Source organism: Trifolium pratense, linkage group LG4, assembly GCF_020283565.1.
Source record: "Trifolium pratense cultivar HEN17-A07 linkage group LG4, ARS_RC_1.1, whole genome shotgun sequence".
Lineage (NCBI taxonomy): Eukaryota > Viridiplantae > Streptophyta > Magnoliopsida > Fabales > Fabaceae > Trifolium > Trifolium pratense.
Window position 1 is genome coordinate 52,761,809 of NC_060062.1, and position 125,369 is coordinate 52,887,177.

At 33.5% G+C, this 125,369-nt stretch overlaps 13 protein-coding genes and 2 pseudogenes across 13 annotated transcripts; 8 read left to right on the forward strand and 7 right to left on the reverse strand.

The window, feature by feature from the left end:
* Positions 1–7,677: 7,677 nt before the first annotated feature.
* On the reverse strand, positions 7,678–10,711 carry LOC123924414. The gene is made up of 11 exons (XM_045977296.1): positions 10,597–10,711; positions 10,390–10,474; positions 10,148–10,283; positions 9,903–10,057; positions 9,673–9,793; positions 9,390–9,593; positions 9,269–9,302; positions 8,880–8,923; positions 8,603–8,773; positions 8,342–8,494; positions 7,678–8,255 (listed from the first exon to the last, which is right to left on the reverse strand). The coding sequence occupies exons 2-10, from the start codon at positions 10,449–10,451 to the stop codon at positions 8,489–8,491; spliced, it is 933 nt and encodes a 310-aa protein (XP_045833252.1). The 5' UTR covers positions 10,452–10,474; positions 10,597–10,711; the 3' UTR covers positions 7,678–8,255; positions 8,342–8,488.
* A 129-nt stretch (positions 10,712–10,840) lies between these two features.
* LOC123924417 lies at positions 10,841–11,539 on the reverse strand. Its single transcript, XM_045977300.1, has one exon. The coding sequence runs from the start codon at positions 11,461–11,463 to the stop codon at positions 10,930–10,932; it is 534 nt and encodes a 177-aa protein (XP_045833256.1). The 5' UTR covers positions 11,464–11,539; the 3' UTR covers positions 10,841–10,929.
* Positions 11,540–14,577: 3,038 nt separating this feature from the next.
* On the forward strand, positions 14,578–25,473 carry LOC123924412 (actin-related protein 2/3 complex subunit 2A). Its single transcript, XM_045977295.1, has 10 exons — positions 14,578–14,813; positions 14,964–15,030; positions 15,728–15,935; positions 19,701–19,870; positions 21,657–21,734; positions 21,902–22,034; positions 22,119–22,210; positions 23,191–23,247; positions 24,774–24,845; positions 24,960–25,473. The coding sequence occupies exons 1-10, from the start codon at positions 14,752–14,754 to the stop codon at positions 24,993–24,995; spliced, it is 975 nt and encodes a 324-aa protein (XP_045833251.1). The 5' UTR covers positions 14,578–14,751; the 3' UTR covers positions 24,996–25,473.
* A 917-nt stretch (positions 25,474–26,390) lies between these two features.
* On the reverse strand, positions 26,391–29,035 carry LOC123924416. The gene is made up of 4 exons (XM_045977298.1): positions 28,592–29,035; positions 27,633–27,960; positions 27,428–27,505; positions 26,391–26,872 (listed from the first exon to the last, which is right to left on the reverse strand). Exons 1-4 carry the CDS (start codon positions 28,876–28,878, stop codon positions 26,816–26,818), a joined length of 750 nt encoding a protein of 249 aa, XP_045833254.1. The 5' UTR covers positions 28,879–29,035; the 3' UTR covers positions 26,391–26,815.
* A 6,085-nt stretch (positions 29,036–35,120) lies between these two features.
* LOC123924411 (transcription factor GTE1-like) lies at positions 35,121–41,543 on the reverse strand. The gene is made up of 8 exons (XM_045977294.1): positions 41,332–41,543; positions 39,846–40,067; positions 38,753–38,830; positions 38,249–38,473; positions 36,793–36,891; positions 36,627–36,685; positions 35,708–35,858; positions 35,121–35,573 (listed from the first exon to the last, which is right to left on the reverse strand). Exons 1-8 carry the CDS (start codon positions 41,407–41,409, stop codon positions 35,385–35,387), a joined length of 1,101 nt encoding a protein of 366 aa, XP_045833250.1. The 5' UTR covers positions 41,410–41,543; the 3' UTR covers positions 35,121–35,384.
* Positions 41,544–42,524: 981 nt separating this feature from the next.
* On the forward strand, positions 42,525–48,201 carry LOC123924415 (ycf3-interacting protein 1, chloroplastic). The gene is made up of 6 exons (XM_045977297.1): positions 42,525–42,927; positions 43,007–43,051; positions 44,807–44,917; positions 45,730–45,810; positions 46,272–46,445; positions 47,930–48,201. Exons 1-6 carry the CDS (start codon positions 42,619–42,621, stop codon positions 48,017–48,019), a joined length of 810 nt encoding a protein of 269 aa, XP_045833253.1. The 5' UTR covers positions 42,525–42,618; the 3' UTR covers positions 48,020–48,201.
* A 1,399-nt stretch (positions 48,202–49,600) lies between these two features.
* LOC123924418 lies at positions 49,601–50,815 on the forward strand (annotated as a pseudogene).
* An 839-nt stretch (positions 50,816–51,654) lies between these two features.
* LOC123922885 lies at positions 51,655–52,569 on the forward strand. The gene has a single exon (XM_045975553.1). It carries the CDS (start codon positions 51,655–51,657, stop codon positions 52,567–52,569), a length of 915 nt encoding a protein of 304 aa, XP_045831509.1.
* A 2,948-nt stretch (positions 52,570–55,517) lies between these two features.
* On the reverse strand, positions 55,518–62,983 carry LOC123922887 (annotated as a pseudogene).
* A 713-nt stretch (positions 62,984–63,696) lies between these two features.
* On the reverse strand, positions 63,697–67,469 carry LOC123924419 (galactan beta-1,4-galactosyltransferase GALS3-like). The gene is made up of 2 exons (XM_045977301.1): positions 66,199–67,469; positions 63,697–64,335 (listed from the first exon to the last, which is right to left on the reverse strand). Exons 1-2 carry the CDS (start codon positions 67,368–67,370, stop codon positions 63,990–63,992), a joined length of 1,518 nt encoding a protein of 505 aa, XP_045833257.1. The 5' UTR covers positions 67,371–67,469; the 3' UTR covers positions 63,697–63,989.
* Positions 67,470–70,698: 3,229 nt separating this feature from the next.
* Positions 70,699–71,481, forward strand: LOC123922888. Its single transcript, XM_045975554.1, has one exon. It carries the CDS (start codon positions 70,699–70,701, stop codon positions 71,479–71,481), a length of 783 nt encoding a protein of 260 aa, XP_045831510.1.
* LOC123922889 (PKS-NRPS hybrid synthetase cheA-like) lies at positions 71,456–73,588 on the forward strand. Its single transcript, XM_045975555.1, has 2 exons — positions 71,456–72,454; positions 72,593–73,588. Exons 1-2 carry the CDS (start codon positions 71,648–71,650, stop codon positions 73,586–73,588), a joined length of 1,803 nt encoding a protein of 600 aa, XP_045831511.1. The 5' UTR covers positions 71,456–71,647.
* Positions 73,589–75,977: 2,389 nt separating this feature from the next.
* On the reverse strand, positions 75,978–78,748 carry LOC123924420 (protein MAIN-LIKE 1-like). Its single transcript, XM_045977302.1, has 4 exons — positions 78,645–78,748; positions 77,790–78,264; positions 76,968–77,684; positions 75,978–76,866 (listed from the first exon to the last, which is right to left on the reverse strand). Exons 2-4 carry the CDS (start codon positions 78,255–78,257, stop codon positions 76,114–76,116), a joined length of 1,938 nt encoding a protein of 645 aa, XP_045833258.1. The 5' UTR covers positions 78,258–78,264; positions 78,645–78,748; the 3' UTR covers positions 75,978–76,113.
* A 5,007-nt stretch (positions 78,749–83,755) lies between these two features.
* Positions 83,756–90,915, forward strand: LOC123924421 (plant UBX domain-containing protein 7). The gene is made up of 10 exons (XM_045977303.1): positions 83,756–84,177; positions 84,370–84,503; positions 84,590–84,691; positions 85,308–85,503; positions 88,508–88,585; positions 88,677–88,745; positions 89,066–89,209; positions 89,355–89,451; positions 89,759–90,042; positions 90,571–90,915. Exons 1-10 carry the CDS (start codon positions 84,076–84,078, stop codon positions 90,736–90,738), a joined length of 1,374 nt encoding a protein of 457 aa, XP_045833259.1. The 5' UTR covers positions 83,756–84,075; the 3' UTR covers positions 90,739–90,915.
* Positions 90,916–95,254: 4,339 nt separating this feature from the next.
* Positions 95,255–96,067, forward strand: LOC123924422 (defensin-like protein 1). The gene is made up of 2 exons (XM_045977304.1): positions 95,255–95,396; positions 95,658–96,067. The coding sequence occupies exons 1-2, from the start codon at positions 95,336–95,338 to the stop codon at positions 95,819–95,821; spliced, it is 225 nt and encodes a 74-aa protein (XP_045833260.1). The 5' UTR covers positions 95,255–95,335; the 3' UTR covers positions 95,822–96,067.
* The last annotated feature ends 29,302 nt before the right edge of the window (positions 96,068–125,369 follow it).

The following is a 125,369-nucleotide window of genomic DNA, read 5'->3' on the forward strand; positions in this document are numbered from 1 at the left end:
CTTGAAGTATGTAGTATCATAGCCTCAAGTCAATATTTATGCAAGTCATCCATCCATATGTAACACTCTTTTTATATATATAGATATTGTATGGTAGTGCAACATAAATTATATGATGTTGAACATAAAAATTACAAAACTAATATTAATTTTAAATATAATATCTGAATTAGTTAATGGATTAATTAAGATAAAAGTATTGATGGTCACATGATTACACACAAGCAACTTGCTAAACAAATGTGCAAATAATACATAGGACATTACATATTTTGAGACATTACATGATTAACACAACAATACATTATCAGTGGTCAAGTTCGTGCTTGATGACAGCTACATCGATGAAGTCAGGAGGAACTGACACCGTGAAACAAAGTGTGTCTCCTATATTGAGTTTTGCCTCCTCTACAAAATCGTAAAATCCCTGTTTGATATACGCCCGCCTCATATAATTACGATTATAGGACATAATTTGGCAAGGATAAAGCAGATCTTGGTCATCATTGACCAAAGTAATTTGTCGTTGACCTTCATGCAAACAGTTCTTCACAATATGTCTTGGGATATGCTATAAATATAGATAAATAATTTAGTTAGTTGTACCTATGGGTTTCAAAGTAATTAGTAGGTACTTAGAGAAAGGGATACTTTGCAATGTCTTTATTTATTTATCATGGAATGCCAACTAAAATATCACATTATAATTTAAATGGGTCAATTTCCTATAAGGCAAATTAGATTTTAAAAATCTCCATTAAAATCACTTTACAAAAATGTGGAATCAGAACCAGAGATATATGTACAGTATAATTATACATAGTAGTCTGTGAAGGGATTTAAGAGGTGTTTTTCAAAATAATTAATCCTCTTAGCGGAACAATCCCGATGAACGGATCTTGATTAAACCATTAATCACAAATCGAAGAACACAAAACCACAAGTTTATGTGTTTACCTCTTGAAGTGCAGAATCTTTGAGGTAGAAACTGTTTCTGATCACGAGCAAAGCAAAGTAGCGATGCATCTACTCAGTCCACACGAACAGAACTTCTCCGATAACCGGTGCTAGCCAATTCCACCAGAGATTCAGAGAGAATAGGGTTTAGAGAGCGGCGGCTAGGTTTCACTTTGTAAATTAGGTTAAAAGCTTACAAAACTTCATCACAAGGGTTCTATTTATAGAACCACTTGTGTGGTCATCAAACCAAGCACTGCACCGTACCTTACGGTGGACCGCATTTCTCTATTTTCATAAATTAAATAATAAGTCATACTTAATTATTTAATTACTAATAAGTCCTACTTATTATTTTATAAATAAGTTTTACCTATTTATTTCTCCCATCTATCTGTTCTTTGTGTGTGACCCTATAGGTTCTCGTAACGTTGGCAATAATATTAAATCACATATTTAATATTATAAACAGTGAGTGGTATCTAGCAACACATCACTGCTACCCAAGTGACGAGAATGTCATGTGATCTGACGAAAGCTTTATGTGATAACGATCGTGTGTATAATTACCTCTTTGCCCTTATGTCTATATTGAACACAAGGCATAGTATGTCACCCTTGCTAAGTTCAATATTGGGCCCATAGACATATCTCCTGTTATGTAGGAGGGGCAAATTCCATCTAGGTCACTCATGTCCCTCAGCATGATTCGTGGAATACCCATCAACCAACTTTATAGTCATCCTGTTACGGATAACGTTTGAATGGCAACAAGGTAATACAATCCTACATCTAGGGTACATAGTGATTTCAGGTCGAAGGGTGGAATACACCATTATCACTATGAGAATAACTTATGACACTTTTCATAACATACTATGTAGTATTCTCATGGCGGGTCAATCCAATATAAATATTACTCCTAACATTTATATCTATGTGAAGACTTGATATCTCATATCCATGACTCGTGAGATGAGGTCATCAGTCTACTCACATAATAGTCTCTATGTTTTATCGTTATCCCACATCACAGTAAAACTTGACTATGGATACTTTAAGAATAGTGTCCTTATGTTTAATGGAGTCTCACTATTAAGTCACACTTAAAGTTCCATTAATTAGACTAGCTATTCTAGGGACTTTATTAGTTTCAAATAAACATAATAAAGAAATGCCTTATTATATATATTAAATATATAAATCAAAGTCATCATACAAAAGATGATTCTATCAAAATAGATTGGCTTTTAGGGCTTACTCCAACAGTCTGAAGGACAACACAATGGTCAATCAAGTTTAAGATGAGGACGTTGGCAGCATATAGTCAACAACGTAGTTAATGAATACTCTAACTACATTATACATTATTCATTAGAGTGCTAACAGTGCCCATATTCATTATTAATGAATTAATGTAGCTACCCTGTTGATCCAAACTCCAAAGAGTGAAGTGATTTAAGGCAAGATTATAGTTTCTAACCTCAGGTTTGACAGATAAATTAGATAACCATATATTGAACCAATACAGGGTATTTAGGATTAAGAAGTGATTAGTGGTTTGAAGTTAAAGGGCCATTAATATGGACACTTTGGCTTATAGAAGTTAACAAATATCCTACTTGAGAAAGAAAGAGTTCTATGCAGAAGACCTTTAAAGACTCATACCAGTAACAACTAACAACTTCCCAACTATTGCTTATAAAAGATTTTTTTAAAAAAAAAACACTTCCCAACTATTGCTTGTCTAAACCATCATCGGAGGCCAATATAATATAGCATGCTTATTGCCTATAATATGCAACTGAAGACCATATATTCATAAAGGCAGACCAGAAGAGAACTTTCTAGCTAATAGAAGTGTTAGACTTATAAATAAGTACTTACATCGAAGACTTATAATATGGTATTGCACTATACTGTTTTATTCAAAACTGAGACTTATAATTATTGTGACCATTCATCCTTAAAAACAAAACCTTAATGAAAGATATAGTAATTACCAATACTTTGTTGCAACTGAAAATAGCTCTCGAAACTACTATCTTCCAGCTTTGTAACCCTTCATTACAGTCACTTTGGTCTTCTATATTGTCAACAGCAACATCCACATCATATTGGCTAATATAAATAAATAAAGTGACTTATAGGATGAAAAAGTTTCATATAATAACATCTACTATAATATAATAAGATTTACTACAATATAAGTGGTGGTACTCTACTAAGAAACAAAACAATACCATGCACTTGTAGCATAATCTAATAAGATTTAGAAGACAAAAGTAAATCAGAAATATGTGTAGTGGGGACACTGTCTAGCTGATGTTTATGAATTTTTCAACATGTAGGGTATGGTTTTGTTTATTAGTAGAGTACCACCACTTATAAAATAGGTTCCATTTACTTATAAAGTCACATATCCTAATGGATGTATTCAATTTGGTCTTATTAAATTGTCAAGAGCAACATCAACATCAGATTGGCTAATATAAATAAATAAATAAAGCCACTTTAGGATGAAAAATGTTTATATAATAAGATCTAGTATAGTATAATAATATTTACTACAATACAAATAAATTCACAAAACCATACCATGCACTTTCACTATAATCTAATAAGATTTAGAAAAAAAAACAACAAAATCAGATATTTGTGTTGTGGGGACACTGTGAAACAAAACTGTGAAACATGTAGGGTATGGTTTTGTTTGTTATTAGAGTACCACATGTATGTGTTGATTTTTTTTATTTGTTTTTCTATTGTATAAATTATTGGGCAAAAAATAAACTAACATATATAACATAACATGACACTTACCCATTGTTTGGTTCCAAAATTTCTGGAAATAGAATCCAAGGAGACAAGCTCATCTTTGAGAGAGATTGAGGGGCTGCTGCTGTGAAGAGGAAAGAGGTTGGGTAAAAGTTAACATCTTAACCCTAATTGTACCTTATATATGTATGAATATGTGGGCCACAATATAATTGTATTTGTCTCAACATATTAAAAAGATATGATTGTTACATTGTAGGTCCAATAATGGTTTTATGTGGCCAACTCACTTTTATTGTGAGATTATTGTTGGGCTAGCAGCCCAAATAGTTTAAAATGAAAAACTATATAAAGTACAAAGAAGATGAATTTGGGAATTACCTTTTTAATGTTCATTTTGTTGTCCACCCTTGATGTTTACTCTGGGTGAATTTATTTTCCTTCCCTATATAAAATAGAAAAAAATTAGTTTTATCAACCGGATATTATACTGTAATTATTGCTTCAGTCTTTAATATAAAACATCAATATAATTGCAGATTAAGACAAAATTTGTTTTGTGCTGAATAGTTTAACAATATTTTTATTATTGTTATATAAAGGGTTAGTTTGATATGAAAGGGACATTACCTGCTGATTTTTATAAACCCCATAAGCATGGTGCATGTCTGAACTTAGAAATATGTGGTTTATAACCACAACTCAAATATAAACAAATTTAATACATAATAACTGAACATATACTAAGGGCAACATGAAGATAATATGCATAAAACACAAATAAGTCACTGAATAAGTCTTAATATTACAGACGAAGCACAATGTGCACAATCAGAATAATCTGATTAAAATAGTACAGATCCATATTGCAGGATCTCAAATATAAAAAAAAAAGTATATGTTCAACATGAATACATATAAAACAACATGATTACTTGCTTGCTAGTAAGCTTCAAATTTCACTCCTTCCACACAGTAAGAACTGTATGAGGATGGTCAAGTACAAATGACAAAGTGTCTTTTTCCTTCACTTTCATCTTCTTGATAAAATCATACCATGCTCCTCCAATCTTAAATTGTGGATATTCAGTACTTGCCTTTGTGACGGTGCAAGTGACCGTGTAATTAGTGTGACCGTTAACAATTTTGAGCTGATGATCTTTTGAAAATGGACGTGTCTTGCACACTTTGCTTGGAAAATGCTGAAAGAACAATACATTCATAATTATTAATGTGGATATGATTTAGTGTTGAAAGCAATTGGTTACAAAATTTAAATGGAAAGCAACAAAATAGTAAGGACGACACTAATACACATAATATACAAATTAATGATGATAGTGACAATAATACACAATTTGTACACATGATATATACAACTTATTTTATGATTAACAATATAAGGATGACACTAATACATATAATAATAGTGCAAGACCTAATTTGCATAGTATTACAAAAATCCAAATAGTAACTTACCAAAACACTCTTGCCTTTTGCAAATGCATCGCTAATCTCTTTTGTCCAACGATAATCTTCCTCAGCAGCTTCTCCTTCCTCTTCCACACGTTGGTGTGATCTAGCAAAGACAACAATTTCTTCAAGTGCGTTATCAGCGCTTTCACATGATTCACCACTCTCAGAATCCGAAGAGATGTCGATTGGTATGACATTAGAAGAAGGATTTCCCATAATGGGTATTAGGCTATACAGTGTGAAGTTGTTCTTGTCATGTTCATACTGAAGGTCTACTTCAGTAGGTACCTTAAACCCATTGTTAATGGCCACCGACATACCACAACTTATAAAATAGGTTCCATTTTCCTTTTTAAATTTAATAAGGTTGAATCATTTTTTGTGTTTTTAATATATCCATATTTGTTCAAATTCAGCTTATGACCCCAATTTTTAAGAAACTTTGGACACATCCATATTTTTTCCTGTCATGTAATCAACATAGGATTATAATCAATCAAAAAGGTTAATAACATAATAACTATCAAAGATAAAATAAGTTAACCTAAAAAGTTTTAATACCTTATTAGGGTCTATAGTAGTTGTGAACCAATCTTTTGCTGTGTTGGATGGTCCAGCAACATCACTTATATAGCATGAGAAAGAAATTGTTAAACAATAGTCTCACAAACAAATATACTGTTTTAAGAGTTAAGATATTCAAATTAAATAAAGCCAAAGAAACTTCTAAAAAAGTCAATATGTCTGATGCTTGTTTTCATGTCAGTGTCTTTGAATAAATTTCATAGTAAAGTCTTTGAAAAACATTATTCCAAACATAACAAAGTGTTTGTGGTCCCCGAATTAGATGTTTGATTTTTAAAAGAACCAAACATGATAAATTGTCCTTTTCGAACTTTTATGATTGTGGTCCATAATACTTATATATAGGACAATTGTACACTATGAAAAAAAGATGAAAACGATGAAAACCCCAATCATGAAAATAACGATTAAAACACAAAAACCCCAACACATATGAAACAATTTTTTATGCGAAAAATCAAGCTAGTTATAGTGATTAGATCTATGTTGTAAAAGGTTTTAAAAAAATAACAAATCCCTAAACTGATACTCACAATTTCGAGCTTGAAACCATGGTAGATCGATCTGGTGGTGTGGATGGAACTCTCCTGACAGGAAGATGTCGACGTGAGGGAGAAAGGCTTCAATTTGCTGAGTTCAAACCAATCGATCTAAGGAGAAGCTCGATGGATCTTGCGAGAGAGATTGGTTGGAGGACGATTTCAATTACTGTTGGTGGAACGGATAAATGATTTTTTCACTGTGTGGATGAAATTGAAAAGCAGTGAAAATTAATTTGGGTGTAATTGTGTGGAGGGTAATATCCTAACTGAGGATGTGATTTTGTACGTGATAGAATCAAGTGGCTGAGCTTTATTTGGGCTTTATAACATATTAATTGTTCTATTATAAACCTTTATAAAATTGAAACTTTATTTTTCTACCCCAACTATAATTTTGAATTGACGAATTTGCCCTTAGATATAAACTAAAACACTGCTTCACAACTTTTGGTTACCGGAACACTTTGGAAAAAAGTGGTATGGTATGTATGTTTTTTTTGGTTACCAGAACACTTTTTAAAAAAGTATTAAGGTATAGTTTTTGGTTTAAATGGTTTAGGGTTTAGGGTTTAGTGTTTTGACTATACCTTAAACTTTTGGTTACCGGAGGACTTTGTAAAAAAGTGGTATGGTATGTATGCTTTTTTTGGTTACCAGAAAATCAATTTTAAGAAGGTATTAAGGTATAGTTAAGAGTAAAAAAATTAATATTGATTACCGAAACACTTTGAAAAAACCCTACGGAACAAATTATTTAATCCCCATGGAACATGCATGATGAAAAAGGGTATAGCAAAATAATACATAAACGCTCGTGACATGTTTAGGTTAGTTCTTGGATATTTAGATTATTAAGTTTGATTCAAACTTATATTATTTAGAATGGGCAATATACTTGTTTATCGATTTTTTTTATATAGAGGATCATGAAAGACTTGCTATTTTATATATTTTTTTACACAATTATTAGATGATTGGTATATAATTTAAAAATATATTGATATTATTATCCTAAAAGATGTATAAATTATTATTATAAAAAGAAGTATTTTATTAAAGTATTGATTTTGCAAACTTTTTTTTTTCTCAATAGTTTTACAAAGAAATATGACCATGTTAAGAATAATTTTTTTAGAACCAAGTTTATATTGATATTATTTTCATAAAAAGTAGTATTTTCTTATAATATTGATTGAGTTCAATTTTAATTTTCAATTTATCCCCCTTTTTATTAAAAAGTTGTTTTTGATATGTCATATAGCAAAAGATACAAAATACTGATGAAAATAATAACACACATATGATTAACTAAAATTGTTATAAAAGGTCCACTGCCACTGGACTTTAAGTTTTAAAATTAAGATACTTAAACCCCAATTGTACTTGAGGTATGATATAATAGAGTAGCTGATATAAGCTTAATCCTAAACATACAACTAATCATAAACTAAACATAAACCTACTTATAAGCCCACTGCCACTGGGCTTGAAGAGTACAAATTAACATAACTTATATTAAAACCCACATCCCATAGGGTATGATATTACTTAGTTTTTAATTAGTCAGGATAACACCATGGCCAAGTCAAAGACAAATAAATTCACCACAAAACAACAGCCCTCTTCAAGCTAAATTCCATCTTAAGTAATCTTTTCAATCTTGATAGCCCTCTTCAAAAGTTTGATAGGTGCATTGTCATCTTCATAGTCATCAACCTTTCCAGGACACACTCTCTTCACTGCCTTTTTGCTCTTAGATTCTTTAGCTTCAATGGATGAAATTTGATTGGGAGTAACAAACTCTTTCTTAGATTCAGCACAATCATCAGCAACATTGACAACACCAGACTTAGCTCCCTTATGCATACCTCCCATATGAGTACCCTCAATGCCTCTAGCATTTGCTTCAGTCATATCCTAAACATTACAAATGATGAATATCAGATTTCAATTGTCCTAATATAACATAATTTATTTTAATAAGGACAATAAGTGAAAACTACCTTATTGAACTTAGTCCCCTTTGCATCAGATGCTGCATAGTCATTTTCAGTTATGGTAGAATGAACCTCTTGAACAGAATCATCATCAACTATTACCACAGGAGTTGCAAGTTCTTCTCCTTTGCCACAAATTGCAGGCAGTGAATGTTAATCCTAAACACCATTATTCAATATTTCAGACTTTATATATCTCTATAACATGTAAATATTCTTAGCATCTTAGTCTATATAAGGCTTAACTAATTATATGCATAATATTACCTTGGCAGGAATCAGCTTCTTTTCAAAACTACCATCAGAATCAGATGCAAGGTTCACAACAGTATCAGTAAACTTGTTCATCAAATCTTGAGTAAAATCTCCAGGAGTGGAATCACAATCAACAACTTTTCCACATGATTTGCTACTACTTCCAGTCAAGGAGAGTAAATCCTAAGGAGATAAAAAAAACATCTATTTTAGCCAATTTCAGGTCAGGAACTAAATATTTTATAAACACTAAATGGACAATACAAAGGCATTGTAGTTTATGACCTACCTCGGATAAGACATTGGTAGAACCGCAGATTAAAATATCTTTTCCTGGCAAAATTACACTACAAGTCCTTTATCTTATTTTTTTGTAACACTTTGGTCCTTTATCTTTTTTTTGTAACAATTTGGTCCTTTATCTTTTTTTTCGTAACACTTTGATCCGTATCTTATTTATTTATAAAAAATAAAGCACCAAAGTGTTACAAATAAAACAAGATAAATGACCAAACTGTTACAAAAAAAGGGACTAAAATGTTACAAATAAAAAAAATAAAGGACTAAAGTGTTACAAATAAAAGATAAAGGACCAAAGTGTTACAAAAAAAAGATAAAAGACCAAAGTGTTACAAAAAAATAAGATAAAGGACCTGTAGTGTAATTTTGCCTCTTTTCCTTTACCCAACAGAGTACTTAGAGAACCAACCTCCTGTTATAATAAAAAAAAATAATCAATACAATTATTAAGTTTAAACAATGTCCAGAATATTAGAGATATAAAGTTTGAATTTCATACATTGTTCAGTTTGGAAATTGAATCTTCCTCCCTATCCCACCTGTCCCTGAATATTTGGATTATGGAACTGTCGGTGCATATTTTTCTGACCTTAAAGGTTTGCTCAAATCTAGGATTCCTAGCTGGTTTAGTCTCTACTTTAAACAACCATGTTTTTTCAACCAAGCCCACAATTTCAGGGGGCACCACTTTTGGCCCAACATTCTAAATTAACAACAATAAAACTGGTTAGTTATATCAACTCACTCATGCCTAAAACAATATTACCAAATATAAATATTACCCTTTGATTAGTCTCTAACATATCAGCACAACTCATGTTGAACAAAGAACTTGCCTCTCTGTCAAATATCACTAATGAGGCAGAATCTGTGTGATCCATAACTCTAACCTTCATACAATATCTTATACATTGAATAAGACATAAAAACATAAAAAACAAAGTGGATCAGTAGAAGCAATATTTTTTATTAAACCAAAACTGTATTAAATATATTTGTTCATATTATATACCTTGGGAAAACTTTCAAGACATGCTTATTGCATTTGTCGCAAAAGAACATGTTAAAGTCTGGAATCACAAATTTGTTACAGACACACGCAGTGTACCAGAAGCAATCTGGATTCAAAATCCTTTTGACAGTTGCACATACAACACCAAGTGTTTCCTATTCAATAAAAAAATGTCAATCAGTCAAACTCTATATATGAAATATGAACTTGGGATATATAGTATTTGAGTTAGTTGGTTATCTTACTGTTGTTGCATCTTTAAGTCCTTGCAAAGTCATTCTAGGGGTATTGAATATAAACTCATCAATTGGTCTAACTGGTGGTTCAACACTTATTTGAGTAAGAGTCATTGGAGAAGGACTCTCAAGTGTGTCAGGCAGACTTTATACAAAAAACATGTTGAAAATATAGTAAGTAAAGTATCTACAAAGGTTGATATTATTCAAGTATTAATAAATAAACAATTAAAAAAGCATTCAAGACACACCTTTCCCTCAAGACTATGCTTTCCGGACAACTTGGGTTAAAAAACAACCGTGTGCAATTCATATAGTTTTGTATGTGAATCTTGTCTACAAATTTCATATCAATTACTTCAGTTTCAATATGCAAAACATATATAGATTTAGACAACTATTAGCCTTCACATATATTGTAAAACTAAATATAAATATATATGTTATACTCAGCTAACCTTGATAAGTCTTGGCCTTGCTAGTTGCACAATAACTACTGCATTGTTGTAATCTCCAGAAGCAATAAAAGCATTTAGTTCATCAACATACAGACCAAATAGAGTGCATTGAATCTTATGCATGTGACATGGATATTAATATAACAAACTCAGTTAAACATATTATTTTACTTTGATTCAGTTTATAATGCAAGTAAAAAAACCCAGACTTAGTATAGAGCAACAAATAAAAATATCCATACCCTTGTGCCTCTAGAGCAATCACATTAAGCTTAGTGGTAGATCCATTATGGCTTGTTACCTCACGTTCTGTTCCAACACCAGTCAACACCCCTATAACATCTGAAAAATCATCAAAATATTTTTATCATATATACATACAAACTTTTGGAATAAATAACATAGAAAATACTCAAATGCAAAACACATACCCATTAAGTAGTCAGTATCATAACTTCCACTCACAACATCAGAAATAAGAACTAAATGAAACGGAGATCCCTTAACATCATGGTTCGTAATCCTCTGAACCACAGATCCAAACTGGAAATTCATCTTGTAGCGATGTTGAGTAGTACGGTATGCTCCACCATTAGTCGAAACCCCCAAATTTTCAAAACTATAAACTTTTCCTTCACTTAAATCATCCTTAAATTTATAGATAAGTGTTTTCTTAACAGTTGCATGGATTCTTCCACCCTCAGAATCCATCAAAACCATTTCTAAAGAAAAAGGACTGTTAGGTCGAGAGAAATCAGAAACTTCCCATAGCCTTAAAATTTTTGCCTTTAAATTCCAACTTGTTCTCTCAGAATCAATTTTTTCAATTTCAGAAAAATGCTCACCATTACCAATCATGAAAGCCATTTTCAAATAAAAACAGTTTTTTTTTTTATTTTTTTATTTAATTTCGCAAATAAAATCGTGTTTGAAAAAAGGAATTAAAACAGATGAGGTGTGAAGGGTATGAATTTGTTTGGTGCAGCGGAGACAATAAACTACATAACTGCTTAAATAGACAAACCCTCTAACCCTATTTCAATTATAAAATGAATAAATCGATTGAATTTCAAGGCGGGAGAATCTGAAATTGAAATTCAAAGTTACCTTTTACCTATTCATCTGATCTTATCCCTTTGGAGGGAAATCCAAACTGCACGCGCCTTGACCAAACCTGCAAAATCAACAGATAATGAATCAATAAAATGGGTATTATTCAACATTGGGTTTTTCATCGTGTAAAGACATGAGAAAATTTTCCCAAATTAGAGGAGGATTTGAAGAGAGAGAAGGGATTAAAATGGAATTTCTCTCGCTTTGACAGTGTGAGAAGTAGATGTTGCATGGATAAGGGATTGAAGCTTTTTGGATTTGAAAATTGTTTCAAATTTCATAGCCGAAAGGAGAAGATGAATTCTGAGAACACATGTATGATGAAAACGACACCTCTCTGCTCTTCGCCTGTGTTCGCTTTGCCCGCATGCGTTTTTTTTTTATTATTTTGCACAATCCGGACCGGGCTTGGTTGGACTGGACTCTTGCTTTTGGCCCAATAAGCGAACACATGAATGAGAGGGAAAGATAATTCAAAATCATGGCCAAAATAAGCAAAAAATTTCAAATTTTTCCAGCTAGGAATTTGGCAGATTGGATGTGTGATTACCATGTGTAAAAAATTGCCATTTAACTGAGTTCAATTTGTGTAGTTTTAATGATAACTAAGGATATTTAAATAATTTTCTTATTTATTAGCGGGTATGGATATCCGCGGGCATGGATACCATTAAATCTGTATCCATATCCATGAAGTGTCGGGTAATTAAAATATCAATTTATTTCATCCGTGGATATCCATTAAGTTATCCGCCTCGTATCCGTGGCGAATTTTGTCCGCGAATATTTGCGGGTATGTATATTTTTGTCATTCCTAAGTGAAACTCAATGTGGCATGAATGATCAAACCGAGCTTTTCATGAAGAAGGTAGAGCTCATCATGACATGAACAATCAAATTGAGTTAACATATAGAAGTCAAAGCTTAAAGTATTTTGAATGATCAAACTTATTTAGACATATTGGATGGTCTAAGTATATATTTTACAATAAAGAAACACAAAATATTTTTTTTATCAAATCTCAAAAATATAATTCTAAATTGGTGAATGTACATATAATTTTTATTTTTTATTTTTTCCGTTGTAATAAAATTGTCAATTACTCGTTGATTTTTTCACCGTTGAGTGATTTTCTTAAGGTTTTTCCATTTTTCATATTATAATACTCTTTCATGTAGGTTTTGTATAATTAGATAGTGTGGGAAGGTATATTTTATAATAACTAGAACTTTGACCCATGCGGTGCATGAGTCTAATTAAGTGTAATATGTAACAATAAAAAATAAATACAAAAATTCTAAGAGCATTTTCAGTAAGAGTAGTATAGGGAATTTCATGGACTAATTATTCTATATTTGTTTATGTGCTTATTGTATATTTTATATATTTTTTAAATAATTTTGGAACCCCATCGTTTTGTTTACTTATTAAAAAAAATTGCTGATAATTAAAGATTAAAAAATTGATGATAAGGAATGTTATATATTATAAAGGAATTAGGGATCATATGTATATATTTATATATATAAACATTCAAAAAATGACATGTTTACTACTTACTCCAAATCTTCCAAAGTAAGAAATGGGAAAAACAAAAATTGTAATACTTTGGTCGTAAAATATTTAAATTAACAAATGTGAAAAAAGAAATGGGAAAAACAAAAATTTTAATTACCAACTAACTTGTCTTCTTCTGTTGAATCCAAAATAAGTTTGAACGACTTGAAATCAAACTTATTAATTGGAATAGTTGGATCGTTGATTTTGGTAAACTTTGTATTCGAAGTCGCATTTAACTTATACTTATGTGCTGTGATCCGAAAATCACCTTCGTTAAAACCAAGCATGACCTTTTCCACAACATAAGTGCATCCTTCCTCAACCATTTCTCTAATGTGTGACACCAGGGCCTTCCGCACGACAAATTGTATTTTGTCACCCTTGACAACAAAAATTAGAAAGAACAAATATGTTATTTTTAATATATGTACATATATGAAAATAAGCTAAATAAAAAAAAAAAAACAAATATACATAAACGAATTACCTGATCATCAACCAAAAGAAGATTCATGAAAATTACTTCATTAGGACGGTACTTATTAGTATTAATTATAGGCGTATTAATTAACTTCTAAAATTAAACGACATTAAATGTATTAATTAATTGCTTGATATTTAACATCTTTACATTTTTTTTAACACAATTTATGTAACCATATTAGGGATATATACCGTAAAAAAATACTCAATAAATATATAGAATACAAAAGGACAACCAATATATATATAGAATACATTTAATCACTAAACAATATTTGAATCCTAAATTGCTTCAAAAAAAAATATTTGAATCCTAAATACTTTGCAAACACGTAAAAAAAAAACAATATTTAGATCTACAAAAGGACAACCAATATATATAGAATACATTTAATCACTAAACAATATTTGAATCCTAAATACTTTGCAAACACGTAAAAAAAAAAGGAATGTTAATAAATATAAAGGAAATTATTGATAGTGTTTATCAATTATTGCACATAATTTTAATCACACAATTTGTATACTTGGCATAGTGGTTGAGAATATTGCATTGAAGGGTTGCGGGTTCAAATCTTAGTCAAGACAAAATTGTATTATTTTTTATTAAAAATTGCAAGACAAAATGGAGGGAAACAGGAAAAGCAAATTAGGGTTTAGAAATTGCTTGTGTATACAAGCTTATAATATAAAAGATATATTTGTGGGGAGGGGATTATAGGTATTTTTGTATTCTTTCTTTTTTCTTTTTTTAATTCTTAATAAAATAAAATGATTATTTTTATTTATAAAAAAAAAGGGTGATCTTGTAAAAAAAACAGTGTTGTGTCATTTTCATTTTGTTTTGTTTTGATTGTAAAGAAACAAACCATCAAAATCTCTGACTCAAAGAAAAGAATCACGGTCTGGATCTGACCGTAATAATACATCATCTAGCGAAGCACGAGAGAGAGAGAGAGAGAGAGAGAGAGGTTTGGCGAGGAGAAGAACGATCATCGATGATACTCCTGCAGTCCCATTCAAGATTCTTGCTTCAAACTCTCTTGAATCGCCTTCAAAAGTTAGTAATACTCATTCATTCTCGCTCTTTCTTTCTTTCCAAAACGCCTGCGTTTTGATTGATTCTTTTCTCTTCCTAATTCCACCACTCACTTCACTACTATTACTCTACTGCATACTTTAATTAATTATCTTCATTTCTCTCTTTCAGTATTGAAAAAGGTGTTGAACTCGATCACCACTGGGTTGAGTTTGACGATGTTCGATATCATATTCAGGTAACAATCTTATGTTTTCATTAACACAATTATTATCATTATTAATTCCCTAGTAATACTGCTTAATTTTACACTATATATATAGTTATAGTTATTGTTAGCTATAAGTAAAGTTAATGTACCAACAATGAATTGGTCCGGGTCTTGGACCCCTTAAGCAGGTGGTCAGGGGTTCCATTCCTGCCTCCTGCCTATGGAAAGAATCCGGCTGGGAGGGGAGAACTCACCTTGTGTGCCCCCACACGTTCCATGACGGAGATTAATCATTGCTAAGGACGGTGGAAACTTCGTGGTAGCCAAAAAAAAAGTCAATGTTGTTGAATAGCGGCTACAAAGACACTATACGTGTAGCAAAAATTGAATAAAATGCTATTGTTATTTGTTATGGGCTTTATGCATAAGCTATTTCTGTAACAAAAGATAAAATAAAGTTTTAAGTGTTTTCATATAAGCTATTCTAGAGAGCTTATAGAAATAAGCTGAAAACAGCTTATGGACTTACCATAATTTGTTTCTATAAAATCTTCCAAACAGTCACACAAGTGGTTATACCGATCAATAAATTCAAACAGACCAATCCAAACATTCCTTAAATGTTGTCAAATAGAGAGATGCTATAGCAGAATTTGAGTAAAGTATGTATTTTGAGTTTGGCACTTTTCGGTTGCGTATTTAATCAAGCAAAAAATAATTGTAGGTGTCAATGAAGAATCCTCATATTTTCTTGCTATCGGTATCGTTGCCTACTCCATCTTCAGAAACTATTTTTGAAAGTGGACTTCCTTTTGGAGCCATTGAAGCAATAAAAACTGCATATGGCAATGTTGTGCAAATTCTTGATCCTCCGAGGGATGGCTTCAACCTCACATTGAAGATAAATCTCTCAAAGGTTCCTGCAAATCAAGGTACATCGGGGTTCTATTATATTGAATGTGACCGTAACTTTCCATTTCCCTCTCTGAGATTTTTTTCATCTTAACCTCAATTTATCAGCTTCTGTATTTTCTATGCATTGAACTATTGATTAGGATTGCATTTTCATTACTACAACAAATTCTTTCAACCTGTTTTGGTTTCACGAATTTACATTTGGTATAGATATTAGATCTTATTTCAATGTGGCCATGAGCCTGAATCTGTAGGATAATATAATTAATGGCATATTAGCACGGGTTATCTACATGAGCTTTTGGTTGTCTATATACGTGCTTTTTGTTTTTTGGTTCATATTAATTTTGTTTGTTGCGTTACCCAATGGAGGACAAAGATTCTCGATGGCAATAGCAGTAGAGATTAATAACTAGATTCGAGTATCTACAGTTTCATTTACATAAAAGGTAGCATCCTTATTACTCATTTTATAAATAGGTTTATTTATTTCGAGGGATATATTTAAACTTGTTGAGTGCTATTCTCTCAAGCAAATGAAAAATTTAAATCTCTAAAGTTCTCTTAACGTTTCTCAATAAATAAATAGACTGTTGCCCACTTAGTTTACCTCTTAGTCCCATGGTTCTGCATCTGGTCCAATAAAACTTATATCTGAACCACCATTAAAGGGAGCTGTCCCCTGCCTTGTATCTGTTCACCACGAAACCAGCATCATACTACATGATGGCTTGTCCTGATTTCATTCCAGCTGTCAGTTGTCTCCATCTCTCTTTCCTTTTACTTTACACTATATTCGATTGGGTAGATTTAGAAGAGACACAACAAAGAAATAGACGATTTCTATAGTTTGGACCCATCTAAAAAAGTTACAGGCAAGATATTGGCGTTGAAGACTACACTTTTTGTTTTTCCAATCCTGTCCATCATACATTAAACTTATTTCTGCTTTGATGTTTTTTTACCCACTTCATTATCAATTTTTTTTTAAATAGTTATCAACTTGTTTGTATATTAATTTTCTATAGTTAATTAATTACTAAAATCATAAAAAGTACAATAATTCTCGTTGAATATAAAAAGTGTCTCCAACTATTTTATTGATTTACTTATTTTATCGATGTCAAATTTATTTTCTCTAATCTTAATAATTTTTGGAACTTGTTTTTTGTTAAATTATAAAGAAAAACAGGCTTTGTCTAAGGTGCAATAGTGAAGTAGGTCTTGCACACACCACTTTTAATTTATGGTTGGATTGAGCATGTGTGCTGGATCTTCTGTTAGACCTTTCACATAGGATTTCTCACCCTTCCACTCATACTCACCGATCTCTGTTGGCACTTGGCTCCCACCCCCACCTTCTCTCCACCTCCCTCTCTACACTGTTTCGGTAACTGCAAAACCACACCCGTCAACCTCTTAAATTTTCAACCTCCCTGTCATCTTCCATCTGAGGCAATACGTCGATGAAGAGATTTGGGTTCTTCATTTCACCGAAAGACGATATCCTTGAGAGTTGCTCCTTTGCGCCACCTAGAGGAAGCAAATTGTGCATAAAATTATTGTTTTTGAGATTGTTTTGTGCTTGAATTTTTTGGTGAGCATCACAGTTTTGGTGAGAGGGTGCACTGTCAAATTTGGTAGAATTTTTTATCGAACAGTGAAAAATAGTTGTGCACAATATACCATCTGCATCTCTTGTGCACATTAGAATCTGCCAGAAAAACAATAATAATATTTATTCAAAGTAATATAAAAAAATACAGGGATAAACTTGTCATTTTCCCTTTTTATCCATTTTTAAAAAAAAATTATTTTGTATTTATTCAAAAAAGTGAAAATTAATTTTGACATTTCTTTTGTTTGTATTTTGATTTATCCAAACAACATACAAGTTCTACTCTATTTCTTTCTCTTCCATTTCTCTCCCCATCTTTCGACATCCAAACATAGTGTTAAGGTCTTTGTTCTTTCAGTGATTGCCCTGGTTTATGAAGATGGTGTCTGAAGCTACCTCCCAAAATTCTTTGAGAAGTCAGAAACCTACATACGATATTTCTTTCTCTATTTGTGGAACCCTAAGTAAGAATTACTGAAGGAAAGCTAAATGGAAATAACTATTTAGCTTGGTCTACTTCAATCTAAGTCTGGTTTCTTTGCCATGGTTTCTACGAGTATGACTACTTGGAGAAAACTCTTAATGAGATTTTGGTTGAGAATCATATATTTGATTTTGAACTCTGCTTTGTTGTGATGTTCCCTTGAACCAAATATTTTGGCATATGAGGAGTGCTAGCAACACACTCTTTAACAAACACACTCTAACACACTCTCTTCTATTGGTTAAAATTTATATGGGTCCCATAAAAGTTATATGGGTCCACATTTTTTTATGGGACCCATGTGAATTTCAACCAATAAAAGAGAGTGTGTTGGAGTGTGTTTGTTAAAGAGTGTGTTGTTAGCATTATTCTTTGGCATATTTCAAAACTTTTAAGACCTATCGTACTTTTTTGAAGAAGGCTCAACGTGTTTTGCTAATGACATTCAAATGCCCAAAATGTTTTCATCCGGGTTCGTCACTCGAACATTGGTTTGTAGTCCTTATGGAATTTTTTTTTTTCTTTGGTGATCATTCTTGTTGGCTATGTATCTTTCTCCCACGTGCATGTCTAGCAACACTTAGGCCTTTGTTTACGACGTTGTTTCTTGCGCTACAAATGCTTAGCTTCTCTTGACAGGGGCTTGCTCTAGCCCCTTTGGATGTTTTCACGATCCTTGTTGGCTGTGTTTAAAATATTATCGAGTGACTCATAGCCTCCAAGACCACTTGTAACCCTTTGAACTGACCCATAACCTTCAAGAACTCTTGTAACCCTTGAAGTTGAGGCTTCTGTTTTCACCAACTATGTCAGTGCTCCAGTCCACCCCACGACAAGCTATATGGTACCAACTGTCATACCTGGGTAGATGAAATCAAGTTTTGGCTTTGTGATCAAGCTATATGGTACCGTCATACCCGGCCCACAAGATGTGAATGAGCCTTGATACCAAATTGAAATTGGGATAATAATGATTTGAAGTTGCTTGAGAGATTAACTTAATCAACACATGAATTGAACCTTTGGGATGTTATTGAACCTTTGGGATGAAAACACATGAATCATTTTAGATTTAACATGTCCTTGGGTTTGAAGCATGGGGTAAAAAGGATAAAACTCTACAGTCTACACCATGCCCACTTGGTCATAGAGATTTTGATACTATACTCAATAGTTTTTGTGCTAAAAAGTCTACAACATTTTGATTATAAGATTTTCTAAACACAGCTCATATGAAAATACAGAAATTTCTGGTACAAAAGAAATATCTCTTGTATTGATATTGAGAAATCTTGTACCATGTTGACTTTTTAGCAATATTCAAAGTATTAGTATAGATATATTTTAATTACTTATTTCATAAAGTCTTCTGACCTTTTATGTTCTAAACCCTAGCCCGCCAATTTTTTTGTGTTGCACAGATAAAGAATATTACTCTTAAGTTTGTCAAATACTTGGTATTTTTCACATGTTTCATGGATTTAGGTATTAAATGTAGTATTTTTGGGTACAGTAATAGTATCCTTTTGTAAAATTTGTAAAATTTAATCTCTATGTTTATGTTCTAATCTGCCTTGTCTTTAAGTTATTAATCAGTGAAAAAGAAAGTGGAGTTTCTAGGTTAAATTATTTGGTTGTTGATGCTGTTATTTGACAGTTGGCTATGTTGATTTTGTGCAGACCAAAGACAAGCACTTTTGGTAAAAGTTGCATCAATAAGGGAGGTCGTCCTCGGTGCACCACTAAGAGTAATTTTAAAACACCTCGCTTCAAGAACTGTTGCTCCGGGTATGGATCCACTTGTTGCTCTTGTTCATCGGCCAAGGGAGTCTTTTTTTGTTTTACCTAAGGTATGATAATTGATGCAACTTTCTGTTACTGAAACTTCCATTGCTACTTGGGATATTTTATTCTCAATTTTCTATTTTCTACTCAAAGCCGTAGTTCAGTAATTCATAACACTAGATACAGGATTGACTTCCTTTTAGCTTTAATATTTTTCCTTGTCAGGTTTTATTTATACAATATAAGGGAGCTTTAATAGAATAGAGAAGAGGTACTAGAGAAAGAATAAAAACTGTAAAAGAGAGATACTGGGGAGAGGTGCTAAGAGAGTTAACAGAAAAACCCTCTGAATGGACCAATATGAACAGGAAAAACACTTTTTTGTCAAAAATTGTTCCCATGCCTATATCATAATATATTCTAACCCCTATGTTAGGATATCAACAAAAACATCATATACAACTCAAAACAAGTCTCAGCTCTATACAATAGCCAACAAGGCAATGTTTAAGATGGACCACTTGAAAAATAGTCCATGGATACATCATTGAGTTTCAGCCATTGATTATTAACAAATAATGAAGGGTTGAGATTAAATATTGGCAATCGATTAGCAGCGAATGATATTGAAGAATGCCTAAAAAGAAATAAAGCCCGTTGTAATCAGAGGGTCGGATAAGTTGTGGAGAATCAGGGAGTAACCAGAAGTAATTTGTTACTTTACCTGTGTACCGATGAACTACTTCTAAAGTAGTGCACAGTATAAGGCACTTAGCCAACAACTAAAAAACTTCTTTACTACTTATACTATAGAATTTTAATAAATTCAGCCTCTTCTATCCCATTACCCCCATCCAGAAAAGCAAAACTTCTAAAATTGATTAACCAAGAGATAATTCTGCTAATTCAAGAACCCAACACCATCATTAAGCGGATCTCATTCATTTCCAATTTTCATGATCTATTTATACTTTGTCAATTGTATCTTGGCTAGATATTCCCTATATGTTGCATTATGCTGTTCTCCAGAAAGACTTGAAGTTGCATTTAAGGATAACTTTAGCTATATCTCTTGAATCCCAAAGCACCTACCTCATGCCCAACATTGGACACTTGGAGTAAAGCTTGTAGGATTGGACATTTGCGAGTGACCAATAATAGATTTTGGATAGACACTTTTACTATCTAGGATTCAGGTAGGTCTAACTCAATTTTAAAAAAGAACTCACCTCTGGTATTCCACCCCCCCCCACCCCCCCCCCCCCCCCCCCCCCCCCAAATCCATAAGAACCAAGTTATCGCAAAATTATCCATCTCCTTACATGCTGCTCCTATTGTGCTTCCCAAATCCTGGCAAGTGACTTGGCAAATTTGCAGGAATGGATGAAAATATCAAAGGAGCAAATCTGCCCAATCATCAACATATCGTTTGGACACCCTTAAAAGAGCACATGCTTTACATCAAATAGAATAAAGTGCCTAATCATACCCCCCACATTGGCTGTTATGTCAAAGAAACCTCCTTAACCAACTAAGCATGTAGTATAAATATTTGGATTTTTGGAGACGGTTCTATTTGTAGCCTTCGAATATGCAACAATAGATGCTTTTAGTTTTTAGTTGGGAAATTAAGAAAAGTGGGAAGTAACAAAAGAAAGAAATCTTTGATTTAAAATTGGGAAAATCTTGTTCGCTGGTTTCGATTCTATTGTGTTTCAAATTTTAAGTTTTGTCACACTGCCTCAGTGCCTTGACAAGATTGACATTTGGGACGGTAATTGGTCCATTTAAGTTATTTGATTGGGAAGCATCCCTTAGGGTTAGATGATGACATAATTTTGTTTTTGACAGGCTGATAGGGTGACTGTGGTGTATCCTATGAGATTCGGTGATTCGATAGACATTGTCCTTGCAACTTCATTCTTGCAGGTATGGTTTCTTTTGTAATTTGTTTCTCATAAAGGTCAAAGGGATGAAAAAGAGAAGGGAGGGAGTGGAACATTTTTGTTGCATTTTGCATACCATTCTTTAGTGGTACTTTGCTCCTTGTTTGGGCGGTTTGATGGTTTCAACATCCAACCTTTATTATAATTTAGGAATTTGTTGAAGCCAGGCGTGCAGCTGGACTTAATAACACCCCTCCTTGTTTGTGGTCTCATACTCCTCCACCGGAACTGAAAGGAGTATCTACTGATTCATTACCTGCTAATGCAGGATTTGTATCATTTGGTTAGTGTCTGGATAGGTTGTCACAATGTTTGTTTTATTTCTTTTTGCTAGTATCACTGCAATGTAATATATTCAACTTTGCAGTTATCTTCCCTCGTCATGTTGAAGGCCAGAAACTGGATCGGACAGTATGGAGTCTATCAACTTTTCATGCCTATGTTAGTTATCATGTTAAGGTTAGGGTTTTCTTTGCACTGATGCTCTTACATAGGTTGATTTGGTGTCATATATTATTATTTTATTATAGCATTGACAAGGTAAAAAAGTTATATACATATGTTGAATCATATCTCACAATGATGGCACAATGTTATTTTCTAATACATCTTTACCAATATTTTCATAAAATAATATGATTGGATATCCGTATATAATTCTTTTACACTGTCAGTGCATAGTAACTAAATCCTATGTAAATAACTTCATAAGTAAATCCTAAAATATACTGAATTTAATGAAAAATCAATTTAAAGCATCAAACATCTTATCCATCAGTTATAGCACAACTAATACAAGTATAACTCTTCAAATCCATACTAGAAAATAAGAATTGAACAATATCATAATTTTAGTCATGGTACAGCTCAAATTGATAAAAAATTATAATCTTGCAAACTACGGATATCTTTGCACTTAAATATGCTTAAATATTTACTAAAATGTCTCTATATGATATACATTTCAGAAAAAAGTAGAATGTATATGATAGTTTTATGAATATATTGGGAAGATATACGTATAAAATAATCAGGGTATGATAAATTTGGAAACCAAAAGTTCGTTATTTTAATCTATAATAAAACATTTTGATATAAAGGATCTATTAAAAAAAGACCTGTAAAAGATTTTCTGGATAACTTGAATTATTTAAAGTATCATTTTTATTGATAAAACTGCGAAATGTGTTGGAAAGGGGGTATTTTAATATGGATATATATCGATGCGAAAAGTTGTCCGTAAAACAGATGGAAGGAAGTGTAATGCTAAAGGGAGGGATTATATAGTGGAAAGGAATTGGAAGTTTCTCTGTATACCTCTATTATAGGACTCTATATGTTTGGCTGTCCAATGAATCATGATGACTTTATTTTTACAATAAACCTGCCTAAGAGATGTTTGATTCCAATCTAACTACCATTATGCATAATTATAACAGTGCTCTGAAGGATTTATGCATACCAGGATGCGTCGTCGTGTGGAGTCCTTGATTCAGGTAATCTTGCATGTCATTTTACTTGTTGAAGCAAACTTTGGAGGTAGGTCATATTAGTATCTATTTCAGTATCGCACAAGCACGAGGTGACTATTTCAAGCTATATAAGGATTTATGCAGTTTACACACAAAACCTCACTCTCCCTAAGTAACAAACCCTATTGATTGCTCCATATCAACATCCTCCAAGTTACTGTGTAGAATGATAATCTTGATCTCTAGTTGGTACATGGGATAATGTTTCACGACATCCATAGACACCCTAACCCTAAAACATAATACTGATTTTAAGTTTGAGTATATCCTTTTACCACAGGCTGAGTTTTGAATGGATTCGCCTATCCATCAGGGGCACTTAAATTACACAATAAAAAATCATTAACCACAAATCATAGACTTACCCATAGGAGTAGGAACAAGAATCAATGTGTGGTTTTCCTTCAACGCAATCTCATTAATTATCGTCAATCACCACTCTATATGGGATGGTGCTTCTTGAATAGTTACAGGAATGTAATAGATTATATAGTAAGTACAAAGGTACATTGGCAAGGAAACAGCAAATGAAAAATAAAAAATTATAAATGAATTGATGATTAACAATATCCCGTTTACCTTTATGAAAAGCAAAAGGAAACTTTAGAGATGATTTGGGATGGGCCAAAGCAGGGGGATAACAGGAGAAAAAGCTATATCGTCTATATCAATTGTAGGAACTATTTGGTGGTTCACTTGATTGACATTCATAATAAGTAATACCAGACCAAAACAGTGGATGGACAATATTTTTTTGGTTCAAGAGAGTTATCTGAAGATTGTAGGGTAGTAAGGACAGTGAGTTGTGACAGGAATGTAATAGGAGATGAACATTGGTTCTGCTAAAGAGACAAAGTATGGTGAACCCTCAAAGAACATGACCTTCACAGACATGTAAAACCCATGTATAGAAGGGGAATAACAAAGGTACCCTTTATGAACTCTGGAATAACCTAGGAAAGCACATTCAATAGTGCGAGCAAACAGCTTATCACAATCAGGAGAGATCATGAACAAAGCAAGGAGAGCCAAAAAGACGTAATGGAACAATGTAGGGGTTCCTTTTGATTCAAAAGTGAGTAAGGAATCTTGTTGTCTAGAACCAAAGATAACATCCAGTTTATTAAGTATCCAGCACTAAGAAAAACATCTACCAAACTTTAAAGGTATAGTAAGTGGCGAAAATTCCTTTCATTTTGAATATATTGTTCTAAATAATGTTGGCTTTTGGTTGTTGCAAAGGAATGCACCTAATTTGATTTAACGGGCAACCAAGAACCCAACTACGATGCCACAGAAATTATATTTCATCCATTGAAGAATTGGTATAATAGAAGTGAATTTATCGTGTTGAATTGGCCAACGACAATCTCCGTTTTTCTGATCAATTACTTTTTGTCTGACATAAGTGCATAGTTGGTCATTTACTGTTAAAAGATTTGTTGACTTGCGTAGTATAAGTTGTAATGAAACTTACACTTGTTTTGTAGGCTTTGGATCGTGCTAAACCAGACCCTGAGATTGCAAAGAGAACTTCACATAGCAGATCCTTCCAACGGCTGGTTCGTTATGTACACGCTTAATGAATTTTGTGATGGTTTTTTAACTAGCAATTTCTTTTTATTTCTGTTTTATGATAATACTGAAGTCTAAAAAAAATTATACTTGGATTATAGAGTCTCAAGGATTCAAGAACCAACTCTTTTTCATAAAGATGAAGCTTGATGAGAAAGTAAAGATGTTCGGCTTTTTTGGACTACACAATTGCCAACCAAGGAATTGCTGGTGCATGTTTGCAGAATGTTCCATGTGCTTGTAACTTGAAGATAAGATTCCTCATTTGACCTCTACAAGCTCAGCATCTAATGAATTGCTGGCTTACTCTTGCAGACTGCTCCAACATGCCTGTAATTTATTCGTAGAAAAAAAGGATACCAATACAAGATAAACGTCCGATTAAATTAGTTATTAAAAAAATGTACAATTGTTTATCTTCTAAGGCATCCTCTTTTAGTGTAAATTTGTTAATTCAAGTTTGAACTTGTGAATGAGGTGGTATGGATAGGTTGCTTTAGCATTTTGTGGGGTTTTAAATTTAAATTTTAAACAAATGTAAGAGCATGCTCTTGCCAGTTGCAGTTCAAATTCATTGTGTTTAGTAGTAAAACTACCCATGATTTTTCAATCTCATATGAATCTTCATCTACACATGTATGTGTTATCATAACTACAATAATTTTGTTAACCAGATTTGAAAAGATATGCCATAAGTGTATCATGCAATATGCTTGGAAGCTTTTTTTTTTTTTTTTTTTTGACAGGCTTGGAAGCTTGTAATTACATGAAACAAGCAGTTAAGGCATTTACGCCTTATTTTGAGTGAGAGTTGGTATCTTCCAAGTTCCAACCACCTTGTAGACTTGTTGATTATGTTACTTTGCAACCGTACTTTGTATGTTGTTAGCTTTCTTTTAGAATGAACCTCAATTTAGTTTTAAAGTGGCATTTTTTTTCCTACATGAAAATAATTAATAGTTTTTGAATATATGAAAATCTGTGTTCAGTTAATTCTTGAAATATATAAATTTAACTATCAGCGTATGATTTTTGAGGGAATAAATTGAGGGTTTTGTTTTGTTTCGTTTCACCCTCAAGTGTGTCACACCACGTTTCGAGGTATTGTCTGCATGAGAGTCTTCATGGTTTTGTCCCTTGTAAAAGGCGTCTTGGGTTAAAGTGTGTGGGAGTCGACTTCAATAAAAACTCTAAATTTACTATTGTATCATATTAGTTTTTTTTTTTTTTTTTTGTGTATTAACCCTCTAGTTTTTAAGGGAAGGGGTCTAGTAATTCAAAATTCGACCGCAAAATAAGTAAAACTTAGCTAAATATTATTTTCATTAGAAATCGAAGTAACAGATTTAAGAAACAAACTAGCCAATTTAATTACACAAGATCAATAATTGGAGGATGAAAATAACGATTGAAGAAAAAAAAAAAAAGTCAATTTAATTGTTAATTAAATACAAGTGACTATCCTGTCAAAAATAAATAAATACAAGTGACTGACTAAGTGAGCTTCAACACAATAAATGAAACATGCAACAACCCGTGAAATAGTATATGCTATAGTTTTCAAATTTGAAAACCAAAGTTACCACTTGATATATATGTACTACTTTTTTGACATTCTCAAATAAGGTCCTACCACATATGAATGATTGGTATTTAGAGCTTCAAGTATTGCCTACCATACCAATAAGAGTCCTACCCTCATATTACAACTCAAAAGATTATAAAGATATGAAAAATACAAAATAAAAATAATATCATATAATAATATAATCTCTATACAATACAATGACATTTGTAAAGAAGAGAAGGGACCTAATTAAAACCACTTTTAAGAAATGTTTCTAACAATACCAACGGCTGTGGAGACTTTTAAGAAATAAAGAAATACTATTTTTGTTTCATGAATTTTCACTTCTCACCAACCAAGCTTTCATTGGAAAATTAAGTTGTGTGCTTGTCACTCTGAATCACTTTCTAAGCTTTCCATTCCTTTCAAGCCTCTACTACACTTTTGCTGCATATTCAAGATAACAAAAAAACAATTAAGCTTCCATAATGCATCACAAATCATGGTTTCACTATGTAGAAAAAAATGTATTTTAATCAAATGTGCATTCTTGATAAAAACAAAAATTCAAGATATAAAAAGATGAATATGTTTTCTATCACTAAAATAAAGCAAGTGTCTACTTTAGCCCATAGTATTGCCTGCCCTCCACCCCCCTCATGTATAAAATTTGTGTGATTTTAGTCTAGATATATAAGAGATTAGTGAAGACTAAAAACCAATAAAAATGTATACAAATCAAATTATAAAAAAATTATTTAACTATGACAAATAAATATAGAGTCAAGATTTCCTGCGGTAAGAATACTCTGAATTCACATAGTCAATATATTACTGACCGTTTGATCAAAGATTAGACGGTCAATATTTTGGATTTTCCAAATAAAAGAAATCAAAATCCAACGATCACAAATGCACTGACCGAGTGAACGCAGGGTTATCCCGAATGCAGAAATCCATTTTCATCAATATGTATGTATGAGTGGAAAACAGTAGTGTTACCTTCTTGACAGATTTCTTCTCTCTAACCTCATATCTACTCTTTGTTAGATCTGATAGCCACATCCCAGGAAAACAATACTGCAATAATTAACCAAAAATAATCACATTTAATATCATAATAAACCAATTTATACTAACATATTCTACTTAATAAATTAAACAAACAAATGCAAATGTTGAGATATTTTCTAGTATTAAATAATACCTGAAGAGTTCTATCAATGTTTTTTGCTCTCTTCTTTGGTCTTTGTGGAATTTTTGTCCCTTTCATTGCAAGAAAATCATCTTCTTTCTCTTTTCTTGAAAGAGAAATGTATATCTTTGGCAATTGAATTACCTCAACACTAACTTTTTCTCCATTAGTGTCAACATGATTAGTGGTTTTTGTTGTTGAAGTTCCATTTTGCTTCTTAGTACACTTTGTAGATGGCATTCTTTTGTTACTTCTTTCAATACAAGTAGACAACTTTTGTTCTGCAGATCTACAAACAATTGGACTCATTCTCGAATGTTCCGAAAGATCTTCCAAATTCCTATTCATGTTCAAAACAATGATGTTTGTGAGAAAAAATGCTAACAAAGCAAAGTAATTGAAGTTGAAGCTAATGTTTTGGAACTCAATTCTATAACTGCAGAGACTAATCCCCCTCGAGAGGTAACTGAGATCAATTCTATAAATGGTTTTAGCATAACATAACTATATCAATTCACAAAATGACTATTGCTAAAATTTGAAGGACATAAAAACTTCATTACATAGTTTAAAAAATCAAATTAAATTCTTAGTAAAGTTAAGTCAATCATATGAATAGAAGGAATTTGCCTAAAGTATGAAAATGCAATATCTAGGACAAGATAAAGGGCAAGAAAAGAGATCCAAAGAAAAAAGTTGGAAATAATTTTTGATTATTTTTGGAATGACAAAAATTGGTAAAGTTTTTCACTCTACTATTGGTACACTTTCAATTTCAACTAGCTAGATTCAAATTCAAATGTGATTGAACCAAATTAATGTTTTTCATTGACAATAAAACACATTAGAATATTGAAACAAAGTTAAGGTTAAGCACAATCAAATCTATATATTATTTATCACAAAACTATATTAAGGAAATTAAAGAAATTAAGAACTTAGAATGAAAATGATGATTAATAGTATAATACCTAGGGCTATTATGTTTTCTAACTCTACCATTGGAGATAGTAGAAGAAGAAGAAGAAACAAGAGGAGGTGGAGGAGGCATAGATGCAGAGGAAAACTTAGCAGAAAAGTTTTTTCTTTGATTGGTATGAACAGAAGATGATGAATCTTCAATATTGAGAGTTCTAGAAACTCTTGATCTCTTTTTTTGACCCCATTTCAACAACACATCACCACCACCACCACTTGGACTAGTGCTGTTGTTGCTATTGCTATGACTTGTTTGAGGTGAAGAATCAAAAGGGGACATGTTGGTATGTTTCTCTAGAGAGAGAAAAACATATGATATATTATATGAATGAATGAAACAATCACAAAACTTTGCTTTCAAAACATAGTAAGAAAGAAAGAAAGAATGAGAGATGCAAATGATGCTAAAAGTAAGTGCTAATTAATCTTTGCATCATTTGTATAGTTACTAATGTTGTTATTATTAATATTGGGTTATAGTACTTTTATGTTATATATATTATATTCTCACGCCATCCAAGAACGCTTAGATGAAATCATTCAGATCTTTTTTAGATTAATCATAGGTTATGAATTTGAATCTAGTATTGAAAATACAACAACTATAAACCTAACAAGGGAAAGTTTTGCTACCTATTGTAATCTACGTGTCTCGAGATTCTCACGCTATCCAAGAACGCTTAGATAAAATCATTCAGATCTTTTTAGTTTAATCAGAGGTTCTGAAATTGAATCCAGCATTAAAAATACAACAACTATAAACCTAACAATGAAATGTTTTGCTATCTATTAAAATCCTAAATGTTTCGATGCATTAATCTCGGCGGTTGCGAGCAGAATATATTCAATTTACATAGACAATATTCCCACTATTGTTCCATGTGCTACTCCCATCATGTTCCCTTTTATTCCATATTTCTTTTTCAATCCTTAAACTCATACCATGAAAAAATAAATAAAGATAAAATAAAGAAAAGGAACTATTCAATCAATATGTATATGATCAGTAACATGCTAACAAACAGTCACACCATCACTGAAAAGTCAATTCCAGATAATGATTACTTATATAAATGTCTACATAAATTTCTCCAAAAAAAATAAAAACACAACATAATACTAATTTATTGTTTTCTTGAAAATTGATTTTAACAAAAATGTGCAGCAACAATTGTAGAACAAAGGAATTAGAATAAGAAAAGATAATGAACCTGATGATGAGTTTTGTTGAAACAATTGTGGGCAGAAAATTGGCCTAAGACGCCGTTCTGTGTACAAAAGAAAAGAGGGTACAGTCAGTCACAGTGAAAGTGTGTGTGTGTGGCAAGTTAATGTGTGAATCCTTTAATTTATATATTTGGTTTTTTATAATGTAAACAAGATATGCTTAACTAATTATCTTCAACTTAAATATTTTTTATCTTTATCTCATATCTTTTTATTTTTGTAAAAAAAAAAATAATGAATCCAATTTGTTTTATTTTACAAAAATGTTAATCCTTTTTTAATCAATATTTTGTATTAACGATTCTTTTGAGCAAGCTATTAAGGAGAGAAAAAATTATGAGATCAAAACAGAATCTTTGTACTAAGTTAGGGTTTAAATTCAAACCAATCCAAATTAAAACTGCAAATTGATCCAAAAATTTAAAACCGTACAAAATCAAAAATTTTGGATGAGTTTGGATGTCATTTTATAATAACCGTTGGATAAGGTTTTGGATCAATTTTTTAAAATTAAACGAAACCGCATAAATATATTTTAATACTTATTTATCTATTTATTAATATGATATATTACATTAACGTATTATTTATTAGTTTTAATTTTTTTTAATACTACTTATTAGTTTAATTTAACCTTTTTATTTACTATTTTATATGTTTTAAATATGATTGATAATTGTCAATTTTTGATATATTATATGTTATATGAGTCAGGATCCGTTGACACCAACTAGTTTGACATCAAATGTTACACAATAACGTTTTAACCGATATAAATTTTATAAAATCCGTCGTTTGATTGAAAGTTTACATCTAAATCATTTGTGTAAAATTTCAGACAAATCTAAAATCATTTTATATGCTATTGAGACACATAAAGATTAACGACATTTTAAAAAAACAAAAACCGTTAATTTTGATGTATCTCAGTAACATATAAATGATTTTGGATTTATTTGAAATTTTACATAAATGGTACTACCTTTGTCCCTAATTATAAGACTCTGTTTGACAAAAATATACTATTCATTTACCTTGTTTTGACCGTATTTTTTTAATAATATATAAATGTAAATATTAGCATATAAGATCTTGTTCAATTCTTTTTGATGAGTATTTCCAAAATATTAAATTTTTATAATTTTTACTAATATACAATTAAAGATATTAATGATCAAAATTGTGCATTGGTGTACGTGAAGTGGTCAAACAAAGTTTTATAATTAGGGACGAATGTAGTATATATGATATAAACTTTCAATCTAACGGTGAATTTTATAAAATTTATATCGGTTAAAAGTTAAAATATTATTGAGAGGTGTAACATTTGGTGTCAACGGGTCCCGACTATGTTATATTTAATATTGGCAACACTTTATATGTTATATTTAACATCAAACATAGTGTTTTATCATATATATTTTTATAATATTAATATTTAATAAAAAAATAATTTGGATATTAAAAAAACCAAACCACAAACACCCATAAAACTAAGGTTTATTTTTTATAGCTAGCACTGATTTCTACCATTCAAGCAAGCCTTTCTAGTCGCAAGTGTTACGTACACTTAGATCGATTCTAAAATTTTTGATGTCCTAAATCAACTAAAATGGTGCACCTTTTGATCGTATAATTAGACTTAGTTTGACAATGGTAGAATATGAACCAATTTTTTTTTTTTGGGTTCGGGTGGTAAAGTGAAGATAAAAATGTAAGTTGTGAATTTATAAAAATTGAATAAAAATTAAGAATTTGTGTGGGAGAAGGAGCTCAAACAAAATTTGGATATATATTGTATTGAACCAAATTTTTTATATATTATTATAAGTTTGTCAAGTAGTTTATGATAAAATAACTTATAAAATTAAAATTTTCACTAGCGTGAACTTATAAAATAGCATAAAACATAATTTATATTGCATAAGTTGTTTGCATAAGCTCTAAAAAAAAGCTGGCCAAACGGATTCTCATAAAATTATTTGTAAATTGCATTTAATTTACTCTCTCTTTTCTTTTCCTAATAATCAATAACTAATAAAAGTTCTGATCTAAACTAGTATTTTTTTTTCTTATATTATAGGACAGAGGGAATATTTCTTAACAAACTCATTTTGGTAATTAACCACCCCAAAAGCATTTTTAATCTAAACTATCCAAACAATATAAATTGGAGAAAATCACTTTTACAAAATGTATCCAAACATAAACCAATTTTGTTCAACTCACTTTTAACCAAAATGAATTCTTTTAAACTCAATTCTATCAAACTCAATTCTCTTCACCGCCAAACCAAACAAACACCCAATCTATCGTTTCTTATTTGGTTCTGCCATTCTCCTATTTTTTAAGTCTGGATAATTAAATTGATTGGGTAAATTATGGAAGAGTTTAGCTCCCTTCAAAAGTAATTATTTTTTTTCGACTCCTTCTTAGTCGCTTACTAAAAAAAAGAAAATCTTAGCAACTCCTTTTTGGTGATGATGTGGTAAATATGTAAGCTAGGAATGAATTATTATTATCTTTGAAGGAATTAAAAGGGTGTCTTGAAAGTGGTTAGTGGAAAAAGAAAAAAAAAGAGGTACTTGAAAGTTAATTACACTTTTGGTCATATCTTTATTATTTGACTTGATCTCTTATTTTTTTTAAAGTTTTAAGTTGGTTTCTTATCTTTTCTGTCGTTCAATTAGTTAGTCTCTCTCGTCAATTTTTTTTTATCACCGTTAAATATGGACACGTGGTAAACGGAAACCACACTTGGACAAACGACACGTGTCCAAATTTAAAGGTAATTGTAAAAAAAATTGACGGGAAGGACTAACCAATTGAATGACAGAAAAGATAAGGGTCCAACTTGAAACTTTTAAAAGATAAGGAACCAAAAGTATAATTAAGTCAATAACAAACTAGTCAACACAAATCGATTCACGTACAAACAACCCCTTGCAAGATATCACAACGAGCATCCAAGAATCTTTTGAGTCAAATAGTCTCGCGTTAAACTAAAAGAGTGACGAGGATATCACAGTTAGTCAGACATCATGGCACATTGGAGGCAACCCGAAACATCCGCGAAGGAAATATTACAGGTTAATACAATACAATAATACATGACATCGACGATGCAAAATATGTCCCAAAAATTTCCTTGAAAGTTGCAGATGTAGAAAAGATCCCACAGATAACAAAGGATGTAGTTAGTATGCTAAAGTCAAAATTAATATTTTTTTTTTCTAGAAAAAGAGGTTCCTTATCGTTACTTCTCAAACTTAGAAAGTAAGTTTGCAGAGGTTACTATGGGATGTAACTTGAAAAATTTGCACAAACATGATATCGACAATGCAAAATAGGAAATTCTTCTACAAGTGATGAAAATAATAAAGGAGAACCCTTTAAAGGAGCGTGTTAAAGGGTGTGACCCTAGCACTCCTCCTCTATACAATTGGTTGCATTTTTTCCCCATGGTTTAATAAATGTAACATTATATAAGGAACTTCAAATTCAAAATAAAATCACATTCGAAATTAGAGTAAACAAAAAGTAAATATTTCGCATACTTTATCAACCTTTTCGTAAAAAAAGTTGATTGTCATATGAGAACGTCTTTCTCATATGTTAATTGATTGTCATATATCTACAAGTTTCAACATATACATAAATAAGTGACATGATTTGACATTAAACATATGTAACAATAAAATGTTTAAATGTAATTACATCATCTAATCTTTCAAAAATACCCGTATAGACATGTCAAACATATTTTTGATCACATAATAACCACAATTTCATCGGTTGTCTTGTGGATGTGCCTACAATTGAATAAAAAGAAGCATATAATATAACAACTTAATGCACATTATGTATTACTAGTAAATGTCAATGAATTAAAGACAATTTATTTACTGTGATCGGTATCAATTTAGCCTAGGACTGACAATGAACTGAACCAACTCGAACAAAGTTCGAGACTCGATTCGACAATTGATTCGTTAAACTTGGTTCATGAACCAAATGAGCCGAACTTGAGCTAAATATTAAATTCGTTAATTAAATGAATTGAACTTGAGCTATATATGGTTCAGCTTGTTTGGTTCACGAGCTGACTCGATTATATATATAACACTTCAAAATATATTTTTAAATAACACTTCAAAAATAATTTTAAATTTATATATTTTATTCTATACATTTATATATACTTGATTTTATACATTTAGATAATTAATAATACATATAATACTTTAAAAAAACTTAGGCAAACACTCAACAAAAATAGGATAAAAATGAGTAACATTAAAATTGATAGACAACGTCATGCTCAATGATGTGTTTTTACTTTTTACTGATTTGAAAAAATAAATATTTTCACATCAAAGTGTATATAAAAAATGGAGAATAAATAGAAAAAAGTTCATGTCGAATTCATGGCGCACTTTTTGTTTGATGTTGTTTGTGTTTGTGGCTTGTTATTTTTGCTTTAGATGGTGTTGGATACTTTTTGTTGATCGATCATATTATTATACTTTGAGAGACTTTGTTAATTGCTTTGGGTTTATGCTCGTTGCTATCACTTGAGCAAATTAGTTCTAAAATAGCAATTGGTTGATTTTGTTGTCCTCTGAATTTGAAGAAATATTTTTGGGAGGTCACTGAAAAGTTTCAAAATCAATCTGGGGATTTTGATTTTGTTATCATGTGAATAAATAAGAGTTAACGGATAAATAAACAGTGTTAGTGAATAAGAGAGGTATCTGTGTATTTCATGAAAACTTAGGAGAGGTCACCGTATATTTTAAAGGGTCTTGCTAACGAATACCATCAGGGCACTCTTTAAGCATTCTATTTAAAGAAACTTTTTATTCAAAAAGTTAAATATTACAATTTCCAATGCGTTAGACTTTACGCATTCCCAAATTTTTTTTATAAAAAACTTACTATTTAAAGCCTTAAAGAGTGTCCCGGGACACTCGTTAGCATTTGCCTATTTTAAAAATAGAGCGGGTGTTAGTTATATTTTAATAAACCTCGTCAATGTAATTTGGGCATATATAACCATGTTTAGTAAACACCTTCCAACATGGACATTATATGGTGTCGGGTACAAATAAGATCTCCAACATTTTATGTAAATCCAAATTTTGGGTTTTATATTTTAGTAGTGTTGTGAGCCTTGGTCAGGGTAGAAGAAAAAACCATATTGAACATGTTGATTAAACTTGTTTTGAGAACTTTTAATTTATCCATACTTAGATCCGTAGTATACTACTACTAACCAAAATGGCAATCTATAAATAGAAAGTATAATGACACCTAGTACATTCATACAATCAACTGTCACATACAAACAGTACATGTTCCATGTCATTTCATACAAAAATGACTGTACCCAAAAAATATATAAAATGATACATAATTCCCCTTGGTGTAGTATGCGCCTATGCTTCCGCACATTTAAGTTATTGGCTTCATAAACATAGATAGATGATAGTTCCTTCTGCATAATCCAACTCTGAAAGTTTTAACTTTACAAATATCTTTATATGTTCTGCTAACAAATCAAAATGTTGACAATTTTCTGGTCTTTGATAGGTTTTTCGCAGAATCATCACAAAAGTCTCGCCTTTTTCGAGAATTGTTTCTTTTCTCATCTGTATTTTGGTTACCAAATGTGCCTCCAGAATTTTTCTGTTCATCTTCTAGGGCACGTTTCACAAAAAGCTTTAGCCTCCATAGTGTGTAGTCACTCTGTCGATAATGATAAAAAAATGATTATCTAGAAATATGTGCTAAACAAATAACCTACTTGAATAGGTAATAGTATATGATAAACAATTTGACGATGGATGACATTGATGGGAAACATTATTAACATTACAGACCTGGGCATTGAAGTCAAGCTCCACCTCATTCTCAGTATGTCGGAAGTTTGGGTTGGTCTCAGCAACTATCTCCAATGCCCTTATGAGGTTTTCAGCAGACAATCTGGCGATATCAGCCGCAAGTGATTTCTTCTCTCCAGCAGATAGTTTCCTACAGTATCATTAACAACAGTGAGCAAAGTGTACATAAAATATGCACAATATATAACAATAATCATAAAACATGACCCCAAAAATAACAGAGTACAATCACAAAACAAATCTTGCATTTAGAACACTAAAGTGTGATCGTAAAACATTTCTGCCATTTGCACATTTCCTCGTGCCTTTTGTTTTAAGCAGTACCATACTATCACTTCCAAATTCCCCCTCCTATCAGGAAATGTGCACAGTAAAAGTATAGCAAATACAGTTCACATAACTTCAGCAGTTTATTGCAGTAATGTTTCTGTTGGTTTACATTTATTTTAGTTCTGTTTGCTCATAGCGACTTAAAATGGCAGCAATGTTTATATTTATTTTAAGTCCTAGGATTTTATTCAAGTCGTGGTCAGTAGCATGCATGAAGCACATTTGAAGATTGCAACCAGATTAATTCATAATTCCTTAACAAAATAAGGTTCATCCAAACCTAGTGGTTTGGAGATATTCAAATGGTGGTTTAAATGCACTTAATAAGGTTCATCCAATCCTCCTACATGTCTCCAAACATACTTATGTTCCTACTATACGACTTTTTTTTCCTTCTTATACACTTACCTTTTGTAAAACAAAGTAATGACAAGAAGAAAATCAACTTTTTTCACCATTAGGGAGCAAGGATTTTATTATGAGCACAAAATATACAGATGCAATAACACATTTCCACTACAATTTGACTTCAGTGACAAGGAAAAATGATTGTCTGTTTTTGACAAACCTGCAATTCTTAATGGCCATTTCTCTGAGTTGCTTCAAACGTATTTCAACCTCATTAAGCTGAAAAAACAGGTAATTGACAAGCATCAACCATCTGAAATGTTCCTAAATGACATCAAACAAATTATTTGTACTGAGAAGGACAATGCTAGCAAAGAATAAACAACCTCATTGCTTAAATCTGTAGTCATCTTGGCATAGGTCATCTCCTGAGCACGATGAATCTCTAGTTGGGCTTGTGACTCTTCTTCTGTTTGTCTCTTTTCCTACCATAATTAAACAAAGAAAGGTAATGATATATCGGATGACAATATCACAGCTATCACTACAAGTGCAGCCACCAAAATTGTATAGATTGTTTTGGGGTATAAAAGAAGAACTTAGTTAAGATAAATAGAAGATGAATATATAAAGAGATATGAAATAGCTACAACCACAAAAGCCTTTTCCCATTAGGTGGGATCAACTACATGGATCAAACAATGTATAATGCTCTGTCATGAGGGTTGTGTTGTGTTAGGCAGTCAACAACCCACATAACCTTCATCGAATCTTTATCTTTATTGCATGAATGAGAATAAGAGATACAGATACTCCTTTAAAAAGTACAAACCTACATTTCATGGATATGGGTACGTTAAAAATATACTTCGAAACATCTTTCATTAGTATAACATTCAACAAAATAATATAAAAGGAAGTGTCTTTCATAATTTACTGCATCACAAATCAAAACAGAATTGGGAAATAAATATACAAAATCGAGAAAATCAAGATAGAAAGATGATATTTAAATAATAGGAGTCGTAAAATGTTATTCATATAGTAAAAAATTGAGTAAGAACATACAATATAATAGGAAATGTATGTAACATATAAATCTAAATGCTATTAGATTTTGCGTCAAAAAACAAATGCTATTAGATTTTTTTATAAGAATATTATTAGATACTTTTTTTCAAGAGCACATTATTTTTAAATAAAACGGTGCAAAGTACCAAATAGTCAATCCTACCAAGCTCAATAGTGTATGGTTGTCGCAAGGTTTGTGGTCCATTGTCTACTATGTCAAAAAGCAAAAATGAAAAAAATTGAAAAACATGAAAGTTCAAAACTGTGCATTTTAGCAAGTGTGGTTTCTCTCATGTCTCATGCCCAAACCAATAGATCCACAAGTAGCACTGCAGCAAAGAAACTAGGATCAGGCATCACCTCACATGTGACCAATCAGCCAGTTATATATCTGATTTTAATAGCAAATTTCAGTTACAGAAAAGTCACTGGCGATTGGGAAGATGTTTTCCTTGGGATAGTTTCTGGTTGATTTCTTGGGATGGGTAATTTCTGAAACTTAGCCATCAAAGAGCATGTTGAGGATAAAGTGGATTTGGCTGGATCCTAAGATCTTTTTGATTCTAGAAGCCAGCATGACCTAAGCAGAAATAAGTGTTCCCTGGGATTGGTATTGCTTCAAACCTCCACATTCATACAATCACAATTTTGACAACTATGTCCATACTAACCCCTCCAAATTGACAATTAGATTTACACCTACTCCTTAAGATCCATGTAATAAAGCTTCATTTTCCAAAATAAAGAAAACAATTTTGAAAAACAATTTACCTCTTCAGCGACTTTGGGTAACATAAGAAGCCATTTTTCTTCAAATTTTTCCATCAATGTCTTTGCCATAACATGGACATCATGTTTTTCATCGTTGTATTTCATGGCATTCTTAAATATCAACCTAACATCTGCGTATATCTCCCGTACATTCTTATATCCAGTGCCATCCTTAGCTTCCATTTTACTTTTTATCGTGCTGAAGTCCATGGGCTTATCAATATACTACGGGTAGAAAATGAAACAAAATACCTTAGAGATACAATCAAAGAGAAACAGTATACAATTACCTCTGCTATAAAATAAAGATGGTTAACCAAATGCCACCATTTATATAGAAAGATACCAACCCGACATTTAAACCTTTTAACAAATAAGTGTGTACTTTGAACATATTTAGTCATATGTAGAATAAAATGTTTAAAATTTAAATTTCAATTATGCATAAATGGTAACTATAGTCAACGTCAAGAGAAAAGTTTCAAAATGAAGAAAAGGCATTACCTCATAATAGTCGTGAAGCCCGAGACCTTTTACATCTACAGGTTCCAGAAAGGGCCAAGCCCACTTGTGCTGAGTGATCTGAAAAACTTAAAATGCATTACTATTGATTTTTCACAGGATACTTGATAAGGTCAAGGAAAATATCACATATTTTAGCAATGGGTATAAACTGATCTTAAGAATCTAAGGATGACTATTGGGAAAAACCCAAGTCCCACATAGATAGAGCTTGAAATGAGTGTTTATAAAGAGTGGCACCTCTCACCTTAAAAGCCGGTTTTGTAAGGATGAGGTAGGCCCAATATAAAAACTCAATATGGTATCTGAGTCTATCGATCGGGCTACCGACAAGATGAGTATAAAAAATTAAAAATTAAATTGCATTTCAAAGGTAAGTAAAAGATAAAGCTAAGAGATTAAATATTAATAATCATTCAAAGTGCTAGCATCAGTTCTTTTCAAAGAGAAATAATCCATGATTAAATAAAAACAAACTAAGGCTTATAGTAATATCCTTGCAATTTAAAATTGAGTATATTGTATCCACATATATGGAGTGTTATCAAATATCGGCCATGGTGGCACCATGGCAGATATCAATGGCGGGTTTTGGGCTCTCCACCATTGCCAATTTCGGCCGATATGGTGGGATTTTGGCTCTCCGACATGGTCCACCATCGACAACACTGCATATATGTAATCAATGACAGATAGTAGATTGGAGCGGCTGACTAGGAAAATGATATACCAATACAGCAGATGGCAATATGGCAGCTACGTCGTAGCTTAGGGAATTATGAGGGTCGAGCACTTATCAGGGCATGGACCCTGCCTCAAAATGTATGGGAGAGGAAAATGAGGGTTGATGTAATTAGGAGCAATATGATACGACTGAGCTGTGATTAGGTGTGGTTATTTTTTCATTTTAAGTCTTCCACAATGACTATATATAGTTGTACCCTATCATTCTGAAATACAAGAATTACTCAAGCAGTTACTCCTAAAATAAAACCATAGCCTTCCCGTTTTCTGCCATAAGTAAATTCATATAAATCATTAAATAAAAACAAAGTTGCAGAGTATTTGCACTTGCCTGACGCAATATTGTGGAAAACTGGCGCATTAGCTCCTGCATCCTCTTTGCAGCAGGGTTTTCCGTACCCGATGCTGATGCATCTTGCAGCGATGTTTTAGTGCCAGCAAAAAGTTTATCCCGGCCCTTCTCTTTTACAACTGAACTGCCTTTAGAATTATTGCCTTGAACATTACCAGAGGATCCATAGTATTGTTGAACCTCACTCACTTGCTTCTCAAGCTGTAAAAGATTTCGCAGTTATAAAATTTCCACAGTTCAAAACTTACTATTATACAAGCTTATGCTTTCAGATGTTTTATAAGATAATTAATACGTTAGTTATGTCACGTGTTCCTGCACCCTAATTGTGTGTGCTATATTATGCACACATAGCCTATATTATTTATATCATGCATTCAATCGTAGATGATCTAAGCAACGAGAATTATTGCACTCACACAACTATAGTAAACTAACATTTTAACATTTGAAAATGAATCTAGGACCAGCACCAACAAGATTAATTGAGACATAAAAATCTTCACACACAAAATATTAAGAAGCTTAAGCCATAATTGCTTTTCCATCAAAACAACAACAATAGTAGTAGTAGTAGTTGTAATAGCACTAACAAATAGATTCCAATTCCACACACGAGTCCAGATTCGCTAAAAACAAGTGACAAACCCACTATAGCAAGCAAATCAAAGCAAATGAATGAAAATCAGCCACTATATATGTTGAAAATCACGCATCAACTAGATATATGGTCTAGATACAGTTAATAATTCTCACCTTACAAGAGGGTCATGATATGCCCTAACCCTAAATTCTTCAAACAGTACAAATATTACAAATTTATTATGCAATACATAAACTCTACTTTGCTTACTATAGTGACCCAAAAATGACCCAAGCATAAATTTTTCCTATTTCAGTTTAAATAAAATTCCATAATTGATAAAAACAGAAAAATTCAGAAAATTATGCAATGACAACTTAAATGAGCTAAATTGATTTTGAGGCTAAATTTGTGAGGCGGGATCATCATCAATCATACATATTCCAAAGCATGATTTTTTCAGATTTTCAGTTAAATAAAACGCCCTAATTGATAAAAACAGAAAAAGTCAGAAAATTAAGCAACTACAACTTAAATGAGCTAAATTGATTAGATTTGGGGCTACATTTGTGAGGCGAGATAATCATCAATCATACATATTACTAAAAAGCATAGATTTTTTAGATTTTAGGTTAAATAAAAAGCCCTAATTGGTGAAAACAGCAAAATTCAGAAAATGAAGCAATAACAACAGAAATGAGCTAAATTGATTATATTTGGGGCTCAATTTTTTTAAAAAAAAGATGATCATGTATGATGCAAATTCCAAAACCTAATCTATCAAACAAAATAACTAAACAAATGAAAAAAAAATCAAATTATGAACGAGTAAAATTAAATTGATAAACGAAGCAATGATGAAAGGTGAGAGACTTGAGTGACCTTGTCAACTTCGGTTTGAATTTGGTCAACAGTATTCTGAAAATTCTCCAAATGGTATGGTTTTAGGTCCATCGCCATCGACGAGAGTTCGAATCTTCTTCACCACAGAAACCCCTTCTGTACGTTACGCTTCTGCTGCTGCGCTCTGTTGTTCTTCACTTTCTCACTCACTCTTACTATCTTATTTTATACTTTGGGCTTATATTTCGGTTCATTTGTTTATTTGCCCACAATTGTAATATAAATACTCGGTATCCGGCCCAAGAAGCGACTGATTTGAGACATCTGGATCAATTAATTATTCTGAAAAATACGGGGGAGGATCCTCTCCGGTGCATTTCCTGTTTAGTAACATCTCAGCCTTACATTTTATTATCACTTTAATTTTTTAAAAAAAAATTATTTAAAAAGTGAATGGTTAGATTGCACACTAGATCTCCTGAAGTTAAAACTGCACGGGAGACAATCCAGTCCCGAAAAACACCAATCTTACTATTCATTTGTGGGGTGTCTAGTTTTGTATAAATTGACCCAACATATGAAGTGACTGGAAAAATTTGAATATAAGACCTTGAAAAGATCGAACTTCTTCAAAGTCTCAACTTTTTACTACTAGGTCAATTCATATAGTAAACAATTATAATAAAAAATTATTATGACATGGCATACCATAAGTGCCTGGTTTGCAAGTTGCGTAAATGTTTGTATCTTTCTATTGAAAATTTTCTCAATTTTTAGGTACTGTTTGATCCAGCTTTTTTTAGATGTAAAAACTATTTTAATTATAAAGTTACAAAGAATAGCTTTAAAACTAAAATTAAAATTATTTGGTAAATCTTACTTTTCTATTAAAAAAAGGTTAAAAGTTATTTTTTAATTATAATAAGGTTAAAAGATATGTTTGATAATATATTATAATTTTTTTAAAAAAAAATATAGAAGCTATTTTTTTTTCTTACTAGAGTTTTTTAAAAGTGTTGTTTGGCCTAGCTTCTTACTTCTAAGCAAAAAAAAGAAGAGGAAAAAATATTTTTCTTAAAATTCTTTTATTATATATTGAAAATAATATACTCTATCTATTTAAATTTTCAATACAAAAATGAGTATATTATTTTCTTATTTATAAATAAAATAATAAATTTAAAATGAATTAATATCTTGATATTAAAAAAAGTGTGAAAGAGAGAGAGAGAGAGAGAGTTAAACGATTAAACGAAAGGCACAGCACAATAATACAAATTAAGAAAGATGAAGATGATGATAGGATAGAAAAAGAAGCTCAGAAGGATGTTAGCAATGGCGTTGTCACTAACACTTCCTTCAATTTCCTCTTCACATTCACATTCTCTTCCAACCTTGACCTATAATCTTCATCACCCCAACTCTTTCTTTACCAACGGAACAAACTTCACCACCAAGCTCACCACCACCACCCATCGACGAATACTTTCCTTCGTTCCCTATGTTGGGAATGAAGATTCTGAACTTGGTGTTTCATCTACACAGCAACTTGATAGTGATGATGATGATGATGATGATGTTGATGAAGAACCACCAACCCCTCAAGACCTTGAATATGTTGCCCAAATCAAAAGGGTATCTTTACTTTTTCTTCTTGAAAAATTGTTTGTTTGTTTTATTTCATTTACTAATGCATTTTTATGCCATCTTGCAGGTTTTGCAGCTTCTTAAGAAAAACCGGGACATGCTTTTCGGGGAGGTATACCCTTTGAACTTATTTTTTTCTTTCTAATTATTCTTGTCCCTTGAGGGAGAGGGAGAGGGAGAGAGAGTGTGATGATTGGTGTCAAACTTAGCATAATTATCTTTAATAATTTTTTGTAGAATGTGAATTTTATCAATCTAGTTGTTGAATTGGAAGTTCTCATTAAGTACTTTAAGTTAGAGAATTTTGTACATCTATTATGTTATTATTAGCAATGTTTGAAAATATTTGCTGTTACTTAAAACCTACGAAGCACATACACGAACACGACACTGACACATCAACACCCATAAGATTTTGAGAAAATGACATAGGCTTTGTTTGGTAAAAAATAGCGGATAGCTTATAATGGTCAGCTTATAAGCTACCTGATTGAATTTGTAGTGTTTGGTACAATTAGCGGTTGAACTAGCTTATAAGTATGAAATGACATAAAAAATATATGTTTAATTAATATTTAATTTTTTTCAAGTAAGATGATAGGGGTAAAATTGGAATAGTGTTTGAAAAAATAAGCTATAAGCTCGTTTTTAATAACTGTTACCAAACAGAGCTTTTAGCTTATAAGCTAAAAGCTATAAGCTATAAGCTAGCTTATTGGTCTTCCCAAACAGAGTCGTAATTCAATGTAATCACATGTGTCGGTGTCGCTAGGACAAGCATTCGATCAGAAGTGTAACAATAACAACCGAGCCTTAGGTCAACTACATGGACTTGGCGATGCTATAATGTTCTATGGTGAACCATGTCTATAGCCAAACTGTTAAGCCCTAAATATTTGTTAATAGCTTTGTCTATTGTTTTTCATGTCCTTTCTGTGCCTCTAGCTGTTGGGTTTCATTTCATTTGATCTTTTCTCCTTTCTATAAAATCTACAGGTCTTCTCAGCACATGTCCAAATCACCTAAGTTGAGATTTACCATATTTTCTACAAGAGATGCCACCCCAACTCTCTCTCTAGTGCTAGCATTCCTAATCCTATCATGTGTAACATGTCCTATCATCCAGCGCTACATTTTCATTCTCATTCTGCTTCATTATGTTGTGCCTAAAATTTCCCTTTGGCTTGAGTGGTACCTTTTTATCACATAAAACACTCAAGATCTCCTCCACTCTGTTTTGAACATTTGACTTGAGCTATTTAAACCGTGTGACTTGTGGGGTACTTTTCCATTTGCAAAACTTACTTTCCATATACTTCATCTTACTTCTACTTAAATGAAGACCATGTGCTTCTAAAATATTATATCCTCTAACAACTCACCAACCAATATTATATCCTCAACAAAAAACATGCATAGCATTGTTGGTTCTTGAATATGCTCCGTAAATACATCCAATACTAAGATAAAAAGACAGGGGATTAAAATTGACCCTTGAATCAGATAGGGGATGAAAATTACTGCCAGTTACATACATACAAAAATATAATTTGTCTAAAACTTTCATCCCCTATCTGATTCAAGGGTCAATTTGAAGTTTGAGGAAATTACTGCCAGTTACATACATAATTTTTAAGATAATATATAATATAATTCAAAGGTTGGATTGATTAAATTCACATTTTACAAAATGTTATTGAAGGTGTAATTATGCTAATTATATATTTCCATCAAGATTTAAATATAAGCCTCGGTTTTTACTTTGTTTTTCTTTTCTTGCTCACTACGTCGGTGTATCTCCCAATCATGTTGTCTCCGCGTCTTTGCCAATGATGATATAATGGTTCTTTCTTTATCCTATTTTCAGGTCAAACTAACCATAATGATTGAGGATCCCAGAGATGTTGAAAGAAAAAGATTACTTGGTATTGAAGATGACGGCCCAACAAGAGATGATCTAGTTGCCGCTTTGGAAGAAGTAAGGTTTTTATTCCATTGCCGTGATTTATCTAAATTGTGCTTTAATTTGTAGAAGCATACACTTCGACTTACACCTGAAGCATAAGTGTTCGTTTAAGCATTGTTTGGGATTAACATTGGGTCATTTTCTAGGGATTTACTAGCTAGTTTATAATAAGTCTGTGATAACCGCAGAATCTTTCTCTATAAAGGTTGATTGTATAATCTTTTAAATAATACGACGATTCAGAATCTGATTTGGCTCAATATTCTACACTCATGTTCTCTTCTCTCAGTCTCAGGTTTTAAATATTCCTAAACTAATTGTCTGTTAAGATTTAAACGATTTCCAACACATTAATGGCTATGATCGAGTTTGAGGAAAAATATTGAGAGAGTAAGTGTATTAAGCATGTGATTAATGTATGGAGAGTATTTACCTATTTGGTACTCTTAACATATTTTTCTAAATTGTATGGCTAGAATTTGTTGAATAGAATATATAAATATAGAGACCTGCATATCTCTTTTATTGTACACAATCCAACTTGACAAAATAACTTGAGACAACTTCAAATGATGTGTTTTGTCTATTTCTTCCCTTTAACGTTTACTTGCGCTAGCTCTCAACTACAGATATGCATCATACATTAGTTCCGATATGATTAATACAAAAGTACTGTTCTGCTAGTTTTATTAACTTCTGTTAATCTCTTTGAGTAATCAGCAATTTGTCTTATGTATTTGTGTTATGCGACATATGCTTTTAAACTCAATATAAGGTCAAATACTGATTTTCGGAAGTAAAAAAAATGACTTTGCATTTACTAGGTGAATGAAGGGAGAATTCCAAAGGATAGAGTTGTTCTCCAGCTACTCGCTGAGGAAATGAACGCATGGCCTAATTTAGAGGTATCATTGGATTTGGACATTTTTAATCTATGATTCAATGTGCATAATATCTTGAACATGTGTGCGAGGTATTTGATTGCATTCTGTTTATACAGATTTGATCATGTGCAAATATTTACCAAACATCTAAATCCTTGCGCAAAGATTTACTATCGAATTTGATCATGTGATTTTTAAAATTGAGTTTGTTTTTGTATCCATTGTCAATGTTAACATTTTCAAATTTGATTTAACATTGCAACTTACTGCTTCTCTTTTATATGCTTAACAAATTTAATCTTCATGGTGAAAATACAAAGGAAGTTCTTTTACAGTATATAATATTAATTTCTACTAATTGTTTATTACCTTTCATTCATTTCCACTTATATATATGCATTTCCTAATTATCACTGTAATTTTTTTCAAAATGAAAAGCTCAAAATCAGTTGCTGCTATTTTTTTTTTTCCAAAATGGATAGGTTGAACTTGAACCAATAAAGAAAAAACCCAAAAAAAAGTCTCTATATGCAAAAACCACTGACACTGGAATCGATCCAAAAGTGGCTGCAAAGAGACTAAACATTGACTGGGATACTGCTGCTGAAATTGAAGATGTGGATACCGACGATGAATCAGACGTGCCTCCAGTATTGGTCAGTTCCTTACCTGCGTTGTAGATTATTTTTGTGATTTAGTTTTGTTTGTTAGCCACCATGACTATTGTTATGTAGACGTGACCATAAACTTATATAGAAGATGTAGATTATTGTTTGTGTTAAGAGTTAAATTATTTAAAAGACTTGTATAAGAACTTAGATTTAAAGCATTATAATGAATATAGTATCAGGCTATTAGCTTTCACTCATTATAGATTTTCTGACTTATGATTAGCCCCTCCTTCTAGCGCCAGGTGATAAAAGCAGAGGAATATTTCTCTGTCTTTTCATGCTTGATTTTGGTATTCATTTCCCTAGGAGAGATAAGGCCTCTCGAAGAGCTTGTATCCCTTTTTCAAGTTTTCTTTCATTTTCATTGTTATTTCTTGTACTTATACCAGATCCCATATGAACTCTGTATTATTCCATCAATAATATACTGTACTACTTTTCCCTCATTGTTTACTGTTTCATCACTTATTTTCACTGGAGTACTGAATTGAACCTATCACAATGTACATAGTATAAATATCTATCTTGTACAGTTTTAGTGTCAATCCTCCAAAAAATTTGTACAGTTTTAGTGGTTTAATGATCCTTCACGGCACGCCATAGTGCTTCACAAGTGATTTTAATGCCTTTTTCCTGTCCTGATGAACTCTCGGTCCAGTCATTAAATGTGTCTTTTTATGTTATACTTAATCTCGGAAGGGTTGTAGATGTCACTTTCCTACTCTATACTGTTATGTAGTCTCAGATGAAGTCACCTTTTTCAAGTTTATTCCCGTCTATGGGTCCACTTCTGCGTCTGTCAATGTTGGCATGCCTCTTTCCTTTCCTTCTACCTCTATTGACTGGAAGGCGCAGGCGCATTGGTCATAGGCATGGGGAGTACCGAAAAGTCCTCCTTATTTGCAGCTATTCCTCGCCTTAGAAATCGGTTTTAAAGGGTTGAGTTACACATCCTAAGTCCAAACTTTGAGATTGTTTGTATCAATTTCAATGATTTCAATGGTTCCATCTCAGATATATAAATTGGTTCCTAACTGATTCTACAATACATACATGATATCCTATACCATAAATTCTCCATGTTATTCTCACAGACACTAGTCTCTCTAAAATATCGCACTAGAATGAGTCTTTTCAGTTGAGATAACATTAGTGTATGCTTCTCCCACCGGATTTAATAAACAAACTAAGTCTTCGTTTACTTTGACCCTTCTATGGCTAAAACCATATCCACATGCTTCTTTTGAAAGGTTCAATTTTGTCTTTCAACTATTCATCATAACAGAATGAAAATATAAACATCTATAGTTTGACTGTGATACACATTAGCTAGTAGTCTATTTTCCGAGTTCTTTAAAAATTATTCGAGCAAAATAAGGCTATCTTATTAGTATTCTTTAGATAAATTTTCTTTTTCTTAACATTTAGTTTTTTTGGATCACCCTTTAAGCATGTTGTTTGTCTTGCAGGGATATGGAGCACTATACTTGGTTTCAGCATTTCCTGTTATTATAGGTGTTTCAGTAGTTTTGATTTTGTTTTACAATTCCCTCCAGTAGGTAGGAACTGATAGTATTGCACTCAGATTCAGTGTATAATATTACTAACTATATTGAAATGAGTTTGTATATCACAGTGTTCATCTAACATCAGACAGGGTTGTTTGTTTGAGCTAGTTTGAATAAACTTCTCAACAAGATCTTATGAAATAAGAAATATCAAAAGAATTTTGTAATAACTATAAAAAATTTAAATAATAACCTCTCTTATGTTGCAATTAGTTTCCCTATCTCATTTATTTCAGAAAATCTCTTAACTAAAGAATCACAAACTTAGTATGTCAATGCATAGTTTTTACCATTAATATCTTTAATTATTTATTAATAAAAATTATAAAAAGTTGATATTTTGAAAATATTCGTTAAAACAAATCCAACATTTTATAAGCTCATATTTATTTTTATTTATTAGTAGAAAAATACGGTCAAAAATAAGATATGTAAACAGTGCATTTGGCTAAATTGGGTAACTTAAAATGGGAGGAGGGCAAAATTTCATATTTTCAAGGAAGTTTCTTGACAGCTCAATGTTAAGAGTTTGATTTTACAATTTAAAAGTAAGGAGTTCACAGTTCAATTAATAATTATTTATCTTTTTTAGGAAAATTTTGAGATCTATCAACATTGAGTGAGCCGTGACTAATCTCAGTTGGAAAATTTGTGGAATATAGTTTTCTATCAACCGAATATTTTTTATATGCAAAAGTTCGAAATTGAACTGACGACAACTTGCTTTAAGAGACTCAAAATTCTTATAATTTGAACCAATTTATCGTTGTTCTCCTATATTGTATATCTTTTATATTATAAACTTGTATACACAAACAAACTCTAAACTCTAATTTGTTTTCCCTGTTTTCCCTCCATTTTATCTTGCAATTTTTATTAAAAAATAATAATACAATTTTTTCTTGACAAGGATTCGAACCTATAACCCTTCAGTGCAAGACAATATTTCCAACCACTATGGCAAGTATATCAATTGTGATTAAAATTATGTGCAATAATTGATAAGCACCATCAGTTTAAAAAGTATATCATATCAAAATTATTGTTGACTATATTATTCATCACGAAATATTTTTATATCTTTCCCGATCAAAGATTTTTTTTCTACCGGATCATAAATTTAGAGAATAGTTATTATGTGAGATTTGGAAAGTTATTATCACGTGTGATTTGGAAAGTTATTATCAAACTCAATTATGTTAAATCAATTTTTTTTTGCAATACAACCAAACACAACCATAATCATGTCACTAATCACATTCATTATTTTGATTTTAACATTGCAGATTTAATATTAATTGAGATGATCAATTGATACAATATGCACTAGCAGATATTGAGATGATGTTACGTAGTTGTGAGAATAGTTTAAAAGATTATCCTTTAATGCCTAGAGCAGCCACATCATTAGTTCATGATATACAAAATAGTTTAATACACGACAAATTGAATTATAACAGACAATCATTAGCTGAGGAACATGTTAGATTGATGTCAACTATGACTTCAGAGCAACGTAAAGTATATGACACAATCATGACAAGAGTTAACGAAAACAAACCTGATGTGTTTTTTCTTTAGGGTTATGGCGGTACAGGGAAGACATTTATCTTGAGGGCCATGTCAGCCGCATTACGCTCAAAAGGTGAGATAGTTTTAACAGTTGCCTCAAGTGGGGACGCTGCATTGCTTTTACCTGGCGGTAGAACAACACATTCAAGGTTTTCTATTCATCTAAATGTTGACGAGTTTTCAACATTTACCATAGTTCCTAAAATCCCTTTGGTGCTATTAATACAAAAAACAAAGCTCATTATATGGGATGAAGCACCAATGATCCACAAACACTGTTTCGAAGCTGTTGATCGAACTTTAAAAGATATTCTCAAGTATGTTGATGAAAAAAATAAACATATTCCCTTCGGTGGAAAAGTTGTTGTTTTTGGCAGAGATTTTAGACAAATTCTATCAGTAATACCCAAAGGTACAAGGCCAAAAGTTGTTCATGCTACTATTAATTTTTCGGTTCTTTGGAATTTTTGTGAAGTTTTAACATTGAGTAAAAACATGAGGCTTCTCGGTGGTGCTTCGAGTGTAGACGTTGAACAAAGAATATTGTTTTCTAAATGGGTTTTGGGTGTTGGCGATGGAGAAATTGGAGATGACAACGACGATGATTTAGAACTTGACATTCCATCAGATTTATTGATTCCAAATTCAGATGATCCTCTTGCCTCTATCGTTAAAAGCACTTATCCTCAACTTTTACAAAACATGAACGATATAACGTATTTCCAAAATAGAGCTATACTAGCTCCTAAAAATTCAATAGTCGACACAATAAATGATTATATGTTGGATTTAATTTCTGGTGAAGAAAAAACATATTTGAGTTATGATACTCCACTTGCACAAAATGTAGACGGTTAAACAGTGGATGATGTTCATACTCCCGAATTTTTGAACACGATTTCTACGTCGGGACTTCCAAATCACAAGTTGAGACTTAAAGTTGGAGTTCGAGTTATGCTATTAAAGAATTTGAATAAAAAATTAGGATTATGCAATGGAACAAGACTTATTATTACGAGATTGGGAAAACGTGTTCTTGAAGGAAAAATTATTTCATGAAGTAATATTGGTGATCAGGTTTTCATACCTAAATTTTCTCTGACAACATCTGATGTGAGGATTTCTTTTAAATTTTAACGGAGACAATTTCCTATAATGATTTCTTTTAAGATGACTATTAATAAGAGTCAGTGACAATCTTTAAAGCATGTTGGGATATATCTTCCGTCGCCAGTGTTTTCACATGGTCAGTTGTATATTGCAATTTCAAGAGTTACTTCTAGAAAAGGATTAAAAATATTGATCATCGATGACGACGGTGAAGATACAACTAAGACTTCGAATGTGGTCTACAAGGAAGTCTTTCATAATATAACATAATTTTCTTTGTATGAATATTTATCCAAAATTATTGTTGAACTTTCGTTTAATGTTACTCAAAAAATTTCATATTATATTATTGCAATTATCATATCGTAATTTATAATTACATATCTTACAGCTAATTAGACCCGTGCACCGCACGGGTCGATGTTCTAGTTAATGTTTATACATATATTAATGATGACAATAATGATTTATTATATTAAGTCAAAAAAAATTATTTATTATATTTTGCTTTAGATTCTTTTGTATGCAACCATGACATCACATATGATTTTCCTCTTTATTTTTAAAAGGGTGGAAATGGGGTGTGCTAGCACGTTTGAATTCAACTTCAGTTTGTTATTAACTCTGATATTAATATATATGACCCTTAATTTATCAAATACTCGTGCATACAATAATTATGATACATTAAAATGGATAATCAAGCATTTTTATCACTCTCCTTAATGATAAAATCAACACTTTCTTAAGAGAAAAATATATAATTAGTCTAGATAAGAGAGAAAACATGATCATCACTACTAACTACTAAGTTATGGATGAACATGCCGAACACACTCTCACGTTCTATGCAATTTTTATACAAGTAGTGCAGCCAGCTACTGAATTTCTCATACAAATAGAGCCCTATTATCAGAAATCATGGCTTACAAAAAGTTGATAAAATGATAAAGCAAGAATTGCAAAAACAGAATGTGGTGGATGCACTATCACTGAAAGAATCCTCTATTAATCATGGATTTTATGACACTTCTCCATCATTACAACTTTCAAAGCCAAAATTTACAAGCCTTAGTCTTCCAAATTCAGCCAATTCATCACCTTTGTTCACTTCAAAGAGAAAACCAAAAGGTGAAGTTGTAGAATCTCCAAATCAAGCTAGTAACTTGACACTCAAGCTACTACAAGAAATCGACTTACGAAAAAGTAAGTCATGTGGAGAAGGAAGAGCAAGTTTATCACCTTTTGATGAATTTGATAGATGGTTGATTAAAACAAGTGTAGTGGAACATGATAACGAGCATCATGTTCATGAAAGCTTCTCAAAAACCGAGGCTATCGAAGAAATTCATGTGAGTGATAATGAGCTTGAAACAAATGTGGACGAAGGGTTCACATGCAGTGCTCTTTGCATGTATTTACCGGGATTTGGTAAAGCAAAATCGGTTAAACCTAAAAAATTAGTATCAGAAATGGAAGGTTCAATATCTAGGACAGTTTCTTTGGAAAAATTTGAATGTGGTTCTTGGGCTTCTTCAACCCTATTCAATGAGATTGAAAGAGATCATGCAAGTTCTTATTTTGATCTACCATTGGAATTGATTAGAGGAAGTAGTGTTAAGGATGTACATGCGCCAATTACATCAGCTTTTGTTTTCGAGACAGACCTTAAAGGGGTTCTCAAGAATGGTTCTTCTAGAACAAATGCTAGAAAATTAGATATATCACCTCATCATGTTAGGTTTTCTATGTCTTCTTCTATATCTCATTACCCTCCTTCTCCGGCATTTTGCAATACTCCTAATTTAACAAGCGCGAAAGACGATTTTAATGCCTTCTTGGAAGCACAAAGTACTTGAGGAAATGGGAGGAGTTTTCTTTTATTAGGTCTTATGGTTCTCGCAGTTGCTGCCCCATGCAGTAACCGCGGCGGATTCAAATTCGGTACTTGAGGTTAAGCGTGATTGAATCATTTCAATGGAGAGTAAAGTTACCAAAAATTTTCACATCATCATTTGTATGTTGTTCTACCACTTTTTAACATGATTGTTTAGCATATGCTACATTTTTCACTTATTAATTTGCAATGGAAAGACAAAAGGGTGATTTTGTCTAGTAATTTTAATAAAATAGACATTTAGTGAAAATAAGTTGAAATTTCAAATATTTGATAAGATTTGATATTTGATAAGAAGTTGAAATCTCAATTGGTATCGATGTCTTAGAAATTGTCATATAATTTAGTGAAAGATAAGAATTCAGTTTTGTCCGGTTTCTTATCTCTCAATTTGTTCAATCCAAGAGAACTGAACAATTAAAGTTATCATGTACAATCTCTTATTTACCATAAACAATGACACAATATACACACTAATATGTGACAACATCCATGGTAATTAATATTGCAATAGTGCACGAACATTTTTACATAATAATTTATTCACATGCTTCTACTTAATTAAGAGGTAGCGCCTATTTTGACTCAAATTATTCTTTCATTGCAACTTGGAAGTTGGAAGATACCTAATTGTTAGGTAGATAGATACAAATACTTTCAAAGAAAAAGAAGAAGATGAATACAAAACAAATATAAAAAAAAAATATATATATATATACATATAGAATAGCATACCCAGCTACCTCACTAATCAAGGTTGAAAATAAAAGGAGAGATTAATCAATCAACATTGCCAATCAATGTCATTCTGTTTCTCTTAACCAACGCTTATAATGATGAGACAGTCTATCAGTTTTGGAATTTTCCCTAAACAATCTTGTTAGAGTTTTTTTTTTTTTTTATAATCAAAATTGTATTAATAAGGAATATAAGGAGTACTCAAATTCTTACGATATAATGAAAATCCCTTAAATACTAAAATTACATATTAAGGGATTAACACACCAATCGAAATACAAGTGCAAGAGCTACCCGAACGGCCTATGAACCAGAGCCAAGAAATGAGTTTAATTTGATCTGTCAACGAAGTCAAATCAACTATTTATTTTCTATGATATATGTCATTTATATTAATGATGTAAAATTATATATTTTTTTATTAACTCTCTGATCTTCACGAAAAAAGGTCATAGTAATTCAGAATTCGACCGAAAAATAATTAAAATCCGATTAAAAGTTATTCCTACAAAAATCGAACTCAAAATTTTCAGATTCCTCCTAACAAATGATGTAGAATTCTATGATGTGTTATGATGAACATATATGGAGGTTAATGAGCATCTAATTATCCACACAAAAATTGAGCATCTAATAATGAATTTTGTCATCATTGATTAATTATTTCCATGTCCCTTTGTGGCATTGTTTTGCTTATGATTTGGATATATGGAATTTTTTATGCCCCGTGATATGATGTCCAGAAGAAGACTAGAAAGAGGAAAATACTCCCTCCGTCCCAAAATATAAGAGTTAGTTTTGACTAATGCACGTATGCCAACGCGCAATTTTGATCGTAAATATTTTTAGTTCTCTATTAGTAAAAATTATAAAATGTTGATATTTTGAAAATACTCATCAAAACGAATCAAACAAGATGTTATATGCTAATATTTATATCTATATATTATTAAAAAAATATGGTCAAAGCAAGAAAAATAAATAGTGTCATTTAGTCAAATTAGTTCTTAATTATAAAATGGAACGGAGGGAGTAACAAAATAGAATAACATTAATTAATACATATTATTAGGAAGGCAAGAACCACAGAAACTTTGGAGGTTTTGGGATTTACCCACTTCAACGTTGCCAGCTATACATATATGAGTTGCTAATACAACTTATTAGTATTACTTAATCATGGTGGTCCATGAGTACTTTGTCCCCTTTCCATTGCAATTTTGTATATAGATGATAACAACTACCAATCTAATTAACTCAAAATTTATTTTGTAATGTATTGCATATTTTCAAGAATTCATTATTTTTCTTCTGGTATTTCATATATATATATATAAGTACTTTAGCTCAGTTGATACGAGCATCGTATTATATATACAAGGGGCGAGGTTTGAACTCCAAAAACCCCCATATTCATTTTAATGGTAGAATTTCTAGTCACTAAAAAACTTGATCATATTGTTTTAACATATAGATTGTTTGGTTCATTTCTCCTTACCGTACGAAATCTATAGGAGATTTTCTCCGCTGACTGTTTTAAAATTTTATTTTTCTGGAGAAGGATTCTCTCTGGTAGTTGAGACAATCCAATGTAATCTATGCTCTCTATTTTATATTTAATTACATGTACTAAATAAAAAAGAAAAAGTGTGGATGAAATTTTACTCCAAAAATATGTCACCGGAGAGAATCTCCATCCATAGTTTCTCTTTTCTTTTCTTTATAACTTTGTAACAAAAAATATATATGTTGTTTTACTTGAGCTAATATCATATTTAAGATATTGTTATATATTAAGTATAAGTACTTGAACTTATATGTATTAAAAAAAAAGTTTAAGCACTTGAACAAAAATCTAAATTTTAGATTTTCTCGTTGTGAAATTAAAGAGGAGTAGACAAGTTTCTACTAGTAGTATTTAGAATTCATGTCTATTCAACTACATTGCGCCAATTGTCACATATATACATATAAAATAACTAGAACATCGACCCGTGCGGTGCACGGGTCTGATTAGCTGTAAGATATATAATGATTAAATAAAATATGATAATTCCAATAATGTAAGATATATGAAAAAAGTTGAGTAACATTAAACGATAGTTCAACAATAATTTTGGATAAATATTCATACAAAGAAAATTATGTTATTTTACATAAGACTTCCTTATAGATCACATTCGAAGTCTTAGTCGTATCTTCACCGTCATCATCGATGATCAATATTTTTAATCCATTTCTAGAAGTAACTCTTGAAATTGCAACATACAACTGACCATGTGAAAACACCGGCGACGGAAGATATATCCCAACATGCTTTAAAGATTGTCCCCGACTCTTATTAATAGTCAACACAAAAGAAATCATTATAGGAAATTGTCTCCGTTGAAATTTAAAAGGAATTCTCACGTCAGAAGGTGTCAGAGAAAATCTAGGTATGAAAACCTGATCACCAATATTACTTCCTGAAATAATTTTTTCTTTGAGAGCACGTTTTCCCAATCTCGTGATAATAAGTCTTGTTCAATTGCATAATCCTAATTTTTTATTCAAATTCCTTAATAGCATAACTGGAACTTCAACTTTAAGTCTCAACTTGTGATTTGGAAGTCCCGACGTAGAAATCGTGTTCAAAAATTCGGGAGTATGAACATCATCCACTGTTTGACCGTCTACATTTTGTGTGAGTGGAGTATCATAACTCAAATATGTTTTTTCTTCTCCAGGAATTAAATCCAACATATAATCATTTATTGTGTCGACTATTGAATTTTTAGGAGGTAGTATAGCTCTATTTTGGAAATAAGTTATATCGTTCATGTTTTGTAAAAGTTGGGGATAAGTGATTTCAACGATAGAAGCAAGATGATCACCTGAATTTGGAATCAATAAATCTGATGGAATGTCAAGTTCTAAATCATCGTCGTTGTCATCTCCAATTTCTCCATCGGCAACACCCAAAACCCATTCAGAAAACAAATCTTCTTTGTTCAACGTCTGCACTCGAAGCACCACCGAGAAGCCTTATGTTTTTACTTAATGTTAAAACTTCACAAAAATTCCAAAGAACCGAAGAATTAATAGTAGCATGAACAACTTCTGGTCTTGTACCTTTGGGTATTACTGGTTGAATTTGTTTAAAATCTCTGCCAAAAACAACAACTTTTCCACCGAAGGGAATGTGTTTATTTTTTTCATCAACTGATGTGATCCTAAAATTCTATCCCTTAACAAGAAGAATTATTTCGGTCATGGAATAAAAAGAACCAAAGTTGAAGATTATCATCCAAGCATGTGATAGTAGAAAATAAAGAGCTCTTCCACTAAGCAAATGAAAGTGGTGCACCAAGCAATAAAAGAGCACCACTATCTCTTCTTTTATTTTTGCATTTTCCTTGTAATAATTCAGCCCCATTATCATGATAGTTAGTGGCTGAAATCCTTTTGCTTTCTTAGGAGTTACTTTTTGCTTATTACATCATCATAAGTCTTTCCTATATAAAGGAGGCATGTAACTTTTGCCAAAGGAATGAATTTTGTTAACTTTTTACACTTTGTGTAATTGAGAGTATTTGCTCTTAGGTTCTGGATTGGACCAAAACTGATCATAAAAAGGAATCATTTTCTTGTGGTGATCTTCATCCATAGGCTTATCATTCTCTCTTGGATTAGAAAGAGTGTGGCGCCCCTTCTACTTTATTCCATTTCTCCTCTTTTCTTTACTTTGTTTCAATTTCGTTCTTACATGTGTTTGTGTCAAACTCTATCATTTTCTTGTTTTTAAATCAAGCACCTATCTTTCAAGCAGTTTATTTCCTAGTGAATCACAAGAATTCAAAAGTCCAAAGTTCATAGAGCTATTTCATGAATTTTTGAAGATTATGCATACTTTTCAACAATTGGTGCATATCATCAACAGACTTGAGAATATCTTTTAAAGTTCAATCAACAGCTTCGAAACAGTGTTTGTGCATCATTGGTGCTTCATCCCATATAATGAACTTTGCTTTTTGTATTAATAGCGCCAAAGGGCTTTTATGAACTATGGTACATGTTGAAAACTCGTCAACATTTAGAGGAATACAAAACCTTGAATGTGTTGTTCTACCACCAGGTATGAGCAATGCAGCGATCCCACTTGAGGCAACTGTTAAAACTATCTCATCTTTTGAGCGTAATGCGGCTGACATGGCCCTCCAAATAAATGTCTTCCCTGTACCGCCATAACCATAAAGAAAAAACACACCACATTGCTCTGAAGTCATAGTTGACATCAATCTAACATGTTCCTCAGCTAATGATTGTCTGTTATAATTCAATTCGTCGTGTATTAAACTATTTTGTATATCAGGAACTAATGATGTGTTTGCTTTAGGCATTGGAGGATAATCTTTTAAACTCTTCCCACAACTACGTAACATCATCTCAATATCTGCTAGTGCATATTGTATCAATTGATCATCGGTTAATATTATATCTCCAATGTTAAAATCAAAATAATGAGTATGAATTTATAACTGCACGAAATCTATCCTTTAAAATTATACCAAATTGTCCTCTTCCGCTATATACCAATGTAATCCAAGCCCCGATACGGCTGATATTGTAAAAATCTTTTAAAGCATACCAGCCATGCGTTAAATAAATGTTATTGTTAATTTTTTCGACTAATACCAAAGTTGCGAAACGATAAATTTCGTGTCGAAAATCAGCAGAAAACATCTTCGGAAGCATCACTACACCCTATAAAATCAATGAACAATAGAAATGTTATGAAAAAAGAAATTTGAGTTTTTTCCATTTAACAATGTTTTATGAAATGATGAATATTGCATATTATTTATTCCTTGTTAAGTATCAATCTAAATTTAAGTATAATAGAAATCACTCACTAAATGCAAAATTGTGTCGTGTGTGAAAATCCTAATATCAATACTCAGTATCATAATTTTAATAGAAATAACATATATAAAATAAAATTAAATATAAATAATTGAGAATTTTGGTGTAAAAAACAATCTATTAAAAAATTTGGAACTATACTAACTTCGGTTACGCAAAACTCAACGCAGTAGGTCCGATATCTAATTTGCAATTCATTAACCAACTTCTCCCGATCAGATAAAGGATTGGGATTCAAATGACCTGTTTAAATATATATATATATATATAAAAAGTTAGCATAAAGTTTTAAAACAATATCGATTTCAGGAATAAAGATAATAAATCACAAAACAGAATGAAAGTTTATACACACCTCTGAGTAAATTAAGTCGAATTGTGGTGAAATTGTTAACATGAGACATTGAAATGTGAAAGATGTTTTTTTTTAATAGATTTTAATATTGTTGAAGGTGTTATAGTATGAGAATATATATATATATATATATATATATATATATATATATATATATATATATATAACTTTTCAAATCACACGTGATAATAACTTTCCAAAACTCACATGATAACTATTCTCTAAATTTATGATTCGGTAGAAAAAAAATTATTGATCAGGAAAGACGTAAAAATATTTCGTGACGAATAATATAGTCAACAATAATTTTGATATGATATACTTTTAAAATTGATGATGCTTATCAATTATTTCACATAATTTTAATTACAATTGGTATACTTGTCATGGTGGTTGGAAATATTGCCTTGTATTGAAGGGTTGTGGGTTTGAATCTTAATCAAGACAAAATTGTATTATTTTTTAATAAAAATTGCAAGATAAAATGGAGGAAAAACAAATCAGGGTTTATGATTTGCTTGTGTATACAAGCTTATAATATAAAAGATTCTTGCATATATGACACATGTTAAGGTAGTAAAAATAGAAATTATGCCTTAGAATTTGTGCATTTTAACTTTTCAAGCATTATATGTCTTGTATCATTAAATGTTAAATTTCTATATTAAGATACTTTATCATGTGCCCTATATGCACATGTTAACAAGACCCCTCCCTATGTACCACAATGTAAGTCATTTTGGGCAAAATACACAAATTAAGAAATGTAATTAATATTGTATGGAAAAAAGAAATTATAAGTTAGTTTACAAAATTGTCCTTCATAATGGTAGAGGAAAGATAAATTGAAGAATTTAAAGAAGATAAAGTAATAAATAGTTAAAAATATAATTAAAAAAACTAGCATTAAATACTTCATTAGTAATGTAAAGTGCCTTATAATTTGGTACAAATTTTTTTCTTAAAATGATTTACAATTTGAAAAGGTGGGAGTAATTTTTACGGGTTTAATGAACTCGGAAGAAGACTCATGTCAACAAAACTTTTAAAGTGATTGTCGTTGTTGGAAATAATGTGGTCTATGACAATGTTTGAAAATTGCTTAAAGTTCTCATAGTGAATGAAGTGGCCATCTTTAATTAGACAATGACTTGATCAATATTAATTGATTCAATAAAATAAGTGCAAACACGTATAAAATAATTTTATCATTAATATTAATCATTTTTGTCCGAATTAACATCGATTAAGTTACCGTCTCAATTGAGTCAAAAAAAAGTTACTGTCTCAATTGTAAAGATAGATAATATCATAAACTTTTCTATTTACAAAAATCATAAAGAGAGATATCTGACATCGTTAATCTAAGCTAGAATTTGAGAGGTCTATACTCAATCACAAAAACTAGTTTGAGAGTTGAAAATATATAGACGTTTTGATTTTGATCATTATAGCTTAGAAAGCAAGTGTTTGCTTCGTCGGTGGGTTGTCCACAAACACACATATCATTTGTAAAATATGAAAGAATAAAACAAAGTATATGCTCCCATGCAAAAAATATATATGTACCGTAGCGTAGAATTTTATTAATGTCTCATGTTCGTGGTTGAGAATGATTATAGTGATGTCTCATGTTCGTTTACTTCCATGTATACTATGTTCGATTGGGACTGGCTTAAAAGATCTAAAGTAAAAAACTTAGAATACCTATGCTTGGATTGGATGGAGGATTTTGAAAGAGATGAAATGAGAACGCTTACTTTTAATTAGTCCGACTTTGTGAAATGACTTGTAAGGTGAGACTTCTTAACACACCCCCTCGCGTCCGGCGCTATTAGGTTTGGTACGCGGATATAAATGGTAGGTGGCCCGATATCGGGTGGCCCAACGGATCTTGGAGAGACTCTGATACCATGTTAAATATGCTCGGATCTCATCCCCAAAAGCTAGCTCAAAGGGTGAGGTTGTCCTCACATATTTATACACTTCACATCTCGGGAACCTAAGCAATGTGGGACTTCAAACAAACTCCAACAACACACAACTTCACATTCAACACCCACCCTCACGCCTAGCGTAGTCCTGGGTAAAATGCCCACATTGCAATTTTTAACCCTGCTCTGATACCATCTTAGAATTGAGTATTGGGCCTAACTCATCCTTACAAAACCGGCTTGTAAGGTGAGGATTGCCTCTAGTTTATAAACACTTAGTCAGACTATCTTTCAACCGATGTGAGACTTCTTAACAGAGAACGCTTACTTTTAATTAGGGTCCGTTTAGTTGAAAGAAAAGAAATAGAAAGGAAGAAAAACACGGGAAACTGAGAAATGAACTTAAATTAAATTTTAGTTCAAATTTATTCTTCAATTTTTCGTATTTTCCTTTCATCCCACTATCTTTCCTTTCAAGTAAATGAACTATTAATAATACGGAAAATGCAGTTTGTGATTGTAATCTTCCTTTGATTGTTTATTAGCTATGTCGGTACATAGTTGATCGCACTGAAATACCAACTCTACTTTGAAAATTAATTTTATGTCACCACAAAAGCTTATAGTATAATTCAGTTTGAGAGTAAATTAATTTTATGTCGGTGATATATACACATTATAATTGTCGGCAAATCCATATAAAAAGCCAACACTCTTCTTCATATCTATATATATAATTCCTAAATAGTTCTCCTAACCCTAATCCATTTAGACCAATTAAATTGTTTTATTTAGACACATCATCTATTTAAATCCAATTAAATCACTTTACAATGACACATCATTTCTACTTATATTATTATTATTATTATTATTATTATTATTATTATTATTATTATTATTATTATTATTATTATTATTATTGTCATCTCTATACTTTTCATATTCTACATTTATAGACTTATGACTTTTTAATATACACTCACTCAAGCTTTTACTTAGCCTTTACTTTTTTTGACGAATATAATAACTTTTGCTTACTATATTATAATAAGGAGAGAATACAAAAATACACACTAATTAACTTTGTAACTCTCGGTAATATTTTTTCATCTCTTAAGTCACAATTCAATTTTCATCCCTTGGACTCTTCTACCAATATTTTAATATATAGGTTACAATTGTTTTAATTTGTATCTTATTCATATTTTCCTAACTAACCATTACGAATGTTAGAAACAAATATTTTCATCCCCTGATGCTCAATCATGTGCTTAACAATATTACCATTTGTTTTTTCGGTTGAATGTGAGAATAGATTTTTTCATATCTTATATGTGCAATTTCTCTTTCCATTATCTTGCCTCTTCATCTTTTGTGCATTAGGTATAAATACTTATGTTATTTTCTAAAACCATGATTTGTTGTAGGTATTTTATTTTTTGCAAAAATTAACTTTTTGCATAACAAATAAAATTAAGAGAATTTGACATTTTTTGTTTGTTGCAGATCATACATTCAACTTGCTGTTGCACATCCATTTATAGGTTTAGTTAAGTGCTACTGTATATGTGTATTCATATTCTATTATGATACAAATTAAATAATATATACTTTATTTTTAATTGAATTATGTAATAGTTGTTTTACTTTCCTTTCCTTTACTTTTTTATTTATTCATTTTTTTTATTGATATACTTATTTTTATAATTTTTGATTTTAGGCTTTGGGTCATCATCTCTTACTCAAAAGAACTGAACCGTGAGGTTGATGCTCTTCACATATGTCCTTTTGAAATATTTTTAAAAGGTATGTACCCTTTAATTTTATTTGTTTTATTTGAGTTTTTCTAATTCTGTCACTATTTATATGCCAATTGTATGACTTAGATTTTGCCACATCTCTTTTCATTCAATCTTTTGTGTGTTTTGAAATAGATTTATATGTTGTGCGGAGATATATCCTATTACTCCTGTATATATAAATTTTAGATAGTTATTCTGTTACTCATGTAAAGTAAACCATAATCCTTAAACCAATAATATTTCTTCATTTAACCACTCACTTACAATGTCACATCACTTCTCCTTAGAAAATAAATCTTTTGAGTCTCGGATTCTCTATTTTAAAATAATATTTAATGTTTCAGTTTTATATAATTGTAAAATAAAAACAATGGCATCACACCCGTGCATCGCACGGGTAAGGGTCTAGTTAATACATAAATTATTGATTCTTGAATTGTAAAAATAACAGACCTGGATTTCCTACAGTTGAAAAACCACACAGTTTAACACTGTAATGAATCTTTATCACTGATTTTTTATCAAACGGTTTTGATTAAATATACTCTAAAATAATCCTGACCATTCATTATGATCGGACGGTTCACACCGTAACTGCGTCAACGCAGTTACAGCAGGGAATCTTTTTCCAAAAATAACCATTATGTAAAGTAAAATAGAGTTACCAAAACTACATGATATATGTCCTGCAATGCAACCCAATTTGTTGCATGCTTTTAGAGAGAGCACTCATATCACCCACATGTTCCCTCTTTTGACTTTGCCTAAAGATATCACTTTCATCAATTACCTGTTCCTATACCAACAGCACAATATATATTTTCTCATTCTATTTTTTCTTACTTATGAAAAACCATGGGGGCCTACAACTAAAGAAACTAAAGAAAAGAGGATGCTTTCATCAAAATTTATTTAGGAATAAGGATCCAAAAATATTAAAGCTATAGGGGACAAAAATTTAATAATGTTATTATTAAAATAAAAAGAAAAAAATGTTAACATACATACTAGAACATGTTAAGAAGATCTTGACAAAAAAAAAACATGTTAAGAAGATAAATATAAAAACGTTTTTAAAATTTGTAGATTTAACTTTTTTTTTATTTATTATCTAATAGCTTAGTGGTTAAAAATTTCACCTTAAAAATAAATAAATGATATATCTGAAATTTGAATCCTGAATTCTGCATAATATATGTGATATTCCTACCAACTAGCTAAATTCGCCTATTATTAAATGTAAGATTTGCACATAGCAAAACACTTAAAAAAAGGAAAGTTGCACACAAACAAAGCAACACATCACATTGGCAAAGCAACCTTCCATATAATGATATAAAAGGTGGAGACCACACTGACAAATTATTGAAATCTTTATTCATTATTTTTACAAAATACAGCATATAAAAAAAAACAAAGAACCTCTAAAAAATTATTAAAAAATGAAACAAGATAATTTATTTATCAGTTTCTGTACTATATTAAAAGTAGAAAAAGAAGAAGAATATAATACATAGAAGAAAAAATAGAAAAGAAAGAACCTTTAAATGATTTTATATCCTATGAAAAGATAAATTAAATAACTTTAAATTTAAGACCCCTTAAAGGAAAAGGTAAAGAAAAAAAAAAGGAAAAAGAATTGAAGGTATCATTGTCTTGTTTTCTGCAATCTTGATCCAATCATCTTAAGCTCAAATTTCTTGATTACACCAGCAATGTCTCTTAATGTAGTATCTAACACATAAGGTGTTTTTTCATAGTTAACATTTGTTTTGTTCACTAGAATTTTGCATGTTTCTCTTCTTGCTGCTATGCTTCCATGGTAGTGAAAATATTTGATCCTTCCTTCAGTGTTATGAGTTGTTTTTCCAACTAAATTCTCTGACATGTGAATACCAGTTGCATATAAGTTTCTTGGTTGAACACAATATTTTCTATCTCTTCTAATTCCTGTAATTGCATCTTTGTATACAAGCTTTTCAAATCCCCATTTTCTGCATAATTCATAAGACACAATCACATATATATAGCTATGTTATTACATGAACTATATAATAATAATCTATGTGTCACTCACATTTCAAATTGAAAGACGTGTTAGGTGCCTAACATTGTTAAGAAGTCACACAACAGATATAAGTTGGCCTGAACGCGGATTTATAAGTAAGAGGCAATATTTATCTTATAAGTCGGTATTGTAGGGTTAAGGTAGGTCAACCCCTAATTCTAAGGTGGTATCATAGTCTCTAAAAAATCCAATGGGCTACCTACCATTTATATTCACGGTCCAAATCCAATATTGTTGGACGTAAGATGATGTGTTAAGATGTCCCGCATCAAATGTGAGTTGGCCTAAATATAAATTTATAAGAGACCGTCACACACAGTCACACAAAGACACCGATATATCAAAGACAGTTGCACATTCAACCACTCTCCTTGTGTGAGTGTCGTGTTCGATGTCTTTGTATGTGCTTCATGTTTAATAATACTTAGCAGCTTCAAAAGTAATAATATACCACTTTTTTAGTTCTGTAATTTATATTTGCTTTTCAATCATTCTTTATCAGAATCATATAACAATTTTGTGCAATAAAATGAAGACTGGGACAGCTAGATCTAACAACTGTATGTGACCAAATTAATTGTTATTGTTGTTACTATGAATATTAAAATACTCAAATTCAGTGCATACCTACCTAAAAATACAAAGCTGTCATAATCAAAGCTCACTTGTGGACAAAAGCACTATTATGGGTTTTAATCAAAAGATAGATGAAAAATGACTAAAAATAAACATAAGGAGAATCTAATAAATTCTCACCATTTTTTGAAATTACTGGAATTCACATGATTTTGAACATTGTGCAGCTATCTTATTGATGAAGACATTGATGGATGAATAAAGAATGGTTACTTTTTCAACAAATGTTGGAAGAATCTTGAACAGGTTGGACCATATTACTATTTTATACAGTTATTTACTGATTAGTTAATGTAAGATTAATTTTAGAAATAATCACATTAGAACTAAGGTCAAACATGTCCCACTTCTACCTGTCCTTGTATATTGTGTAAAACAAAATTAATATCATAGGAATGGGCTAATAATTCCAAATTCATGTACACCACAACAATACAATTGTTTGTCCTGTCTCTATACAAGGTAAAAATAACAGTATCCAGACCCATCATCCATAGTAATCTATGATGCATCGATACACTTTACACATATTAATACGATGATACTACTATTAAGAAGTTTTACATTGGATGTGAGTTAATTTGAATATGAGTTCATATGTAAGAGGTAATTCTCATCTTACAAACTGATTTTATAGGGTTGAATTAGACTCGACTCTCAATTTTAAGATGGTAACAGAGCTTCTCTAAGATCCGTTGGGGCACCCGCTATCGAGTCACCCACAATTTATATTCACACACCAAGCCCAATAGTGTTGGACGTGAGGAGGTGTGTTAAAAGTCTCGCATCAGATGTGAGTTGGCCTAAATATGAGAGACAATTCTCACTTTATAAGCCGATTTTATAGGATTGAATCAACTCATCTCTCAATTCTAAGAGATACGAGTAATAACATGAGAAAATAGAATAACCGGATGTATCATGTGTCATGTGTGTTATTGTCGGACATTGATATGTGTCGAACACTTGACACACTTTTAGTGTAGTGAGATTAACAAAATAACAGTTAGTCGCACTGATTTTGACAGACTCGTTATTTTAAGAATCAAATTAGCAAATGAGAAACATGAACTAGAAATTATGCAGATTGAAGCAATTTAGGCAAAAACAAAAAGAGAAGAATATTTCTAAATAAAGGAATGAAAAATTGTACCTGTAAGTTTTGCCATAATCATCAGAGAGACAAACCTTAACACTCATTGCCATCTGTTCAATTGTAAACTGATTGTATTCAGAAAGAGAATCAAGAACAGTTCTAATAGTACTCTTTGGAGGAACATAAATATACTCATCAACATCAAAAAAGAACATCCACTTAGCCATAAATTTATATCTATGCAAACAATCATTCACAACAATGAATTGATTATGATAATAACCATCAAATCTTTCTTGCTCTCTAATATCATTCAATGTAACATAACCAAGTTCAATCCAAGGTTTCAAAACTTCAAACACTTCTTCATGAACACCACCAGCATCATGTAAAACAAAATGTGATTTTGGCCCAAATAATCTCACATGATAAGCTATCCATTCTCTCACTCTTTGTGGATTCAAATTCCCAAACAAAGATGATCCACAGTAAAAAAATTCATACTTTGGCTTTGAATCAAAAAGGGTCAAATCCAAAACCTTAGGTTGTTCAACAAGAACTTCCATTTTATCAGTAATATTGTAGTTTGTGTCACCGCCGCCTGATGTCGAAGCATAAAGGTTCAACTTTCCGCCATTGTTGTTAACATTGATTGTTTCATTGAAAGTACAATTAACAACAACCGCGGTATAAACACGGCCATAGCCCCAATCAGGAAGAATCTTATAACCAATGGTAGTGATTTTTTCAATAGAAGAATTTGTGTTTGTTCTTATGTTAGGAATCCACTCACATTGATATGTAGGATTTCCATAAACATGAAGAGGCTTTGAAGAAAGACCAATGATAGCAAAAGTGTTGAGTCCACCTCTATAAGCACTCATTGTGATGAAGTTATATGCTGCTGAACCATAAGGGTGGAAGAAACGTTTGATGATATTGGTGTTATTGTTGTTAAGAATGAGTTTTTCATGAAGAATGGTAGAGGGTGGTGATGGTGGTGGTGGTGGTGGTGGTGGTGGTGGTGATGGTGTTGGTGGGGTTTGAGAGATTCTTGAGATGCAGAATCTGAGATCAGAAGCTGAGATAGTGAAAGAAGAAGAAGGAATGAAGAGAAGGAGAGTAGCAATGATGCAGAGAAAGAGAAGAGATGTGAGAAGTTTGTGTTCTGAAGCATTGTTTCTTAGTGAAGAAAGAAAGAGTTTTTTCTCTTTGTCTTTGAAGGCCATTTTGAGGTTACTAGAGAGAGTGATGAGTTTGTTGTTGTTTGTGGCAGAGGTGAGTGTTGTGTTATATTAGGACAGTTTTTTGATTGATGATGTAATGTTTTGTTTAGAAGCAAATAAGATTCGGTTTTGGAGAACCAGCCATTTTCTCTCATTGGTTATTGGAAGATGGGAAATGTTACATAATAAAATATGTATTAACAACCGTTGTAAAATCATGATCAAGTATTTTTATTTGTTTATCATTTAATCTGGTTCTGGAGTCAGTTCGGATATAAAGTGGTTTCAACTCCTCTGAATTACAGTTGCGGAAGATCAAATTGTCATCTTTCCTATTAAGTTCAACATCATTTACCACTGGACTAACTAATTATCGTTTAATGATAAAGTATACTTTGTCTAAAGTATAGTTAGTTTAACGGGTAATAAAGTGATAAGGAATTTTGTTTTCATGATTGATTTGGTTGAAAGATTAATGTATGTTTACTTTCACCAACTAGTTAATGAGAGAAATAAATAGGATTTTTTGTGATGTAGCATAGTTCATAAATTTAGAAAATATGATTAGAAAGAGTTGAATACGGTAATAAAAGGAGCTATAGTTGAATATCAAATTGGGTTGGAACTAATTAATACTATCTAATGGATGTTTTATTGGAGTGTCCGATGGTAATTCAAATTTTCAATTAGGTTTTACCAGTGTTGTTTGGAGTTTTTAAAGGTTATGTTCAAAATATAAAAGTGATCGCTTGATATAAAAAAATCTTCAATTTAAATTGCAAATAAGATAACAAAAATAATTATTTTTATAAATAAAAATATTCATAGTCAAATAATAACAACAAAATACCTTATAGTTACTTAACACGAATTATTCTTCTAACATTTTTTTAAGCAAATTCATCGATCAAGTATTTATATTGCATGTCCTCAATGAGATGATTCTCAATTGCTATCGAGGTTAAACCATTAAGTCTTTCTTGTGACATGGTAGACTGCAAGTAAGACTTCAACAACTTCAATTTTGAAAAATTTTCTTTCTATAGAGACAACTATCAAAGGAATAGTCAATAAAATTCTATATGCAATAATTGTATTAGGAAAGCAATCCATGTCTTTTATATTTTTAAATATATAATAGGTTCTATCTTTCCTCCCGGGAAATATATTTCTTAGTAACCTTAACTCCACACATAGTCTTTCCCATCAACATTAAATTGCTTATTATGTTTCAACGTCTCTTCTAAATGACTACAACAAGACTCCAAAGTTGCATCGTCCAACAATTGTAAATTTTGAGAACTAAACAAAAGAACACTTTGTTGAGATGTATCAAGTGTAAGTGAAGTCCCATTGGTTAGAAGAGTTGAGATTTGACACTTTACAAGTGAGATTTCCCATATAAACCTAATGGCTTAAGATTTTTGGTGAAGATGTGGTGTTAGAGTCATTTGTAAGGTTGATCAATGTCCAACGTGTCGATCTAATCTAGTGAGGCTCCCCCTCGCGGCCCATCAGTGGTATCAGAGCCCGGTTAGGGGAGCAATAAGCGAGTGGTGAAGGATCGTGGATGCAGAGAGACTCACACTTGAGGGGAGATGTTAAGATTTATCAAGTGCGATTGAAGTCCCGCTTTGGTTGGAAAAGTTGAGATTGGGCACTTTATAAGTGAGAGGACTTATAAACCTAATGCCTTAAAGTTTTGGGTAAAGATGTGGTGTTAGAGTCACTTGTAAGGTTGCTCAGTGCCCAATGTGCCGATCTAATCCAGTGAGGCTCCCCCATCGTGGTCCAACACACTCCCTGTCAGTAATTTGGAAATTGGAAACAGTGCATAAACATGACAAAGGTGAAAGCCAACCAACAATCCAATAACAACTCATCCCTTCAAACAAACAACACAACACCTCTAAAATAGTAAAATTGTAAATAATAAACTCATTTCCTTCACAAATTCATCCTCAAATTGTGATTTTTAGTTTCAAATTTTATAAATCCCAAATTGTAAAATTTTGATTTTTACCTTTGTTTCAACTTCAATGGAGTTACGAAGATTAAGTTTCTGAAAATAGGAGGAGGAGGAGGATGAGGAGGAGAAGGATAGCGCCGAAGATGGGTGGATGGTCAGCATGGTTGCTTGAAAATAGGAGAAGGATAGCGTCGGACATGACCCTCTCCGAGTTTTTGGAGGCTATGTGCAAATATTAAAGGTGACCCTTTTGTCAAAAAAAACTTATTTTTTTTTTTTTAAAAAAAAGATCATTCTCGATTTAAATTATAAATAACATAAAAAAATAATAATCCTTGTAACTAACATAAAAAACCATATTTGAATCAATAACAACAAAATGCCTTATAGTTATTTAAAACGACTCATTCTTCTAGTATTTTTTGAAGAAAATTCATCAATTTTATTTCTTTTGACAAACTGGGCCTAGTCAACTTTAAAAAAAAATTCTTTTTGACAAACTGGGCCTAGGCAGTTGGACTTGCACCCCCTTAATTATTAATACTACTTTTTTAGGCCTCCATTTTTTGAGGATATTTTCTCTCCCCACCCCCCACGTTTCTTTTATACCCCCCTTAAATCCCAGTTTGCCCTTCGAAAATGACCAAATTTTCGGTTAGCAAATTCGGGCTTTACGAATCGAAAAAATAAAAACTTCGGGTTTTAAAAACCACTCGCTTCCTCCTTTGAGTTTTACGAATCGAAGTATGTTTATATAGAAAGCAACCTCTCACATTCTTCATCACTTTCAATACTTCATCCCCACACTACCAAAAGAGATCCCAAAATCCAATCCGTTTTTCACTCAAATCGCTGCTTAAAATCAAGTTTGGAACGTTTGCTAAGGGTTGGAAGGCGATTTGAAGCACAATATTAAGGTAATCTTCCGTTTAATTTCTTTTATTTTCAACTGTCATATATGCTAGGTTGGTAGGTTTCTGACACAAATTCGTTCGATTTATAGAAATCGAAGGAATCCTTCGGTTAATACGAATCGAAATGACTGGAACTTTTGGTTTTGTGTTGGTTTAAACGTGTTTGCTTGCCAAGTCTAACCGAAGGATTCGTTCGGTTGATACTAACCGAAATTACTGGAACTTTAATTTTTGCACTGTCTTTACTTGCCTTGACTGTCTGTTTTGCTTGCATTGCATTGCATTGCCTTAGGTCTATCTGTTTTGCTTGCATTGCCTTAGCTGTTATGGATTATAGAATGTGCTACCAATTTTATATGTATTAAGTATTATATGTGGCTAATTATGTGTTTATCCCTCTTATATTATGTAGTTATGGCGGGCAAACGAGAGCTTGTGCTAGGTATCAATGCCCCGGGAATTGTTGAGGTTCCGCCTGATAAACCTCCATAGACCTGTTGCATATGAGATTGATACATCAGATCATTTTTACACTGAAATGGCAACCCCTGACCGAGATGAGTTGATTAGATGGGCTCGGGAGATTGCCTTAAAGCTAAAGTTTGCAATTGTAATTGGCAAATCCGACAACGGCAGCGATAAGAGGAAGCAATATTTCAGGTTGGATTGCGAGCGGGGAGGCCGGTACGTGTCAACAAATAAGAAGCTAAAATCTGATCAAACCGGCACGAGGAAATGCGGCTGTCCATTTCGACTCCGTGGTTATTGTCATGCCGATAAAACATGGCATTTGACCGTTGTAAATGGCAAACATAACCACGAGTTGGACAAGGCAGTTGAAGGCCATCTCATTGTCGGTCGTCTCAAACCGGAAGAAAGGCAATGTATGGAGGAAATGTCAAGGAATCTGGTTCCGCCTAAGAATATAATGTCAACATTGAAAGATAGGGATCCAAACAACAAGACAACGGCAAAGCAACTCTACAATTTAAGTCATCGATTAAAACTTAAAATGAGGGCATCAATGACTGAAATGCAACACCTCTCCAAAAGACTTGTCGAGACCGGGTATTTTTTCAAACATAGGACGGTTGTTGCAGACGGATCCGAACATGTTCAAGACATTTTCTTTGCACATCCTAAATCTATAAGTTTGTTCAATTCTTTTCCTACTGTGCTTTTGATGGATTCGACATACAAAAACAAACAAATACAAAATGCCGTTATTTGAGATTGTCGGATTCACATCAACTGGGAGATCTTTCAATGTTGGATTTGCTTGGCTTACCAATGAAAGAGAAGACAACTTCACTTAGGCTCTAGAGCAGTGTGTCAGTCTCTTAAGGAATGAGGATGTTAGACCGAAGGTGATTGTCACCGATAGGGATTTGGCTCTGATGAATGCAGTTTCCGAGGTATTTCCAACATCGGCTGCAATGGTTTGTCGTTTCCATGTAAAAAAGAACGTGAGCTCTAAGATGAAGGAAATTGTGAAAATCAAGAATGGAGAGAATGAGAAGCATACTGATGTGTGGGATCAAATCACCGATGCTTTTAATGATGTGTTAGAGTCGCCAACGGAAAAAGAATATGCTGACAATGTTATGGTGTTTAGGGAGCTTTGTGCGAGATGGCCAAAGTTTTTGCGTTATGTTGAAGAGACTGTCCTAGACACTGATAAAGAAAGGGTTGTCAATGCTTGGGTAGACCAACATATGCACATGGGGAATCACACCACGAATAGAGCTGAATCATGTCATGGTGTGTTGAAAGGTTACTTGAAGGACGGTAACGGTGACTTGGTGAAAGGATGGGAAGCGATAAATAAGATGTTGATAAGTCAGTTCACCGAAGTACAAGGTGAATTCGGTCGGAGTATGTCTGTTGCGGAACACAGATACGATGATGATCCTCTTTACGCATTCTTGTTTTATAAAATCTCAAGAAAGGCTATGGATCACATTTATGACGAAGCAAACAGGGTCGAAGAATGTGGTATGGATAGCAAAAAGTGTGGCTGTGTTATGAGAAGGACATACGGGTTGCCATGTGCATGCTTGATTGCGAAGAAGATCAAAAATAACAAACCTATCCGACTTGATGAGATTCACCCTCAATGGAAGAAACTGTGTTTCGAAGATGAGCCGGCACCGGGCGACGTGGCTGACGATTATGATTGCTTGGCTGAGTGGAAAGCAATTCAGGTTATTACACCTTCATAAATATAATGGTTACATTTCGTATACTTTTTTATTATGATTTTAATTTTACATTATGTGTATAATGTTACACTTTGTATACAATTAATTTTAATGAGTTTGATTTTTTTTCTTTCTTTGTAGGAACGATTAAAAACAGCCGATGTTAGCGTGAAGAATGATATTAGGAATCAACTTCGTCTCATTGCATATCCAGAAACCACCTCTGTGAAACCTCCGCTTCAAAAGGCCAAAACAAAAGGTGCTAGAAAGAAAAAATCAGTTCGTGTCACAAGATCCACGAGCAGGGATAAGTCTCGGTGGGAGCATGTTGATGATCATATTGCAGCTACACAGGCATCTCAGTCGAAACCAACAAAGTCAAAGCCGTCGACTTCACAAACAGTGCTTGAGGTGCCTAAAGAACTCGTCATCAGTACTTTGACTCCAGCACCTCCAGCGCCTCCTGAAATTCCTTTTATCAACCATATGCCGAAGTTCATGCACCCATTTATCGAAGATATTATTGACGTTGAAGGTGACGGTTATTGTGGATACCGTGTGGTAGCTTTGCACCAAAAAGGAAATCAACAAGATTATGAGTTGATCAGACTGAACATGGAGAGGGAGCTGAGATTGCATAAGGAATCATATGTGGAGTTGTTCGATACTGAGCGTTACAAGTATGTCACGGATGCACTTTTCCCACCACCGAGAAGGAGTAAACATGCTTTTGCAACCAAGGACAAATGGTTTACTTTTCCGGATATGGGTTACGTTGTGGCTACTCATTTTCAGAGGGTTGTTGTTCAACTATCAAATATGGAAAGGTGTGGAGCATCTAGAACTTGTTTCCCATTGCGTGGCAAACCTCCATCAGACACGTCAGACTTGGATTCCAAGATTATTTGCATCGGCGCGCTCGCTGACCACTTTGTGTTAGTGCGGTTGAAAGTAGGATGTCCGATACCTCCAACGACTCATCAGTGGAAAAACTCTTGTTCCGAAGAAGCTGCAGAATGGGAGCCCATGTTTTTGGATAGAATGCAAAAGTTTGGTGAGCTGTTGACCCTTGAAAGAGCAGGCGATGACTTAGTCACGATTGGAAAGGGTAGCAAAGACGATCCGTTGGAATTGTAGTAGATTTTAGTAGTTTCATTTTGAATTAGCTAAGCGCATTATTTTTTGAAATGGTAGCTAAGCGCACTATTTTTTGAAAGGGTAGCTAAGCGCATTATTTTGTGATGTATACCATGCCGATTATGCGTTGTAACATATTAACTTTGTATGCGCAATTTACTCATGAACCTTGGTTATGAAATGTGGTATTATTGTATATTGAACTTTGGTATTATTGTTATGAAATATGATTATGAAACTTTGGTTATGAAATGTTGTAACAAATTGTATTTAGCCTGATATAATTTTGGAAATGAATTGAAAGAAAAAACAGGTTTTGACCTCGACGATTTTGAGGTGGTTCTACAAGTGATTCTGCATAACCTGGCCTTGTTTCTGCATAATTCGATCTTTATCAACCGAAATGTTCCAGTTATTTCGGTCTTTATTAATCGAAACTTATGTTTCGGTTTCTGCGAGTCGAAAGAAATTTAAATTTTGCGAAACAGAATATAGGGGGTATAAGAGACTTGATGGGGGGGATTGAAGAAAGGTAGGTATTATGTGAAAAATGATCGAAATTGCACCGACAAGTTTTTGTGGTCGATATTGTACCGACAATATTTTGTGGTCGATATTACACCGACAATATTTTCGTGGTCGATATTGCACCGACAATATATGTGGATATTATTGATTTCTATGTATTATAAATACGTATAGGGAGAGTTAGAAAATAATTGAAATCGTTTTCTACAAAATGAGTACTTCAAAACGGTTTGTTAAAAACAATTTAGCGACTTCTTATCCATTTTCAATCAAGTTTTGCGGTAACGACAAGTTGTTCTGCGTTGATTTGAAAAACACTTTAACAACTCTTCAAACTATCAAAAATACGATTGAAGCCATGTATCGCTTCAAATACGCTAGACAAATCAAAATAGACAAACTAGCGTATTATGAGTCATATATCGATCTGGCAGCTGACCATGTTGGAGGATATGATGATGCACCACGGAAATACGAATGGAAAGAGTTGAAAGATGATGAAGATGTGAGAAAAATGTTCGACTGGATTGAAATTGATCCGAAATATCCACGTTTGTATGCTACCTTATGTTGTTGATTTTCCGTTTATGTTTTGATTTTCCGTTTATGTTTTGATTTTCCGTTTATGTTGTTGTTGAATTTTATATTATGTTACGTAATTTTCAGTTAATGAATGTTTGAATTAAAATTGTAAGTTGTAAGTTTTTTAATTAATCAATTTAAGAATTAATTAAACACAATTTAAACTTCACCTAACTCATTTAAACTCTATCTATCACATTTAAACTTCACCTAACTCATTTAAACCCTATCTACCACATTTAAACTTCACCTACCACATTAACCATCACCTACCACAATAATGTGCAACAATATGATCTATAAATTAATGTACATTACCACATCTTTATTCAACTCTCAACTCACAAAAAAATGGATGTCTCACTCACACAACGCATGAGATCTACCCTTGCAGCAGTTTACTTCAACCACGAAAAACCAATTTTGTTTCGCATTAACGATGGTGAAACGTTCGATGGTCTGAAACAACAACTGACGAGCTGAATCGTACCACCAACAACCAGAACGATAACAGAACAGTTTCGAGTCTCAAGTACCGTAAACCGTCGATCGGTCCCGACGGACGCATTACCTTCACCGATATGATGCTTGAAAACAATGATGATATTGAAACTATGTTCTCAATTTTCGAGCAGTATAGCAACAGGGGGCCTATCGAATTAGATGCAACGCTGACAAGATCTGTCGAAGCCATCCTTGCTAGCCTTGTTCGTCCGGAAGATCGAAATCATGTTTCCATTTGATGCGTTGTAACAATTTCATTCCGATGAAATTCCTAATTTCCGTTTATTGTGTTTGATTTGTCTAATTTTGTTATAGTATTAAAGTTCGTTTCAATATTAGAGTTTTATCGAAATAATTTTAATAAATTTCAATATTACAAGTTTATCGAAACAATTTTAATATCGAGTTAAATCCTACCATTCTTCAATCCTGCCATTCTTCAATCCCCCCCATCATGTCTTTTATACCCCCTATATACATGAATTTCGCAAAAATATAACTTATTTCGACCCGCAGAAACCGAAACATACGTTTCGATTGATACAAACCGAAATTACTGGGAATTTAAACAATTTCGAGCCGTATAAACCGAAGTATATCAGGCCAAAAAACCAGTCAATGTGAGTCTCTGCCTTGCACCACCTCTACACATTTGAGGTTCAAACCTGTTTATAACACATTTTAGTATGTTATATATGACAGAGCATCAACATATTAACCATCCAATCTAAAAATATTTTAGCGATTAATAAAAAACGTAACAACCGGTAACAAATTACGAATTAAACGATACTAAAATACGTAGTGTACTACATCCGATTGTCATAATCAAAGTTACATCAAAAATAAAAACAAACATCAGAGTTTATAAACAACCACGTCAACATTAAAGTTACAAAAACAAACAAAATCTACCCCCGAGTGTGGTAGCGTGTCCCCTTCCCCCGCTTAATTCGCCTATAAGCAAGTATCGAATTAAGCAAATTCAGAATCCGCTGCAAAGTACCATGAATTGGAGTTCCTTCAACCGCCTCACCATCGCGAACTGCCCTTTCGACCTCAACCTTGACACTCCGGCAAACTTGCATTAGATTAGGGTCATTTCTTGCTTCCGCCGCCTCTATTAACACCTCTAAATTAGGTGGCCTTGGTGGTGATTCAGGAGCTTCTACGGGTCGCATAACTGGATGCGACACTCTATAAAACCATGACATATATCCGGGTTCAGTGTCCCACGGGCTTGTAACAAGCCGACCCCTCATCTCTTCATCTATCATCCTCAGCTCCAACTCTTCCGTAAACACACGATCTATCTCACACAAGTTCATCCCCGGTGTTGCAGACATACTCGGGTTTCTTGGAATGCCTTGCACATGTTGAAATTGTCTTAGCACACGTTCCGGCAAATGCTTGGCTTTCAATTTACCACACCTTAACCATCCAGAAAACCAACATGCATTTATCAAAGGTCGCACTTGTCGGTGGGCATCATACGGGCTGAACACGCAATCGTAAGTTTGAATATTGTCCAAACTGCTTCTATATCCAGCTGCATCCTTATGTCCTTGCCCAGGAACAACCTTTGAATTTAGTGGCATGTTCGCTGTATATCTAGGAGCCTCCACCCACACACTAAGTCTCGGAAAGTGCGCAATAATCCATCCCTGAAAGTATGACGAACAAGATTCATTATAGCCAAACATAGTCTATGTGACAACTTAGACAAATACAAATAATATCTTATATAACGCTCATATATTTTTACCTGAAGAAATGACATGTAGCCAGCCATCTGAGTCGTGCTAACCGCAGACCCGTGATCCAAATAATGCTGCAGATGAACAAGAGCAGCAGCACCCCAATTCCATTCATGAACGCATGACAAATCTTGAAAGTACTGCAAATACACAACATCCGCGTAGTAACTGCTCGTGTTGCTGAATATGGTACAACAGACCAAATGTAGCATAAAAGCCCTTACGCTCCTCTCCCTGTAAAGCCTAACAACATGCGCCGGCTTATTTTCAGTAATCGCTCTTTCGGCAGACGTCTGGTTTGTTGTGTATAGAGTTTGCAGAGTACTATGCTTCAAATGTACCCCGTTGGTCTCGGCAAATGCCATATCAATCTCCTCCCGCTCAACTCCTAGATATGAACTAACCATGTCAGCCCCTTCTCCCCTTGACATCTTCGTATGGTTCAAAAACTTTCCTTGGATTGGAAGATGTAACAGACATTGTACATCGTCCAATGTGATGCCGAGCTCACCTAACGGAAGGTGGAAAGTACTTGTTTCCGGATGCCATCTTTCAACAAATGCCCATATAACCCCATAGTCAAGTACGCTAAAATTGACACGGGTAAGCGGCTCCAATCCCGATGCTTCAATTGGATCCCAAAACCACCTCTCACTACGAGGCGGTTTGACGATGTTTATAACCTTTTTACCGCTAGCTTGGCAACGCAGAGTCCTCTTTAAAACCTGAAAAATTCCAACAACACAAAACATTGAAAACTTAATTAACATAATCACAGTATTTAAAACAATTAATTTATTTAATAAAACAATTAATACACTTAACGGTACCTCGTGATCATCTGGTTCTGCATCCCATATCGGAACCGCCCTATGATTTCCGTATTGTGTTAATAATGACATATCACTTGGTCCTCCTCCATAACCCTCATTTGCTGCATCTCGTCGTGGTTGCCGTGGTCGCTGTTGCGGTCTCCGTCGTGGTGGTTGTTGCGGTTCTTCAATTTGCGGTTCATCAGGTTGCGGTTCTTCAGGTTCGCCATACTCGGCATCCTGATTTAGAAATTGATCCGCGTCAAAATCATCATCCTCAGCAGCATTTTGTGCTTGGCCTAAACGTGACCGTGTACGCGTACGAGAACCACCCGCCTCAGCATCATGTGTCCCTCGCGCCGGAATTGGTCCTTGCTGCTTACTACGACCTCGTTTGGCAGGGCGATTTGCAGCAAGCTCTCTACGAGCGGAAGCATTTGCATTGCTTGGCTTGCCATGTCTACCTCTCCCAACATTTTCTTCCATATTTATCCTAACATGGAAAAATATCTTCACACTCAATACAATCTTATAAACTATGATAAATTCAAACTATAATTCAATCAACATTTAATCCTAACACCTATGGTTAACATTATTCATATGGAAGCATATTGAATTTTACTTACACATTTTGTCAAACACTTAGTGTACACCATAATACCATCTAATTGCATACACAAATTAAACCTAATATCACATGCATTCATGTTAACATCTAACTAAACTAACAACTAACCATTAATCAACAATTCAAACATAGAATTTTGAGATAGAAAATTACTCAGGGAGGGAAAAAAACGTAGAAAAGAGTGAATGTGATAAGAAAAACATGGAATGAGAAAAGAGTGAATGTAAATGCATGGAACTTACTTGATTAAGAATGGTTTGAGATAGGATGTTGAAGTTTTCCACAAAATCGCTCTCAAGAAGAAGAAGGAGTGGTGTTGTTGGTGTTTAGAAGAAAAAACGTAACTGAGAGGAGAAGTTCAGCTTCTGTTTCTATATCAGTTAACTTCGGTTAACAAAACTCGAAGGGAAAAGCGATCGATTTCTATTAATCGAATTTTTTTAAAGTTCGATTCGTATAACCCGAAACACCGTGCAGGGGCAAAAACGTAAGTAAGGGGGGTATAAAAGAAACGTGGGGGGCCTAAAGAGAAAATATCTTTTTTGAGCCCCAATGCCACAGACCATGTGGCACTTGTGCTTGGGCCGGGCCTGGCGCCGGAGATGGGTGGATGGTCGCCGTAACTTGAATTTTTCATTACTTTTCTCCTTTTAGCTCCTTTTACGTCTACGTCCTCTTTAAAATGTATTAAGGACATTTTGTTTGGTATAGTGGTTGTGAGATGTCTCATTCGTAGAAAGGGTGCATGAGTTTGATTCCAATTTGACACTATTTTGAATATCAACATATCCTTGGAACATATTAGAATTTAAAACAAAAAGTGACATGAGTTTCTCTAGTAAGTTATATTTTCTTTAGTACAGAGTAATTGATAATTGAGCAATTAATCACAATTGATACTATTTTCATTGAGTTTTGTGCAAGTGTGTGTACATATTCCATGTTCCAAAAAGAATTATATGTTCATAATACAAAAACTATTTTCTATTAAAAAAAAAAACAAAAACTATATATATATATATATATATATATAGGGGTTTTCTAACTTAGACCCTAGTTAGGTCTAAGTTAGCAAGGTGCACCTTTTGAGTTGGACCAAAATACCCATTCTTTTAATTTTTGAAAGAATAGAGCAACAGGGGCATTTCTGTAATTTTACATAAAAAAAAAAATAACATCACGCGCCCCACCTTCTTAAACAATTAATAGACGTGGATCCAGTGTCGCGCGCGTACGGAAGGACCATGGTTACAGACCGTTGATTTCCATCAGACAGCCAAGATGTGATCTCATTAAGACTGTCTGATCAATCAGACAGCCCAGATCATCCTGATCTATCAGATCATCCTGTCTGAGCCACACTAGATTATAAGCTGGAGAGAGAAAATTTTGCTTTTGAAAAAGGCAGCCACGTGTCAGCATATGAATGGGTCTGCGTGATTTTTTTCATTTTATACTTTAAACTCGATTATTTCGTCGTAAATTAATTTTTTATTTTTTATTTTTTATACCAAAATTCATAATTTTTTTTTCTCTACAAATAGAGACTTGGTTTGTTTGATTTGGACACCGAAAAAAAAACGCAATTTTTCACTACTTTAAACTCGATTATTTCGTCGTAAATTAATTTTTTATTTTTTATTTTTTATACCAAAATTCATAATTTTTTTTCCCTACAAATAGAGACTTGGTTCGTTTGATTTGGACACCGAAATCCTTCTGAAACCATTTATATGGTAGAATGGTTTCAGAGAGTTGTAATCTGAAACCATTTTGCTGGTAGAATGGTTTCAGTAAGTTGATTACTAGTTATTTGCTTCTGAAACCATTTAGCTTGTAGAATGGTTGCACATAGTTGTATTCTGAAACCATTTTACTGGTAGAATGGTTTCAGTGAGTAATTTATTAATTGTGTTTGCTTCTGAAACCATTTATCTGGTAGAATGGTTTCAGAGAGTTGTAATCTGAAACCATTTTGCTGGTAAAATGGTTTCAGTAAGTTGATTATTAGTTATTTGCTTCTGAAACCATTTAGCTTGTAGAATGGTTGCACATAGTTGTATTATGAAACCATTTTACTGGTAGAATGGTTTCAGTGAGTAATTTATTAATTGTGTTTGCTTCTGAAACCATTTATCTGGTACAATGGTTTCAGAGAGTTGTAATCTGAAACCATTTTGCTGGTAGAATGGTTTCAGTAAGTTGATTATTAGTTATTTGCTTCTGAAACCATTTAGCTTGTAGAATGGTTGCACATAGTTGTATTCTGAAACCATTTTACTGGTAGAATGGTTTCAGTGAGTAATTTATTAATTGTGTTTGCTTCTGAAACCATTTATCTGGTAGAATGGTTTCAGAGAGTTGTAATCTGAAACCATTTTGCTGGTAAAATGGTTTCAGTAAGTTGATTATTAGTTATTTGATGAGATTAAGGTAGTGAAAAATTGGGTTTTTTTTTTCTGTGTCCAAATCAAACGAACCAAGTCTCTATTTGTAGAGAAAAAAAAATTATGAATTTTGGTATAAAAAATAAAAAATTAATTTACGACGAAATAATCGAGTTTAAAGTAGTGAAAAATTGCGTTTTTTTTTCGGTGTCCAAATCAAACAAACCAAGTCTCTATTTGTAGAGAAAAAAAAATTATGAATTTTGGTATAAAAATTAAAAAATAAAAAATTAATTTACGACGAAATAATCGAGTTTAAAGTATAAAATGAAAAAAATCACGCAGACCCAATAATAGCGTGACACGTGGCTGCCTTTTTCAAAAGCAAAGTTTCTCTCTCCTCCCATCCTTCCACCCACGCGCGCCTGTCGGCGCGTGTGGTGCACGCGCGTGAATTTTGTCCTGTAATCGCGTGACACGTGTCCTGGGGGGGGAAAAAGAAGTGGGGGGCGCGTGTAAAATTGCAGAAAATTACAGAAATGCCCCTGTTGCTCTATTCTTCCAAAAAATTAAAAAATGGGTATTTTTGTCCAACTCAAAAGGTGCACCTTGCTAATTTAGACCCAACTGGGTCTAAATTAGCAGCCCCCATATATATATATATATATATATATATATATATATATATATATATATATATATATTGGTATCAACCGATCAATTCTTAAGAGAATGAAACCCTTAGTAATTTAAAGTTTGATCGCGAGATAAGTAAAGTTTAATTAATAAATTGTTCCACTCAAGGCGGGTACTAATCCAACTTTTAGTTAAATTTATTAACCAATTGAGCTCAATTATTTAGTTAAAACTATATAAAACTATTTTCTTTTGCATTAAAAATATAACATAAGGAGAAGGTGCCTAAATTAAAAACAAAGATTACCTTGATACTTTTTTTGATTATTAGATTACTTAGATTAGATACTATTTTACTATACAATAATAAACATAAATTTAATATTTTTTCTATGTTAAAACTTCGACTCTCATGAAAAAGACTGTTTTTCTAAGAAATTAAACTCAGTTTTTTCGGAGCAATTCATCATAGAGGAACTCATTAATCACTTGAACTCAATGTGTTTAGAGTATCCGCAATGGAACACTCAAGTTTTGAGGACTTGACTAGTCTCACGTGTACACATCACTAATTTATAATTTTTTAATGTAGTACTTAATAAATACTCAATCACTCCAATTCAACATTTTTTCAAAAGTTCTAAATAGATTCTACCAATAATTATATATTAATAATAATTTTTTTTTTTGGTAAAACATCTCATGAATAATTCTACACATTTTTGTAGATAAAGTACCATAAAAATATATTTTAATGGGGATATAGAGTGCTTATATAAAACAGTACGATTACTCAAATGTGTTTTGCTTATAGTATCTTATATATATATATATATATATTTGGATTGCATAGTATCTTATATCTAGTTACCACTACTTATTGAAATAGGAAAAAATTCTAATATGGAATACTCCTATAAGTGGTTCATCGTGAATCGGTTTTTAAAAATTATTTAAAATTTTAACGACGATATATTGTTGTTTGAAAGTATACGTTATTGATAATTTTCATTTTTACGCCTAAAAAATGACTTAATTGATATTGGTTTAACCAGTGACGGATCCAGAACTTTTCATTAGTGGGGGCAATATTTATATATAAATTTATAATTTTTCTTAAATTTATTAGAAGACATGTTGAACTCATAAGCTCTTTATCACTTCAATCCTTATAATATTCCTTCCACAAGTCATCAAACCATCTTATACTTCAATATAATTTATTAAAATTAAAAGCATAATATATCAATTTTAATGTAAAAAATAAGAAAGCTCAAAAAGTTTATTAAATAGAACTTCTATAATTTTTTACTAATTAAAATAACAAATAAATAAATTCAAAGTAGGTAAAAAATATTATGCATGTTTTTATTTAAAAAGATATGAAACTACGAGAAAAGAACAAACTAGAATAACCAAGTCATTGAGTTCAAGTGGTTAATGAGTTTCACCAAGCCAATATCAAGCATTGCATTAGTATTGACTTGGGACCTGAGAGTGTGCTCCTCTTGAGGTCTGAGGTTTGATTCTCTCTAGTGCCAATTTGGGTGAGCTAATTTAGCTTCTTCAAAAAAATAATGACTTTCACCAAAAAGAACGGATTTCGGGAGAACCCGAATTCGATTCCTGGATGAAACAATTTCTTGGTCAGACTTTACTTACCTCACGGCCGAACTCTAGACTACTAGAGCCCTTTCCCCTAGGAACTAGAGGGTTATAAACCAAAAACAAGAACAAACTAGGATACCATAAGAGTGATATGGTGGGGACACCTTCATTCAAAGAAAGAAAAATGAGATTATATGTATCACACTATATACATGGTATATTGAGCAATATAAAATTGAAGTGGGGGCTCATGCCCACACAATGGGCAACGTTGGTCCGTCCCTGGGTTTAACTAAAACAACGAAAAGTAAAAACGTAACTTGTATTGAGTTGACTTAAATCATGTTATTGTTTTAGCCGTAAAGACTAAGAGAGCTATGAATTTTTATCTTAAAAAATATTTTTGATGGTCCTTAGATTTTTTTTAATAATTTTAAGCATTAGAGCATTAATTCACAGTTGACCGTTTATGAAGATGGTCCATCGTAGCACTAACTTTAAAATAGGTACTACAGATGATCTTATATCGTATTAATATTTTATTGCTACATAATATTTTAAATAGTGACACTATTTCTCTCAAGTCTAAGAAATTTGATAAATCTTTTTTTTTTTTTGGGAAGTTGGTAAATCTTTTTTTGATTTAAGAGAGATTGGGTTTATCCTAAAAAAAAAAAAACAGTGAAAGACTTTTAACTCAAAAGTTCATTAAAGGAACAAGTACAATTCACATTCATTATTATTACTAACAAATCCTTTTTTTAGGCAAAATATCTACTCATTATTTTTTTTTGAATAATCTTACATTACACGTAATCTATACATTTTCAGATGTGATTTTTTTTTTTTTTTGACGAAAGATTTGATTTGTTAAATAAATAAAAAACATTTATTAGATTCGTGATGATGTGATAAAACAAAACAAAACAAAACTCATAGGTTTTTTTTCTTCAGAAGCTATAGAAAGACTCAAAAGAGTGTGAAATATAAATTCATCATAATCGAAACCCTAATTCCCAAATCACAAACTCAATCAATTTCAATGGAGGGAATGTTATCTCCCACTGATCAACAAACATTGGTCTCTTCCTTTCTCGAAGTCGCTCAAGGCCAAACCGCTGCCACCGCTAGACAGTTCCTTCAGGTTCATTTCACTTCTACCCCTTTTTCATCATCACTGTTAAAAAAGCGATTTTTATATGTTGTTTAATCGATTATCTATAAAAATTTGTTGATTTTTTATTTTTAAGCTATTGGGTATTCAGTTATTGTTGTTTCATGCATGGATTATTGTTGTGTTGAGATCTATAAGATTTGATGTGTTTGCTTTTAACAGGCTACAAGTTGGAAACTTGAGGAAGCTCTTCAGTTGTTTTTGATTGGGAGTGAAACTGGAGCGGTGCCGGCGCCGTCATCTTTCACTCCTCCTTTAGAGAATGCTGATTCTTTTAATGATCCATCTATTTTTAGGTAATGCTAGATATTGAGTTTTGGTTTTGGAATTAAGAGTGAAGATTAGTTTTTTATGTTTGTTTTTTTATTTGTAATTGTTGTAGTGAACCAAGGAATCAAAGTGGTGGACTTGCTGATGGAGATGAAGTGCGCGCTCCTTTGCCTGTTATAAGGGAAACACTTTATGATAATACAATGCTATTTGGGTATGTTTTCCTTTTTGTTATTTCTTTTTTTAGGATTTTGGTCTAATAGAGATGCATGTGTAAATGTTGTTTGTTGTCATTCTTTATCGATAATGTTGATGCAAATGCAATTCATTAGGTTTTAACTACGACTTCAGTTGAGTTTAACTCCAGTAGACTCTCCTTGTCGAATGATGTTTGGCTGGCACTTTTAGCATTCCTTTCACTGTGTTTTGATGCAACTAAGTATTCTTTCGAATACATATGATAGTTAAATAGTCAATAAGTAATTATTCTCCCCTGCGTGCATGTGCGTGTTTGACTTTGTAAACTGGGAAATGATGAGCAACAGAGAGTAAGGTGTAAATGAAAAGTGGAATTGTTGTGGCTGGATAGGCAGTCTTGTGAACTTTACCCAACTAGAATGATTGAACTCTTTCTGAGTGGTGTATACTGTTGACGATTACATATCAATAAGCATAATGCTAGCATAATTTAAGTTGTGCTCATTGAGGTTTTTAAGTTAATACACACTGTCTTTTATTTTGTATGTAGGTTTGTGTGTATGTATGTAAGTTTATGTGGTTTTCAACAGACAAACTAGTTATTAAAATTGTGTTTTTTCATGTTTCTGCAGAGGAGCAACGCTTGGACATCTCTCACAGGAACCAAACTCCTTAATTGCGTTCCGTAACTTTGAACAGGAAACGAGGCGTCCAGGGGTTTGGGAAACAGAGCAAGGTGCCGCCTCTACTGCAGAGAGTTCTCAGGACACACTTGCTTCTCTTTATCGCCCTCCTTTTCATCTAATGTTCACCGGTTCTTTTGATAAGGTAAATATACTTCTTAGTTTGGATTGTGTTAGTGGCTGTATTGGAATTTGGCCAAGACAAGCGCAATTTTCATTTTTATTTGACTTCAAGCTTGAGCCCATAAAACCCAGCTCAAACTCGAACTTGATTTTAACTTTTTGAACTCGAGCTTCATTGTTTATCACTCAAACCTTCTCTTTATTTCCCAATTTTCCCAATATTTGACATCTTATAATTTTTAAGCTAATCAAACCTCTCTCAAGGCCTAGTGCCTTACAGATACATCTTTTGTATTTTAGAATGCACTACACATAATGAACATGACATGAGAGTAGATGCCAGCTAGCACACTATGCGGGAGAACAAGGAGTCCTTGACTTTACAAGGACCTATTGCAGTTGAAACCCCATCCAAAACTAACCCTCATGCACAGTCCACTGAATATTTTTGTGCTTAGTCAATCTTAGAAGTTAGGATTTGTCCCTTACCACATGGAGACAGATTGAAGTGCTTCAGGGTACTAGAAACAGCACCTTCCATGACATCTTATGTTCCCACTGTACGGGAATACGGGAATAACTAATGTCTGGACCTAATGGTAAATGCTTTCTGCATCCTATTTGTTAGTCGTTGCATGTATCTTCTAGTTGAAGCTCATATATTCAGATTTTAGGCTTTTTAGAAGGTTCAAAGGGACATGGTAATTGAAAACTTAGTTCCAAATATGTTTTAAGGTAGGGATCATGACTGAACAAACAACGATGTTATTTACCATTATCTGTTACCAATCAAGTGACCTTCGGTTACTCTCTTGACTTCATAATTATTACTATCAATTCAGAAAGTAGTCTATGCCTATGGGGCTGACTACTGAAATCTTAATCAGGGGAAGCACAACCAAGCTCTGTCTTCCATGTGTAGAACTGTATTACAACTTTCAAGACGAGTTTTTTAGAGGATATCCAGGAAACAAAATATCTGATGTTGCTATATGACTTAGAATTTTACTATCCTTAATTTATTGCTTTTCTTACCAGAGGGTCCATTACTTTTCTTCGCACACATTAAAATGACCTATAAGCCTCTCGAGTCTTGAATCTTGATCAATGGTTATCAATCTCAACATCGGCTTATGTCGCATGTCCTCCCTGTGATGTGCAGAGTATTGTGTCACATTTTAACGAAGAAGCTATTACATTCTGACTGCAACAATTTATGGCTAATAGCTCTGCTATTTTAGCATTTTGTCTGCTACTTAGTTCTGGGGAAAAGACACCACTTTCCCCTCATTTTTCCGTATGTTGTCGAAAATAGGCCATGGCAGAACAGACTGCCATACAACGGCGGCGTATCGGTTTTCGCTTTGTGGCTGCAATTAAAATTACACTGACCTCCCTATAGGTTTTCTTAAACAACACAAACACCCCCTCTAGTTTATAAGTGAACAGTAACCTCCCTTAATTCTCTATCATTATGACAAAGACCACCCTACTCACTGTTAACACCTTATGTCTACCATCTTACTCCCACACTTTCAGGTCGAAAAAATTCAAAGCTCTTTTGTATTGTGCTGAGACATGTCCTTTTCCTCTTGCAAAAATGAAAAATTCCCCAAAAATAGTACACCACCTGTCATGTTTATCAGGATTATTGGGAGAAGTAACCAACTCAATGTAAGGACCATGTCATTCAAAATTCCCTATATACCCACAATAGCTTGACAGCAAAGCATCGTAACAATAAGACTCAACCATGTGATGAATATGAGCAAAACATTCATGAATGTGCCCCTCCCTGCAACTCAGCCAATTCTTCATCAACTCCATATTTCTGCACTTCGAAATCCAAACAAATGCCAAATGGCAGATGCAGTATGACGACAAAATTTTAGGGATTTTGAGTTATTTCTTTACCAGAGTCAAATGGTGTGAAAGTGAGGGGAGGTGAGTGTCTTGGGAAAATTAGAGGTGGTTGTTGTAAACTTGTAATTTTCCCTTTTTTTAAATAATTCCTTCTTTCTTCTTTTTCCGTTCCATCTTATTTAAATAATTTATGTTTTTTCCTTCTGTTTATTCCTTTTTCTATCTAGCATCGGTGGCACTGTTTTTTCGTGCCCATGTACTCTTTAGGATATTTTTTATGATTTTTGTCGTCTTTTCCATTCCCTCCTCTAATAAGAATGATATGGCAACAATTCTAATGGCCCAAGTGTTGTGGCAGAATTTGTCCTTTTTTCCCGGAAGCCAATTGTTTTTCTGCCAACCTTCACTTTTTACTGAACCAACCCCACTCACTTTTTAAGTGGACTAGACAAATTATAATGTGGTTCGTTCAATTTTTATGAATTGTCATTTGCGCAGTTTGGGTAGTTCCCCGTCACTGTTGTTCCATTTCCAGCCATGCCCCTTCATTGAGTTCTATTTTGCTCTCTTTAACCATGCCTTTATTTGATAATGTTATTGTGTATAAGCTATGGCTTTTGATTATTATCGATTTAAATCTTTATTTTTATGGTATATTTTCTGAGCATTATTGTGTGTCTACTATGCTGTATAAATTATTTATCTTGTTCACGCTATCTGCTATTTGGAGTTCGTTGTTTTGTGCCGCCATCCAGCAGTGGTAACTATGCTATTGAACAAAATTAGCTGCACAAGATGATAAGAAACCTTATTTAGTAGTTTGAGAATTCTAATCAGATATATGAGTATCTGAATTGTGTTGTGATAAAATTGTGAAGTGATCGGATTAAATGTACCAGACTTAAACCAATTGTTTGAACTAACCACTAACAGAATATAGAAGCCCCTAGAATCATCTGCATATACAAGCTAGTTAGCTTGGTAAGTGCACTATTACAAAATGACCAGAACAGAAACTAAGAATATAATAGTAGATTATAGAATTTACTTGCATATACTATGTGGCAGGGTTCACTCTAGATGGGTGATAGTGCATATATTGTGAAATGGTGAAACATGTAGCTGATATGCAGTTGTGACTAAGGTTTGATCTTTGACTGCAGGCAAAAGGTGCCGCTTCTTTGCAGGACAAGTGGTTATTGGTCAACATACAATCTACCAAGGAATTCAGCTCACATATGGTATTTTATTCTCGGTGCTCCATTTTCAATTTTCTTGATTATTTGTTTACATCATTATCATTTACTGGTGACAATTTTTTTCTTTGTAAAGCTTAATCGGGATACATGGGCAAATGATGCTGTTTCACAGACCATCAGTACAAACTTCATATTCTGGCAGGTAGTTTGTTGTTCTGCGCCAACATTGGTGATCAATTTATTTTTGTAGTGTTAACTTCACTGGTTATGGGATCATGGTATGCCATTTTGTAGTTGGCACCTGCTCTAGGGGGTAATCCATGGGTTGTTAATATATCCTTGGCATTTCAAACGCTTGAAGTGAGAGTAGCTGTAGCATGCATTTGGGCTATATTGTGATATTTGAAGCAGTTTTTGTTGCTAATATTTACTATCATACCATGTCATTTATTGTATACTATTTTCTTGTATGCAATTTGCCTTTGTCAATTTTTTTTTTACTTGCTTGTTTTTTGCATACAGGTATATGATGATACAACTGAAGGCAAAAAAGTCTGCACTTATTACAGACTGGATTCAATTCCTGTTGTGCTTATTATTGATCCCATCACTGGCCAAAAGATGCGCTCCTGGGGCGGAATGGTTCAACCTGAAAGCTTATTAGAAGTATGTTATATGTGATACAATTTCATAGCATACTATGATAGAAACATTTTCTAGAGAACTGAAACATTATTCACACGTAAATCTTTGTTCTGTTGTTTTTAATATTTCTTACTGATTTGACGTCGCCTTGTGCTTTTTTTTTTAGGGTCTGATAACATTTCTTGATGCCGGTCCTAAGGATCACCACACTACCTTGTCTCACAAGCGTCCTAGAGCAAGTTCTAGCCCACCAAAAACTAAAGGTTTGTCGCTCGTCTCTATGTGCTGCTGGTTTGTTCAGTAACGGGTCAGCTCAATGTTGAAGATGTCATTATTGTCCTGTTGACTTAACTACTACTTTTTACCTATCAACACTACATATAGTTGACATCTTTTCTATATCATTGTTATTAGATGGACCTTGCACACCTACCTTAATCCACATCTGATTATGATGTCTTTCATTTGGTTTTGTATTGAAATCTTTACTGCCTAAATTTTGTGCCCATTACTGATGTTAAAATTGTATTTGACATGTTTTTGTCATCATAATCTTGGTTGATGTTACAGCTACAGTAGATTCAAATGCGAGTAACGAGGAGGATGAGGAAATTAAAAGAGCTCTGGCAGCTTCATTGGAAAGCGTGAAAGAATCAAATGAAATGGCCGAAGGAGATAATGAAGATGCAAATGTTGCTGGTAACTTGCAAGAAACAGCCTTACCAAAGAGGCCTGCTTATCCAACTCTGCCCGAAGAACCTAAGGTTGAAAAAAATCTCTTATGCAGAGTTGGTGTACGGCTTCCGAATGGACGCCGTGCTCAGCGAAACTTCTTACGCTCTGAACCAATTCAGGTAACATATGTTGCTCTATTACACGTGATTACTTTAAATGCAGTCAATTTTAAATATTAAGTTAACAGCAGCTAAATTAAAGTAGGATCAACACAAAAAGTACAATATTTATAGGGACCAAAATTAGGCAAGTCTTGTTTCAAAAAAAAAAAATTAGGCAAGTCTTTAACTTAACTATACTAGGACTAGGATACTATACTAATGATAGGTAAATGTAGATACTAAATAGTAGTTATCTATAGCAGGTTAATGTCTTGTTAATTTGAATAAGTCGTGCACACTGCTGAATTCACAAATTTCTTACAAACAACTGCGCACCATTTCAAAATGAGTATGCGGGGATATGTAGAAATTAGAATTCCAATGTCATATATATCTTACTAAGAAGACCCGCATGTCTGTTCATGGAAAATATTTAATTTATTCATCTTCTCTCTTGGAAGGGCTCATGCAAGTTAATTTTGAATTTATGACCAGTTTATTTGTCTGTTTTGGATTCTATGAGTGACCCCTTTGTTTCTTTTGAAGCTGCTGTGGTCATTCATTGCTACTCAGATAGGGGAAGAAGATGAAACCAAGCCATTTAAATTAACTAATGCAATTCCTGGTGCATCGAAAAATTTGGACTATGAAAGTAATTTAACGTTCGGGGAATCCGGCCTTGCCAACTCTATGATTTCAGTGACTTGGGACTGAGTTCAGATTCAAGAATTTGGGATCGGTGATCTATGACCCTGTCTTCCAATCTTTTGACATGAGGCTGATTTATGCTGAAAGAAAAAGAGAAGTTTTATTTAAACTCTTTTGTGTATAAAGTATAAACTATGGATCTAAATTATGCGTAGAATCAATGGAAATATACCAATTTCGCCAGTCCTCTCCTCTTCTTATATTTTTATATTTACCAGTATGAACACCTGTGTCAAGCACGAGCTAGAATTTCGTCTAATTTTTTTTGTTGATAAATTACACATGCACTGGACCATTTTTTTATTCTTTTTAGTATATCTAATATCAAGAGTGTTTTATCTATCTATATAATATAAGTTTAGATTTTGTCAATTGTATCTAATGGTGTAGTGGCAAGAGTTTGTTTCGCGAGTGAATGGTTTAGTGATCGATTTGGATAGTTGCCATTTTTTTCTTTCAAGTTAGTGTATCGTTACTTCATTATTATTATTATTATTTGATAAAAATGGGATAAGAAGGATCAAACACATGCATGTGAGGTGAAAGGTAGCTATCTTAGCATTATGCCAAGATGCAAATTTCTTCTTTACATTAAATGGTAATACTATTTTACTTACCACCCATGTGATATTTTTGGCAAGCATCAACAACATTTCATCTAATAAAACAAGAGTTTAATGGTGTACTTTTGTGTCGATCCTACTTTGTAATTGTTTTTTTTATAAAAAAAATATACTAACATTTTAGATTTTTATCTGAATCTTAGTGTAAAATTAATTTATACTGATGGCACTATATATCCTCTTTATATGTAGTTTATACTTGTTGAGATTTAAATATAAGTAAATATGAATGCATCATAATCAAAGAACACAGGAATTATTTTTTTGGTTTGAGCTTGGAAATGAAGAGTCTATTTAACTAAAACTTTTGGGATTTATTTTTGTCGCCCTACCCATTTTCTCGCCGTCCTATGATTTTATTAAAATACCTCTATTCGTTACTTATGAAGCGGATACATTCTAAAAACACCCTACCAGAATTGTTTTTTATAACGTCCGCTACTTAAGTAATAGACGATATTTTTTAAAAATTTCTAATTTTATGACGTCCGTTACTTAAAACAGAAAAGACACATGGCGTGCAAGAAAGTGATAGGGTGGGAGAAGTAAATATCAAAAGTTTTAATTTCATGGCCCACGGATATCCTTATAGATCCGTTCCTGGTTATGCCATGCCACCATAGTCTTGATTTGATTAAGACGTGTATTTATTTGATTAAGACATGTATTTGTAATTTCACATTTGATTAATTAATTTATAGCAACATTTTGTCGAGAAAGAACAAGGATACATATCGAATTATCGATCTCAACATATACTCTTTATTTTGACTTAAACATATACTCTTTTATCAGTTGTAGTGTAAGTCACACTAAAATAACAAGACTACTATAAAAGGCTCACCTAAATTTAGAGTTTAGTTTTTTAAATACTAAAATACATACTTATTGTGTATATTTACTATTTTTATCTGTTTTTTATTTTACATCTTCTACGACTTATACGTATTTTCAAAATAAACATAAAATGATACTATACTTGACATCAAAATGTTAATGTGAAAATATATCATCTCTTTAATTTAATCAAAACAAAAAATTTGTATTGATAGTGTAGGTAACACTTCTTAAACATCATTTTTTGGTATAATCCTTAAAAATAATTTTTTTTGGGTATATAAAAGAAGTGCCACTAAAGCTCGTCTATAATTATCAAATGTTAGTTGGTTCAGTGGTGATTGGCGCTAAACTTTGTATGGAGGACTACAGTTCAATCCCCGCAACTGCATTTGGGAGTAGACTGAAACCACTTGATGCCAGAACTTGTCCCGAACTCTGAACAACCAGGACCCCCTTCCCCTAGGAACCAGAGGGTGAAGAAAAAAAAAACTCACCTATAATTGAATGGTCACGTGTTTGAAATTGGATAAAAATGTGTCCAATTTAAGAATTTAATTTATATGCACCGTCGGTGTAAAATTATTTTGCATATGCGTCTAATAATATACCGACACATCATGTATAGTAATTAAAAACATATGATATGTCACATTCATTAAATGATGTGACAACACGTCATTGAATGCATGTGTAAAAAAAAAAAATTACCGACGGTGCACAATAATTAAACTCCCAATTTAATATTACCGACATTGAGAGTCAAATTTGAATATATAGAGTATAGACAAAGTCATATTCAAACTAAAGAAATGATTTTTCGACATCAAAATTTTATGTCAAATATGATGTTTTTGATTTTTATGTGAACTTTTGAAATACATATAGATCGTAGAATAATATGAAAAGTATTAAAGTGATAAAGATAAATATATAATACATATGTATTTGAATTGTCAAATAATATTTGTTAAAAAGGAAATGATGCTTTTACAACAAAAATTTGTTGTCAAATTGTTTTCAATTATAATTTTTAAAAAAGAAAAATAGAAAAGAAATAAAAACAAGCATAAGTTTGTTAATGGGTTTTGCTAACTTACACCCGCTTATTTTTAAGAAGGTGTGTGTTAGCAAGTTATAACTAAAAAGTAGTTAAATACACCTTATGGTGCATGTTGCTAATGCACACCTTCTAAAAAATAAGTGGGTGTACGTTAGCAACTTCTATAGACATTTGCTATAATATACCTACTTAATTTTTAGAAGGTGTGTGTTAGCAAATGATAACTAAAAAGTAGTTAAATACACCTTAAGGTGTATGTTGCTAATGCACACCTTCATAAAAAACCGTGGGTTATATATATATATATATATATATATATATATATATATATATATATATATATATATATACACACTTATGATTTTATCTATGAGAAAAAGTGGGACTCATTGGATACCACCTAATTTGATGATAGATACTAGTACATCGTGTGAGTAGACATGCTAGCTGTTCCCAGTAGTAGTAGTAAGGAAAATAAAAACCTCTTAACTTAACATAGTAAAATGGTGGGTGGGTCATAAACTGTGGAAAACAACGTGGACAAGCCAGTGTGAAAGAAAACACACAACACAAAAGTAGAAAGACAGCCCTAGTATATTTTTATCAATAAGATTATATTAGCTCAAAAGCAATAAAGTTTCTGCCACCACTTGTCATTTATTGAATTGAATGGTCACCTTTTTTCTGGATCATTCATTGTTGTCTCAGTCTGTATCAATATATTATTGATACTCGATTCACATTCAAAACCAAAACTATCATCACACGTGATTTTTTTTTTGTCTAAAAATAGAATTCTTAGTTGTTTTGTTTTGAATGTATTAGAAACAATTTTTGCAAAATTTCTTAAACATTTTATTCAATTGTGATAAGCTAGGTTTTAAATTTATTTTAATTACAATATTTTCTTAGAAATTATAAACCTACGATTAAAATATATTATTACAAAGTTAAAAATGCCATTTGTTTGATACATTGAATTTTTCTTTTATGTACCACTCATCTATAGTATCTTTAAAACAACTTTCTTTACTATTTTCTATTATATATTATCCTTATATATATATATAAGATATAAATCAATTATTACGACGAGTTTATCATAAATAAATAAAGTTAGGTCAGAAAGCAAGTTCTTCGACTTCCATTCAATTCAAATACTACCTGCCCGAGTTTCCAGCTCTACAAACAATAGTGACTAAACAAGGTAAAAGAAAAATATGATGAGAAATAGTTTTTTCATCATAATCTTTTTCTTGCGTGAAAAAAATAAAAATCACAATCTTGATATCAAATAAAGTGGCATTTAGTTTATTGAGTCATTGAGTGTATCTTTAAATGACCTACTCTACCCCATTGTATTTATTCATCAACTAATATATCAATAAGTCATATAAATAGATATAAATAGATTTGCATGTGCTATCCACAACTAACTTGTAACAATTTTTGATTTTACATACATATGATTTATTCTCATTAGTTGATGGATAAATACTCTCAATTTATAAAAGAGTAATTTATAAAAAAACTTAATTGAGCGTTGAGATTGAAAAATTATGATAAGTTGCCGAATGAGGTGTAACTTTTATAAAAGTTATAGGAGTTAATTTTAATTTTGTCAATATTTTGATGTTTTTATTTTTATAAATTGTGTATTTTTATGCTCAAATAATACGATCGATATTAATTTTTTGTCAAATAGTATAATAATCACATATACGCACTTTAAACCTATAAAATTATTGACAAAAAAAAAACATAGAATTAAAAGTTTGAACTTCAACTTTCACTACCGGCATCCGGTCTTTGTTTCGGTCCTTTCCAATTGTCATTAGTAGATATCAACTGAACTACATTTACAAGACCTACTATTATTAATTATTAAGTTACACAATATCTTGCCTTTTTAAAAAATAATTAAAAATTTAAAAGAAATAATATATCTGTCGGTAAAATATTCCTTGAAAAGACACTACTAGCCTTTATTGCCCTATTTAAGACAAGCTTAGTTCCATTTCCATTTCACTTAAAATTCTAAACTATAGTTCCCTTTTTTCTCTTAGAAGTTCAAGTTATCATGTCTCGTTCAGTTTTGGTTTCCACCATCTTTGTCCTCCTTCTCCTTCTTGTAGCCACTGGTAGGTTTAATTTCTTCATACTTAATCAATTAATTTATAATTCCATCATTATTTACATGTTGATCTCAAATAAGTGTAACTAGTATTTTTTTTTTTTTGCCTACTATATATATATGGTACACTTAACATGTTACATGACATAATATAATCCATAATATTTATTTATTTATTTTGACACATATCTTAAACTCTTAATTGTAATATGATTTTTATATTTATATTAAATTATTTATGTTGTTAATTTTGTGTTGTGATATATAGGGCCAGTGGCTGAGGCAAGGACATGTGAGTCACAAAGTCACAAATTCAAAGGACCATGTGCGAGTGATCACAACTGTGCTTCTGTGTGCCAAACAGAACGTTTCCCTGGAGGACACTGCCGTGGATTCCGTCGTAGATGTTTTTGCACTACACATTGTTCTTAAGATTAATTAATGTTTCACTAATTAAGTAATTAATTAATTAATTAATCCCTATGTTTTTATGCTATGATATCATGAAAGAAAGATGATGGATCCATCACCTTTTTAATTTCTAGTACTTGTGTGTTTGAATAAAGCTAGCTAGCTTCCCATTTTGTTGTGGGTTTTTCTTTGTCTTTTTCTTTTTATTTCTATGTAGTTAAAACTTGAGAAGAAATCAATAATAATATTATGTGTGTTCTTGATTTATTTTATAACTTTAACCATCTAATATTATATTGTACCCGTAAATTTTATTTCAACTTCATCCATAACTTTATACTAAACAGCCTATTGGTTAAAATAGATTTCATATCTCAACTACAATTAATTCATCCATAACCAAATTTTAAATTACGTACCAAAGTATTTTTTTTTTCTTGCAAACTAGAGAGACATTAAAAAACAATTTTTTTTTTGAAGAAATTAAAAAACAAAAATTTTATTTAAAGATAATTGTATAATAACATATACAATAAATATACAGTTTTAGCTTTTTTTAATGTATTTTTGTATGTCTCGAGTTCCATCGTTGTGAGTGGAGAGAGGGACGGTGTTGAATTTTTGTTCCGACCTCTTGTGTTCATATAGATAAAAAAGTGACTATACCATTAAGATTATGTTGGAAATAACTTAATAATTTAATCATATAGATGTTCTTAATAACAAAGATTAAATCTATAATCATACTTTTATGCGGAAGTCAAATAAACACAAGCATGTAAACAAAACAAGATCTATGACATGTTGTGTTCTGGGCCGAGCATCGAGCTCGAGCATCAGAGGGTGTCGAACAAACACGATCCGAGCAAGACTCCAACGGTCTGATACTCTTACGTATCGTAACGGCCGTAAACCGGAATGATGAGCATTTACTGCACATCAAGGCCCTCAAGCCGTTTTCCGGCAGCCACTTGATGGCCATTAATGCCATCAAGGGTCTTGGCCCAGCGCTGGGGGGCTATATATATGTGACTCCACTTCATTTGCAAGGTACGCATTATTTAGTTGAGAAAACCTTCACAAACACAAACTGACTTGAGCGTCGGAGTGCCTGCAGGTACACAACCCCCCTCCGCTTCAACAGGGGTCTCAACGCTCTCAACCACCGCAAACGCCGGCGAAGTCGCATCATTCTGGTCTACACGATCAGTGGCGCCGTCTGTGGGAATCTAGTTTCCCAGTTTATCCAAACCAAAAACTAAAAAACTTCGAAAAACCACCAACCTGCGATCAATGGCTGGCGTTAACAACCACCAAATCCCGGAGCACGTGGCGGAGAACAACGCTCAACCAATGGACTACGCGCCGTACCACCCGCTGGACGGCCAGTTCGCCTCCGTAACGGAAGATGGCCAAGGGGGGCAAAACGTGCATGATGAGCCCTACAACCCAGAAGAACCGCAGATCCCTGTGGCTACCCCGCCACAGGCGACTCCGGCAATGGCCATTCCCCCGGGTGCTGCCGTACAGGACATCATGGCCGCGCTGGTGAACGCAATCAATCGCCAGTCAGACCTTATCCTGCAGCAAAACCAAAGATTCGAGCAGCAGAACAAAAGGCTCGAATCCCAAAGCCGTCGAATCGACGCAATTGCTGAGTCGAGGGTGACGGTGCAAGCCCGCCGAACTCACCGATCACCCACTCCTGCGAGGAGCAGAACCTACTCCAGGTCACGCTCACCACCTCGCAGAAGAAGCGAAAGGAGGGTAAGCCCGAGGAGAAACGAGGACCTATCTCGAAACTCCACCCCGCCGAGGAGACATTCCCCTAGAAGGGATAATCCTCCTCGCCACCAAAGGCACCGATCCCCGGAAGAAAGGGACAGCCACCAAGGCCCCCTCTCCCGAAGGATCCGGGAACTCCCGCTACCGGTCGGCCTCGAGAAACCACCGGCAATGGATACCTACGATGGCTCGATAGATCCAGACGAGCACATCGAGAATCTGGAAGCTCTCCTCGAGTACAGAAATGTATGAGGCTCTATCAAGTGTAAGCTCTTTCCCACAACTCTGAGGAAAGGCGCTATGGCTTGGTATAAGAGCTTGGCGCCAGGATCCGTAGATTCCTGGTCGGACCTGTGCGCCCGCTTCCGGGCCCACTTCACGTCTTCGAAGCGCCATCCAAAAACGGAAGCAACCCTCGAAGCCATCATTCAAGGTGAAACTGAGCCCCTAAGGTCCTACCTCGAACGGTTCAACAAAGCAGCCGTCGAGGTAAAGGTCGAGGAGAGCATGAAGCTGTATCTCCTCGACAGGGGACTCCGTCGGGATAGTGACTTCGCCAAAGCTGTTGGTATAGAAGAGCCGAAGACACTAGACGCTTTCTTTGAAAAAGCGAAGAAGTACATCGCCTACGAGGAAAAACAGAAGGCCATAGACTTGAGGAGGCCTAAAAGTCAAGAAAAAACCAGGAACCACGAAAAAGATGAAGCTGGAACCTCGCGAAGAGGTAACGAAAAGGGAAAGGAGGAAAGGATCAAGGATTCCAAACCTCCACGTGGAAAGTTCACAACTTACACTCCACTAAATGCGTCAAGAGATCGCATTTTTGCTGAAGTCTCCGCTGCGGACTTCAAGAAGGCTGGGATCCACTTCCCAAGGCAGCAGCCCATGAAGGCAAATACTAATAGGACGAAATTTTGTCGCTATCATAAAAGCCATGGACACGTCACTGAAGGCTGTGTCCAACTAAAAGACGCCATTGAGATTCTGATACAAAAGGGCTATGCCCGAAAATACATTCAGAATGACGAACAAGTACAACAACAACAGCGGCGGGAGCCTCAAGAGGTCGCAATGGCCATTGATGTTCCCGAGCAAGAAAACAACAGAGGCATCGTCCCTCAGGCACTTGCCATCTCGGTGCCAGAAATCCCACTCCCATCCCCGGGGTCGGACGAGGGAGCGCTCATGAGGCATTTCAACGCCCATCTGAATGGCTCATGGGAAAACTTCCCAAAAGCATTGGTGATAACAGGGGGAGGGCTCAACAAGTTCACCCTCGGCTCGGTAAAGAGAAAATTTGAGGAGCTGGAAAACGTTTGTTCAGTGACTCCCATCACCGTCTCCAAACCTGAGGGAGACTCCGACCCGCTGGCCTTCTACAAATCAGAAGTTCCTGGGGGCTCGCCAAACTATCAAATACCACTGTTGGTGAGAGCTCGCATGGCAAACTTCGACGTCCACCGCATCCTCGTAGATCAGGGGAGTTCGTGTGACGTAATGTACTCGGGGCTTTTTAAAACTTTACAGCTGTCGGAGAAGAACTTGGTTCCTTATGTAGGACCCGACCTTCAGGGGTTCAACGGGTCGACTACCAAGCCTTGGGGATACGTGGACCTCATCGTCACCTTCGGCGAGGAGAAGGCAATGAAATCCGTGAGGACACAATTCATGGTCGTCGACTGTCCCTCGCTGTACAACTGCATCATCGGCAGAACTACTTTAGCGGAGCTATTTGCTGTGTCGTCCACCGTTCACTTGAAGATGAAATACTACACGCCGGACGGCCAGGTCGCCACCATCAACGGCGACATAGCTGCTGCGAGGAGATGCTTTGAGGCCGCGGCAAAAAATCTGAGCACCGTGGTAACCCCCAAGAAATCTGAAAAGAAAAATCCGGGGGTAAACACTATTGGAGGTTCCGTCGATATCGATGCTCGACTCACAAAAAAGGAGCATCAGGAAGAAAAGCAGAAAGACCTCCCCGATGCTGAAAAGAAAATCTACCGCCCCATCCCGGACGGAGATTTCGAGCTGGTGCCCTTGGGCGAAGACCCCCTCAAAGGAATCAAGATTGGAACTGGGCTCCCCGACTTAGTCAAAAAGCAGCTGATCGCCTGCCTGAAGGACAATGCTGAACTGTTCGCATGGAGCGCTGCAGAGATGCCCGGTATCGACCCTGAGGTCGCTTGTCATCAATTGACTTTAGATCCTAGGGCTAGTGCCGTTGTCCAGCGGCGTAGGAAACAGTCTCCCGAAAAAGCGGAGGCTGCTGAAAAAGCTGTAAAAGACCTCCTCGAGGCAAATTTCATTTCGGAAGCCAGGTACACCACCTGGCTGTCCAACGTTGTACTTGTTAAGAAATCGAATGGAAAATGGCGCATGTGTGTTGATTATACCGATCTTAATAGGGCTTGCCCTAAAGACGCTTACCCTTTACCTAACATAGACAAACTAGGAGATAATTCATCAGGATTTAAATTGCTATCGTTTATGGATGCGTACTCGGGTTATAATCAAATAAAAATGGCTGAAATCGATAAAAAGAAAACAGCGTTTATGACCGAATCCGGTAATTATTATTACAACGTAATGCCTTTCGGGCTTAAAAACGCAGGCGCCACATACCAAAGGATGATGAACAAAGTCTTCAATAATGAAATCGGTGACATGCTCGAAGTCTACATGGATGATATGATCGTCAAATCCGAAGAGGAAGTCGATCATACAGCCCATCTGAAAAGGGTGTTCGACCAAGCGAGAAAGTATAATATGAGATTCAATCCTGAAAAATGCACGTTCGGCGTAAAAGCTGGGAAATTCCTCGGATTCTACTTAACCGAAAGAGGAATCGAAGCTAACCACGACAAATGCAGAGCATTGTTTGAATTTCCTACACCAGACTCAAAGAAATCAATCCAATCCTTAAATGGGATGCTCACAGCCTTATCTCGTTTTGTCGCAAAATCCGCTCAACACGCGCTGCCTTTATTCAAATTACTTCGAAAAGAATCCGCATTCGAATGGACAAAGGAATGCGAGGATGCGCTGCAACACTTAAAACGAGCATTATCTGAACCCCCAGTCCTAACGTGACCTAACGAAGGGGAAACCCTTTACCTTTACCTCGCCGTAGCATCGGAGGCCATCATCGCCGTTCTCATAAGAGAAACCGAGCAAGGGCAAAAACCCGTCTATTTTGTGAGTAAGGCTCTGCAAGGACCAGAGCTCCGGTACTTACAGATTGAAAAAACGGCCTTAGCAGTGGTCGTGGCCGCAAGGAAGCTAAGACACTATTTCTTAGCTCACTCCAGCGTTGTTCGAACCGACCAACCGATTAAGCAACTCCTTGCGAGGCCGGATATGACGGGACGAATGCTAAAATGGTCGCTCGAGTTGTCCGAATTTGAAATCTTTTTCGAGAGCAGAAAGACTTTAAAAGCCCAAGTGCTAGCAGACTTCGTAGCCGAGATGACCACACCATCTACCCCGGATAAAAACAAGTGGACCATCTTCGTGGATGGATCCTCGAATCCACAAGGGAGTGGCGCAGGTATAATACTCGAAAACAGTGAAGGAGCGCTCATAGAAGTTTCACTCGAACTCGCCTTTCCAACCACAAACAACCAAGCCGAATACGAAGCCTTCTTGGCAAGGATAAGGTTGGCCCAGGATATGGAAGCCGAGGAGATTAAGATATTCACGGATTCACAACTCGTCGCATCACAAATAACCGGAGAATACCAAACAAAAGACGAGCGACTCACGGAATACTTAAACTTGATCAAAGAAAAATTAACTAAATTCAAACAAACCGAAGTCAAACATGTTCCACGCGAGCATAATACAAGAGCAGATATCTTATCAAAGCTCGCAAGCACTAAGAGAAAGAAAGGCGGAAATCAATCGCTTATTCAGGAAACGCTATCCAAACCGAGCATAGCGAAACCCATCGAGGTATTCCTGATATGCGAAATCAACGCTGACAGTTGGATGGCACCCGTGTTCGAATTTTTGAACACTGGAAACCTCCCAATTGACAAGAAAGAGGCAGCTAATGTCAAAAGAAGAGCCTGCGCATACGTAATCCTAAATGGAAAGATGTACCGCCGAGGATTTTCCATCCCTCTGCTGAGATGCGTCGAGGAAAGCGAGGTAACCTCGATCCTCAGCGAAATCCACGAAGGAATAAGCAGTCAACACATCGGTGGACGCTCCTTGGCCAGGAAGGCCTTGCGAGCGGGATTCTACTGGCCTACCATGCAAGCAGACGCAAAAGAGCATGTCAAAAAATGCGACAAATGCCAACGTCATGGGGATATGCACTTGGCCCCTCCAAATGAGCTAAAAACGCTATCGTCCCCGTGGCCGTTTTCTTGGTGGGGGATGGACCTCCTAGGAAAAGTAATGATTGTGGTTGATGGAGGTTGTGGGAAGTTGAATGAAAACTTCCTTGATTAGCGTGTAACTTTAAGTGATGAGAGGTAGTTACACGCATTACATACTGTAACTGCTATTTGTCTTCAAAAAGGCAAATTCCAAGTTTGCCTCTTAAATTTTCAAATTGGCTTGCGTCCAACGCTTTAGTAAAAATGTCTGCTAACTGTTCTTCAGATGCAATGTGCTCAAGTGTAACAATTTTTTCTTCTACAAGCTCCCTTATAAAATGATGGCGTATATCAATATGCTTAGTCCTACTATGTTGAATAGGATTTTTAGAAATGTTTATAGCACTCAGATTGTCACAGTAAAGTGTCATGACATCTTGCTCAACACTATACTCCTTCAACATTTGTCTCATCCATAACAATTGAGAGCAACTACTCCTACCACAGTCTTTCTCTTTTTGAAGTTGTAAACAAAGATTTTTGAATTCTTCAAAAGTCTCAGATTTTTCCCTAATGAAATTTACCCAAGTATATCTTGAGAAGTCATCAACAATAACAAGAACATATTTCTTACCTCCAAGACTCTCAACTTGTATGGGCCCCATCAGATCCATATGTAGTAACTCAAGAACTCTAGAGGTGGACAAGTGTTGCAACTTTTGGTGCGACACTTTGGTTTGCTTCCCAATCTGACATTCACCACAGATATTGCCTTCCTGTATCTGTAAGCTTGGTAGTCCTCTGACAGCTTCTTCTGATATGACTCTCTTCATGCTCTTCAGGTTAAGGTGTCCTAATTTTTGATGCCACAGCTTAACCTCTTCATTTTTAGTTAAGAGGCATGTAGATACATTAGCTTCTTCAAGAGGGATCCACAAGTAGCAGTTGTCTTTTGATCTAACACCCCTCATAAGGATGTCTCCTTCATTGTTGCTGACCAGACATTCATTTTTTGTAAAGTTGACTTTCATGCCTTGATCACATAGTTGGCTTATACTGATTAGATTGGCAGTTAGTCCTTTTACAAGGAGTACATTTTCAAGTTTTGGTAAACCATGGTCAATCAGTCTTCCAATACCTTTGATTTCCCCCTTTGCTCCATCTCCAAATGTCACAAAACTTGTGGCATAGGATTTTACCTCTTTCAAATACTTTTCAACACCAGTCATGTGTCTGGAACACCCACTATCAAAGTACCAGTCTTCTTTTGATGAGGCTCTGAGTGACGTATGGGCAATCAGACTTTTCCCACTGCTTTCAGCTGTATACTCCTTGGTATTGATTGTATCATCTTTTTGCTTCCATTCCATCCTTGTTTTAGTAATGGATGGATCAGACTCTTGTGGACTTTCACTTGGATACCCATACAATTTGTAGCAGTAAGGCCTTATGTGCCCCTTTCTTCCACAGTGATGACATCTCCATGAGTGGTACCTGCTTCTTGGTCTAGGTATAAACCTAGGTCTCTGCCATCTTTGCTGATGTGGTGCCACATGTGGCAACACTTGTCTCTGCTGTCTAGGAGACAGGTGTGACGACATCCTGTCATGCATTTTTGGAGACGGTTGTTTACTTATCTCAGGCATATATTTCCCTTCTTTGTTGTAATCCATAATCCTATTAACATTTTTGTATTCATACCCAATGCCTGTTTTGGATCTACTAGGAGCAGGCAAAGTTTCCAGGATTTCATCTAGATCACTTCCTTTGAATAGCCTAAGAACATGCTTCTTTAAATTCTCAAGATGAGAGTTTAATTCAGTTACCTCTTCATTCAGATGGGCTATCTCAGTCAGTTGTTTGATCTTGTCAGCTTCTAAGTTGATGATAGTTGCCTTATGTTCTTCAATGATCTTTAAACTATCTTCCCATTTAGTACTAAATTCAGAGATTCTTGACAGATTAGCAGCTCTCTCAGTTTGCAACTTAGTGATTGTTTCTTTTTGCTCTTCAGAGACTCTGCAGACTTCTGCACTCTTTAGACACAGCTTTTTATATGATTCAGCAAGTTCATCAAAGGTTAATTCTTCTTCACATGATTCAGTGTCAGATGTGCAAACACTTGTCAATACATGTATAGCTTTTGCAGTATCGGCTTCTCCTTCAGAATCTTCATCTGACCAAGTTACAGTTAACCCCTTCTTTTGTTTCTTCAGAAAGGTTCCACATTCACTTCTAATGTGACCAAACCCCTCACATTCATGGCATTGAACACCTTTATTTGGAGCTGATTTTTCATCTGTTACAGGTTTTCTGAAATTCCTGTAAGTGTTGCGACCAATGTCAGCTGCACCTGTCTTAGAGCGTTTGTCCATTCTCTTTAGCACCTTATTAAATTGTTTTCCCAAAAGAACCATTGCATCAGAGATGCTTTGTTCAGATTCTGTGTCACTCAGTTGATCTTCTTCCTCAGCATTTGAAACAAAAGCAATACTTTTGTTTTTCTTATCCATCTTTTCATTTGTAGCTACCTCATAGGTTTGTAGTGAACCAACCAGTTCATCTAGCTTCATGTCTGTGATATCCTTTGCTTCTTCTATAGCTGTGACTTTCATGTCAAACTTCTTAGGTAGAGACCTGAGCATTTTTCTTACCAGCTTTTCTTCAGGTATCTTTTCACCCAAGGCATCAAATTGATTGTCAAAATCAAGTATGGTCATGTGAAAATCCTGAATGGTTTCATCATCATTCATTCTACGATTCTCAAACTTAGTTGTTAGGAGTTGTAGCTTAGACAGCTTCACTTTAGAGGTACCTTCATGAACAGTCTCAAGAATTGTCCAAGCTTCCTTAGCACAGACACACTTTTTGATGAGTCTGAATATGTGCTTGTCAACACCATTATATAGTGCATATAGTGCTTTTGAGTTTGCAAGAGCAAGCTCATCCTCTTCTTTGGACCATTCTTCAGCAGATTTCAACTCAAGAGTTGGTTTACCATCTTTGTCCATCTTCACAGGTGGAGTCCATCCTCTCAGAATTGCCTTCCATGTCTTGCTAACAATTTGTTTTAGGAAGGCCATCATGCGAGACTTCCAATAGTCATAGTTTGAAGCGCCAACCAAAAGAGGTGGTCTGGTAACAAAACCTCCTTCTTTGTCCATCCTTGCCAGAAACGATTTCCCTGGAGCTCACCCTAAAATTCAGAACAGGGTGCTGTTGGAGTAAGCCCTAAAAGCCAATCTGTTTTGATAGAATCTTCTTTTGTATCATGACTTTGATTTATATATTTAATATATATAAAAAGGCATTTCTTTATTATGTTTGTTTCAAACTAATAAAGTCCCTAGAATAACTAGTCTAATTAATGGAACATTAAGTGTGACTTAATAGTGAGACTCCATTAAACATAAGGACACTATTCTTAAAGTATCCGTAGTCAAGTTTTACTGTGATGTGGGATAACAGTAAAACATAGAGACTATTATGTGAGTAGACTGATGACCTCATCTCACGTATCATGGATATGAGATATCAAGTCTTCACATAGATATAAATATTAGGAGTAATATTTATATTGGATTGACCCACCATGAGAATACTACATAGTGTGTTATGAAAAGTGTCATAAGTTATTCTCATAGTGATAATGGTGTATACCACCCTTCGACCTGAAACCACTATGGACCCTAGATGTGGAGTAGAGTACTTAGTTGCCGTTCAAACATTGTCCATAACAGGATGACTATAAAGTCGGTTAATGGGTACTCCACAAATCATGCTGAGGGACATGAGTGACCTAGATGGAATTTGCCCCTCATGCATAACAGGAGTAATATCTACGGGCCTCTTGATGGAATATGACTGATAAAATGCGTGGCCACGCCGAACTAAGTCAATATGAGATATTGAGCTTATTTGTTACTCAGTATATTCTGGGATCAAGAAATAAGATATTGAACCATACAAGGATGACACGATCTATGCCTTGTGTTCAATATAGATATAAGGGCAAAGGGGTAATTATACACACGATCGTTATCATGGAAAGGTTTCGTCAGATCACATGACATTCTCGTCACTTGGGTAGCAGTGATGTGTTGCTAGATACCGCTCACTGTTTATAATATTAAATATGTGATTTAATATTATTGCCAACGTTACGAGAACCTATAGGGTCACACACAAAGGACAGATAGATGAGAGAAATAAATAAGTAAGACTTATTTATAAAATAATAAGTAGGACTTATTAGTAATTAAATAATTAAGTATGACTTATTATTTAATTAGAGAAGCGCGGCACACCGTAAAGTATGGTGCACTTAAGTAAAATACAGCACACCGTAAGGTACGGTGGATACTCAAATAAGTCTATAAAAAGAATACACTTATGTGCTGAATTTTAACCTAAGAGTTAGTCCTGAAAATTTAGAAACCTAGCCACCGCTCTCTAAACCCCGTTCTCTCTGAATCTCTGGTGGAATTGGCCAGCACCGGTCATCGGAGAAGTTCTGTTCGTGTGGACTGAGTAGATGCATCGCTACTTTGCTTTGCTCGTGATCAGAAATAGTTTCTACTTCAAAGGTTCTGCACTTCAAGAGGTAAACACATAAACTTGTGGTTTTGTGTTCGTTGATTTGTGATTAATGATTTAATCAAGATCCGTTCATCGGGATTGTTCCGCTAAGAGGATTAATTTTTTGAAAAACCCCTCTTAAATCCCTTCAGTGGTATCAGAGCGCTCGGTTACGATTAAATCATTAAATTCAAATTCCTTGATGATGCATAATGATGATTTGATCATTGGTTATATGCATCGGTTTGATTAAATATGTTTAATCACATAATTTTAAATTCAATTGTTTTGGATTCTTCAATTTTCATGTGCGGGCACTCAATATATATGCGATATATGTTTAAGATAAATAGTAGTTTTCATGAGATGGAATTCATAATAATGTGTCTGTTTTATTAATTTAAGTCGTGAGATATATGCCTGCATCATGTACTACGGTTCAAGAGTTGAATTGTAGGATATGTGATATATGATGTTTTTAGTTGAATCATATAATTTTTATACTGACTGGTTAAGACTGTCTAATGTCAATTAAGTTTTCAAAATATGATTTTGAAGAGTTCAATGACAAAGGCATAAGTAAAGCTTTATCCACAACAATCTGATTGTGTTTTATTTGGTATTCCTGTTACGGGTGTTTGATTATTTTGTAATCATGTCCAGCGATTTTATTTTATTTTTATTTATAAATATTTTAATTTTACTTTGAACTTATACAATTACACAGTGATGATATAATCAATATTGTATTTGACTTTGAATATGATTCAAAGGAATTATTTGCGCATAAGGAAAATTATTTAATTCAAAAGTGTTTTGATTAAATAAATTCTCAATAATTGATAATTGGAGAATTGTTAAATATTTGATTTAGAATTAAAAGATTTAAATCAAATTTAATTGATTTAGTACTTTAAAAGCAATTATGAGTCAAAAAGTTTGATTCGGTTTTGAATTATATTAGGCATGTTTTGAATTTGGTTGAAGATTTTATGGCTTCAAAATAACAGCAAATCAAATTCAAAATTAATTGGTTTTATTGTTTTAATGACCGGGCCTATTTTAGTTTTGGAAACCAATTCTGATCAAGTTGTTTATAGTAATTTATTTGAATTAATAGTTAATTCAAATAGTTAAAGTGTTATTTAATAATTGTTGTTAAATAATTTTGTGATGCGTTAATTATTTAATTTTAATCAATTAATTCTTAGAGGTATATAGTTATGGCCTTAGCGTGTTTGGCGTTTATTTTATTTGGTTTAAATACGACCTGCGTGTCGTGGTTTATTATTTTATAAATACGGCCTGCGTGTCGTGACAATTTATTTACTTTATTTATTTTAAATAATTGTAATTGCTCTTGATGACGGGAGACAAGAGCCAAACAAAGGATGACGATGGAGAAACTTGAGAAGTTTGCTCGAGGGTCAAAGAATTGTAATAAATTAGTTTATTTAATTCTTTCGTTTTAGGAGGCCATAACTATACTACCTTAGTTTATTTTATGTATGTGATGCATGAGATGAATGTTTTAATTATATTTGCCATGTATGTTTTATATAATTATTAAACGCATATTTACATGAATGTCATGTAAAGTGAAACGCGTGTATAAGATACACATGTCGGTGAGATCAAATTTAATTAAAAATCCTTCAAGTACTCATAAAGACTAATATTGAAGATGTAAGTCTTGCCAACGCAAGGTGCATTTTCTATACTAGTAAGATGTGTCTATATTAAGTTTTATGCTTTCCAAAGAATAGCACCCTTCAAGATCAATATCGATTAATGTAGGTTTTGCCAACGTAAAGTGCATTGTCAATATTGATAAGTTGCGGTGAGATAACCAGTTTATCCGATTGCTATTTATTGGGTTTAACTTAACTAAAGAAAATATAATATGATTATATGACTTTAGAAGCAAATGTTGGGTCATTCCATATGATGGATTAGAATAAGTGTTATTCACCCAACGGAAAGGATATGAGAGTTGTATGAGATACAATTGGAAACAGTTTCCTACCTAAATAACTACGTTTTGTGTAATCAGCCCAACGCTGACTTAAAACAAAGTGAAATATGGATCTCATTCCCACTAGAAAATCTTCCAACGGAATTTTCCGAATCAAATGTTGAGGGTCATTTGGTTTGAGTAAAATAGTGGGAGCATATTTAATTAAAGACCTAGTTAAATATGTTTTAATCATGATACAAATATTCTTATTTTCGTAATTAGATATATTTGGCATATAATTTATATTTTACTGTAAAAGGTCCTTATGAAGGACATAAAGTTCATAAAAGAGTTTCTGAATTGGTACATATATATTGAGAATTGTTCTCAAATACGAGAAAAACTGCTAATAGTTTTGAAAGAGTCAAAATGAAAGAAAGAAGTAAGACTTCTTCATACATTTTGTTATAGAAAGTTAAATTATTCACTTTTGCATCTTAGGTATATGATACCAAATGCAAATTTCATATTTGTTGAAATATGAAGTTGTTTAGAGAAGTGAAAATTTGACCATAGATAAAGTCAACCTACGTTTAGAATAAAATAGTTTCATTGATCGTAGAAGTTGAGTTTGACATGGAACCAAATAATTGTTATTATGTTTCATTTAATAATAGAAACATTGGACATAAACCTTGTATTGACAAGAAAAGGGACTGCTTGTTTGAATAATAGACAAGTGTTGTTTCATTATCCAAATAATGTTTTCTATTCTATTGTTCTAATTGAGTAATGGAATTGAGTTCCATCAACTTGATAACCTTATCTATAACAATGATGAATAAGGATCAAATAAGATTTGAACCTTGTAAATTAGTGGCAATTAATATTGTTTAGTACTAATAAGTGAGACACACATTTCTAGATTCCATAGATAGGAATTTTGGACTCATTTGATTTATATCATTTGAAGGATGTAAGTTCCACTTTTGAAAATAGTTCAGTATGTCAATTATCAACTAAGGCAAAGTGACATTTTATCTATTTGAAATATATACATATGAGATGTATATGAACCACTAAACTAATTATTTGCTAGATATAATTTTATTTCTTTTACTTCATTTACATTACTAATTAGCTTAGTAGATGTGAATATGTGTGGTTGACACAAAGTATGATTCTTTGAATTTGTTCAAAGAATTTATGAATGAAGTAAATGAATAATTTTTGAAAAGTATTAAGACCATACGAACAAGTCGTAATGGTAAATACTTAGATAAGGAGTATAGTAACAACTATTTATATTACATCATGTTCGACATGATTACAAATAAGATAGTTCGTTTATATCTCCAGCGACTCTTTCGAAAAAATTATTTTAATTAGAGTTATTCTTTACCCACAAAAGTTCCAATAAAAGAAATCATAAAGACACCATATTTGATATGGAGGTAAAAGTACCTAGTTTGACTTTATGGTAGTTTGGGATTGTACGGTTTATAAGATAAACATAATTCCAACTTGGATTAATGTGTATTTGTGGAGGGATCCTAAAGAAACTTAGAAATACTAATTCTACAACACTCTCTAGGACAAAAGTTGTTTTGTTACTAGAATTAAAATATTCCTTTAGAAGGAATGTGTCTCTTGAAGAGATAGTGGGAGTGATGTAGAACTTGAGTAAATTCGAGTACCACAAAACACATGTTTTTGAGAATGGAACATGAATTGGTTCAACAAGAGTTGTTGTTGGATCACCAGTTCGAGTAGCACAAGACCTATATAAGTCGGATATGTCATATCACACAGTTGAGAGTCACGGTTTTACCATGACTCGACAAGGTGATATATGATGCTCATGGAAGATGAGAATGTGACTTATAAAGAGTCCATGTACACAAAACATATATGGATATTGTTTTGTCATCCAATTGAGTAAGACTCATAGGATAAATATGAGTCTTGTTGTAAAGATTCACATGGATGGTATTGTGAATACCTTTATGGTGTGATTGAATGTGAAAGGTTTCACACAAATCATGATGCAATTATGATGAAACCTTTATTTCAATCATAGTGCTTAAACTCATTTGATTCCACTTGCAATTATTGTATGTTTTACTACGAGTTCTGGCAGATGGACAACGAGGTTACATTCCTTAATTGGAATGACCTTACATATGTATTTGACATATGGACGGGGTTTCGTTAATCTAAAGGATGCTAGAAAAGTATATAAATTACAAAATTCATTTATGAATTTGTTCAAATTTCTCAAAGTTGAATTATCAGTTTTATTGATCAAGTTTTATGAAAACTAAGATTAATAAAGGAACTCTTGTGCACACAAGAAAGTCAGTGGGAGTATTTAAATTAATCTGGTATTGTATCTGGATGACATACTGATCATCAAGACAATTTTCATACACTACACATGTAAGACATGATTAGGTAATTGTTTCTTGATGAAATACTTAGGCGAGACTTCCTAAAAGTTAGGAATCAAGATCTATAGAGATAGATTATTGACATATCTCAACCTTAGCCTATGTACAAATTTGATGAAGTGTACAGACACCTCATGTGCTTAATTTTATTGAAATTATTGCACACGTCACATGATGTATTTTTGTCTCAAAGACAATATCCAACCTCATTGGATGAGAAAGGGATGCATGAGAAGTAACCAAATGCTTTGGCAATTGGGTTGATCATGTATATCATGATATGTACTAGACCAGATGTACTATATGCTATTAGCATAAACAATATGTACCAAATTATTTCTAGTGATTGTCATTAGATCACCATCAAGAATATCCATGGATATCTTAAAGGATTAAGGATGGCTTCTTGATTGGATCTGGAAATGATCATTGTAAATGAGTTACAATGATACTGATTGTCCAAAACCGAAGAACAGTATACCCAGATTGTAGTCTGGAATAAACTTTATGCTCGGATGTCAAATCTGTAAGCTTACAAGCTTCAGAAGATTGATATATCTGTTACAAAGGTCAAATATATGATTTGAATCGTTTGTCTCATAAGATGAGGCAGAAAATTGTTTTCCTTACGTTGCAGATTCCCTTGACCTCATTAAAGATGGTAATGGTTTAATCTTGCAAGCAACGGAAAACCAGATCTCACCAACGATTCAAATACAAGTTTTGACACTATATTTCTTTTGATAGAAGATCAAAAGTGTAAATTGGAAGATGTATCGGGTACCAACATAGGAAAGAGTTCCTTATCCACTAATAGAAAATGTTGCATAGAAGATGCTTGATGATCACGCTAGTCCAATAGATGTTGAGTTAATATCTGATTGGCTTTAGTGCTAGTGGGAGATTGTTGGAGTAAGCCCTAAAAGCCAATCTGTTTTGATAGAATCTTCTTTTGTATCATGACTTTGATTTATATATTTAATATATATAAAAAGGCATTTCTTTATTATGTTTGTTTCAAACTAATAAAGTCCCTAGAATAACTAGTCTAATTAATGGAACATTAAGTGTGACTTAATAGTGAGACTCCATTAAACATAAGGACACTATTCTTAAAGTATCCGTAGTCAAGTTTTACTGTGATGTGGGATAACAGTAAAACATAGAGACTATTATGTGAGTAGACTGATGACCTCATCTCACGTATCATGGATATGAGATATCAAGTCTTCACATAGATATAAATATTAGGAGTAATATTTATATTGGATTGACCCACCATGAGAATACTACATAGTGTGTTATGAAAAGTGTCATAAGTTATTCTCATAGTGATAATGGTGTATACCACCCTTCGACCTGAAACCACTATGGACCCTAGATGTGGAGTAGAGTACTTAGTTGCCGTTCAAACATTGTCCGTAACAGGATGACTATAAAGTCGGTTGATGGGTACTCCACAAATCATGCTGAGGGACATGAGTGACCTAGATGGAATTTGCCCCTCATGCATAACAGGAGTAATATCTACGGGCCTCTTGATGGAATATGACTGATAAAATGCGTGGCCACGCCGAACTAAGTCAATATGAGATATTGAGCTTATTTGTTACTCAGTATATTCTGGGATCAAGAAATAAGATATTGAACCATACAAGGATGACACGATCTATGCCTTGTGTTCAATATAGATATAAGGGCAAAGGGGTAATTATACACACGATCGTTATCATGGAAAGGTTTCGTCAGATCACATGACATTCTCGTCACTTGGGTAGCAGTGATGTGTTGCTAGATACCGCTCACTGTTTATAATATTAAATATGTGATTTAATATTATTGCCAACGTTACGAGAACCTATAGGGTCACACACAAAGGACAGATAGATGAGAGAAATAAATAAGTAAGACTTATTTATAAAATAATAAGTAGGACTTATTAGTAATTAAATAATTAAGTATGACTTATTATTTAATTAGAGAAGCGTGGCACACCGTAAAGTATGGTGCACTTAAGTAAAATACAGCACACCGTAAGGTACGGTGGATACTCAAATAAGTCTATAAAAAGAATACACTTATGTGCTGAATTTTAACCTAAGAGTTAGTCCTGAAAATTTAGAAACCTAGCCACCGCTCTCTAAACCCCGTTCTCTCTGAATCTCTGGTGGAATTGGCCAGCACCGGTCATCGGAGAAGTTCTGTTCGTGTGGACTGAGTAGATGCATCGCTACTTTGCTTTGCTCGTGATCAGAAATAGTTTCTACTTCAAAGGTTCTGCACTTCAAGAGGTAAACACATAAACTTGTGGTTTTGTGTTCGTTGATTTGTGATTAATGATTTAATCAAGATCCGTTCATCGGGATTGTTCCGCTAAGAGGATTAATTTTTTGAAAAACCCCTCTTAAATCCCTTCAGGTGCCTGCTCTGATGCCAATTGAAATTCCTGGCACACAGTGGACAGGTGTTGCTCAAGGTGCAGCAACACTTGTCTGTTGTAGACAGATGTTGTTACTGGTGCGCCAACACTTGTCTATAAACAGAGCAAATAACATAAAACAATACAAACAGTAAAGTAAATAACACACGAGAGTTGTTAACCCAGTTCAGCCTAAAGCCTACTCTGGGGGATACCAATCCAGGAATGAAGTCCACTATCAGCAGTATTACTTCGAAGCTAAACTCACCCGTTTACAACTTCTCACTTAATCACTACCCAATGACACTTCTACCTAGGAACTCCTAGATATGAGACCCCGTCCCAATTCCCACCTTAGCAACACAGACAGCGCTGCTATTCAATTCCACAATCACAGCAGGTGGAGACACACTCCTAAGAAACTAGGATTCACTCTTGCTTAAAAGCTTGCGAGCAAACCACACAACACAATAGAACAATCTCCGTACTTCAAAGCTTAGGAGAAGTTCACACTTACAACTCAATAAACTCAGGTCCTAAGCTTGCATCAATGAGACACAAGATAGGCTCACAATTAACACTCTAAAATCCCTAAAACACACGCTTTGTAAGAACACGATTTTAGATACTTGAAACCATATGCTTGCCTTCGTATTTATAGTAGTAGAATGACTTGGGCTTCAAGACAAAATTAGGGCTTCTAGAATTGCGGCAGCAGTGATATATTTTTGAAAATAATAGTTATATTTTTGAACCGCAAAAATATATTTTCCAAAAATATAATTCTTTTGGAAAATAAAACTAGGGTTTGGCTGCCTCATGAAACACATTAAACACGTGCGCCTTCCTCTGTAAGAAACCTTGAAACAATTCTTCAAACAGATCTTCAAAAGATTGAGTAGAAATTAAAACCCGCTAGCTAGCGCGCGTAGATACAGAGTCAGGTGTTGTTCCAAAGTGTCCCAACATTTGTCACAACACTTGGGGTCAGCACATTTGTCTCAACACTTGGCTAAGATATGTTTTTGCAAAATGTAGCCAATCATACAAAAACCCAACAATTAGTTTTTAAAATTATTTCAAATCATTACCACATGCAGTTTTATATCATGCCGGATCGTCACATGCAGTTTTATATCATGCCGGATTATCACATGCAGTTTTATATCATGCCGGATTATCACATGCAGTTTTATATCATGCCGGATCGTCAACAATTAGCAAACAAGCATCAATCAACCAAGTTTAAACTACACAATGGTTAAACTCTAATCATATACAACTATTATAAACATAGAAGTATAATACTCACACAACTACTCACAAAAAGAATGGATAATCTAATCCAATTCACATCACTCATAGTTCCTAAATGAACAACATAAGTGATTTCACAAAACAAACAACACAAAATTGTTAGACAAACGCGACTGACACACAATACTCACTTGGTCTGACTGCACAGACCTGCTCTGATCGACACATAACCCACACAGTCCGAAGACAACGGGGCTCTGATACCAATTGTAACACCCAAACCCATTATTTATATATTTCTACCTTTAGTAAAATCTTTTTCAAAATACGCAACGGAAAATCACATTTAATTTATTGAATATCGGTTCGAGTATTACACTCCTCTACCAAAATAATACTAATGTAATTAATTAGTAAAAACAGTGTTTATACAATTCTTTGAATCAAATAATGTATTTATTGATTATACAAAACAACCTAGATAAGGAGACTCTATATACATATAAAACCCCTTTTCCCGTGTCACAATCAGAGCGGAGCTTCACCGACGACTCGACATCGATACCCACAAAACCTGTAGATCTGGACCCCCAACGGTCCAGCACATAACACATAAAAGAGAGTTAGACAACATACTCACAATATAAGTGTAAGTAAATGGTACTTAAACACTTCTCAATATTCATGCATATATCATACATCTATACATATTCACCAACATCTATCATTCCATTATAATCTACCAGACAAATTATAATTCAAACATCACTTATACGTCAACAATTATCACATAATCAATCATCCACAAAATACACCAAACATATAGTTTCACGTCGTCTCGGACAATACCAAAACATCAACAATTATCACATAACTCAATTACAAATAGGAATATACATAAAGTTCCTAATGTAATCTAACACCACAAATACATTGTTCAGATTATGGTCATGACGGACCCTGCGTTGTTCATTTTATAGTCATGACGGACTCTGCTCCTCACATACGGATTAACAATCAACATTTACCAAGTATGTGTCAAACATCATTTATCATAAAATGCACACATAATCCCTAATGCAATCTAATGCTTCGCATTCATGCTATGTCCTCTAGACACCTCTAATGCATGTGGTACCATCTTCTTTATTAGAGTATCTCACCTCTAATATCCTTCTTTATCGGATAAATATAATCCGATATCCTTCTTTATTGGAATATCCAATATCACATATATTCATGAATGCATGTATATGTTTTTCATGAATTCACTCACAATCATTTTAATTAGCATTAAGCTCTTCATTTACTAATGTGGAACACTATCCAACATTACTTCTTTATTAAGATAACACTATACCTTAATATTCTTCTTTATTAGAATAATATAATTCTAATATCCTTCTTTATTAAGTTGATTAACACCTTAATATACTTCTTTGACATTTAAACAAACATCATCAACACAATCAACAATTATATTCCACACATATAATCATCAATTCATCACAATACAATTAATCATGGTCATAAACAATCAGTAGCATTTAAAACCACCAAACAACAGTTCAGGTAATACCCCTACTAACACAGAGTACCCCTACTATACCAGAGGACCCCTACTAGACATGTAGTTCAGGTAATACCCCTACTAACACATAGAACCCCTACTATCATGCAAGAACCCTTACTAGCACATAGAACCCCTACTATCACGCAAGGACCCCTACTAGCTATCACGCAAGGACCCCTACTAGCACATAGAACCCCTACTATCATGCAGATGACTCCTACTAACACAGAGGATAGAAATCTACTCAAAAAGAAATCCAAGTTTGATGTTCTAGATCCCAAATAAGTTTGTTTTCAAGTGTAACAAACATGTGTAAACACAAAAGGACGATTCATTTCATAGATCTACATCATAAACATCGAAAAATTAAGAATTGAACACTTTTACTCAAAACACTCAAGAACACAAAGTTCTTGAGTTTAATCATCCATAAACTTCATTTTATCCAATAAATTCGTTCATACATCATGATAAAAGCATGTTAAACATGTTATGAACCATAGAATCGATTTCCATTAAGAAAATCCATTCAAACTAAAATGAAAATGGGGTGGAGGAAGTTCGGGTGAGGAGAAATCGACATTCTCCCCTTCCTCGAGTCACCCACGAATATGAAATCTACTCTCTTACCTGGATTCGATGAAAACTCGAAGATTTGCTCTTGAATCCCTTCCTTTCTCTGAGCCCTAGCTCCTTGAGCTCTCCCTTCTCTCTAAGCTTCACAAGAACAAGAGAAAAATGATATTTCTCTCTCTACCCATGACTATATGGGCGCCCCCCACTAGTCCACAAGGCCCAATGCGCCTCAAGCCCAATGGCTTGGCCCAACTCGCGTTAACTCTCACTAACTCGCGCGTTAACTAAAGCTCTCGATAAATAACTTAAAGTTACTATCTTACTTAAAAACTACATCACCAAATAATTAAACACTTAAATAGTGAATAATAAATTTGGGTCGTTACAATTTCCGTCTCATAATGTTCATTAAAATGGGACCAAAGTTTATATTTCTCAAAATTTTCAACAATTCTAGATTGTCACAAGCCATAACTGAATTGACTATAATAATATTTGTATTTAAAAAGACAAATTGAATCCTTAGTTTTAAAATAATAATAAAGAATTTATAACATTAAAACAAAACTTAGTTCACATGATGATTCACCAAATTATCTTTTAAATACAAATATAAGTTAATAACAGCAATCTAACAAATAGTTGAAAAACCATCAATCTTCACCGACTTATTTCCCCTCTAGATTGATGTGTCTTTCAACATCATTGGAATTTGTCAGTTTAGATCATAATTTCTTATTGTTCTTTATTTTCCTTTATCCTTTGAGGTATTTTCATAATGAACACTATTTTATTTTCTCTTGCTTCAACTGTTTCTTTATTGCACACTTTATGAAATAATTCTATTAAAGAATCATCTCTAACTTTAATAGTTATAAGACTAATTGTGCAAATAGAACACTAAATGCTAAAATTTTCGACAAAGTTACCTGATTGTCGAAACCACAATGCTTTAGTAAGATTAAGTTACATAATGTGCTCGTAATATTTTTTCTGCTTAATAAATTGAATGAAATATTATCTCTCCAATGAGAGATTATTTTTCGCCTTATTGCTTTAAAAGCACTTTAATTTAAGCAAAGAAAAACATGACAAAAATTATGTCATCTGAAATAACACCTCAAATATCTCTGAAACTCAAAACTTTATGACCATATGAGGACTTATGGGATTTGGAGTATACTCACTTTGTAAACTTGAGTATCACTTACAATATACTAAATTGTGAGAGAATTTGAGTTTCTCCAACTTTACATAAGTTCTAGATCCAAGAACACAATGTTCTTCCATTATTCCTAATCGCTAGAATTTTAAGAATTAAAATTCTAACATGAATTTGCAGATACATAAACTATATTAGTTTATAGAGAACCGAAATTGCTCACCAAAATACCCAGTGCATCGTTGATGTCAAGCTCTTAAAAAAAATCACGTCAATTGCTAGCAATATTTTGTGACAATGATTAAACAGTGACGATCAATATTGAGAAACAATAAATCCTTATAATCGTCACATGTTAATCATTATAAGTGTGAATGTAATCCACTAAATACTTGTATGAATCGACACTAACACGACTTTATTAGGCACGTCAATAAATTAATATTGAGGCGTGCACTTCTTTATTTGTAAATTATAAGACAAACAAGATACCAAGCGCACCATTAATCCTCAATCTTTGATTGTAAAAATTAACTGCAAGCAGTACTCTCAATGTAATGATCAAATGTTGGTAATAAGTCCTGTCAGATAATGTGTGCCTTTGACACCAACCATTACCCACATGAATAAACTTAATAATTACCACACATTTACCATCACAGGTATGTATATTATTCGGCCAAACTGCACGTCTTCCTTTTGGCTGACTGTAACAGCTCGCATGAATAATCTCATAATACATCTATTATAATTTCAATTGAATCTAGTCTATGCACCGAAGGTTGCTTTAGGCAACCTTTTGCTTCGACAAACTCAATCAAAATTACTAGACAATTTAATAAATTGAATATATATATGTATGTAATTATTCGACCGAACTGTGTCTACCTTTTGATAGACCAAAATAGTTTGCATGAATAATTTTATACATGCTTATGTGATTCTAACTGAATCAAATCTACGCAACATAGGTTACTTTTGCAACTTGTTGTTTCAATCAACTCATTCAAAATCACCTGACAATTTATTAAATCAAATGGGAAAAGTCTAAAATTTACAAGGTACTTCATGAAGTTCTTGAAGATGAGTAACAAACTCATGATGGAAACAAATTAGAGAGAAAAGAGAAAAAGCTTCTTGATTATTGAATTGATAAAGTGTAATGATACATGAAGTTTTCTTATATACAAAGAACTAACTCTAACAAACTTGAACTAACTCCAACAAACTTGTAACCAACTTGTAACAAACTTGCCAGCTAAGCAAGTGTCACTACTAGCCTACATTATCCTTACTGTAGCTACCATATACCATTAGCTTGTTGAGCAAGCTAACTCCAAGCAACGTATATGTCAATGTTTTAAGAACCGGACCGGGGGTCGAATCGTTGTGACCTCCGGTTCAAGGTTCAACCGGTCGGATCGGTTCAACCGTTATTAAACCGTTCATATAATTTTGAAATCTGAACTTATTTTACCATAAAAAAATAAAAATAAAAAATCTTGTACTTGTTTTATATATGGAAATCTAAAGATTTTTTCCTTAAAAAAAAAATCACATTGGGCTTTTTTAAAAATCAAACTTCTAACTTTCTATGGCCCAAACTTCAAACTTATAATAACACACTAGTAACACAAACCCTAAAAAACAAAAATAGATGCACAGCAGCCGCCTCCCCCTCTCTCTTTCACGTATTTTTTTTTTTGTTTCAAGGAAAACGAATTACTAGTTTTTGATTTAATTTATTGATGTTATGTCATTGTTATTGTTCTGATGTTTCTTGTGTACCTCTCATTTCTTCTTCTTCTTCATCATTCCTTGTGTTCCATAAATAAACTTGCCTCTTTGTTCATGAAAAACTTGGAAGAAAATGGAAAAGTTAACGGTACATTTTTTTTACACAGGAAAAGTTAATACTTAATAACAATGGAAAAAATGAAAAAAAGTAACCATTTGTTTGAAACTGAAATAAAAAATAAACATAGAAAATGTTTCACTTCCATGTTTAGTGTTTCCAGTGAAAAGAAAAATGAAAACAGAAAAAGAAAAAAAAAAATCATTTTTTTAAAACTGAGTGAGAACCGGCCGGTTTTCCAGAACCGTGACCGGTTCACCGGTTTCGACGGTTCCCACCAGTTCACTCCAGTTTATAACGGTTTTTTACCGGTTTCACTGACTACCGGTTTTGGCCTTTCTTCCGGACCGGTGCTGTGTCCGGTTCACAGTCGAACCGGTCGAACCGGCCGGTCCGGTCCGGTTCTTAAAACATTGGTATATGTTCAACACCCGCACTCAAGCTAAGCATGATAGATGTCTAACATGTTTAGCTTGGAAATAAAAGACAGAAAAGACTTTGGAGGCAGTGGTTTGGTGAAGAAGTCAGCCAGTTGACATGAAGTATGAATTGGGAGCAATTTGAAGATGCCTTGTTGAAGTTTGTCACGAACGAAGTGACAATCAGTCTCTAGATGTTTCGTTCGTTCATGAAAGACAGGATTGGCTGCAATGTGCAAGGCACTCTGATTATCACAATAGAGAACAAGAGGTTTGATGCACTTGACATTGAGATCAGCAAGTAGATACACCAGCCATTGTAACTCACATGAGGCAAAAGATAAAGCTCTATATTCTGCTTCAGAAGAACTTCTAGAAACAGTGTGTTGCTTCTTAGCTCGCCAAGAAATTAATGAAGATCCAAGAAAGAAGCAATATCTTGAAGTAGACCTTCTAGTGTCTAAACACCCTGCCCAGTCTGCATTAGTGAAACCAAGCAACTGTAATATAGCATCTCTGCGAAAAAGAAGACCTCTTCCTGGTGATCCTTTGAGATATCTCACCACTCTACAAGCTGTATCAAAATGTGTTTGAGTAGGAGATGAAAGGAATTGACTAAGCTGTTGTGTTACAAATGCTATGCCAGGTCTAGTGGTTGTGAGGTACAATAATTTGCCAACCAATCTTCTATATCCAGCTATATCTTCATAAGGTTTTGCTGCATCTTGATGAAGCTTTACTGAATTGTCAAGTGGTGTTTTAGCTGGCTTTGCTCCAAGTAACCCTGTGTCATGGAGTAAATCTAGGCAATATTTTCTCTGACAGATAGTAATTCCAACCTTAGAATGAGCTACCTCAATCCCTAGAAAATATTTCAACTGTCCAAGATCCTTGATTTTGAACTGCATATCCAGCAAATGTTTAACCCTGCTAAACTCTTCAAGTGAGTTACCTGCTAGTATAATGTCATCAACATACACTAGTAGAGCAGTAAATTTGTCTCCATGATGAAGAGTGAAAAGGGAATGATCAGAAATGGATTGCACATATCCTTGATCAAGTAGTACTCCTGTCAGTTTTTCATACCATTTCCTGCTGGCCTGCTTCAATCCATAAAGTGACTTGAGCAATTTGCAAACTTGATTGGGCTTAGAATGATGAACACCCTGTGGAATGGACATATATACATCTTCTTGCAAATCTCCATGCAAGAAAGCATTGTTGACATCTAATTGATGCAAATGCCAAGAATTTATAGCAGCTAATGCAATAAGGGTTCTTACTGTAGTAATCTTAGCAACATGACTGAATGTCTCAAAGAAATCAATCCCTTCCACCTGATTATACCCTTTTGCTACCAAACGTGTCTTGTACCTCTCTATTGTCCCATCAGCTTTGTGCTTGATTTTGTAAACCCATTTGCTCCCTATGGGCTTAATGTTGGGAGGTGCATCAACAAATATCCATGTTTTGTTCTGTTGTAAAGCCTGAAGTTCAGCATTCATAGCTTCAACCCAACATTCTTGCATACTAGCTTGGTGATAACTGACTGGCTCATCATCAGTGGTTAGGGACAATGCAAACTTGCTATGAGTAGCAGACAAGTTAGCACAAGAATGAAAATGAGAGATGGGATAAGGAATACCTGGAGATGATGGCAGCACTGAACCTGTAGAGAGATTGCAAACAAAGTCAGACAAGTGTGTTGGTATATGTGTTGGTCTAGTGGATCTTCTCAGATGATCATTGTTAGGTATAGGGTCAGTGTCACCATGATCTGTAGTATGATCATTGGTGACAGTGTCAGGGTTAGAAAGTGATGGTGAAGGTTGGTCAGTGATGGGAGGAATGGATGGAGTGGCAGATGGAATGTGTGAAGGTTCAATGACATCAACAAATGGTGCTGTTGGAGTATCATCAGATTGTGCAGAATCTGAGTGATATTCCCAATGAAATGTAGGATTAGGGTTTTGGTATGGCAGAATATGTTCATAGTGAGTGACATTTCTAGAGAGAAAAATGGCTTTAGTGTTAAGGTCAAGCAAAAAAGCACCTTTCACACCTTGCTTGTGCCCCAAGTAAACAGACTTTCTAGCTCTAGGATCAAGATTTGTTCTATGATTTTGGATGGTGGAAGCATAACATAATGAGCCAAAAACTTTCAATTCATTCATATCAGGATGTTTATTAAAACGAAGGAAATATGGAGATTTGTTATTTAACAAAGGGCTAGGAATTCTGTTGATTACATATGTGGCTTGCAAAACTGCATATGACCAAAATTGTTTAGGGAGTTTGGATTGGAAAAGAAGGGCTCTACCATCATTCAAGATGTGTTGATGCTTACGTTCAACACGTCCATTCTGTTGTGGTGTTTCTACACAAGTAGTCTGATGTATAATGCATTTGGAAGCAAAGAAAGCAGGCATTAAGAATTCTGGTCCATTATCTGTTCTTATGGTTTTAACATGACATTCAAATTGATTTTCAATCATGTTTATAAAGGATTGAACAAGTTTAGGTATTTCAGATTTAGTTTTGCACAATATTACCCATGTGAATCTACTATAATCATCAAGGGCTGTAAGAAAATATCTGTGACCATTGACAGAAGTAGTAGAAATGGGACCCCAAATATCGAAATGAAACAATTCATAGCATTTATTTGCTTTAGTGTTACTAAGAGTAAATTTTGACTTTCTATGCCTAACATAATGGCATATGTCACAAGCTGAATTATTATCAGGGATTACAAAAGGGAAAGTTTTATGTAATTCCATCAATCTATTGTGTGAAAGATAGCCAAGCCTGAAATGCCAAAGAGCTGCAGAAGGTATGTGATGAGGTGAAGGAAGCTGAGATGAGGCATTAATGGAAGTTGAAGCTGTGAAAGGTATGTTTTGATCAGGTATGGTCAAGTGATACAATCCCTCCACAAGGTTAGCCAAACCAATCATCTTCAAATTCTTCCTTACCTGTATCAAGCATTTTTCATTATCAAAACTAACTATGTACTGATTATCAAGGCAAAGTTTAGGCACAGAAATCAGGTTCAAATTAAAGTCTGGAACATACAAAACTTGCTGCACAAGGAATTCTGGTGAAAAACAAATAGTGCCAGCATATTTTGCTACAGATGCATTACCATTAGGTAACTTGATATGAACAGGAGGTATGGATTTATATGAACTAAAGCTTTTCAGAGAAGAACAGATATGATCTGTTGCACCAGAATCAACAATCCATTGTGCACATGTGGAACTAGTGAGTGAATAAGCAAGATTTGTTATACCTGAGGTGACATGACCACTAGCTATGTTCACCTTGCTAGAGGAGGCATTGGAATTGTTTGATTTGGAAGCATGAAGCAAGTTAACCAACTGATTATACTCTTCCCTTGTAAAGCCAAAAGAAGAATCAGTGTTACTGTCTCGAATACTCTTTGTATCATCATTATCCTCCCTTTCTTCTGAGGCTTGGGAAGAAGCTTTGTTTACAGCTGAATTGCGTCCATAATGAGGAGGAAAACCATGTTTCCTATAGCAATTCTCAACAACATGATTAGATTTTCCACAGAAAGAACACTCTTTAGTCTTTGCACCAAAGGTGTTCGGCCTATTGCCTCCATTGTTTGGAGAATAACCACAAGCGCCACAGCCTCTGCCTTGGCCTCTACGTGAATCACTAGCATTGATGAGTACCTTAGACTCATCTAGATGTGTGGAATTATACTGTCTCTCAAATTGCAATACCAGAGAAAAAATCTTGTTAAGAGAGGGTAACAGATTCATCACCAAAATCTGAGCACGCACAGGATCGAAATGCTCATTTAAGCCAGTCAAAAAACAAATGGAATGCGTGATTTCATGTTGCTCCTTTGCATTGCGAATACCAGAATTGCAAATGCATCTCATAGGACATGAACACACAGGTGTAGGCATGTAAGCCTCAAGTTCTTCCCATAGAACTTTGAGTGAAGTGAAAAATTCAGAAGCTGAACGCGAATCTTGCTTAAGAGCAAAGATTTCACACTGTAATTTAGAAATGCGAACATAATCTCCTTGATTGAAGCGTTCTTTGAGTTCATTCCAGACGTCAATGGCGTTTTCAAGGAAAACAAGACTCGAAGCAATGGATTCATCCACGGAATTGAGAATCCATGAATGAATTAACATGTTACAACGATTCCAAGCTTTAAAGTTTGGATCAAAATCAGTAGGAATTGGAATAGAACCATCAACGAATTCGAATTTGTTCTTACCTCCAAGTGCTCTGCGCATAGAACGCGCCCAAACTTGATAATTCAAATAGTTGAGCAACGGTTTCACCACTACCGTGCTAGGACCTTCGGAAGGATGCACATAGTAGATATCGCTGGGATTGTTAGAAGGTTCGGTGTAGGTCAAGGCTGAACTGCCACCGGCGGTGTTGTTGTGACCACCGCGAGCCATAACGGAAACAAGGAAAACGAGAGGGATGCGCAGCAGAGCTCAGAAGAGCTCTGATACCATCATGAAGTTCTTGAAGAAGATGAGTAACAAACTCATGATGGAAACAAATTAGAGAGAAAAGAGAAAAAGCTTCTTGATTATTGAATTGATAAAGTGTAATGATACATGAAGTTTGCTTATATACAAAGAACTAACTCTAACAAACTTGAACTAACTCCAACAAACTTGTAACCAACTTGTAACAAACTTGCCAGCTAAGCAAGTGTCACTACTAGCCTACATTATCCTTACTGTAGCTACCATATACCATTAGCTTGTTGAGCAAGCTAACTCCAGGCAACGTATATGTTCAACAGTACTACTCACAAAATGTAGACCATATTTCTTTATGATGCCACCTGATAATCATAAGATTAATTGACATCCCTTAATGTGAGAACAGACTCACAAGCAAATTAAGTTAGCATGACATATATCCAAAGAGCATGATGAAAGAAAAATTATTGTGGAAGCTTAATAACAATAAACTTAGTATCCAATTCCCAAACCGATTGATTATTATTACTGAACATTAATTGTACTATTCAACTTAGCGTTCATCCAAAAAATTTGGGGAAGAACATTACACCCCTTTGAAAACAAGGTTAATCAATCTCAATAAAACAAACATGAAGACCCGCTCTGATACCACTTGTTGGAAATAACTTAATAATTTAATCATATACATGCTCTTAATAACAAAGATTAAATCTATAATCATAC

Excerpts from the sequence above, each read along its gene's own strand:
- LOC123924414 (XM_045977296.1), bottom strand. The coding sequence starts at position 10,451 with ATGAATTGCACACGGTTGTTTTTTAACCCAAGTTGTCCGGAAAGCATA. Across the intron at positions 10,058-10,147 it reads GACTTAAAGATGCAACAACA|GAAACACTTGGTGTTGTATG; the intron begins GTAAGATAACCA and ends TTTATTGAATAG. Across the intron at positions 9,594-9,672 it reads TGTTAGAGACTAATCAAAGG|AATGTTGGGCCAAAAGTGGT; the intron begins GTAATATTTATA and ends TTGTTAATTTAG.
- LOC123924417 (XM_045977300.1), bottom strand. The coding sequence starts at position 11,463 with ATGGCTTTCATGATTGGTAATGGTGAGCATTTTTCTGAAATTGAAAAA.
- LOC123924412 (XM_045977295.1), top strand. The coding sequence starts at position 14,752 with ATGATACTCCTGCAGTCCCATTCAAGATTCTTGCTTCAAACTCTCTTG. Across the intron at positions 15,031-15,727 it reads ATGTTCGATATCATATTCAG|GTGTCAATGAAGAATCCTCA; the intron begins GTAACAATCTTA and ends AAATAATTGTAG. Across the intron at positions 15,936-19,700 it reads AAAGGTTCCTGCAAATCAAG|ACCAAAGACAAGCACTTTTG; the intron begins GTACATCGGGGT and ends GATTTTGTGCAG.
- LOC123924416 (XM_045977298.1), bottom strand. The coding sequence starts at position 28,878 with ATGTCCCCTTTTGATTCTTCACCTCAAACAAGTCATAGCAATAGCAAC. Across the intron at positions 27,961-28,591 it reads AGAAAACATAATAGCCCTAG|GAATTTGGAAGATCTTTCGG; the intron begins GTATTATACTAT and ends GAACATGAATAG. Across the intron at positions 26,873-27,427 it reads AGAAGAAATCTGTCAAGAAG|CAAAAGTGTAGTAGAGGCTT; the intron begins GTAACACTACTG and ends TTGAATATGCAG.
- LOC123924411 (XM_045977294.1), bottom strand. The coding sequence starts at position 41,409 with ATGGCGATGGACCTAAAACCATACCATTTGGAGAATTTTCAGAATACT. Across the intron at positions 40,068-41,331 it reads TTCAAACCGAAGTTGACAAG|CTTGAGAAGCAAGTGAGTGA; the intron begins GTCACTCAAGTC and ends AATCTTTTACAG. Across the intron at positions 36,686-36,792 it reads CTACAGATTTAAGCAATGAG|CTTAATGAGGTTGAAATACG; the intron begins GTTGTTTATTCT and ends CTGTTTTTTCAG.
- LOC123924415 (XM_045977297.1), top strand. The coding sequence starts at position 42,619 with ATGTTAGCAATGGCGTTGTCACTAACACTTCCTTCAATTTCCTCTTCA. Across the intron at positions 42,928-43,006 it reads ATGTTGCCCAAATCAAAAGG|GTTTTGCAGCTTCTTAAGAA; the intron begins GTATCTTTACTT and ends GCCATCTTGCAG. Across the intron at positions 43,052-44,806 it reads GGGACATGCTTTTCGGGGAG|GTCAAACTAACCATAATGAT; the intron begins GTATACCCTTTG and ends TCCTATTTTCAG.
- LOC123922885 (XM_045975553.1), top strand. The coding sequence starts at position 51,655 with ATGATAAAGCAAGAATTGCAAAAACAGAATGTGGTGGATGCACTATCA.
- LOC123924419 (XM_045977301.1), bottom strand. The coding sequence starts at position 67,370 with ATGGCCTTCAAAGACAAAGAGAAAAAACTCTTTCTTTCTTCACTAAGA. Across the intron at positions 64,336-66,198 it reads GATTATGGCAAAACTTACAG|AAAATGGGGATTTGAAAAGC; the intron begins GTACAATTTTTC and ends TGAATTATGCAG.
- LOC123922888 (XM_045975554.1), top strand. The coding sequence starts at position 70,699 with ATGCCCCGGGAATTGTTGAGGTTCCGCCTGATAAACCTCCATAGACCT.
- LOC123922889 (XM_045975555.1), top strand. The coding sequence starts at position 71,648 with ATGAATGCAGTTTCCGAGGTATTTCCAACATCGGCTGCAATGGTTTGT. Across the intron at positions 72,455-72,592 it reads CTGAGTGGAAAGCAATTCAG|GAACGATTAAAAACAGCCGA; the intron begins GTTATTACACCT and ends CTTTCTTTGTAG.
- LOC123924420 (XM_045977302.1), bottom strand. The coding sequence starts at position 78,257 with ATGGAAGAAAATGTTGGGAGAGGTAGACATGGCAAGCCAAGCAATGCA. Across the intron at positions 77,685-77,789 it reads CAGAACCAGATGATCACGAG|GTTTTAAAGAGGACTCTGCG; the intron begins GTACCGTTAAGT and ends GGAATTTTTCAG. Across the intron at positions 76,867-76,967 it reads GCTACATGTCATTTCTTCAG|GGATGGATTATTGCGCACTT; the intron begins GTAAAAATATAT and ends TCATACTTTCAG.
- LOC123924421 (XM_045977303.1), top strand. The coding sequence starts at position 84,076 with ATGGAGGGAATGTTATCTCCCACTGATCAACAAACATTGGTCTCTTCC. Across the intron at positions 84,692-85,307 it reads GATAATACAATGCTATTTGG|AGGAGCAACGCTTGGACATC; the intron begins GTATGTTTTCCT and ends ATGTTTCTGCAG. Across the intron at positions 88,586-88,676 it reads AGGAATTCAGCTCACATATG|CTTAATCGGGATACATGGGC; the intron begins GTATTTTATTCT and ends TTCTTTGTAAAG.
- LOC123924422 (XM_045977304.1), top strand. The coding sequence starts at position 95,336 with ATGTCTCGTTCAGTTTTGGTTTCCACCATCTTTGTCCTCCTTCTCCTT. Across the intron at positions 95,397-95,657 it reads TCTCCTTCTTGTAGCCACTG|GGCCAGTGGCTGAGGCAAGG; the intron begins GTAGGTTTAATT and ends TGTGATATATAG.